At 47.4% G+C, this 121,896-nt stretch overlaps 16 protein-coding genes, 1 long non-coding RNA gene and 3 pseudogenes across 36 annotated transcripts in view; 13 read left to right on the top strand and 7 right to left on the bottom strand.

Moving 5' to 3' along the window:
- LOC112890856 (ribose-phosphate pyrophosphokinase 2, chloroplastic-like) overlaps window positions 1–862 on the top strand; it is a 4,414-nt gene extending 3,552 nt beyond the window's left edge. The window contains exon 8 of one of the 2 annotated variants that reach the window (XM_025957721.1): window positions 1–283. This exon is cut by the window's left edge and continues 73 nt beyond it. Coding sequence is in view for 1 of the 2 variants with exons in the window: in XM_025957720.1 (XP_025813505.1) it covers window positions 315–495 (181 nt within the window). In the remaining variant the exon portion in view is untranslated. Of the gene's footprint in view, window positions 284–314 lie in introns of those variants that run through there. The other variant, XM_025957720.1, reaches the window with a different exon arrangement.
- A 1,505-nt stretch (window positions 863–2,367) lies between these two features.
- LOC112888949 (lipid phosphate phosphatase 2-like) lies at window positions 2,368–4,548 on the top strand. 3 transcript variants are annotated; one of them, XM_025955359.1, is made up of 7 exons: window positions 2,368–2,739; window positions 2,869–2,956; window positions 3,057–3,166; window positions 3,286–3,379; window positions 3,508–3,696; window positions 3,796–3,855; window positions 4,207–4,528. In XM_025955359.1, exons 1-7 carry the CDS (start codon window positions 2,506–2,508, stop codon window positions 4,386–4,388), a joined length of 957 nt encoding a protein of 318 aa, XP_025811144.1. In that variant the 5' UTR covers window positions 2,368–2,505; the 3' UTR covers window positions 4,389–4,528. The 3 variants fall into 3 exon arrangements, with proteins under 3 accessions (XP_025811144.1, XP_025811142.1, XP_025811143.1); XM_025955357.1 differs by having other exon boundaries at window positions 3,508–3,855; window positions 4,207–4,548; XM_025955358.1 differs by lacking the exon at window positions 3,796–3,855 and having other exon boundaries at window positions 3,508–3,795; window positions 4,207–4,479.
- A 147-nt stretch (window positions 4,549–4,695) lies between these two features.
- On the top strand, window positions 4,696–7,796 carry LOC112888947 (annotated as a pseudogene).
- Window positions 7,797–8,759: 963 nt separating this feature from the next.
- On the bottom strand, window positions 8,760–15,104 carry LOC112888948 (TBCC domain-containing protein 1-like). The gene is made up of 9 exons (XM_025955356.1): window positions 14,490–15,104; window positions 13,111–13,251; window positions 11,900–12,304; window positions 11,641–11,745; window positions 11,298–11,438; window positions 10,807–11,010; window positions 10,306–10,392; window positions 9,553–9,664; window positions 8,760–9,228 (listed from the first exon to the last, which is right to left on the bottom strand). The coding sequence occupies exons 1-9, from the start codon at window positions 14,994–14,996 to the stop codon at window positions 9,185–9,187; spliced, it is 1,746 nt and encodes a 581-aa protein (XP_025811141.1). The 5' UTR covers window positions 14,997–15,104; the 3' UTR covers window positions 8,760–9,184.
- A 4,198-nt stretch (window positions 15,105–19,302) lies between these two features.
- On the top strand, window positions 19,303–20,305 carry LOC112890188. The gene is made up of 2 exons (XR_003228277.1): window positions 19,303–19,735; window positions 20,000–20,305. It is a non-coding gene; the product is annotated as an uncharacterized LOC112890188 (long non-coding RNA).
- A 1,466-nt stretch (window positions 20,306–21,771) lies between these two features.
- LOC112889817 (FT-interacting protein 1-like) lies at window positions 21,772–25,618 on the top strand. The gene is made up of 3 exons (XM_025956590.1): window positions 21,772–21,972; window positions 22,765–22,886; window positions 22,983–25,618. The coding sequence occupies exon 3, from the start codon at window positions 23,064–23,066 to the stop codon at window positions 25,389–25,391; it is 2,328 nt and encodes a 775-aa protein (XP_025812375.1). The 5' UTR covers window positions 21,772–21,972; window positions 22,765–22,886; window positions 22,983–23,063; the 3' UTR covers window positions 25,392–25,618.
- Window positions 25,619–27,871: 2,253 nt separating this feature from the next.
- On the top strand, window positions 27,872–32,818 carry LOC112888397 (transcription factor TGAL8-like). Of its 2 annotated transcripts, none has more exons than XM_025954606.1 (10): window positions 27,872–28,312; window positions 28,944–29,058; window positions 29,686–29,738; window positions 29,850–29,975; window positions 30,079–30,225; window positions 30,504–30,587; window positions 30,852–30,888; window positions 31,028–31,299; window positions 31,928–32,239; window positions 32,335–32,818. In XM_025954606.1, exons 1-10 carry the CDS (start codon window positions 28,175–28,177, stop codon window positions 32,506–32,508), a joined length of 1,458 nt encoding a protein of 485 aa, XP_025810391.1. In that variant the 5' UTR covers window positions 27,872–28,174; the 3' UTR covers window positions 32,509–32,818. The 2 variants fall into 2 exon arrangements, with proteins under 2 accessions (XP_025810391.1, XP_025810392.1); XM_025954607.1 differs by having other exon boundaries at window positions 28,949–29,058.
- A 701-nt stretch (window positions 32,819–33,519) lies between these two features.
- On the bottom strand, window positions 33,520–39,611 carry LOC112890235 (two-component response regulator ORR24-like). 2 transcript variants are annotated; one of them, XM_025957137.1, is made up of 7 exons: window positions 39,293–39,611; window positions 38,896–39,003; window positions 38,600–38,758; window positions 36,189–36,572; window positions 36,014–36,090; window positions 34,357–35,619; window positions 33,520–34,041 (listed from the first exon to the last, which is right to left on the bottom strand). In XM_025957137.1, exons 2-7 carry the CDS (start codon window positions 38,999–39,001, stop codon window positions 33,985–33,987), a joined length of 2,046 nt encoding a protein of 681 aa, XP_025812922.1. In that variant the 5' UTR covers window positions 39,002–39,003; window positions 39,293–39,611; the 3' UTR covers window positions 33,520–33,984. The 2 variants fall into 2 exon arrangements, with proteins under 2 accessions (XP_025812922.1, XP_025812920.1); XM_025957135.1 differs by having other exon boundaries at window positions 33,520–34,044.
- A 2,388-nt stretch (window positions 39,612–41,999) lies between these two features.
- On the top strand, window positions 42,000–45,414 carry LOC112890234 (FT-interacting protein 1-like). Of its 2 annotated transcripts, none has more exons than XM_025957134.1 (2): window positions 42,000–42,672; window positions 42,783–45,414. In XM_025957134.1, exon 2 carries the CDS (start codon window positions 42,844–42,846, stop codon window positions 45,277–45,279), a length of 2,436 nt encoding a protein of 811 aa, XP_025812919.1. In that variant the 5' UTR covers window positions 42,000–42,672; window positions 42,783–42,843; the 3' UTR covers window positions 45,280–45,414. The 2 variants fall into 2 exon arrangements, with proteins under 2 accessions (XP_025812919.1, XP_025812918.1); XM_025957133.1 differs by having other exon boundaries at window positions 42,001–42,672; window positions 42,829–45,414.
- A 3,734-nt stretch (window positions 45,415–49,148) lies between these two features.
- On the bottom strand, window positions 49,149–50,897 carry LOC112890236 (annotated as a pseudogene).
- Window positions 50,898–60,618: 9,721 nt separating this feature from the next.
- Window positions 60,619–64,384, bottom strand: LOC112889733 (zinc finger BED domain-containing protein RICESLEEPER 2-like). Its single transcript, XM_025956496.1, has 6 exons — window positions 64,154–64,384; window positions 63,477–63,641; window positions 61,414–63,384; window positions 61,295–61,336; window positions 61,057–61,116; window positions 60,619–60,848 (listed from the first exon to the last, which is right to left on the bottom strand). The coding sequence occupies exons 1-3, from the start codon at window positions 64,313–64,315 to the stop codon at window positions 61,846–61,848; spliced, it is 1,866 nt and encodes a 621-aa protein (XP_025812281.1). The 5' UTR covers window positions 64,316–64,384; the 3' UTR covers window positions 60,619–60,848; window positions 61,057–61,116; window positions 61,295–61,336; window positions 61,414–61,845.
- A 1,121-nt stretch (window positions 64,385–65,505) lies between these two features.
- Window positions 65,506–67,653, top strand: LOC112889168 (annotated as a pseudogene).
- Window positions 67,654–69,550: 1,897 nt separating this feature from the next.
- On the bottom strand, window positions 69,551–71,836 carry LOC112888483 (cytochrome P450 93A3-like). The gene is made up of 2 exons (XM_025954704.1): window positions 70,889–71,836; window positions 69,551–70,407 (listed from the first exon to the last, which is right to left on the bottom strand). The coding sequence occupies exons 1-2, from the start codon at window positions 71,834–71,836 to the stop codon at window positions 69,736–69,738; spliced, it is 1,620 nt and encodes a 539-aa protein (XP_025810489.1). The 3' UTR covers window positions 69,551–69,735.
- Window positions 71,837–73,283: 1,447 nt separating this feature from the next.
- LOC112889169 (transcription factor bHLH60-like) lies at window positions 73,284–80,479 on the top strand. Its single transcript, XM_025955656.1, has 8 exons — window positions 73,284–73,354; window positions 73,710–74,457; window positions 74,553–74,687; window positions 74,973–75,038; window positions 76,470–76,538; window positions 76,660–76,734; window positions 77,768–78,005; window positions 79,977–80,479. Exons 1-8 carry the CDS (start codon window positions 73,284–73,286, stop codon window positions 80,018–80,020), a joined length of 1,446 nt encoding a protein of 481 aa, XP_025811441.1. The 3' UTR covers window positions 80,021–80,479.
- A 5,670-nt stretch (window positions 80,480–86,149) lies between these two features.
- On the bottom strand, window positions 86,150–88,493 carry LOC112890215 (protein gamma response 1). 2 transcript variants are annotated; one of them, XM_025957114.1, is made up of 4 exons: window positions 88,397–88,493; window positions 87,504–88,253; window positions 86,723–87,243; window positions 86,150–86,613 (listed from the first exon to the last, which is right to left on the bottom strand). In XM_025957114.1, exons 2-4 carry the CDS (start codon window positions 88,249–88,251, stop codon window positions 86,542–86,544), a joined length of 1,341 nt encoding a protein of 446 aa, XP_025812899.1. In that variant the 5' UTR covers window positions 88,252–88,253; window positions 88,397–88,493; the 3' UTR covers window positions 86,150–86,541. The 2 variants fall into 2 exon arrangements, with proteins under 2 accessions (XP_025812899.1, XP_025812898.1); XM_025957113.1 differs by having other exon boundaries at window positions 86,150–87,243.
- A 299-nt stretch (window positions 88,494–88,792) lies between these two features.
- On the top strand, window positions 88,793–92,585 carry LOC112890163 (putative pentatricopeptide repeat-containing protein At3g13770, mitochondrial). Its single transcript, XM_025957038.1, has 4 exons — window positions 88,793–89,183; window positions 89,784–91,370; window positions 91,582–91,646; window positions 92,073–92,585. Exons 1-2 carry the CDS (start codon window positions 88,793–88,795, stop codon window positions 91,217–91,219), a joined length of 1,827 nt encoding a protein of 608 aa, XP_025812823.1. The 3' UTR covers window positions 91,220–91,370; window positions 91,582–91,646; window positions 92,073–92,585.
- A 1,174-nt stretch (window positions 92,586–93,759) lies between these two features.
- On the top strand, window positions 93,760–97,899 carry LOC112889849. Its single transcript, XM_025956627.1, has 11 exons — window positions 93,760–94,501; window positions 94,634–94,831; window positions 94,938–95,009; window positions 95,112–95,207; window positions 95,380–95,459; window positions 95,553–95,631; window positions 95,695–95,938; window positions 96,012–96,205; window positions 96,324–96,444; window positions 96,598–96,684; window positions 96,818–97,899. Exons 1-11 carry the CDS (start codon window positions 93,785–93,787, stop codon window positions 97,609–97,611), a joined length of 2,682 nt encoding a protein of 893 aa, XP_025812412.1. The 5' UTR covers window positions 93,760–93,784; the 3' UTR covers window positions 97,612–97,899.
- Window positions 97,900–98,525: 626 nt separating this feature from the next.
- On the top strand, window positions 98,526–103,634 carry LOC112890738. The gene is made up of 11 exons (XM_025957588.1): window positions 98,526–99,362; window positions 100,067–100,467; window positions 100,562–100,633; window positions 100,838–100,933; window positions 101,122–101,201; window positions 101,289–101,364; window positions 101,456–101,666; window positions 101,752–101,945; window positions 102,228–102,333; window positions 102,452–102,541; window positions 102,744–103,634. Exons 1-11 carry the CDS (start codon window positions 98,777–98,779, stop codon window positions 103,466–103,468), a joined length of 2,637 nt encoding a protein of 878 aa, XP_025813373.1. The 5' UTR covers window positions 98,526–98,776; the 3' UTR covers window positions 103,469–103,634.
- A 766-nt stretch (window positions 103,635–104,400) lies between these two features.
- On the top strand, window positions 104,401–109,735 carry LOC112888903 (pentatricopeptide repeat-containing protein At5g25630-like). 7 transcript variants are annotated; one of them, XM_025955294.1, is made up of 8 exons: window positions 104,401–104,599; window positions 105,347–105,480; window positions 105,840–106,733; window positions 106,818–108,246; window positions 108,365–108,453; window positions 108,665–108,792; window positions 108,893–109,017; window positions 109,271–109,735. In XM_025955294.1, exons 2-4 carry the CDS (start codon window positions 105,379–105,381, stop codon window positions 107,718–107,720), a joined length of 1,899 nt encoding a protein of 632 aa, XP_025811079.1. In that variant the 5' UTR covers window positions 104,401–104,599; window positions 105,347–105,378; the 3' UTR covers window positions 107,721–108,246; window positions 108,365–108,453; window positions 108,665–108,792; window positions 108,893–109,017; window positions 109,271–109,735. The 7 variants fall into 7 exon arrangements, with proteins under 7 accessions (XP_025811079.1, XP_025811078.1, XP_025811077.1 ...); XM_025955293.1 differs by having other exon boundaries at window positions 108,665–109,017; XM_025955292.1 differs by having other exon boundaries at window positions 106,818–108,792.
- LOC112888902 (transcriptional regulator DEF1-like) lies at window positions 108,923–121,496 on the bottom strand. Of its 7 annotated transcripts, none has more exons than XR_003227957.1 (11): window positions 121,238–121,496; window positions 117,689–117,934; window positions 117,404–117,619; window positions 114,789–117,309; window positions 114,521–114,649; window positions 114,333–114,415; window positions 114,037–114,200; window positions 113,847–113,951; window positions 113,658–113,755; window positions 109,986–112,487; window positions 108,923–109,002 (listed from the first exon to the last, which is right to left on the bottom strand). XR_003227957.1 is itself a non-coding variant. In XM_025955287.1 (9 exons), exons 2-8 carry the CDS (start codon window positions 117,893–117,895, stop codon window positions 113,876–113,878), a joined length of 3,396 nt encoding a protein of 1,131 aa, XP_025811072.1. In that variant the 5' UTR covers window positions 117,896–117,934; window positions 121,238–121,496; the 3' UTR covers window positions 109,928–113,755; window positions 113,847–113,875. The 7 variants fall into 7 exon arrangements, 1 of the variants encoding a protein (XP_025811072.1); XR_003227960.1 differs by lacking the exon at window positions 108,923–109,002 and having other exon boundaries at window positions 109,877–110,337; window positions 112,392–112,487; XR_003227961.1 differs by lacking the exon at window positions 108,923–109,002 and having other exon boundaries at window positions 109,877–110,337.
- Between the last annotated feature and the right edge of the window lie 400 nt (window positions 121,497–121,896).

Here is a 121,896-nt window from a genome sequence, read left to right on the forward strand (position 1 = left end):
TTTCTGTTTGCGACAACGTATTCAAGAATATGAGGCCTGTAGGCTTAATCCTTGGTATTTTGGTGTAGGAAGGTGCTTCAGAGATCTTTATTTTTTTGTCAAATGCCAAAAAATTGACTAAATTTGTTACGGTTAAATTTGACTGTTATTAGTAAATTTGGTTGTCAAATTCTGCTAGATAATGTGCAGTAAAATTATTTCAGCAAGGTAGCAGGTTGCTTGAAATCTCAGCTTGAACAAGCTGTATGTGTATCCTCGCATGATTAGTGCTTTGAAAGAATCTTTGTACTAACACTCGTTGCATTGCTTTGCAGCCCTCCTGCAATTGAAAGGCTTTCTGGAGGCATCTTCGAGGAAGTCATAGTGACAAACTCCATCCTGTTGCCAGAAGACAAATGCTTTCCTCAGCTGACGGTGCTTTCAATGGCAAACCTTGTAGCAGAAACAATCTGGCATGTCCATCGTGATGGCTCCGTGAGCAGCATCTTCCAATAGCGAGAACGTGTCGCCTCGTCCCGTCTCACATTATGCAGTATAGAGAAGGTACCTAGTGCCTGTCCTGTTTTTGTAGGGAGTCAGTTTTGGCGGCAAGATATAATAATGTGGTATTGCCCAAGATATAATAAGGTGGTATTGCTGATGTACGCGGGGTGACCATTTTGGCACCATGACACTGAATATAGGGTGTTGAGCTCAGGACCTGCCTCTTGATGCGGAGGCTCAGTGGTAGTATAAAAAGCATGACCCATGCATGTCACTCACATAATTCTTTGGATATTGGGGCGAGGGATTCGGTTGTTCGTGCCATCCAGACTAAGTCAATGACAGTATGAGTAGCTCCATTGAATTACCCTTTGTTTTATTGGCTTTCTTGATCTACTTTGTTGCATACAGTTTGAGTTTTTAGAGCTCTTGCACTACCTTTTCAAGTGCCACGGGACGACGGATATATAGAACAATTTGAATTAGCCATGGGGCTTGTATCAAAGTGATTGGATGCTGGTACCTGGTCGTGCTTGTGCGTTGTGAACTTGTGATGGTCGCATGTCCTGGTCGTGTGGGAGGAGTGGATTCCTGTCTTCTTGGGAGTGCACAACCTACACAATTTTTGTGGATCGAATGTGAACCTAGCTTTCTTGGCTTCTTCGCAACTCTTTCACCCTGCCATTTGTAGTTCTTCCACGGGATAGGCGTGTCCCAACTTTCATCTCCTTAGTTGAGAGATAGGAGATGCATTTTCACTTGTATCATCGACGCATTTGCTTGAAGATGTGTACTAGTACCATGCGTTGGCATTGAGATGGTGATGCGTGGGGTTGTGGGTGCAGCAGGCCAGTCTGAAACGCCGAGTCATAGGTGAATGTTGCGTATATAAAGTCGATCGAGGTAGCATCTACGAGCATGACCGCTCATTTGGTCATTATGGTGGGTGATCGTGTACTCGATCTGACTCGTAGCACAAGTGATGAAGTAATCTACCATCGGTAGGTCATGGCGCACATGTTAGAGGCCCCCCTATAAAACTAACTACGTCTTAAGACAAATCTACTCACATCATTTCTAGCACATCAAAATTTGACACATAGAATATAATTGGCAGATAAAAAATGGAACAGTTGGCTGAATACTACCCCAATCATAACTTGTTTGTGACTGCAGTGAGTATTCAGTAGACTTGCATGCTCATTTCATTTATCAAGTATCACTAGGGGTGGTAACGGATCATCCCCGGGTGCCGACACTGTACTACTGTACAAACACTCCATGCCACCACCAACAAATTAAACAGCAAAGGTAGGGCTGATCATCCCCCGATAAACTAAACGCACAACACCATCCAAATTATATTCTTTACAAAAGGGAGATTTTTTGAATAGCGGACGTCTAGCAGATTTGACTGAACATTAGCATAATTAACTAATTAATTAATTGTATTTCCTTCTTGGGATGGAGATCATTAAACCGTGTAGAGCTTTTCACGGTTGTTGGAACCAGCACAACAAGATCACTTCTGTAGTTTCAGTGGATGTTTGAATCCAAATGCTAATGTCCAAAAGTGCTAAACTTTAGCACTGGCTCATCCAAATAAGAGTGCTAATAGGATGGGCCAAGCTCAAAAATTTTAGAAAAAATATGAGTGGTAAAGTTAAGCATACAACTTTAGCTACTCCAGACGCACCCAGCCCGTTGCTTCCTCCCAGCTTCCACGAACCAACACAGAAAGCGTCTGGGCGAGTGACAAGTCAGCAGCCGCGACCAGCGACCTAGAGAAAAGTCAACGACTTCTCTACACCTCCCAGTTTTTCTTTTTCTTTCTTTGTTTTTTTTTTGAAAAGCTAACACCTCCCAGCTTAACACCAGCTTCCTTCCGATAACGAAGGGAAAGCAGTGCAAAATAGCAACGGAACAAGGAGGTCTCCTCCCAGGTGCCGCCGCCGCGCAGGGGAGGAGCAGCTCGCCGCCTCGCCGGGGCCGTCGAGGCGAGCAGAAGAAGGAGAAGGGACGATGCCGCCGCTGGCGACCGCTGGCCCGGGAGCCGCGGCGCACCCGTGCCTGAGGACCCACGGGAAGGAGGTCGCCTGGCTGCACCTGCTCGACTGGATCGTGCTCCTCCTCCTCGTCGCCATGTACGGCGTGCTCAGCCTGGTCCAGCCCTTCCACCGGTTCGTGGCCGAGGACATGATGGCGACCCTCCGGTACCCCATGAAGGACAACACCGTGCCCGGCTGGGCCGTTCCGGTACATTCAGAAACCTCATCTTCTGCAGAAGATCATGTTCTTGGTTTTACTCATCATATCAACCGATGGAATTATAACAACTGTATTTCCCTGGATCAATGATCTTGATTGTTTCCGAATTCTGTGCAGGTTATTGCCATCGTTGTGCCCATGATTTTCATCATCGGAGTGTACGTGAAGAGGAGGAACGTCTACGATCTGCATCACGCCATTCTTGGCAAGTTTCTTACCCTAGCTAATCATTTTTTTTTTGTTCTGGGGATGAAGTGCCTGGCAATAGCTTGTTTCTGACGTGCACACAACACATGCCCAAGCAGGCCTTCTGTTCTCGGTTCTCATAACAGCTGTCCTGACCGTCGTGGTCAAGGATGCTGTAGGCCGGCCGCGCCCGGACTTCTTTTGGCGCTGCTTTCCTGACGGAGTGCCGGTGAGTTCTGCTGTAGCCACAGCTTCTTCAGATAGAGCTTGCTTGTTTCTTCTGGTCGCCACACTACACAGCTCACCTGTAACTCTGACTGATGATTTTATCTGAACAATCCATTCTAGAATTACAACAACATCACCGGAGACGTCATATGCCACGGGGACCCGAGAGTAATCAAAGAGGGGTACAAGAGCTTCCCAAGCGGGCACGCTTCAGGTAGGTGATCGCCTACAGTTCTGAAAGCCCTTCTCTGAATGTGCCTGCCACTTTTCTGGCATCGATTATCCACTTTTCTGAAACCTTATAAAATGGCTACTTGTCTTTGTTGTCTTGTCCTCTTTCAGGTTGTTTTGCCGGGCTTGGATTCCTGTCATGGTACCTGGCCGGCAAAATCAAGGCTTTCGATCGGAGAGGCCATGTCGCGAAGCTCTGCATCGTTCTTCTGCCTCTGCTCCTTGCGTCCATGGTCGCCGTGTCGCGAGTGAGCGACTACTGGCACCACTGGCAGGATGTCTTCGCTGGTGGACTTCTTGGTATGCATCAAATTCAGTTCAGTTACTCTCCATCAGCTGTGACTCCTATGATTCCTGAAGAACACGCAGCCATCGACTCTGCTTTGTACGACTCTGCAGGTTTGGCGGTTGCTTCATTTTGCTTCCTCCAGTTCTTTCCACTGCCATACAGTGAACATGGTATGTTGCATGGTTGCATATAATAGAACAGGAAAGAGTTGTTTCTCTTTTTTTATAAAAAAATATCAGTATGTGTCCACTTGCTGGATCCATCAACTGTCAAAGTGGGATTTAGAACCTGTGCTGTGCGGCAATTAAAAACACATGGCTAAGCAAGTCTTTCTCTGCTTTCACCAGTCTCACAGTACAGTCAAAGGTTTCTAGCAGTATAGGTGGACATACATGTAAAAAAGCATTGGGCCTAGAATCACGGATGCATTTCGTTTTGAACACTGAAAGTCTATAATATGAACTTTGTTTATGATGGTTCAAATTGCTAACCTTATTTTTTCATTAAATGTTTACTTGCAGGATTTTGGCCTCACGCATACCTTGAGCACATCCGTCGGCCTGCGGGTGAAAGCCAAGTGCTCTCAGCAACAAACTCGAATATGCACCATCAGTCACTGTCACTTCATCTTTCTGGAACGTGTGAGCTGAGAACCAGCAGCCAAGCACTGGGTTCCATGGAAGAAGGAAGCAGGGACCAGTGACTAAGAGTACAAGGTTTCCGTTTCTTTTTTCCCCCCCTTATTTTGTAAGCTAGGTGACTGAAGCAGCAATACCACTCTTGATGACCTCGCCCAAGATTTGTAAGCTATCTTCAGATTTGAGGAGCTGAGGAGCTCTGGTACGAGGTGTGTTAGGGGATCATCCTAGATTTGTCCGCACATATCCTAACTTCGCCCAAGCACTAATCAACCGGCAAAATTAGCACTAACTAATCACACGAGGCAATCCATATGAATTAGTGCTACCGGTTGGTTAGCACAAGCTCATGCATGCACATCACATACACCAAACGGCATCTAGAAATGAACAAGCATTAAGCTCATGCATGCAATGATTGTAGCATAATGCAGCTTGAAAACGACATGCATTCATCAGGAAAAATGATCAAGCATCAAGCAATAAAAAAAATGCTATCTCAGCTTGCATGCAGTGACTGTTTGAAAGTAAGCTTACTGATTACCGCAACATGAAAGTCGAAAGCAACGTTGTACATATCTGAAAACAAGAAGCGTTGTAGTGCCCGCAAAGAAGAGCTGAGCAGCCGCTGCTGTCCAATATGATGATTCACACGAGAGAGAAAAAAAAGATATGATTCAGACGAGATTCATAACTCTGTTGCATTTGTATAAAGCCTCCAGTTAGCCGTAAAATAATAAGTCCTTATGATCTACCTGTGCAACATGAGGGCTAAGTAATGAGATGAAACAAAGAAAGAAAAAGAAACCCATTCGAGTAAATAACCGCTAAGTAAAAACAAAACACGTGACTACTTGAAATGAGGGGAGTATAAAACCTCCAAGTAAAAACTTTCCACACTCAAAAAAAAGGTGAAGGCAAAACACAACCAAAAAGTCAAGCGCGAACAGAAGAGTTCCGTACAACCACAGCAAAGCCATGGCGCAGCCGGCACAGGCAGCTCGCCTATTTATTCGCGCCTCGTCTTGAGCCCACGACCATCACCGCACATCCATCTCACGCTCTCGACGATGGCCAGAGCAGCCGGGTCGTGGGTGCTGAGACTCCTCCTCCTCCTCGCCGTCGCCACTGCGGCGGCGGCAGCGGCAGCGGGGGATGATGATCCCGAGACGGAGGCCCAGTCGTCCTACATCGTACACGTCGCGGCGGAGCACGCGCCGGCGCCGGCGCGCCCGCACCTGCTAACCCGCGCGTACGCCTCCTTCCTGCGCGGCCTCCTCCCCGCGCGCATGCTGCGGCCGGAGCCCAGGGTGCACCGCTCCTACGCGCGCGCCGCGACCGGCTTCGCGGCCCTGCTGACGGGGCGCCAGGCCGCGCGCCTCGCGTCCCTGGCCCCCGTGTTCGCCGTCGTGCCCGACGCGGTGCAGCAGCCGAACACCACCCTGACGCCGGCGTTCCTCGGGCTCTCGGACTCGGGCGGCGGCGCTCTGGACGTCGTGATCGGCGTCATAGACACCGGCGTCTACCCCGAGGACCGTTCGCCGCCCACCCGTCCCTGCCGCCGCCGCCCGGCAAGTTCCGCGGCAGCTGCGTCTCGGCGTCGTCCTTCAACGCCTCCGCCTACTGCGACAACAAGCTGGTCGGCGCGAAGTGCTTCTCCATGGGATACGAGGCTATGTATGGCCGGTTGGACGAGGCGTCGAGGTCGCCGCTCGACACCATCGGCCACGGCACGCACACCGCCTCCACCGCGGCCGGCTCCGCCGTGGCGGACGCCTCCTTCTTCAACTACGCCCGTGGCGAAGCCGTCGGCATGGCGCCGGGCGCGCGCATTGCCGCCTACAAGGTGTGCTGGGAGAAGGGATGCGCAACCTCTGACGTCCTCGCGGCGTTCGACAAGGCCATCGCGGACGGGGTCGACGTCATCTCCGCCTCATTCGGAGCCAATGGCGTCGTCCCAAAGCTTCATGAAGACGCCGTCGCCGTGGGCGCGTTCAGCGCCGTCCGCGACGGCATCGTCGTCTCTGCCACCGCCGGCGGCGACGGCCCCGACGAGTCTACCCTCAATGACAGCGCGCCGTGGTTTATCACGGTCGCCGCATCAAGCGTCAACCGCAGCTTCCCGGCGGACGTCGTTCTCGGCAATGGGGAGACCATCACCGGCGCGTCGCTTTACGTTGGAACGACGCCGCTGGCAAAGACATGATACCGCTGGTCCACAGCTTGGAGGCAGGCTCTGAATACTGTCAAGCTGGGAGGCTAAACCCTACCAAGGTCTCCGGGAAGATCGTTCTGTGCGGCGCTAGTAAGGAACACTGTGCGCAAGGACAGGCCGTCAGACTCGCCGGCGGCGCCGGAGCAATCCTCACGACCATCGAAAAGGACGGCGACCAGACACTCGCTACTGCCTATTTCATCCCCGCTGCATCCGTGACGTTCCAAGATGGCCTCAGGATTCGGAACTGCATGAAGCAGCAGGCGTCTCCTGTGGCGACCATCGCGTTCCACGGCACGGTCATCGGCCGGACGCCGCCTTCGCCGCGGATGGCATCCATGTCCAGCCGCGGCCCCAACATCAACGCGCCGGAGATCCTCAAGCCGAACATCACCGCGCCGGGGGTGGATATCCTGGCCGCGTGGAAGGAAGACGCGCCCTTCAACATCCTCACTGGCACGTCCATGTCGTGCCCACACGTGAGCAGCAGCCCCGCTGCTGCTCCGCCACGCGCGGCCGGGCTGGAGCCCCGCCGCGATCAGGTCCGCCATGATGACCACCGCGTACAACGCGGACGACGCCGGCGACGTCATCGGGGACATGGCCACCGGCGAGGCGTCCACGCCGTTCGCGCGCGGGGCCGGCCACGTGGACCCCAACCGGGCCCTCGACCCGGGCCTGGTGTACGACGCCGGCGCCGACGACTACGTCTCCTTCCTGTGCGCGCTCGGCTACACCTCCAGGGAGATCGCCATCTTCACGAGGGAGGGCTCGGTGACCGACTGCTCCGCGCAGAGGGGCTCCGCCGGAGACCTCAACTACCCGTCCTTCTCGGCGGTGTTCGACTCCGGCAGGAAGGCCGTCACGCAGCGGCGCGCTGTGCGGGACGTCGGCAGCGGCAGCAGCGTGGAGGCCGTCTACACGGCCAGCGTCACCAGCCCGGCCGGCGGGGACGTCACGGTGAGGCCGCAGACCCTTCGGTTCACCTCGGGGCAGAGGACGCAGGAGTACGAGGTCACCTTCACGCCGCTGAGCGGGGCGGACGTGACCGGCAGGTACACGTTTGGGTCCATCGTGTGGAGCGACGGGAAGCATCAGGTGAGGAGCCCCATTGCCGTCACCTGGCCGGTGGCGGTGAGCCAGCAAGGCCAAGTGGCGGCGATGTGATGCGACTGTACCCGTATGTGCGCGGCGCTGCCTACACGTACTTGTTGTGTGTACTAAGTATCAGGTTATGAATAAGCTGCTCGTTGCAGCACTCGATCTACTGTAATCCATAATAAGCAGGCAGCTTTTTTAATCTAAGACCAAAAGGAGTCAAATGCCATCTGATTAATGATACGTATTAAGGGAAACAACAGGCATTATGAAGGAACGGAAACTCAATACCCACCAGAATACGGCCACTCCGTGCTACTCTCAATCACCGCGTCTGCACTATCACCGGTAGAAGAAAAAAAACATAGGATGCTAAGCCAAAAAAAAAAACTGAATTGCGACATCCCGGTCCAGAATGAATTAGAGCCCACTACTGGCACTGTGAGACCGAGGTGGACGGTGCGGACTTTATCAGGTTCGACGTGAACGATGTGGAGCACGAGACCGGCAGCTTCGTGATCCAGGATGAATTAGAACTAGCATGCAGGTTATATATATTTTGGATCATTCGGTCTATCCAAAAAATTAATAAAATAAACTGCGTAAATAATTTAGGAGAAAAAATTAACTAGAGTAGCCAAAAACACTGGATATCCACTTGCATCCTTAATTAGAACCCACTTCTACTAGCTCCAATGTGAGGGATATCAAGGCGGACGGGGCGGACTGCATCAACCTAACGTGTACATGAACGCTGTGGAGCACGAGAAGGTCGGGCCGGGCGCGCGGGAGGTGGCCGGCAGCTTCGTGTCACTGGCCCTGAATCAAACCGGCATGGAGGCGGAGGGGAAGGTGGCGGTGCAGACCAGCATGAGGGTGGTGCTGGACGAACTCCTGGAGGACCTGAGCGTCGAGGGTCAGGATCGGAGGCCTGAGATTGAGAATAGTGTACATGGCAGAGTGAGATGACAGCACACACGAGGTGCGTGTGTTACATTGACAGGATCTTGAACAATTCAATTGTATGGAATTGCTATGTCGTCAGGCAACTGAAAGATCCAATACTGTCAATTTTCCACTCACCTGGGCAAGATCTCGTCAGTTCACTGTTCACGCGGGCACGTCTTAGAATCTCAGGGCTTTCTTTCAGAATAAATAATGAGAACACATACACAGTATGATGCGAGTGACCCCATCTGATGGTCAAAAAAAATGTTAATTCCCCCGAGAGGCCAAGGTAAAAGAATTGAGTACCCGCTATTCAGTAAGTCTTATGAAGGATATAAATATGAAGCCAGAAAAAAACCCAAGATTTACAGCAACCCTACGACCAACAAAAGGAGGGAAGCATCAAAATTTAATTAGAAAAAAATAACACAGAACATTCTTTACATGCTTCCCTCCACAAACACTACAGGCTGAACGGCCATCTGCATCCCGCACAACCACGCCAGAACCAGTCAGCTTGGATGTCTTGGATGCGTGGAATGGAATGGTTGGAGAATAATGCTGCACATGCATATATGCACTTACAGATGAACCCCGCACTTATTCACCTTGCAAACAGTAGAGTTGGCGGATATTGCCTGAAGCTGGAATAAGAAAAAAATTATTAGTGGTCACGTGAAAGATTCCATTCCAGGTTCAAGTTAACAAACATTCGCATTGAACAAGATTCCTAAGGAGAATATCACAACTTCTGAAACAGCCATTGAAGATCGTATGACTAACTGAATTAAACAACTGACCAATCTCAGAAAGTACGAATCAATGTGTTCAATATTTGGACATGATGAGCTAACTTAAGAAGAACAAAACCCAGAATGAGTCTCAAACTGGAAGGACAACAGATAGGAAAAACAAAAGCCACGAAAAACGTTAATCTATCATCATAGTAGCACCAAAACATAACTCACCGTATAACCAATCTTTGAACTGAGCATGAAGGGCACATGCCAATTCTTTCTTCCGGTTATCATCAATCTCTAGTTCCCGAATATTCTTTTGAATATCTTCCAGAGAAGCATGCTGAAAATGTACAATAAGAAAGTTAACCTTCATAAAGATGTGCAAATACTTTTTTTTTCTGCATGACGTGCTCAGGAATATGCTAATAAAATGTACTAGAAAAAAATTGGAGAAAACTAATCAACCTTCGAGTCCATTGATCCAACAATGCACACATAACCTTATATGTCCCACCACTGCCAGGAATTATCTTTTTATTTCATTCTAAACCGTAATGCCACTTAAATTAGTGAAGAAATATCACTACTCTGTTTTTTTTTAAAAAAAAGTGAAGCTGGATGGCACATAGGCAAGAGGGAGAAGAACCACTTGGGCTAGCACCTAGGCATTTTTCCGACTTATTTTCTCCACTTTTATGTGTTAATAGCTTAATATACAACATTTTCTCTATTTTCAATATAATTGCCAAGATACAACCAGCGAGATACCAGGCGGAGATTGAATCTTATCTTTTAAAAGGAGTGACATTTATTGTCAGTAATGAAATCTCTCATAGCACACCAAGTGACATTCTATGAACGTTGTTAGATATATGATCAGTGTAATAAGTCTGTCTTAATCATGTCCCTTAATCTCACATAGTTACATCAAAGACAACTGTTAGAAAACCATACAAAATTAATATCAGTAAACATGTATACCTTTTTCCTTTGGGATGCCCAATAGACTTCAGGCAAGGTAAATGGATTGTATTTGGTAGGCCCTTGTGGCTCAAACCAACTAGGAATCTGCACAGAAATAGCTAGACTGTCACTTTATTTCTTTTCAAGAAAAACAAATACTATAGGCGCTTAAAATGCATCAAATGTTGGGTTTTACATATCCGAAACACAAGTATTACAACCCATATTCAGGTGTGAGAAATCTATGGAAAGTAAAACATTGTCAATTTTTTGATCAACTAGTAACAACCAAGATGCTAGCATATGACTTCAAAGACTCAAACTGCTCTGAACACATGGAATACTATGAGAAAAATGAGTAAAAATCTTGTTAATGCAGATGCATCACGTACAACATGCTGCCAAAGCAAGATATCTGCTCAGCATAAAAAGCATAAGAATTTGGTTGAATTCATAGAGGTTTTTCAATTCTCCTACAAGGCTGCAATAATCTAGGAACCAAATATATAGCTCACATACCAAAAAGTTCATAAATAGATCTGGGTCTAGACAAGTGGCGGACTCGGCTTGGACATCTGAAACCCCAGCAGGATGAGAGAATGAATCATGTGGATCAACAACTCCCAATACGAAAGGTTTGTCCCACTTGTTGACATTAGGATCCACACCAACTTGTGCCAAATGCTCCCCCAGTTGTGGATAATAAGTATTGAATGGAGCAACCTGTTAAAAGATAATGTACCCATGATATTGAAAATTGAAGTACATGTGGTGCCATGTTTTAAGTGCAGAACTTCCTGAAACCAAATTGAATAAATAAAATTGTGCACTTGAGTTCAACAAGTTATTTTTGTGTATCTACATCCTGCTAAGTTTTACTTTCAACTGTCCACAACGTTCTTTATATTTTTATATAACACGATGAAATATTGATATATTATAGAGTACCATATACTGATACACAACATCTGATGAGTAAGAAAAGCACGAATAGGAAGAGCAAAACTCACTTGTAATTTATGGTTGTCCCCCACAATAAGTGGTTGGTTATTTACTCCCAAGTAGAAGGTACATTCACGACAATTGGCAATACAAATTCGTTTTGACGCTGCAATAATTTGTACTCGTTCACAATGCTCCACTTTTACAACCTGATAACATATAACTTCTTTGGTTTAATACTAGATAAGGTGCAAGATACTTGATTCTAGCAGGTGAAAACTGAAAACTACAGAATAGAATTCTTATCGAGAAAGAGTGTGCAAAGGAATTTATGAAATCATCCAGGAGTCTCATAGTGTATTCAATATCCAAAAAGAAATATGATATGGATTCAATATGTGAAATACATACCTTACCAATTGCACCAAGAACGATGGTAGTGTCAGAACATCCATAGACGGTTGCGTACTTAAGTGGGGCTAAAATATAGATAACAGAATCATGGCAGTTCAAAACCTGCGAAACATCTATTAATGTTATTAATCAATGACAATCTCAGCTTCAAAATTCCAATCTTGAAGCCACAAGATGGAAATACGAAGGCATTGGACAAACGTCTTCAGTCATTTTCAGTATCTACAATCAACTACAAAACCAAACAGAAACATACCTTAATTGAATGCCCTTTCATATCAGATGCTTGTTTGACAACAGAAGTTTTGGACAAACCCTCCACAAATGTTGTATTTCGGTAATATCCAGGATTATTTGGGGCAGAAGTTCCAGTCGGTGAACTGCTATGAATTCTTGTATTCGTGACAGCATCAGACATTGTGACATCAGGATCAGATGCATTCTGTTGGCCGTTTTCTTTTGCTGAGGATTTCTCTGCCATAAATTCTAATGTTGAAGCTATATGCTGCAATATCCAATCATGAACCAGACTAGCAGGTACAGGAGCAGCAGGCATGTCTGGATCAGAATTTGCAAAAAAGCTAGCTCCTTGGCTTAAATAAGTTCCTTCAGAGAGCTGCAACAAAAATCCAAGGTGCTCAAAGGTCTCCATAGTCAATACCTGCATATAAAGCAATTCTAAAGAAAGTTAGCACCTGGGAAATCCTCAAGTAAGTATATCCTACTGCAATGCATGCATGTCATTTTTCATCAGAGAAGCAGGGGTAAGGACAGAAATGTGGGTTATTGTGTTTGGCATTAGTAAGGAATGGCTCATGTACACCAAGATCTTTGTCCAGTATCTCATATTTTTTTAGAAGATTAACTAGCTATATATTTTAATTTATCAACAAAACCTCATTTCAAGAAGCAATACAATAAATCCCGTACGTTCTTCATGCTACGTAAACCTGGTCTGTAAAATCACATCATCATCAACAGCCCATAGGAGTATCTTACCTGATTCATCCTTCATCTACCATCATGAACCAGTGACTCTCTGTCGTGTCATTTACAATGTGTATCATTTTATCTTTACTAGTAGCAGTGAGTACTGGGCAGGAGTTGCTTCAGGTAGTTTTCACCATTTTTTAGCTCACTCATAAGTATAAAGGACCAAAATTTATAACTAGAATATTTTGGTAGTTTACAATGGATATCAATGTCTGCAATGCAGAAACAAAGTTACAATCTACTAAGAAACCAGTTAATAGTTTCTGGAGCCACAATCTCATGTTTGATATCCAAAATTGCAATCAAGTTATTCTAAGTTCTTGAACACTTTTAGGTGTGACAGTAACATCCTCGCATTGCTATCTGCACAAAGCTTTGCCATCACTGATGTTAATCAACTTTGTCGCATAAACAACTATATCGACTTAAGAGAAACATAGACATATACAAGAGAGGAAAAAGTCAAAAGCTAACCATAGAATCATCGCCCTCTCCATCAACAGAATCTGCCAAAAGTTTTAGGATGTTGGCCATATGTTTTTGCAAATACGATAATTGATGAGCTTCTTCATCTGCTTGTGAAGGCATAAACCGGCGACTATTGCAGCGTATAAACTGCAAAATGACAAACATGTAGAAAACACTAAGATTTTTCTTGAAAGAATGCTTGACAAACAAAAAGTAGAAGCCAGGTGTCTTCATACTGGCAAAAGAAATAGATAGTGCAACTTGCAAGAAATGGAAATAACAAAAAAGGTGTAGTAGCAACCATGAGGAGTACTGTAGAACACAATCATGTTTGCAGAACTCACTTTCAAAAAAGCTCTTTGATATTTGGATCCGAAGAAACAGTAATACATGATAGCATTTGGAGGGAAAATACAAACAGTAGGTGATGGCTCACTGGTCAGACAACCACATTTTGCACTTAAGTATGTCCTTAACTCAAACCTTGTACACAATCTCTGAATTAGTTAGCAAACAAAACCAGACTTGTTACAGCAGATCTTACATGCTAGTTGCTCAATTCTCACAACTTTTCGAACTACCAATGCAAGAAGCATAACAACGACAATTGGTGACCTATCAGATCTTACAGCAATTAAAGAACGAACGCATTTAGAATATGCAGCATTCCAATCAGCTACTGCAACTGCAACATTGGGAATCAACTGCCAGGAAAAGATTTCAACGTTTTTAGTTTTTTACTTCTTGTCAGCTACTGCAACATTGAGAATCAACTGCCAGGAAAAGATTGTAATATTTTTTACAAGTTATTTCCCATTCCCTATAATGAGTAGCCCTACAATCAATCATGAACCGTGAGAACCAGTAAAATGTAGCGAAGTTAACAAAGAAAATATGTACAAAATGCATCTCACATACATCCAATGATAAAAAGAATGGTAAGGAACAAGGAACAATACAAAGCTTCATCATGTTCTCATCAAGAAGCAATCACATTTCAAAGTTGACATCTATAATAATTGGTTTGAATGCCTTCCAATTGAAATTAATTAGATATCAAGCATGATAGGCGCTAAAAGCTTTTGGCCCATTTCAGAAATGGATGATCACAGTATTATCAATTAATATTATTATATATATGTCAAATCCATATCCGAGACCCAGTCTATATTCCCTTTTTTTAAAAAAACACCCAGTCTATATTCGACAAAGCATACAGTTCCGCACCAAAATCAAAATGAAGAAACCACCTGGTCGCTCTGCACTCTCCAATCAAACAAACACTAATCAAAAGTCCATAAAGGGTGGGGGACGCCACAAGCCGTTATGCACGGGAGCTATCAAAATAGCACCCGGGAGGGGTGCGATCCGGGCCTGAGCCTAACCTGGATCGGGGATAGCGCGGAGAGGCACCCGTCGAAGGCGGAGGTGGACGGCCACACGTCCGCGACGGCGGGCGAGTCCTTGTGGCCGCGCGGCACGAGGCGCTTGTAGGACTGGATGTAGAGGAAGATGAGCAGGTCGCGGAGGTCGGCCTCCCCCGCGCCATCCTCGCCGAGCGCGGGATCCTCGGCGGGGAGCACCGCGGCGAGCGTCCCGAGCGCGAGCGCCGCCTGCTCGGCGGGGATCTGCAGCGCCTCCGCGAGCGCCGCGGCGCCCACCCGCGGCCCCCCCGGCGCGAGCCTCTCCTTCAGCTGGGCTAGGGTTTGCGCCAGCGTGCCCTCCGGGAAGATCAGCTTGGGGATCGGCAGGAGCCCGTGCTCGAACGCCTCCCGCCGCGGCCGGAGCGCTGGGGCGGGGGCGGCGGAGGAGGGGGAGGAAGAGAAAACTCCGTCCGCGGCCGCGGCGGCGGAGGGCGCCGATGGGGACGCATCCAGGGGCTCGTCGGCCATTGCAGGGTCACTGGGTGAGAGGGAGGCAGAGACAAGACACAGAGATCTGAGAGGGAACGGTGGAAGAAATGGTGCGAGGAATGGGGTCGTGTTCGTGCAAACTCTAAATTTTTTTCTCGCTTGTTCTATTCCAGGTTATTTGAGTTGCGGCCTGAAGGTGGAAAATCATCTTGTGTTGTTTTCACCACATTCTTTATTAAAAAAATAAGACTCTAAGCAGTTGGCACGCGTTATTTTTTCAATTAGTTACTATAAAATTTCAAATTTCAAATAATTTATGTCATAAAATGCTCCACATATAAAACATAGCATTCCAATAGTAAAATAATTTAAGTCATAAAATGCTCCATGTATAAAACATAATGTTCCAAATAAATTGAATAGTAAAATACTACAGTTAAAATTTTACATGGAATTTGTTTCGATGAGTTTCCTCCTCTTATTGACATCTTCATTTGCGTTGGTTGAAATTATGAACCCTCATCTATGGTTTTACCTTGACAAGTTCACATGTGCTTCAACTTCTTTGTGTTGTAATCCTCCTCCTCTGATCGCTTCAACGTACCTCTCAAGATCTTCTTGTCTTTCGCTCCACTGATATATCATTGGGTTTCAAACCTATACTTCAACATACTCTCTGCTACCCCTGTGCAAACAATAATCGAGCATTCCCTATCATTCTTAACATGTTTAAACCCATATATTAAATAAGTTAAGAGTTTAAAGGAGATACAATTAGCCTATCACCTATCAAACTAATCTTTGCTATCCTACACAGCTCAACACTTAAGGCCAAGTGCTAATGTTTAAAAGTGATAAACACCAAACAGTTGTACTAATAGGGTGGACTAAACTTTAGCAAGAGTAGAGTGCTAATAGATGCTAAAATTTAGCACTTAATTTTAGCCCGTCCGAACAGGCTATCCACTTGAGTGAATTTATTGATAAGATTGGGAAAGAACTTAAATCAAGCCCATATTGAAAGTATCCATTCAGTGCTCATTCAGTTAATATGTGCTTTGCTTAATATCTTCCTATCTTTTTTTATTAAATTAGACACTCATTTTCTTTCGATGTGTCCGTCATATTTGGTTGAAAATGATGATTGTATCATTCTGTTTCCCAAATGTGATGTGTCACTATGTGATGATGGTTGATTTTCTTTCGAGATTAATATAATGGTTATTGATGGATAAAGTGAGTGAAAACTCGAAACAAAGTCACTCGGATATGTCATTCCGAAAACGGCCTCGTGGTGGAAATTTTTTTAGCAAAAATAAATGTCTGATAAAATAATTTACATATCTATATCTCTACTGCCTGTTGATAAGGAGAGATTTCCTAACAATTAAACCCACCGTCAATTAAAATGGATATAGCCTAATCAAAAGACTGTATTGCCTATTCTTTGCAGCAATACGTAGAGTAACTTCCAATATAGGAGGTATTTATAAAAATTTATAAGTTTTGCATATGATCTTAGATGGAGATAATAATTATATGAAACTTTGCTAGCTCACCATTTTATTATTTAAAGCCATCTTGGTAAAAAAATAATCAGATTTGTATTTGTTGACTAGACTTGTATCAATTATTTTGGTACTAAATGACTTCAAAGTGTTGAACTATAAACTTGTAGATACCATCAAGCTCTAAAGTTTCATATAAATTTTGTCCACGTCCAAGATCCTATGCAAAAAATTATAAATTTATTTTCAAAATATGCTACGCAAGGAAAAAATATACTGCCTTTTTGATTGGTCTGCAAACCCATCTGACAACGTATCTCCAAATGAACCGGCGACGTACTTCAAATGAACTGGCGGTAACTCATTTTGAACTCGCGTGTCGCGTCGACCGGGCTCGGTCCACGACGGCAGGAGCTAACGGCCAACGCGTGCCCCCTGCCCGACCGCCGTCCACGGCTCGTGTTTTTTTTAAAGAAAAAAGATCCACGGCTCGGGTTAATCCGCCGCGGCGCCCACGACCGGCCTCGTCGCGCGCGCTCCGCGTGCACGCCGATTCAGTAAGAGAGAAAAAAAAGAGGAAAAAAAAAGGAAACGCCAACGCGACTAGAGGGAACGCGAGAGCGGCGGGCCCACGTCCACACCCCACGCCACGAGAGCAGGGGCCTCCGGCCCCACGCTGTCTGCGAGGGGCGGGGGCAGGGCATCGAATGCTCTGGTGGCGCCGGGGGACAGGGAGAAAAGCCACGGGGAGTTTTTGCGGGTAGCCCCTCCGGCTTCTGGCCAATTCGCCACGTTACGGCGCGTGGCTCAGCCTGCATGTGCGGTCGGGTCGGGTCGCGTCGACACCTTCCTCTCCTCCTGCTTCCCACAGCGCACGGCAAATTCATTCCTCTCTGTCGGTGAACCTCGTATTCTTACCAACGCGCAGCTGCGCTTTCGTTCCAGAGGACTCCCTGTCATATTAAAAAAAACTTATCTTATCACTTAGAAGTATTAAATAAATTCTAATTATAAAACTAATTACAGAATATCTAGACTAATTTACGAGACAAATCTAATAAAATATATTAATCCAGTATTAACGGATAGTTACTTTAATATTACTATAGCAAATCATATATTAATTAGGCTCATTAAATTTATCTTACGAATTAGCATCCATCCGTGTAAAAAGTTTTATAAATATATTTTATTTAATACTCCTGAGTGGTAAGATTCTATTTAATATGACAGGGCTAAAGTTTAGCTCTCCAAAACCAGACGAGCTCTAGTTCACCTGTGGACGGCGGCGGCGGCCAAATAAACATCTATGTCAAGCCTCCTCGCAGATTTCGATTAGACTTGAGCACAAAAAATGCGTACTTCTTCTGTTACTACTTGCCATTTGTTTTGCTTTCTAGTGAAAGATAGCCTATTCACCGTGCATTTTATGGTAGTGGCTGGTGGCATACTCGTTTTGTTTCGGTTCAAAATACTCATAGGTATCGTTTTTATCATATTCAACTATTTTCTACGTATCATTCTACAACTTCAAGGTAACTTTAGCAAGTTATTTCTAGTCCTACCTCTTGTAAAATTTACCATTTTCCTCCTTGCGTTTCGCCAAAGAGACTCCCCGGTGGACATGATCATACATTAATGGATATTATCTAGGCACTGATTAGATATCACGTTGACATGGCAGGTAAGTAAAGAATGAAGATACAGAAGCAGGGGATACAATTTGTCAGTTTGGGTAGGGACGTGGACTTTTGGAAACTTACGCATCTATTTTTAGCCCATTGTCCTAGGTTCAGCTGAGTTGATGGTTGCTTGACTTGTGATTTTTAGCAAACTAGCTAAGTGGCACATTCGTTGCAACGGCTTAATTAGTAAACCAAACAATTATATGTCCATACATAGTTAGTATGAGGATAGAAGGTATACGCAAATGACGTCAACTGTTAAGTGGTACTGGCGTGTAATATAGATCGAGTAGAGGTGATGGCAGACACACCAACATACAAACTCGAATGTTTAATTAGTGCACTATAAATGGTTGTATCATTCCCTCCGTATGACATTACCAGATCCTGCAGAGCATGACAAGATTCAATAGACTGGTAGTCATGTATGCGTTAGTTATGATACATATTTTAGAAAAGATTTAGACTCTGTCTGAATGTTTTAGTTTTAAGAAATCATAGTATAAAAAACAATAGTTTTAGAAGCTAGACGTGTAAAACCATGGTTTAGAAAAAGGTATGCAGTGGAGTTTCTAAAACTCAAAAGACTACAATTTTAGCAATAAAAGATTTTCAAAACTACAAAGTTTTGTAACATCCAAACAGTATTGTCCTTTTCGAAACCTTAGTATTTTCTAAAACTTCAAAAATACTTTGAGTCCAAACAAACTCTTAAATGAGGATAAAAGAGTTATTCATGTACCTCCTTATTCTTTATGCCAGTTCTGAATGGATAGGCAATTCGATTATTACATTCAAGTTAAAGCAGTATACGAGGAAGAAAGAAGAAAATGCGCATCAGAACATCATTTACCATTACCACTCTCGTTTCTTCACCTCATTTATAGATATCCACCGGGAACGTAGGATTGGTGAAGTTTATCGATGGAGCAAATAATATAAGGCCGCATCTGTAACAAATGTGTCAACCATTCATCTTTTTTAAGATGAATGATTTGTCTTGATGATACTATTTGGTTCGCAGATTTAAATCTGACATCACTCGTTACTTTAGAAATTACTGGGTGATCCTTCCTCCCCTCGTGCCCCACTTGCTTCCATGCATTGGCCCACCGTAGAGACAGACACCCTATTTATTTTTCTTTCCTCAGCATCTCTCTCCCGTTCCCCATTTCAATTTCTCTTTCCCTCCTCTCTCTCTCTCTCTTCCCAGATCCGGATCAACGCCGCCGGTAGGCAACTCGGGCTCCGCCCGATGCCAAAGCATGCCGTCATGAGCATGCTATCAGAGGCCAGTGGTAGCGGATCGAAGCGTGTCGCAACAGATCGAGGCGGTTGGATGAGCTCGACCCTAGCACGGTGCGTTGGCGTGATGAGCCTGCAAGAGCGGCGCCTCGATCGATCTCTCTCTAGCCATCATCGACATGGCGGTCTCATGCACAAGAGTGGTGCTAGACATGGGTCACATAGCGACCTCTCCAGACAGGGGTGTTGCGGTGCCCTAGAGCTAGGTGAGACGACATGGCGGCGCAAACCTCGACGATCGCCGCGGCAGGTGATCCGACAACCAAGCGCGATTGTGGAGGTACTTTTTTACTTTCCTTTTCCCTTTTTTCTAGATCCCCTTTTCAATTTCTCCATAATTATTTTTTTCCAAAATTATGTGCATAACCTTTTGTTTCTCAATTTATTGTTCATAATTTTTGCTTATCCAAAGTTTTCCCCAAAATTTTCTTTCTTAAAATTTTCTCCAAAGTTTCATGGAAGTTTTCTTTAAAATTGTTAATTTTCATTCCAATTCTTTGTATTTTTTGTATAATTTTGTGGTATAAATTTGCTATTTTTGTAGATATAAATTGGTGAGATTGTGGTTGGGAGATTAGAGAGTAGACAATGATAAAAAGATAAACATGTCTTGTCAAAAGGGAAAGGGAATTTGTTGGAGGATTTCTCCAGCGGGGTGATGGAGTGCACCCGTGTAATTCCAGTTTAGAATGAGTTTGGGGAGGTCAAGGAATGCCGGATCAAGAGGCGTATGAACACGGAAAGCACACAAGGATTTAGAGTGGTTCAGGTCGCTGGAGCGTAAAACTCTACGTCCACTGTGTGTTGTATTACTTGTGAGTCTATGAAACTTGTGTGTTGGTGGACTTGAGAAAGGTTGAGAAAGCTTAGGTTCTAACGTGCGCGCTCTCCCTTTTATAAACTCAAGGGGAGCGCGTACACTGAGCGGGATCCCGATAGGTGGACCCGGCGACATATTAAATAACGTACACATTGGAGCTTTAAATGACACAGATTCAGAAATCTTCCTCTACAGCTCCTGTGCATATCCTCCACCAGGGTATGATCATGTGCCGTCTCGCTTGCACAGGGTCTGCTGTCAGCGACATGCGTAGTGAGAGACGTGCTATTACTTCAGGGTCAGTTCCCACTGACAGGCGAAGGGGCTATGTTGACCTCCCGTGCTGTAGCCTCCGCGCGCACTGTAGCAGCGCACGCCGCAGCCCTTCTGCAGCAGGTCATAATAACCCTTCGCTCACGCGTGCGGCGCTGTGATGTGACTACATGCCGTTCGCCCGCGCACGCGGTGCGGTGATGCGACGCGCTGCTTCGGTAACTAGTGGGCTTACCGTGGTGTCAGCATACCTGACCGACATGTCAGTGGGCAGCCCATGCCCTGAATCGGGCACGCGCACCCCAACCACCCGCATTTAATGCGGTAGTTGGGCTGGCTTCCCGTAGAAGCCTGGCTGCCACCGGACACATGGCGGTGCTGGTTTAGCGGCCGCTTCCCCAAGGGCACGTGGCGGCACCGGACCTCCTCCCCGGCGGGAAGGGAAGTCCGGCGCACAGGTCCTCTGGGGGTCCGGCTTCCACACGTACGGGCCCAAGACCACCCCGCGGTGGTTCGGGCCCGCAGTAGCCGTTCCTGAGTCTTGTCCTTGTAGGTACGTGGTGGCACCGGACCTGCTAGACCGCGGGGTGAGGTCCGGAGACCGTGACCCCAGCTGTCAGGTCCGGGCCGTACGTCTCGTCACCCAAATGCTAAGCGCGAGGCTACGGATAACCTCGCGTCTCTCGAGCTGGACGCATTAGCTGGAGGTACCCTGTCTGTATCTACTGACATAATTCCTTTCAGTAAAAGGAAAAGGAAGGACACTAGTAGCTCAAAACGGGATGTTTGAATTCAAGCGGATGGAGAAAATAGCATCCCCTTACTAGGTTTGGTGAAAGAAGCACAACGTACCACTTCCGGATGACATGGGCCGAATAATTTTAAGATCTGAAGGCTAGGGAGCTAAACATTGACTGTCGTTCGATTGCAACTTGCAAGTTATCAACCGAATCAACCGGAGAAGGTGAAGGGGAGAAGGCAGAGAAAACACGGAGAACATGCAGTTTTCCTTTTGTTTTTTTTCCTTGATGACTCCACGAGTTATTTCCAGAGAGGAGGGTCTAGGAAACGACAATGTAGATAGAGCTGGCACGGGACCCGAGGTACGCGGCCGGTCCACCCACAGCAATTCAACCAAGCTCGAGGGTCTCCACGGCAAAATCACCGACCAGAGTCCAGGGGAGGGAGGGGCTTTTGCGCTCCGAAAACACCCCACTCTGGACTCCACTTCGTCCCCATCGAGCACTCCACGCCGCTCTAGTACTATCTGCAGCCTCCCACTCTCCCTCTCTGAGTCTCTCCTCTCTCTCGTCTTTGCTGGCGAGAAAAAGCCGGAAAACCCTGCGCAAATCCGCCGGCTCCTCCACCGCCGAAGCTCCTGGGTCCTCGCCGCCGCTCCGCGCGAGATCAGCCCGCCGCCGTCGGTAAGCGGCCCAAAGATCCGTGCTTTTCCTTTGCCAGCCTTTGTTTTTCCTGCGGTTTTAATCTGCTGTTTCCTCGGGAGCCCGTGGATGGAAAGGGTAATGCCGGTGGCCGAGCCCGCGGCTCCTCGATCTGTTCTTGTTTCGGAGGTAGTCGCTGGATTTGCGCCTGTTCCGACTGCGTGGCGCTGCTCGAGCGGTTAGGCTTTTAGGCAAGCGGTTTCTTTGTGTTCATGGGTTGTTTGGGGGTGGCAATGGCGTGGGATCTGGGGATTTGTTTGCTGCGGTCGTCGTTGAGATGAGGATGTGGGTGGAAAAAAAATTGAATCTGCGGAAAGGAAGTGTAGTGTAGTGGGTTAGAAAAGGTAAAGCTGTAATTATTGGTGCCCATCTGGAGCTGTTGGCGTCTTGCAATGGTGGGGAAGACACCGGCTTTTTGCTCGCCTCTGGAGAGTTGGCGAGTTCCTTTACTCCTTTTTCCGTGGCAAGTAATTATGGTTAGTCTTAGTGTTTTATATTTTGGTTTCTCTCTGTAGTTGTTGCGCATGTCGATTGCTTCTATTTTTAGGATGGGTCAAATCCGTTGCCCTTCTTCCTCCTGGTTTTGCATGTACTAGCTATTAGAGATGGTTGCTTTTCAATTTAGTCAGTATACTTCGATTAGCAACCACCGCGCCGCTGCGATGTTTTCTGAGATCAGATAGCTCCAGTGTTCAGGAGGGTTTTAGATTGAGTGAAATGCAGTTTTTTTTTCACTACCTGGTTGGTTCATTCCAGTTCTCATACTTGCTGCAGGTGTTTTTCCAAGATTGGTGATGTAGAGTGCTCACCTGAATTTCAATGTTTCCTCCCACAGTGCAAGATGAGGAAATGTTCACAATGCTCTTAGCTGTGTTTCCTGACAAGTAATCGCAGAGGTACTAGTTTCCTCATCGTTTCATATTATTATTCATTAGTGTGCACTCCTTGTACTAGTAGTTTATTAATACTGTTTACTTTTGGTGCTGTTCCAGCTCATCTAGGACATCATCTGGGATTTCTTGGTTCTTCCTGGACTCCGTGAGTAGTTGTTTGTTTGAAGATCTTCATTCAAGATGATGCAGAGGCCACCGTTCCGTCCTGAGGAGTACTCCTTGAAGGAGACGAGACCTCACCTTGGAGGCCATGCTGCTGGTGACAAGCTCACCAGCACCTATGACCTGGTTGAGCAGATGCAGTACCTCTATGTCCGAGTGGTGAAAGCAAAGGAACTTCCAAACATGGACATCACTGGGGGCTGTGACCCGTATGTTGAGGTGAAGCTAGGGAATTATAAGGGCACAACCAGGTTTTTCGAGAAGAACAACAACCCAGAGTGGAATCAGGTCTTTGCCTTTTCGAAGGAGCGCATTCAGTCATCAGTTGTGGAGATTGTGGTCAAGGACAAGGATCTTGTTAAGGATGACTTCATTGGGCGTGTTGTATTTGACCTGAATGAGGTCCCAAAGAGAGTGCCACCTGATAGCCCATTGGCTCCACAGTGGTATCGCTTAGAAGACCGACATGGGCACAAGGTGAAGGGGGAGTTGATGTTGGCTGTTTGGATGGGTACTCAAGCAGATGAAGCATTCCCTGACGCATGGCATTCTGATGCTGCCTCTGTCCCTGGAGACGGGCTCGCGAGTATTAGATCAAAGGTGTATCTTACTCCAAAGCTTTGGTATCTACGTGTCAATGTCATTGAAGCCCAGGATCTCATACCAAATGATAAGACCAGGTTCCCTGAGGTTTATGTCAAAGCCATGCTAGGCAACCAAGTTCTTAGAACCAGGGTATCACCAAGCCGGACGCTGAACCCGATGTGGAATGAGGATTTGATGTTTGTCGCTGCTGAGCCATTCGAGGAGCACCTGATGTTGAGTGTAGAGGACAGGGTGGCCCCCGGGAAGGATGAAGTAATTGGAAGGACAGTCATTTCTCTGCAGCATGTACCCCGAAGGCTGGATCACAGGTTGCTGACCAGCCAGTGGTATAATCTTGAGAAGCATGTGATGATTGATGGTGAGCAGAAGAAAGAGACAAAGTTTTCCAGCCGGATTCACTTGAGGATTTGTCTTGAAGGTGGATATCATGTCTTGGATGAGTCAACACATTACAGTAGTGATTTAAGGCCAACTGCAAAACCTCTGTGGAAACCTAGCATTGGCATTCTTGAGCTGGGTATTCTGACAGCACAGGGCCTGTTGCCGATGAAAACCAAGGATGGGCGTGGCACAACTGATGCCTACTGTGTTGCAAAGTATGGACAGAAATGGGTCCGGACCAGGACTATAATTGACAGTTTCACCCCCAAATGGAATGAACAGTACACCTGGGAGGTGTATGACCCATGCACTGTGATCACAATTGGGGTATTTGACAATTGCCACCTGAATGGCGGGGAAAAGGCTAATGGTGCCCGGGACACAAGAATTGGGAAGGTCCGCATCCGCCTCTCGACACTAGAAACTGATCGAGTGTATACCCACTCATACCCTCTTATTGTTCTGACACCTGCTGGTGTTAAGAAGATGGGTGAGGTGCAGCTTGCTGTCCGTTTCACATGCTCATCACTGCTCAACATGATGCATCTGTATTCACAGCCCCTGCTGCCCAAGATGCACTATGTGCACCCACTATCCGTGATGCAGGTAGACAACCTGAGGCGTCAAGCCACAAACATTGTCTCAACAAGGCTGGGCCGTGCAGAGCCTCCGCTGCGAAAGGAAATTGTGGAGTACATGCTGGATGTGGACTCTCACATGTGGAGCATGAGAAAGAGCAAGGCAAACTTCTTCCGTATCATGGGTGTTCTGAGCCCCCTGATTGCAGTGGCAAAGTGGTTCGATCAGATCTGTCACTGGAGGAACCCGCTGACCACTATACTGATCCATGTCCTCTTTGTGATACTGGTCCTATACCCAGAGCTGATACTGCCCACAATCTTCCTCTACCTGTTTCTGATCGGGGTGTGGTACTACAGGTGGCGTCCGAGGCAGCCACCGCACATGGACACCCGCCTCTCTCATGCCGAGACAGCCCACCCTGACGAGCTCGACGAGGAGTTCGACACATTCCCCACCTCCCGCCCACCGGACATCGTGCGGATGCGTTACGACCGGCTGCGGAGCGTCGCCGGGAGGATCCAGACCGTCGTCGGGGACCTCGCGACACAGGGTGAGCGGCTGCAGTCCCTGCTGAGCTGGAGGGATCCGAGGGCCACGGCGCTGTTTGTGGTCTTCTGCTTCATCGCTGCCATCGTCCTGTACATCACGCCGTTCCGCGTCGTGGTCTTCCTTGCCGGCCTGTACGTGCTGAGGCACCCCAGGTTCCGCCACAAGATGCCGTCCGTCCCGCTCAACTTCTTCAGGCGGCTCCCGGCGAGGACCGACAGCATGCTGTAGTCGCATCTGGTTGTTAGGCTTCCATGGCTGGTTCCGTTCTTCACCTGCTAATTGCAACTCGAATGGTTATGTCTTAAATGCATCCGAAAACAATGAACTGCTAGCTTTCTATGTTATTGTGTAGTGTTTGTATTCCAAGATGCGTGGTTTTGCTTCTGAAGTGATATTGAACCAGAACTTCTATTATCTAAAAGAAGAAAGAAGCAGAGCTTCCATTTCCAGGTGAAGTTGTTGCCCAAGTTTTATTCATTGTTGATGCGTCTTTTATGGGCTGCAAGCATGTGTGGTTCCCTTGGAAAATAAAGTCTTGGCCCAACTGGACGCGTTCTGTGAGATGTTTTATGGGCTGGTAACTCTCCTGTGCCAATTGACGGGACCGCTAGGAAAGTTCTTCCTATAGCACTATAATTGATGGAGCCTTATATTATTATAATCTAGTTTTCATGATCAATCCGTTAGCATTAAAAAATTTATGTAGTCAATCTATATTTTTTTCAAAGAAAATTAGTGATTAAAGTTAAAAGAAATCATCGGCTTAGGATAATCCCGAAATGACTTGTATTTGGGATCCTAGAAAATAGGGGGGAGGATCGGAGTGTTCTCACTGTCTGAAGTCTGAACCCAGCAAATCAGTTCTTCAGAGTGTTCCATTGCATCCTACTAGTAAAACCTTTTCTTTTCCAACCTATGGCATCGCTGCACCCGTCCAGTGGTGGTCAAGGCAAAAAAACTCAAAACCAGACTTGAACGGTGACCGGTTCCTTTCAACGTCCGCTCCTTCCTTGTCACGATGTCAAAGCCGGGGCATGGCCGTTCTGTTTCGAGAAGGAAGGTCCCAGGAATGTGTGTGCAGGACGGGGCGACCGACCCAACTGGCTTTCCGAGCGCTGCGCCTGCGTTGTGTGGTCGTCGAGTCGAACCGCAGCTACCTGCTGCCGTTGCCACCCAACTGCCTCCCCGCAACGTCACGTTCCCCCGTTTGAATTGAATGTTCACTGCTCGTACGGGCCCGTTTGTACTGCAGGGGCGGCGCCTAGATTTGAAATCTCACTCAGGGTTCATTTCTTTGAGGGGTTTTAATTGTTTGATTGGGCACAGATTTTGAACTGGGACAAGATTAAGATGTTTTGGACAGAAGTTACCTGAACTGTTTCTTTCGGATGATTCATTCACATGTCAGACCTGAACTCCTTTGGCTCAGTCCAACTGCTAGCTCTGCTGCATGAATTTTAAGTTTGAGCCCAAGTGACTTTTGCAATTGCATGGTCTATTTAAAAAAAAGGGCCTTTTTGCATGGAAATGCACGCATCTGTATTTAGTGGCACAGCCCGAGAATCGATCGAACGGGAGGATCACCAGCAGACAATAACCGATTAGAATAAAATGCTGCAATATGCCAGGAATCAAGGAGGACTCGGATCAGAGTCAGACCTGATGGTGAGCTTGCTTTCTGAAGGTACTAATTTTATTCATAAATCCGGCAGCAACTACTCATGTAGCGTATGTATGCCAGCAGTATGCTCTAGCTACGCCAATATGTACACAGGGGAGTAATATGTTAACACACTATACTAATATGCCTCGCAAAAAGAAAAAAAAACGATCAACCGCCTTTGAGCTCATGAAAATATATATGTATATATATATATATAAATAAAAGTCAAGAAAACATGGCACAACAATAAAAATCAAACAAAACTGTGTATTTTTGGGGTTTGAAAATGGTTCACTAGACCAATTTTTTTTTTTTTGGTTCTTGGCTTCTTGCCATGGTTCATAGCCATACGACATATGTACTAGTTGGACTGACTGTCAGTTGGACCAAAGCAAAGCAAAGGAGAAATCAGAAATGCCATACAGTGCAAGAGTGGCTCTTTTCCCCTCCATCCTATGGAAATGGAAACTCTCTTTTGCTCTATAGATCGAGTCGGCGTAATCAAGTCTAGCTAGCTAATTTAACACGTTAACTTAAACCAAGAGAGAAATGGATCTATCTGCTTGAGAATGACATGACACCTAACCTTGATGGTGGGCCGAACAAAACAAACCCGTCTTTTAAGCTAATCCCACTACTCCGACTAATTTGTTAGATACCAAATTAAGTAATTTAAAATAGACGAGTTTCACTAGCTTTTTGTGTCCCTCAAGATAGACAAGTAAGGCGCAGAAGACAGAACACCCATGGAATTAATTAAATTAAGCATCAGAAAAAGGCTCTTTGTCTTCTCATTTGTATCATTCAAATTTAATTTGGAGGGGCTCTTAAACTTGCTATCCTACCCGTGCAAGTAGATCCAAAAGATGGAGCCAGTTTGGACCGATTCTTCGGATATGTTTTTCTAAAGAATTCAACCAAATCCACCCTCCTGAAATGTCAATATGTGAAAAGATATGAAACAGCGACAAGTGTAAAACCGCTCCAAAACTACCCGATCGCCTAGACCTTATCACATCTCCTAATTCTTTATGAAGTCTGAAGATATGTTGCTTTTCCAACTTTTCTATAGCCACTGGCTCCCTTCTATTTCTTGCACAACTACTCCGATCCACAAGCCAAAAGTCATCCGTTACCTTCTGGTCAGAAGAAAGGCCACACAGCTCCCAAGTGATTCGTTTTGGGCTAGTCATCTGGCAGGAAAGGGGAACAAATTAGCAGGCTGCTGCTATCAACTCTTTTGTTCATCGATCGGTTGATCATACAGCAGCTCTGTCGTGAAGAAGAGGAAGAAGAAGAAGGAGAAAGTTGATTTTAGATTGGTAAGGATGATCCACTCCATTTCAAGATGGGTCAATTTTATGTGAAGTGGTCAAGAAGCAAGTTCAGAGCTGAGTTCTTTGTTCAAGTAATAAGGAGTCATCTGAATGGCGTATCCATCCACCTCCGGCATGGTCCAACCTTCTTCATCCCTCCATGGCAGCATGTAAGTGAATCCATCCATTTAGCTTTCTAGATAGATAGCTCTCCTTTATTTTCCTCGTTTCCGCCTTTTTCTCAAAATTGAATCACACCGTTTGAGCCATGAGGTGTTTCATTATACAGTTGATGATTTCCTTCTAAAAATCCTGTTACCTGATCATTATGATTTGCATGAGATGTTCACTATGATTAATTAATGGTTCCTATTTCCTTAGCTACTCGTTATCATCTTAGTATGCGCTCATGGGATAATTTTATCAAGTTAATCAATTCAAGTTGTGCTGCATGTAAATGATCGCTATCAAACCCGAAGCTGAATTAAGAAGCTTTGCCTCCTTTGCTATGCATGTTTTTTTTTCTTAGTTCTTCTGTTGGAGAGAGATACAGATTCTTTGTTATGTGCTATCTTCAAACAAATAATTGATGGTGCTATTCTATTCCTTTCTCTGAGTACACATATAGCAAGCAAAGGGATTAGTTCAACCTCTCTATGCAAGCTCTTATTCCATCGCTACACAATTTATTTTTTAGTGTCAGCTCTTTCAACTAAAACATTTTTAAATTTATAATCTTATCTTGTGTAACTACTCAATAAAGCTTAGAGCAGTTGTGATATTCTGTTGCATTTCTGAAAGTGCAGAAGAAGGGATCCAGAAGGATATGACATGCCATCTGATCTGGACCAAGCCCTACTCCTCTACTTCGATGGCCAGCAACAAGCTAAGCCATCAATTCAAGAACAACAACCGCGTAAGCCGCTAGCTTGACATTGCAAAAGTTCATTCTTTTTTCACAAATGCTTGGCCACTGTCCACTATAAGCGCATATCTTGAAGGAATATGTCATTGCTAAGCTTCCATTAGCTGCAAGTTCGTGTCTGGCAAACTTTGTCCAAATAAGCATGTGATCTGGCTGATTTAGTTGTAGTTTTCACCATTTTGAGATACCAACATGCTTTCCTCATCAGTTGATCTCAAACTGTTTCATGTGCCATTATTGCAATCTCCTGATATATTTCCAGCTACCAACTAGTAGCTAGTTGGAGTAGAGTAGAGTGACACGTAACAAACACAGACCGATATAGTTTCAAGATGTCATGCTAGAATAAGGCAAAAGCACAATGTTCTACACCTTTTCCCCATTTCTGACATTAACCACCAGCATTTTACACCTCCTTTTCCCTTCGGTACCAGTTTATTACTACTTACCATTGCGTGTGTGAAATGAAAACTATATATATCTGAAGATCTTTTTCCTACACGCATCTGAAAAATTAACCGTCTATGCGGAAAGTTGGAAAACATTAACATATGTGCACATGCGCGTGTGTTTTCTCTACAAGGTCCTAATGTTTGCAGGACTTGTTCTTGCGTGCAGAGACTCTCAACATCTTCCCCTCCCAGCCAATGCATTTCGAGCCATCCCCAAAGGTATGCTTCCAAGCTCGACGACCTCGCCAGCTCAAAGCACAAAAGATGATGTGATCGAGCTGGATATATATCTAACATTCTAACCGCCATCCTCGATCTCTTCCTGTTCAGGGCTCCATGGCTTCTTCAGTGGCGGGAGCACAGGTCGCCGGCCCTTCCAAGACCTCGCCGGCGCCGCCGCCGAAGGCCGGAGGCGGGCCGCTCGGCGCAGGAAAGAGCTCCAAAGCATCGATCAAGGTGTGTGTAACAACCTGATCTCTCTATCGTCTCCGGTGGTCGTCGACGAGCGCTTCATGTGTATAATAAGTGTGTGCCGCGTTGTGATGATCACAACCTGCAGAGAGAAGGTAGCGCCGGCGGCAAGCATGGCGGCGGCGCGGGGCCTTCGAGCTCGGATCAGGAGGGGCCCCGGACGCCGGACCCCAAGACGCTGCGGCGGCTCGCGCAGAACAGGGAGGCCGCGAGGAAGAGCCGGCTGAGGAAGAAGGTAATTTCGATTTAAAAAATTGGTGGGCAAGTCAACCCTCGAAACACGAGGAGAAAAAGTCTTGCAAGGAAGGGCCATTGACGACTGATCGAGAGAAAAGATTATTGTAGGGCGTGGTGAAGTTAACCTAATGCCAAAAGAAAAGATTTGCTTTAGACTGCACATACATATAATACATTTCGCTGAAAGTTTCATTTATTGACCTTCATGGAAGATGAGCTGCAATAATGCACTAGCTACTAAATTTCTTATTCCTTCGCTTGTTGCGTGTGGAACAGGCTTACATTCAGCAGCTAGAGTCAGGCAGGATCAGGCTGGCGCATCTGGAGCAGGAGATGCAGATGGCAAGAACTCATCATCAGGTAAATGATGAACTGGGTAGTTTCAGAGGTCAGAGATGTTTTTTCTGAAACAGGAAGTAATTTCATAAACATCATGAACTTTTCAGAGGAATGAAGATTTTGCACACTGCTACAAATTTTGAAACCGTTTTTTTTAAAAAATCCATTGCTACAAATAATTACTCATCACAAAAAGAACATTGCAAAAGATTAATACATTCATGTATCTTCCTATTAATTCTGAAGTGTGAAGCGCTAATTATGCCTCTTCATTTCTTCACACAGGGTGCCGCACTATGGGGTACAGGAACCCTAAGCCCAGGTTTGTGTTGCCACTAGCATGCATCAACAAATTCTGTCTCTCATGAAAAAAAAAACCATGGCTGTGCATCCATCTACTACTACGTGGTCAACTGATCATGGATGGAACACACGTGCGTCCATGCACGCACGCGATGCAGACGCGGCGCTGTTCAACCTGGAGTACGAGCGGTGGCTGGGCGACCACAGCAAGGTGGTGGCCCAGCTCCGCGCCGCCGCGGAGGAGCACCGGCCGGACGGCGAGCTGCGCGCGTACGCCGACGAGGCCGCCTCCCACTACGGCGCGCTGATGGGCCTCAAGGCCCGGCTCGCCGCCGCCGATCCGCTTCACCTCCTCTCCGGCCTCTGGAAGGGCGCCGCCGAGCGCTGCTTCCTCTGGATCGGCGGCTTCCGCCCCTCCGAGCTCATCAAGGTATACTCTCTCTCTAGATCTCTCTCTCCCCAGCCAAAAGACCAGGAACTCGTCAGCTCGATGCCAATGGATCGGACGCGTCGCTGACACGTGGGGCCGTGACGCGCAACGTCAGCCTGACAACCTCACAGCCATTCAACGCCAAGTCACCAAGAAAAACTTAGCATATATGAATATATCTATATATATATACGAAGTCGATGCTATATATATAAATGTAACTGGTCGAGGGATTAGGTAGCAGGTGGGACGTCACGGTAGTTGATGGAACAGTTCCGAAGCTCCGATTCAGAAAAGTCGCCGGGGTAATGCTGCCGCCGCCTGCGTACGTACGAGTACGACACGAGCAGTGTCACGTCAGGGGCTTGTACATTCATCAGCAGTCGCGGGGGAGTAGGTGAGGATCGAGGAATCAGCTTCTGCCGCGGGCGTCATCACGCGCTAGCTCCTCCGTCGATGGGGAGAGGCGACGATGGCGATCCATGGCGCGCGTGAGACCGCAAGAACAGCGTCGTCGTCGCGACGGAGAGACGCGTCCAGCGATTGCTTCCCCCTTTACTTGATTTGTATCCCGTGATGCTAACACGCGCGCGCGTGCTGTGGCGGCGGTGGCGGCCGGCGCATGCAGGTCGGGTTGCGGCACGTGGAGCCGCTGGCGGAGCAGCAGGCGGCGGGGTCGCGCGACGTGGAGCAGGCGGCGCGGCGCGCGGAGGAGGCGCTCGACGCCGAGCTGGAGGCGCTGCTGCGGTCGCTCTCCGAGGTCGTCGCCTCCGACGCGCAGCCGCCGTCGCCGGGGGTGTTCGGCGGCCAGCTCTACCCCCACCACCCGGGCGCCGACGCGGCGGCGGCGGGCTACATGGGGATGGGGATGGGGATGGGGCACATGCACATGGCGCTCGCCATGGACAAGCTGGCCACCGTCGGCACCTTCCTCAGACAGGTGACGATCTCTTTCTCTGTTAATCTACTTTCCTTTTTAGCCATGCATGCTCGCTCGTTGCTCAGACGATGTGTGGATTTTGTTTGCCGTGGCAGGCGGACGAGCTGCGGATGCAGGCGCTGCAGGCGCTCCGGCAGATCCTGACGGCGAGGCAGGCGGCGCGCTGCCTCGTCGCCGTCGACGACTACTTCTGCCGCCTCCGCGCGCTCAGCACGCTCTGGACCACCAGCCGGACGGCGCCACAGCTGGCGAGAGGCCCCGCCGGGTAGAGATCGAGCGACGGCATGGATGGGATGGGATGGGATGGGTGCATACTGCTAGCTAGCTTAGCTATGACGTAGAAATTAAAGACGTTGAATTTAGCAGCACCATGCCGATGTACCAAGGATCACAAGCTTGTGTAGGATATTGGATACAGAAAGAACAGGGAAATTGGAACTGAAGAACAAGATGAAAACGTATGTGTTGCGTTAGTTAGGCAACTGAAATTGCTAAAGCTGCTATTTCCACCTAAGTCTTCAGACCACGCAAGGCAAAACTGAAGCTCTAGAAATCCAATCTTCTCTAGTTTGTCCCCGATGCCCTACTGCTTCTGAACACCATGCACAGAAAAGAACAGGTGTTCTCAAAGGTCACTGTCAGTGTGTGCTGCTGGACACCTTCAAAGATGCAGCATGCTGATGCCTACTGAATATTCATGCAAACCATAAACCCATATGGAAACAATTACCATCGAAAAGAGTGCAAAGTCTGAACTACAACAATAAATTGAATGAATCTGAAATAAATCCGAAGAACTCAGGAAAACATGCATCGCACAACGAAAAATTCAGAGAAGTGCAAGAGGCGATAGATCAGTACTATTAGCCATTAGGACATGGCAGAACAACTTTCATGAAAAAAAAACGCCCTTGCTGTTGCAGTGAACAAACACAAATATTTGTACCGATAGAAATGAAAAAGAAAAAAGGGACAATTTCGTTATTATATGCAGGATGATCAACTGATAAAGTTCTAATAACACAAGGTGAATTGTCAAATGAGTTATGACACTTAAGCATCAGAAACTGTTAAAACTCAACATCTTATGAATTGAAGGTTCCTCATGCTCTACGCTATTTCTGCCTCTCTAGTTCTAAGATAGCGAACAATGAAGCCATATTGCACTTATTCTGTCTGTTCTCGCATGTAAATCAGGGCTATCAGTCTAATTTCAAGAAATAGCAGCATTGCATGGATTGGAAAAACAGATCAATACATTTCAAATTGTTCACAAAAATCATACCACCGGATATCTAAAACATACACAGAAACTGTTTCTATCTGACATAACATTGTCTACAATCCCAACTAAAAGAAGATCCATATAAGAGGGTCTAGGTGGTTTTGTATAAAACTGAAAACAGCCACCAAAATTTAAGCCGACGTCGACAGTTGGACTGAGTTGTTAGGGGGTGGTACATCCACACCTCCAGCCAAACTTAGCACCACCAAGTTAAAAGCTACAGCTGATACAAAAGACAACCCACATGGCTACACTAAACTAGATAAACATGGGACTCCATTGAAGCTACAGCTGATACAAAAGAGAACCCACATGACTACACTAAACTAGATAAACATGGGATTCCATTGGAGATGGCCTGCTCCTAGCTAGCCTGCTACAGAGCACAACTTTTGCACATACAACACCCAAGAACCATGAACTACATAGACGCAGAAACACCTCTCTCCCAGATATGACTTCAAGGGGCAAAGTCCCAGTCCCCACCTAGGAAAGCATCACCATTGTTGACGAAATCCTGCTGCAATTGAAGAAGTTCAGTTAGATGAACCTCACCTAAGTAGTATCCATTAATTTCACATGTAAAGCCTGAAAATATTCTTAGACAAAATGTCAAAATAAGCTAACAACTAAACATGTCTTATGTTTGAGATTATGCATGAACAGGCATAACAACTAGAAAGTAACTAAACCAACATCAGTTAAGTAAATTCTTTGCTTGTAGTATTTGCTTTCAGAGAAAAAAATGGAACTCAATGAAAATATCAGGACAAAGCAGGTAGATTGAAATGAGCAGAATTTATTCATAAAGAAGAATAAGAAATGATCTTACTTCATCAACCATGTCAGCAAAAAAATCATTCAGGCCACCATTTGCTCCATTCTGCACCTCGTTTGTTCCAACGAGGAACTCATTGCTGTTAATCACTTGATCGCCAACAGCTTGCTGATTATTGGTACCACCTTCAGGGAGGTTGCCACTTGCATCCTCACCATTCAGTATCTGGGTCGGTATGACAGAATTGTCTATCTGAAGGTTAGGCAATGAAGGTCTGGTGCTTGAAGAACTACCTAGATCAGGGTTACCAATCGACATTGTTGTATAGTGTGTGTTGCTTCCAAAGTTGAATGGTTCCACCTGCTCACTGAAACTTAATGCAGGTGCAGTTTTACCTATGATCCCTGCAAGTTGGTTCTGATACAAATTTCCAAGGATTGGAATCTGTCCAGAGGAGGCTGCAAGTCTTGACAACTGGTTGATCTTGACGATGTTTCCCTGTGATGGACCTTTAGACATTCCAACGTTGTGACTAAGATCAGGAAACCTTGACGGCACAGCAGCCTTCCAGGAGTTGCAAGGTCCTGCAAATTGGTGAGCCTCCCTGGCAACTTGGTTGAATAGGCCAGCAAAAGATGATTGAATCTGATCCGGGGGCTGATTCACCAACTCAGGAGACTGCATCGGTAAATGTATGGAAGGAGCCAGAATCTCATCATCTGCTATGTCTTCAAAAGGAATACCTCTACTTGCCCCTAGAATCTTGCCACACAATATGCTCGCATAGGAGTTGCAAGAACGAGGCGAAGGGCAGCACTTGCTCGAGGCCAATGGTGGACTGTCACTTGTGATATTTGCAAATGAACTGCCAGAAATACCAAGATAGAGAGGTTTGCTTGTGTTGAACACCACACCATTTGGTATATTTGCAAAGGAGCTGCCAGGGCCGGAAGGGAAGCATTGGCTAGCACCTGACAGGTTGACACCTTGGCCAACCGGTTCCTTGTCCTGCGGAGGAATGCAAGCGTTTCTTTGGGAGCTTACGAGCTGAACTGACTGAGTAGGCAGAAAAGTGCGTGCTCCAAACGCAGGTGGTGAATTCATCCTTGCAAAAGGGTTGCTTGAGCTTGGAGAGGCAACAAAGGATGGGGCTGACTGGTATTTACCAAGTTCTCGATGATGCTTGGAACTTTCGGCTATGTTCGTAGTGCTATAAGCAGGCACCCAGTCGCTGCGCCATGCTTTGGGTCCATCAGCAAATGGACTAGATTTCTTGACTTTGCCCTCACTGAGCTTTCTCAGGAAGATACGGTACTTCTGAAATCACAAGATAGACAAGTAATTTTTTGTTAAGAGAAAAAGATTGACATGGAAATAAAAGAAATGAAATGAGCTCTGTAGTTTCTGTAACATATTCAGGAGTAAAAAGAAAACTGAAAGTGTTCTGTAGACTGTAGTTTCACTAACTCCAGAAATGTGTGTGTGCGAATGCCATCCCAAACTCAAATATGTGCGTATGGCACAAGAAATTTTGTGTAGCACAGACACACAAGTTCCATTAGAAGTATTACAAACACAAGTTCAATTGACATAAACACAAATATTGAGTTTGAGATGGCAATTGGGCAGAAGCAAGTTTGATCAAATATCTGTTAACTATAGCAGATAGGAACTCAAGCATAGAAGTCAAGCATAATAGTATAAACAAAACCTGAAGATGACTTGCGACATTCTCTCTAGTGAGGCTGTCCACATTCATGACTTCCAATATTTTCTTTGGAACAGCCCCTGTATTTACAGCAACAAAAGATTGTTATGAGAAACAAAATTTAACATAATAATTAAACTTAATGTCGTTAAAGGAGCCACGAAATTTGAGAACTTACTGTCAATGCCAATCTGATTGACAGCTTCTACAAACTTGCGGTGTAGTTCACCAGGCCACTGGACCCTTTGCCTCTTCTGGGTGGATGATGCGTTCTCCTTGTCCTCATCAGCACCATCTATATCCTTTTTCTTCTTCTTTGAATATTTCCTGGTGTGGTTTCCACCATCCTTCTCACCCTTATCACCATCCCCAGATTGTAACTTCTGATCAGCATCATCATTGCCATCGCTGATGCTGTTCCTTGGATCGGACTTACTATTCCTCACCACATGTGTCCATATGCCCCTAAGTTGTTCAAGGCGCACTGGCTTTACCAAATAGTCACAAGCACCATGATTTATCCCCTTCATCACAGTCTCTGTCTCATCATTCGCAGATAGCACTGCATGACGTAAGGCAACATAAGGTCAATTTTGAAATGCAGAAGTCAACAAAAAATCGATAGATTAGACATCAAATAATCACGTGGCCTTCATGTTACTCAGTTGACTAGGAACATTTTCCCATTTGTCATTTCTTTAGGCATTACATGTGCCATTTACCTTCTTTTTGAAGAAAATGCGTCACATACATAGTAAAAGGTCAAGTATTTATCATGGCCACGTTTGTGTTTCAGAATTTAATAAGATAAAATTTACAAATTTGTTAGAGTAGGTCATCCTTTACATCCTTCTGAAAAGAATACTAGTAATTCATCAATAATAATGAACAGAGCTGCAAACCACAAAACTCGGAAGCTGTATTGGTTGCACCTAGAGCTCACTCATCCATGGCATTTTTATGAAACCATAAATGACAGAATGAAATAATTAGCTTGATTGCACCTAATGGTTAATTACCAACCCATGGTAACACACAAAACTACAAACAACAGAAGTTACCTTGATTGCACCTAGTGAAGAAGCAGTAGAGTATGAAATGAACTTCAAACAACAACTCAGTAGCTAGTTTGATTCAGAAAATTCATTCGCCGATGAGATGAACAAATTTTGCAAAATTATATATGTTTCGAACCAAATTGAAATAAAAAACTGTGATTAATTTGAAAATTTAATTTCTAAATAGTTAACTAATATGCTATCTACTTTCCATTTACAACTTTAGCTGTAGCCTAGTGGATGAGTTTCAATTATGACTAGAACAGGTGGCTGGATTGAATTCCAGCGATGCAATTTAATTTTTACCCTTCTCTTTGGTGCAAGAAAATTGACGGAAAAATATGGTTTGGCCTGTAAACAGACCCTAAAACAATTGGATACCGGAAAGTGCTACGACCAAAGCAGAGTGATAGCAACAATGCAATTCAAAATGGCAACGTATCCGCTGCAAACCACAATTTCGTGCAAACTCCGTGCAAACCAACTAACAAAATTTATAAAAAATTCTCAAAAAAATTATAGATGTACTTCGTTTCCTACTCGACCACTCTATAAAATTTCAAGTTCAAATTCATCATACTTTAAGAGATACAAAAAAGAGAAAATTTAGTAGAATTTTCTTTTTTTGTATCTCAGAATTTTTCTCTTTTTTGTATCTCTTAATATATGATGAATTTGAACTTGAAATTTTATAGAGTGGTCGAGTAGGCAACGAAGTACATCTATAATTTTTTTGAGAATTTTTTATAACTTTTGTTAGTTGGTTTGCACGGAGTTTGCACGAAATTGTGGTTTGCAGCGGATACGTGCCCATTCAAAATAGAAAGACACTTCACCAGAATGTTTTGACCGAAGTATCCTTTTTGTTTTTGTCCGACGAACCCGAGGTGAAGTACAACACTATAAATGACAAAATTCAATTGCATATAGGGTTTACTAACAAATTTTGACATATGAAACTAAAAGTGGCAACATTATTTGGTCAGGTTGACTGTATCTAGCGTCTATGGTAACTACAAAATTGCAAACAACAAAATTCAACTTTTACATAGGGCTTATGAAGGAACTGTAATATATGAGACTAAATGACAACATTAAGTGGTCAGCGGCACCATCTAGCCCTTATGAACAACAGTAACAGTTATCGCAAATGGCAAAATTTTACTTTCCCCGTAAGGCTTACAAACAAACTATCATGTACGAAGCTACACAAGACAAAATTAAGAAGCCGACACGATTGCTAGCGCATAGGAACAAAAGATAAAAATACAAAACTGCAAACCATAAAAGCTAGCAGTTATTACCTTGATTGTAACTCAAGACATGTGACCATTTATCACTATCCTAACTGAACATTCAGAACCAACAGATCTATCTGGATATCACGCGTGCCAAACGAAATGTGTAAAATCCATTCAGTGCATCTATCCAGAGCAATATCCAAAAATAGTACTACTACTCATGATTCTAGGATCAGAGGAACGGCATGCATAAAATGGCAAGCAGGGATTTTGAGCAACAGGGGCTTTACTGATGACTGGGATATCCATCTCCAGGCCGATGAGCTCGAGGAGCTTGAAGCCATCGATGTCGGGCATGACGACGTCACTGATCACCAGTTCAAACTGGTCCACGTCCTTCCTCTCCCTGAGCATGTCCAGCGCCGTCTTCGCGTCCGTCACCGTTGTCACTGCACGCACCACAAGAATTCCAACAAAATAAGAAAAAAATCACTGGGAAATTTCATCTGGCCTCGACCTCGATCTCTATCACAATGGAATCGGGAGGAAAATTTTCAGGGGCGGCCGACAAGGCGAGAACGCTCACCGTTGTAGTTACAATGCTTCAGCTGTTTCTCTAGGATCATGAGGGAGACGCGGTCGTCGTCGACGGCGAGCACGCGCATCCCCGCTGGGAACTTTCCCGCGTCCATCTCTCCCCATGGAAAACAAATACAATCAGCACCAAGAAAGCAACCACGGGTCGCCAAAAATTCCTCGCAAGAAATCAGAGAAGAACACCAAGAAGAATACCCCCGGAAGCAAAAAAGATTCAACCTTTCTTACCTGCTGCAATGGCTTCCCTGCAAGAACCTCTCGGAGCAGCAGGAAGGAAAGCGGAGGAGAGAGCGAGGCGAATTCGAGGTGAAGCGCAACGCAGCGAGGGGGAGGGGGGATTTATAGCGAGGGGGGTTGGGAGAGGGGAGGAGCGGGGATCCGAGTACCTGAGGCTGCAAAGATGGAAGGTGTTCATCCTTGTGTGGAATTCCCCACTCATTAATTCCTGCCTTCAGTTATGCTATGGTTGTATCACCAGCCTGCTGGATTTGCTCGTCGCTTGCTAACTTCAGTTTCTAGATGGAAACCACCCAAGAATGAATCGCGCCCACAGGTTTCGGACGCCGCCGGCCACGGCGGAGGAGCCTGCCGTCATTGGCGCCCGAGACGGCCTGGTATTCGCCGGCCATGGTGTTACGCGATGGTATTGGAAAGCTTCGATCTGTTTTGACGGGAGTCTCTCCACCTCCGCTGTCCATCGGTTCGTCGAGGTCGAGCGTCGAAGTGCCGCCGGCATTCCGGCAAGGGAGGCGAGGGGATCGTGGGTTTGAATGGGCTAAAGCCAAGGTGGGCCAGGCCAGTCCAAATGTCTATATGGTTGCCTTTGCTCCTTCTCTTGTTTTTTTAGCTCATTTTTATTAATTTAGCGTCAAATTAAATATTAATAAATAAAGAAGCCCGAGAATGGTTTTGAAATATGAAAACTCAGAGAGGACCGTTTCATTAAAAAATTGAGATAAAATTATTGTTTTTCCGTGTGAAATGCTCGGGGAGGCCATTTTGATGATTGAGTGCGACCTGTGGGAAATCATGTCTCCTATGCCACGAGAAAAATGTTAATAAAAATTATGGATTATTCATCCAGTCCATCCTTAGCATCTACTCTCGCCGTTTAAAATAATTGATTGTTTTAAATTTTTTAAATGTATAGATTTTGCTATGCATCTGGATATATGTTATATCTAGATGAATAGCAAAATAATGTTGTATCTAGAAAATTCAAAATTATCTATAATTTAGAGAAATGACCTAGTAATATCTCTGACCTGCTATATGCCATGGCGAAATGAGCTACTACTTACCCATTTTTGACAAAAAGGTTATCGCATGAGCTGACTGGAGTCCATATCGGATTTCATTTATAGAACCGAATAAATGTCGCTCTCAAAATGGCGGGATATTCGACTTAGTAGCTACAAGACAACCCATGTTGTACAGCTCGGATATACGGAACATCAACCAAATGTTCCCAAATTAGAATGAGACACCGTATAAAAAATGCTATTTTCCGAAAAATAAAGCGGTGGTATTCAAATTAGTAGCTACCAGCCAGCCATGTTCTATAGCTACGAGACACCGAATACCTGATCGAATATTCTCAAGTCGGATTAGGAATGAGATAACCTTACCCTATATGGAACCAGCTTAGGAATACAACCAAGGAATATCATCCCTTGATTCTTCTGAATGGAGAAGAAAGATGATAGTTCCTACATGAGTCTAAGGCCCAATAGAAAGAGTTAAATTACTTATTTCTCAATGGGCCCTGAGCATGGCTTTGGTCTCATAATTTGTTCTAAGATCAATTCAAAAAGTTGCTGAATAGAGGATCTTTTTCTAGCTGCAAGAGCAGTAGTTAGCAAATAAGTTTGTAATTGTTTGGGGTTTATTATTATCATTCTCAGGTGCTGATGTGCAGCATGGCTTTCTCCCCTTTTTCTTCTGAAGTTGAATGAATCATTTTAGCACAAGATGCTGCAACAAAATAGGAAATCCAAATCTTTCTTTTTAGTGGGCCATCAAGTCAGCAACCCTATTGATGCACATTTCCATAGCCACACGCATAGTCCTAATCTCTTCTTTCCGAGTTGAAACTAGATGTCCATTGCCTGACATAAGAAATTTTCAGTAACGTGGCCATCCCTGCATGGTAGATGTGTGGAAAAAAAGAGATACAGATCCACATCATTCTTGGCCTTTCTCCGCGAAACATTACTTTGCAAGGGCTTTTCCATGTGGGCCTCAACGACTACTGGGCCTTGTACATGCTCGGCCCAAATTGCTTCACTGTCAGCAGAGGATCTTCAGCTCCAACCAAAACTCCAAAACTACTATGCTGCGCTTTGCTAGTGAATGATCGATCACACAAAGATGATGCGCAGATTAGATGCCACCAAGATGGTCTGAACTCTGAACGCATTCGTGCCGAGTGAGTGGCGGCGAGACGAGATGGGGAATATATTCGCCGCGTGCTTTTTGACACATTGGAGCTGCCTCCCCGGCGATGGAATAAAGGTAACTTCCGTCTGCTTCCTTGCTAAGCTTATTCATACCACCACGCTGCATGCCGTGTGCGCTGTGCAGTAGGATCAGAAATTCTCCACCCGTTTAAGCGACAACGTTTGGATTTACAGGTGATGCGTTTCACAGTTTCTGCTGGGCCTCTTTGGTCAAAAAAAAAAAAGAAACAACAAGAAGAAAAATGACACGGCTGAAACCACAACTTCAACCATCATTTTCACTACTTTTTGCCAGAAGGTAAAGTGTGCTGCTATTGCTTACCTTGTTGCGGAAATCCATCAGTAATTTGTAAAACTACACCCACTTGAGAGACCAGTTACCAGTTAGCGTCACTGATACGCAGAACATGTGATGAGTTTTCTCTGCCAAAAATATGTGCTGAAACAAGCAATACTAGCATACATCTGTTCATTTTCTTATGTGCGCGCTTGCGCTTGAAAAGAAAGATGGCTTTCTGAACACCTCTTTTCTCGTTAACAACAGAGTAGCAGCCAGCAGGGAAGAAGCCGGAAATTACCGTGGCACGCGTGTCCCAGAACTGTGCGAGGTTCCTTGCCCCGAACGAGAGGATGCGAGCACGCCAATTCAATCCAGGGCATAAACAAAGCCCCCCTCCGCAGCCCAAAGAATCGATTCCCCAATCGATCGATCGCCCGCCCGCCTTTTGATTGATCTACCACCCCGCACTGACACCCTCTTTCGATCTCCTTTCGCCACATGATCCGCCGTGCTTTCGATCGCCCCCGAGCCCTTTCCTCTGCCAGCGGATGCTCGTCGCCACGAAAGAGCCCAAGAAAAGGTCATCAGGCACAGCCGCTTCCCTCTGAAACAACCCCCATTCAGCTCCAGCCTCGTATCTCTCGACAGGGTTTTAGGGTAGCTTGGTAGAGGCTTAGCTGATCGACTCTGTCGACGTCCCTCGTATACCTTCCTTCTCGCCGGGGTCACCGCCGACGCGGCTTTGCTTCCCGGCGAGGCTTGCCGCGATCCCCCCCTCTGCAGGCAGCAGGCGCAGCAGGGCCCCGGCCATCACCGGTCGGGCCTAGGCTTCCCTGCCCAGCCAAAAGTTGCTCTGCTGCTTCTGCTTCTGCTTCTGCTCTTCTGCGTGCCAACACATGCTTCTTGTTCTTTGCTGTTCAAATGTTCTTGCGTACGTGCTGGGCTTCTAGGCATCATATAAGTGCCTCACGCCATTGCTACTGAGACCTTGTGCTACTGCTGCAGACGAACTTTTGTCGGATCAACAGTAAGTGAAAAAATGGTGATTGGATTTATGCAGTTTGTTCATGGATTTCTTTTTTTTTTCTTTTCTGATCGATGTGTGTGGTCGGCGTCTTGCAATGTTGATCCGTTGAGGAGGATTTTCTTTTCTAGTCAAAATCTGAGTTTGATCCTGGCTTAGAGGTTCAAGAGAAGGATGAGCGGGCACGGCGGCGGCGGCGACCCGCACCACGAGGACTTCCAGCTCAAGGATACGAACCCGCTGCTGGGCGAGCAATGGCCCAAGGGCGCGGCGGGCCCGGCGCGCCCCGCGGGCGGCGGCGGCGGCGGCGGGCTCGCCGGGTGGCTGGGCGTGGACAAGCCGTCCAGCACCTACGACCTCGTGGAGCAGATGTTCTTCCTCTACGTGCGCGTCGTCAAGGCCAAGGACCTGCCCCCCAACCCCATCACCGGCGCGCCCATGGACCCCTACGTCGAGGTCAGGCTCGGCAACTACAAGGGCACGACGCGGCACTTCGACCGCCGCGCCAACCCCGAGTGGGACCACGTCTTCGCCTTCTCCAAGTCCCGCGTGCAGTCCAACGTCCTCGAGGTCTTCCTCAAGGACCGCGAGATGCTCGGCCGCGACGACTACGTCGGCAAGGTCACCTTCGACCTCGCCGAGGTGCCCACGCGGGTGCCGCCGGACAGCCCGCTCGCGCCGCAGTGGTACCGCCTCGAGGAGCGGCGCGGCGAGGGCGGCAAGGTGCGCGGGGAGCTCATGCTGGCGGTCTGGATCGGGACGCAGGCCGACGAGGCGTTCCCGGAGGCGTGGCACTCGGACGCCGCCGCCGTGCGCGGCGAGGGCGTCGCCAGCGTGCGCTCCAAGGCGTACGTGTCGCCCAAGCTCTGGTACCTCCGCGTCAACGTGATCGAGGCGCAGGACGTGCAGCCGCAGCAGGCCCGCGGGCGCGCGCCGGAGGTGTTCGTCAAGGCGCAGGTGGGGAACCAGATCCTCAAGACCTCCGTCGTGCCGGCGCCGACGCTGAACCCGCGGTGGAACGAGGACCTGCTGTTCGTCGTCGCCGAGCCGTTCGAGGAGCAGCTGGTGCTCATGGTGGAGGACCGGGTGTCCCCGGGCAAGGACGACCTCCTCGGCCGCGTCGCGCTGCCGCTCACGCTCTTCGAGAAGCGGCTGGACCACCGGCCCTTCGTGCAGTCGCGGTGGTTCGACCTCGAGAAGTTCGGCGTCGGCGCCGCCATCGAGGGCGAGACGCGGCGGGAGCTCCGGTTCGCCAGCCGCGTCCACGTGCGCGCCTGCCTCGAGGGCGCCTACCACGTCATGGACGAGTCCACCATGTACATCAGCGACACCCGCCCCACGGCGCGGCAGCTTTGGAAGCCACCCGTCGGCGTGCTCGAGGTCGGCATCCTCGGCGCCGCCGGGCTGCAGCCCATGAAGAACCGCGACGGCCGTGGCGCCACCGACGCCTACTGCGTCGCCAAGTACGGCCAGAAGTGGGTGCGCACGCGCACCATGATCGGCAACTTCAACCCCACCTGGAACGAGCAGTACACCTGGGAGGTGTTCGACCCCTGCACCGTCATCACCATCGGCGTCTTCGACAACTGCCACCTCGGCACCAACGGCAACAATGGCCAGCCGGCGCGCGACGCCCGCATCGGCAAGATCCGCATCCGCCTCTCCACGCTGGAGACCGATCGCGTGTACACCCACGCCTACCCGCTCATCGCGCTGCAGAAGTCGGGGGTGAAGAAGATGGGCGAGCTCCGGCTCGCGGTGCGCTTCACCTGCCTCTCCCTCGTCAACATGCTCCACCTCTACACGCAGCCGCTGCTGCCCCGGATGCACTACCTGCACCCGTTCACGGTGACGCAGCTCGACGCGCTCCGGTACCAGGCGATGGGCATCGTGGCGGCGCGGCTGGGCCGCGCGGAGCCGCCGCTCCGGCGCGAGGTGGTGGAGTACATGCTCGACGTGGAGTCCCACATGTGGAGCATGCGGCGGAGCAAGGCCAACTTCTTCCGCGCCGTCTCCCTCTTCTCGGGCCTCGCCGCGGCGGCGCGGTGGTTCGGCGACGTGTGCCAGTGGAAGAACGTGGCGACGACGGCGCTGGTGCACGTGCTCCTGCTCATCCTGGTGTGGTACCCCGAGCTAATCCTCCCCACGGTGTTCCTCTACATGTTCCTGATCGGGCTGTGGAACTACCGGCGGCGGCCGCGCCACCCGCCGCACATGGACACGAAGCTGTCGTGGGCGGAGGCGGCGCACCCCGACGAGCTGGACGAGGAGTTCGACACGTTCCCGACGTCGCGGCCGCAGGACGTGGTGTACATGCGCTACGACCGGCTGCGGAGCGTGGCGGGGCGGATCCAGACGGTGGTCGGCGACATGGCCACGCAGGGGGAGCGGCTGCAGTCGCTGCTCAGCTGGCGCGACCCGAGGGCGACCTGCCTCTTCGTCCTCTTCTGCCTCCTCGCAGCGGTGGTGCTCTACGTCACGCCGTTCCGGGTGGTGGCGCTCGTCGCCGGGCTCTACGTGCTGCGCCACCCCAGGTTCCGGAGCAGGCTGCCCGCCGTGCCCAGCAACTTCTTCCGCCGCCTGCCGTCGCGCGCGGACAGCATGCTCTGAACGATGACACGATCCAGTCCTGCGGTTACACAGGATGCTCTGTTCTTCGGTCAAGAGAATTTCGTTTATTTTCCTTTTGGAATTTCTTTTTTTAGTGTGTAAGGTGTTAAGTTTGGGCACCTTGTGATTTGAAAAAGTTCAGGTGTAACTATGTTTGTCTGATGAATAAGGGTGATGCTATGCTCCAAGTGCCTTTTTTCCTCCCCATCTCATTGCGACAAATTATGTAGTCTCGATCGCAACCAAATGATCGCGAGATGATCTTCCTGGCGACTGTCTTCTTCTCGTGCTCCGACGAGCCAGCTCTCAAAGGCCATCCTCCTCTACTTAGCTTCCGAGACATGTACTTACGGAAAAGTACAGTAGTATGGAACAGGGAGCGGAAGTTCAACTCAGTGTCAAATAGAAAGGTTAAAATTTCCAGTGTCAAATAAGTAATTCTCGACTTTACCGGTATCAAATAGGGATTTTATTCTCATTTCTCATCGGTATGTATTTGTTGACCACCATAAGTTTGCGGATTTTGATGATTAGGATAATTCTAAATTTAAAAGTTTTCTAAATCAGAACCAGGTAATTTGGCCGGCTGCGAGAGATAAGTAAATTAGCTATTAGCCCAATGAAGACTAACTAATATATGCTCTTAAGACTATACATGATTATTGATAAATATGGTTTAAAGGCTGGCGGTAATCAACTCATACTAAATTTTTGAAGTTTTCTTGTACATGTTGTAATCAGGAGCGCCTTGATAGGTGGGAGAATATCTGTCCATGGATGGCATCAATGGGATTATTTTGGCAACATATATATGGCCCGGATTTAAAACAGAAAGAAATTGGCCGGCATTAAATTCAAAAGGAGAGTATTCATGACTACCTTTTTAGTGGCCAATTTGTGCTAATTACCATTAGTGACCAATTTGCTCTCTACTGTATATATGGGTCAATGCATCCGGTTCCAGCAGAATACATCTCCCAAGAACACACAAGCAGGCAGCATTCGCTCTCTGACTCTACAGCATGGAGAAACACACACTCGTGCTGCTTTCTGCTGCTCCTGGGATGCTTCTCCATTCATGCCGAATGTAAGTGAAACAAATCAAAATGCTGCTTCCAATGTCTTTCATAGTTAGTTGCTACACAGAACAGCGTACCTTCTCCACATTTTTCTTCTAAAAAAAAGCTTTGCTAAAGTCTATTCCATTGTTGTAAGATGCACTGAGAGGGACACTAATGAATGTCTAGTTTCATGGCATCGATTTTTTGGTTACTCTAGCGTCATTTCTGTGTATGCATGAAAAATAGGCCGAGCAGTCATGGATGAAATGGGTAGCCAAAAGGTGTGCATCTATTCTGATTGCAAAGGACGATACAGTAAAGCTGACTGCTGGTGCTGTGCCAAGAACACAGATGCTTGCTTTCCGGGACTGGATGAGTGTAAAACAAAATGTCCCGTTCTTACTTGAAATAATGTAATTGCTATGTGAGAAGTTATGTATCCGTAATGGGAATAAAATGAATACAAACCGAGTGCTCCGTGTATTGCTCCTTTGTATTTGAATGATGTCCACCACCACTAAAAGAATAGTGTTCTTTATTTTTAGAATAAATCTATAAGATTATGAATGTTGCCAAATTTAGAGCTTGAATACCAGGTGGATAGGTTCCACCACAATGGACACATCCCTTAGTTCGCACACATGCTCGTTCATTCAGATCTTCCCTCCTCTATTCTCCGACTCTTCGTTACAGAATTATTATTGGTCCCAATACGACCAACATACATGAGGTCCCAGAAGAGAAAAGGAAAGTAATGGTAGGCCACGTGAAGGGCACATAAAGAATAAAATCATCTGGAAAATTCAAAAATGACATTTAAAAAAACATCCAAATCAATTTCCACTTCACATTTCTATGTTTTTACTACAGAATATTCAGAAAAAGTCCACATTCGAATACATTTGGATGGTTTGTGGCTGAAACAATTTGGTGGTGAAGCTGATTTTTTTTAAAAGTTTTAGAAAATGTAATCTAGATATAATCAATGTGGTATAATTTACACAACGGCCCAATTAGAATTTAATTTGGATACTCGATTGGTAAATAAAAAATTGTTCAAACTTCAAAATAAGTGTGATAAAAATGTAATTCAAACATAATAAAAAATAAAATTTAATTTGGAAGCTCGGTTTCCAAATATTCTAGCTTCACAATAAAGTCTATACAAATCGTTGGGGTTGGTGGGCAGATCCTTGCATGCAAAATCTCGACAAATTTGCAGCTTTTGATTAAAATAATTCTAAATTTATAAGATGCCTAAATTAGAACAAGCCAATCTGGCCGGCATTTTAAGAGGATTATGCAACGGAGAAGGATATTGGCCCAATAAAGACTAGCTAACATAAACATTTAAAACTACAGATTCATATATATAAAATGGCAGTAATAGTTAAATCATGCTAAAACTACAGATTCCTGTATCAGGCAGTACCTGATAGTTGTGAAACTTAATTGGATCAAGCAAACCTATCCATAAGTAAAATTCCAGTGGAAATAGTTTGGCAACATGGCCCTGATCTAAATAGAAGGAAATTAGAAGCCATTAACTTTGAAAGGACCGTATTCATTACTAGCTGCTTGTCAGTGACCAATCAATTTCTGCTAATTATCATGCATGCATAGAGTCTGTTTGTCCTATATATATGAAATAGTGCATGGGTCAATGCATCACATATTCACGTTACAGCAGAACACAATCCCATTTCTTCGTTGCTGCTCCTCGGATGCTTCTCCATTCATGTGGAATGTAAGTGAAATAAATCTATCAGAATGTTGCTTCCATTGTCACCCAAAGTTAATTGCTACAACACAGCTGATGTTTTTTCTATCACACCGGTTAGTTGTATGCTTAATCCAGGGTTATTTCTGTGTATGTTTGTACCCTAACAACATTTCTTTTCATGCCTGAAAAATAGGCCGAGCAGTCATCTATGGATGAGATGGGCGGCCAGGTGTGCTCCTACTGTGATTGCAGAGGGCAACATGGTAAGGCTGACTGCCGGTGTTGTGTCAAGGATAAGCGTGTACGTGCTAGCTATCCGGGACGTGACGAGTGTCTCCTAAAGTACCCCATTATTTCTTGAAATAATGTAAATGCTATGTGGTGAGTTGAGTATGAAATGGGAGAACAAAATAGATACAAACCTAGTGCACCGTATGTTGCTCCATTTTCTCTTTTGCGAAGGACGTACTACTAAAACAATAACGCCGTTTTATTTTTAAAATAAGTTCAGAAAAATATGAGTACGCATACAAAAACTAGAGCGGAACACGAGAGGCTCGTCCGCCTCACCGCGGATTTGATTAGGGGGGAAATGTGAGTAGTCCACCGTGTACAGTATGCTTCAAACTAAAGTTTCTTCTTGCTGGAGAGGAAAACTAATTTGGAAGTCACCGGCTAGACGGCGGCTAGCTGCAGCTCGAGATTTCCGGTGATCTCTACTTGCATTGTATTCAGATACTAATATAATAAGAGCATCTGCAAGAATCTTTCTAAAATCTACTCTCTAAATCATCATTTAGAGAGTCATTTGAGTAAAAATCGTTCTCTATATCTTTATACTCTCTAACATCATTTTTATATCTTATTCATAGTTTAGAGAGCAATTCTTACTCTCCATCTTTAAACTAGCGAGAAATTCGGAATAGAGAAAATCTATATATTGACCGTTGCAGGGTAAATTTTTAACAAAATTCCTATTTTTAAAAAGATATAAAGAGTCTACCCTGATTACCCTACAGTCCATGTTCGTTTTCTTTTGGCAATTCAGCAAGTGCTATTTTGAAGCCAGTATATACATTATACTCTCAGGATCCGAGGTTGAAGTAGATGGTGTAGGACTCGTCACTCAAGGTGAACAAGGGCTCGAGGAGGAAGCTCCTCCTCACCCCCCTGGCGGCGAAGCTCATCGGGTGGTACCGCCGCAGCGGCTCGGCCCGCGCGAAGCTCGCTGCCCGCCGGAACCCGGCGCCGCCGTCGCCGCCGCGCTTCCGGACGCCGCCACAGCCGACCTGGACCTTCTTGCCGCCACTTGCCGCCGTCGGTGGCGACCAAGTAGCACCCCGGCCTGGCCCTGAGCTCGAGGGACACCGAGCCGGGCGCGCCGTCGAGCCCCGGCACGACGTTGAACGGAGCGCCCGAGCTCTTCTCCGCGGACACCGTGAGCATGTCCGTGACCACCATCCCCGGCATGTCCAACGGCTCGAGCATCGCGGCGGCTCCGGCTCCGGCGCCTTCATGGGGGACGAGTCGGAACGTCGCGTGGACGGCGGCGTCGGTGCCGCCGCTGTCCTTGGGCCGCTTCTGCATCTTCAGGGAGCCGTTCACGGTGGAGAGCACGAAAGCCTTGCCGCCGGACTCTTGCACGAGGGTCACCAGCTGCGAGTCGGACTCCGGAGGGACGGGGGTGATCCAGTCGGAGGGCGCGGCGGTGGCGCCGCCGGTCTTGGCGTCCCAGTCTCCGGTGGTGAGGCCGGCGAGGAGGAACGGCCCGAACAGGACCGCCTGTATAGATGCGTACTCCGGCCGATCATCTGAAGTTTCAGTTCAGTCAGTCTTTTAGGTAAAATAATTATGATTAAAAGACTTCAAATTCGATGTCGCCATAAAATGGGTCCAGGAAATTTTCAAATATTATCATACACCGGAGTATTTATATATATTTGTAATCAAATACCAATGTATCGACAAATTTATTGTGCTTCTTGTTGAAATTTCATTGTAAATAGAACTTATTTAAAAAATGAAGTGTAAATTGTGCTTGAAATTCACCTTTTATTGCTTCAGTCCGTAGATGGATAGGTAACTGGAGTGACAAGCGATCACCGCTATCCCACTGCTTGCTGACTGTAAGAAATGTCCCTGAGACAAATCGAGATTGTACAAGAAACAATTCCCCGTAATTCATCAAAGATAGTCGATGGTATTTTGAAATTTTCATTTATTTTATTTCCATGCTAATTATTAATGAGCATACCTGGAGATATTGATTCCAGATCTTTGTCATTCAAAGTTGCCTTTGCACCAATCAAAGATGTCCATGATGGTATTCTCACATTCAGTGTCGCAAACTGACTGACTGTCTGCATGACAGAAATCAAACTGACGCAATGCTAAATTGCTGTGGTATAAAGAATCATACTTGAATATTTTTGTTCTGTAAATTTGACGATCTCTTGTAGGTTTACCTTTGCAGATATGGAGAGTGAGACCTGAAGATACTGATCTGATGAGGCTCCAGTTTCAGGGTGACAGCAAGGCCTGCAGTTCTCCAGTTGAACGTGCTTGGTATGAACTGAATAATGTAGAGTGCTGGTCTTTCACCTTTCTCCTCAAAGTAGATGGAATCCCCTAGTTTGGAGAAGGATTCTATTCCTGCAAACACAATTTTTTACATGATTCGGAATTTGCACTTCCATGATCCCATCAGCAGTCAGAAAAAACAACAAAGAACTGTTCCACTTACCAGTGCCATAGCAACACCAGAATGAATCATGCGGAGTTCCCCATTTGTGGTAGCTCCTTGCCTTTGAGCTCCCAGGGCCCTGGGGCACCATGTAGCGTTGGCACTGATCACGCTGACCAGCCTCTTCAGGAACTCACAAACTCTATGAAGACTCAGATGGATGGAAGGACACACGCACTACGCAAGAACACAGACTCTAAGATAAGCACTAGCACACAGAGAAGGTATTCGGTGCTGCACACCAGCACCAGCACTTGCACTTTGTTTCTCTTCACCACACCTCTAAACACACCTGATTATATGGCTTAAATAAACGCACGCACACACCACGATCAGCCGCACAACCCGGACGATCACGCCGTGACTTGACCACTAATTCACCTCCCTACATGCAAGCAACAACCACCTGCATGCAAATAGCCACTATCCAATGCATGCAGTTAGCTAGTTGATCCTCTTTTCACGCCATGCATCCGTGCTCCACTTAATTGACTCGGCCACAATGTCCAACCAACGAGCACCTGCAGATTTTCTGCATGCAATCACTAGCATGCAGCATGGATTTCTCTGATCAAACTAACTCATACACATGCACCTACAGATACACACGCACATGACACACCAACTTGGACACAGCTTGACACAAACAACAAGATTAAGTCTAACAATCACCCCCTAATCTTGTTGTCTTTATTCTGCACACCCACATGAGGCTTCAAAGTAGCGTGGGCTCATCCTCGGCGTTCGCCATGGCGAGTTGCGCCACGCCTTTCACCACTTTCTTCATTGCAGGACACTCGTTGGCGAAGTGTCCGAACTCACCACAGTTGCGGCAGTCTATCTTGGACTTGTCGAACTTGCCGCGGTACTTCTTCTCACCGACGCCGCCGATGCTGTTGGAGCCACCTCCGCTCCTCTTCTCTTCAGCAACCTTAGCCTCCCACTCGGCACGTGTGAGCCGTGGCTCGCCGTCCACGAACAGCATCTGTGGCTCACCCTCCTTATCACGACGCCGCCCCTTCGAAGACTCCTCGAACGCCCTCAGGCGCCCGATCATCTCCGTCACCGACATCTCCGACACATCCCCCCATTGCTCGATGGTGCTGATGAGGGGTCGAAACTTGTCGGGGACCGAATGCAGGAGCTTCTCGATGACAGTGTTCTCCTCCACTTTTGTGCCAAGAGAGCGAATCTCATTCAGGATTGTGGTAACCTTCAAAGCAAAATCATCAATTTTCTCGGAATCACCCATATACGTACCATCAAGCTCCCTCTTGAGAGTTTGTACTCGGGCCTTCTTGACGCGCTCTTCACCCATGTTCGTCTCTTTCAGAGCGTCCCACGCCTCCTTTGCCGTCTCCTTCTCGGATATGGCCATCACCACTGCCTCCGGCACCGCTTGGACAATGGCGGCGAGAGCCATTTGGTCCATCTTCTCGTCGACAGCACCCTTCTCACCACAGCTGCCCACACACCTTAAGTGCGCATGAAGATCTTCATCTTAAAAGCCCACACGCCGTAGTTGTTCTCCGCAAGCATGGGGTAGCGTAGCGTCACCCCCGCCTCCTTCACTTGCTGTACCACCAGCGTGTTGTCGTCGTCGCTGACGCCGGCAACAGGCTTGCTGCCGTCACCGATCTTCATCATCGAACGAGGCTCTATATACCACTTGTTGGCACTGATCACGTTGATCAGCCTCTCCACGAACTCACAAACTCTATGAACACTCAGATGGATGGAAGGACACACGCACTACGCAAGAACACAGACTCTGAGACAAGCACTAGCATACAGAGAAGGTATTCGGTGCTGCACGCCAGCACTAGCACTTGCACTTTGTTTCTCTTCACCACACCTCTAAACGCACCTGATTATATGGCTTAAATAAACGCACGCACACACCACGATCAGCCGCACAACCCGGACAATCACGCCGTGACTTGACTACTAATTCACCTCCCTACATGCAAGCAACAACCACCTGCATGAAAATAGCCACTATCCAATGCATGCAGTTAGCTAGTTGATCCTCTTTTCACGCCATGCATCCGTGCTCCACTTAATTGACTCCACTTAATTGACTCGGCCACAATGTCCAACCAACGAGCACCTGCAGATTTTCTGCATGCAATCACTAGCATGCAGCATGGTCTTCTCTGATCAAACTAACTCATAAATTTATTTACTTTATTCTGTGAGGAACATGGTATTATTCATGAAAGGACGCCTCCTTATTCACCTCAGTCAAATGGGGTTGCCGAAAGAAAGAACCGCACTCTAACGGACTTGGTTAACACTATGTTAGATACAGCGGGACTTTCCAAGGAATGGTGGGGTGAGGCTATATTGACTGCATATCATGTCCTAAACCGTGTTCCTACAAAGAATAAAGAGATAACTCCATTGGAGGAATGGGAGAAGAAAAGGCCAACACTTCATACTTACGTACATGGGGTTGTTTGGCAAAAATGAGTGTGCCAATAACCAAGAAACGTAAGCTTGGACCTAAAACTGTGGATTGTATCTTTCTAGGTTATGCTATTCACAGCGTTGGGTATAGAATTTTAATACTGAAATCTGGAGTACCTGACATGCATGTTGGTACTATAATGGAGTCCAGAGATGCTATATTTTTTGAAAACATTTTTCCCATGAGAGATGAAACAAGTTCATCTAGGCAAGAGTTCATCGAGGATGATAGCTCTGCTGAGACGATAGTACACAATGAACATACACTTGTGGAAAATCCTGAGGAGGATAACAATGATGCTCCGAGAAAGAGCAAGAGACAAAGGACTGTAAAGTCTTTTGGTGATGATTTCATTGTATATCTCACAGATGATACACCCAGAACCATTGAAGAGGCATATTCATCTCTTGATGCTGACTATTGGAAAGAAGCAGTGAGGAGTAAGATGGATTCTATTATGTCTAATGGAACCTGGGAGGTCGTTGAACGTCCTTATGGATGTAAACCGGTTGGATACAAGTGGGTGTTCAAGAAAAAGTTTAGGCCAGATGGTACTATTGAAAAGTACAAAGCTAGGCTTGTGCCTAAGGGTTATACCAAAAAGAAGGAGAAGATTTCTTTGACACTTATTCACCAGTTGCCCGATTGACCAAAATTCGAGTGTTACTTTCCCTGGCAGCCTCTTATGGTCTTCTCGTTCATCAGATGGATGTTAAGACGGTTTTCCTCAATGGAGAGTTAGAAGAGGAGATCTATATGGATAAGCCGGATGGGTTTGTATCAAAGGGTCAAGAAGGAATAGTTTGTAAGTTGTTAAAATCTTTATATGGTCTCAAGCAAGCGCCTAAGCAGTGGCATGAAAAGTTTGATAGAATTTTAACCTCTGCTGGCTTTGTTGTGAACGAAGCTGACAAATGTGTGTACTATCGCTATGGTGGGGCTGAAGGAGTGATTTTGTGCTTGTATGTGGATGATATACTAATCTTTGGCACTAGCCTTAATGTGATTAAGGAAGTCAAAGAGTTTTTATCTCAAATTTTGAGATGAAGGATCTGGAAGAAGCTGATGTTATCCTTAATATAAAACTGGTAAAAGAGAGTAATGGTGGGGTGATTCTTACACAGTCTCACTATATGGAGAAGGTATTAAGTCGTTTTGGTAATAGCGACTATAAACCTGTCTCAACACCATATGATGCCAGTTTAATTCTTAGAAAGAACAAAAGAATAATGCGAGATCAGCTGAGATATTCTCAGATTATTGGTTCATTAATGTATTTAGCGAGCGCTACAAGACCTGATATCTCGTTTGCTGTAAGCAAACTGAGCTGGTTTGTTTCAAACCCGGGAGATGATCATTGGAAGGCTCTTGAAATAGTAATGCGCTATCTAAAGGGGACAATGAACTATGGAATTCACTACACTTGGTACCCAAGGGTACTAGAAGGGTACAGTGATTCAAACTGAATTTCTGATGCTTATGAGATAAACGCCACAAGTGGATATATGTTTACACTTGGTGGTGGAGCTGTTTCCTGAAAGTCTTGCAAGCAGACCATCTTAACAAGGTCAACTATGGAAGCAGAACTCACAGCATTAGATATCGCCACTGTTGAGGCTGAGTGGCTTCGTGAGCTCCTTATGGATTTGCCGATAGTTGAAAAACCGTTACCGGCAATTCTAATGAACTATGACAATCAAACGGTAATTGTCAAGGTGAATAGTTTAAAGGATAACATGAAGTCATCCAGACATGTGAAAAGGCGGTTGAAATCTGTCAGAAAATTGAGAAACTCCGGAGTTATAGCCCTGGACTATGTTCAGACGGCTAAAAATCTGGCAGATCAGTTTACAAAGGGTCTTTCACGAAATGTGATAGACAATGCATCTATAGAATTGGGCCTGAGACCCACGTGAGTCATTCTATAGTGGAAACCTGTCCTATGTGATCGGAGATCCCGTGAATTAGGATGGTGAAACAAACTAAAGTCTGACTGTGAGAAGAGAACCTTTGTGAAAAGGGCTCATTTCGTGTATAAGGTGCATTTCTCTTCTAATTTGTATGGCAGGTTGGTCTATACCTTAATGTGTTTCAGGTGGTTTCTTTAAAACAAATAAGTTGTTTTATTGAAATAAAGATGTTGTCCTACAGAATATCTAAAAGGAACACACCTATATGAGTCTGACTACTGATCATGGTCTATGAGAAATGGATATTCTCTAGAAACTCATGAAGGGCCTGGAGTATGACTTATAAGTTCCAAACCGCGGGGATGCTTTTGCAGCCTAGTACCAGTGTAGGGCTCTGGTCAAACTTGTTTGCACAAAACTGGCAATTTAAGGCATAGTCTATTGCACAGTTGTGAATAAGTGTAGCTTTTGTCCTAGATGGAAGTTCAACTTAACAGTCTCTGTCAAATACTGGTATATCAATGAGGGAATGAGAGCATTTCTAGTGTGGCTTGAATTTCTTGGTGGGGATTGTTGGAATTATGGGCTTGGCCCATTCATTCTAATCAATGCATTAAAAGAATATAAAATCCACTATTAAATACTAGAGAATCAATAGCTTAATTCCGTACCGGGAATTGAGGAGGATCTCAACCGACTTAAAGGGTGGACTTCGTGTACACCACTTGTGAAGCCGATAAGAGGAGGACGGTGAACCACGCGCGCGCGCGCTCGCTCGCCTCGCCGAGCCGGGCCGAGGCCGTGGCCGTGGCCGAGGGCAAGGCGCGGCGCGGCGCGGCGCGGCCGGCCGGACGGGTGGTGCGGTGCGCGTGCGCGTGCGTGGCCGGACGGACGTGACGTGACGTGACGTGACGTGCAGGTGCGACGTGATGTGTTGAGATGAGAAGGACGTTTTGCTGTAAAGAGCAGTAAAGAGCATTAAAACAGAGAGTTAATGTTGACACTAATGACTGGACAATCAAGGCTCTTTACGACGTCCAGGTTCGTTGAACCTGAGGCACAATAACTGCCGCTCATCGAAGTCATTCATGACGTCCAGGTTCGTTGAACCTGAGGCACCTCACGCCTATATAAACCAGCACCCTCTCCTCCTATCCTCACTCACCTCAGCACTTGATCCAGGTACTCCTTCTTAGGAGACCTCTCCCTTCTCCCTCAGCTGCTTTCTGCCATTCCCATCGCTAGTACTGCGCGCACAGTTCTAGCGAGAGCAGGGCCTCCAGAACCTCCGCTCGTTGAAGGTCCTGCACGGGACGCGGGCAATCAGGTTTTTGGGGAGCGTCTTGACGCGACTGCTCGCTCCCTGAACGACTCCTTCGTCTACTTCCCGGCGTGCTCGCTCGTGCGAACGACTACTTCGTCTACTTCCCGGCGTGACCGTTCGTGGGACTGCACTGCGAACCTCTTCCTGCATCGACATAGTTCGGCTACTTCGAGCAAGGCCAGTCGAATAGCATGTCTATTCTAGCTGGTAACGGCGCAACCGGTGCCCCCGGCACTGGTCCCGTCTTGGGGTACTTGCTAAACCTACTCTGGTTTAATTCTTTCTTCATGCTTATTAGTGAGAATAACATGAACACATGCACATACCTTATACATACATTATCACTCATCTATATTATGAAATTAATAGTAATATTTGGAATTAAAATATACCAAAAATTGCCTAGTTATCTAACAGCTACACGCTTTATCTTGCCGGTCTACAGAAAATTGTAGCTGCCTCGATCGTGTCCAGGAAATGCATGGTGATGGTATCCAGGAAATTGTAACTGCCTCGATCCCTGATCAGTTGGCAGCCTGGCAGCAATATGTAGAAAATTGTAGCTGCCCCATGTCCAAGAAATGCAAAATGACACAAACCTACCTTCGTTCTTGTCACTTGTCAGCTGGCACTTCACCGATCTGGAAAATTTTTGTGGCTTTCTCATGCCCAAGAAATGCAAAACGGCACACGACGGCGACACCGGAGCCGTCGGGACATGACACGGGATGCCAAGGACGCGACACGAGGAAGAAGCCCCCACTGAGAAGCACTGGCCGCCTGGCCTCAGTCTCAGTCGCAGCATGCAGTCTCACCTCACATGCCGGCCACAGGACACGAGCTGGCCTTGTCCCGACGCCGGTGCGGTTTCCTTTTGCCATGCTGCCCGATGCGTGTATTGGGAATTAGGCCTCGTTCGGTTAGGCCGGATGGACCCGAACGAGGCCCGTTCCGGGTGATTTGGTCCAGCCCGGAACGAAGTCAAGTTTAGCCCGAAATCGCTGTTCGGTTGGCCTGGTCCGGAACCAAACCTGAGCCGGATTGGCCTCCGCTGCCACCTCCACGGTCCGGAACAAAACCACATCTTATCACTCCCGGAATCAAACCTTGACCAGGTTTGAGTGCTAGCCCAGGATCCACTCAATCCTAGCCTGGAAGGAAACCAGGCCGGGCTACGAAACTGGGCTGCCAAACAAGGCCAGGGAAATACGATTAGGGCCCGTTCGGTTTCTAGGGAACCGTTGAATGGAACGATTCCTTCCGATTGCTTGCCTAATTTATATAACCTTTGATTAGGTGGAACGATTCCTGGGTGGATTCCTAAGGAACCAAACAGGCCTTAAAAATTAAGAGAGATTTAATTCCTGACGCCATAAATACTTTCCCGTACTCCATTTTGATATTTCTGAAGGGTGAGGAGATGATCTGGGTGATATGATCCAGTATTTAGCTCATGTAGAGCGATATTCGACGGGCTGCGGCTGCAGCTGTAAGCCCAGCTGTTCGGATGCAGGCCCAAAACATTGGCTACTGCAGCCGTAGCACAGGAACAGCAATCTCTATTTGGTATTTTGTCTTGTATCCTTGAGTTACGTAATGTTAATGTTGTACTCCCTCCATCCTAAAATATATAGGCATTGAAGCGTTCAAAATTTATACTCAAATGTAAGGTATTCTAGGATTTTTGATAAATATTAAAGAAAATTATTTATTTTTTCTTAACTCTTAGCTGCGTACTTACATTTTATATTCCTTCCTCCACTGCTTAATCTTAGGAACAACTTTATTAATTATGGCTGGTAAATTAAGAGCTCTCGGAGGGTACATGCATCTTTTGTTCTCTCTTAATATATCTTAGAATTGCTAGAGTATCTTATATTACAGGCGGAGTGAGTAATAGGTTAGCATGTTAAACTCGAACTAATGTTAAGTCCCTCCCACGGCCTGCTAACCTAATCGTTCAGGCCGTGTTTAGACAGAACACAACTCACTAATATCTATTAAGCCAACGTTTGGCCCATTCGAAATGAGGTAAGAGCGGGAGCTGCATTTTATTTACTCTTACAATTTTTTTCTTTACTTCACATACTTTATTGGTAATCTTCTAAGCTGGATGTATAACTTATTGATGGTATGATGAATGTACAAAAGTTAGTCTCTATACACACGCCATAGTCAGAACTAGAATACCTAACGCCTACTATGTAGGTTATCCGATGATGTGTGTGATACCGCTCACTCGATGTATTAGGATATATGCATATACGTTATCCGTGTAAGGAAAAATATTTACAAGATGAATTGAACGGATGCAATAGTAAAGAAAAGTGAAGAAGTGATATTCCCATTTTAGTACCATATCGATAAGCTAGCCATAATTAATGAGACCAACTTATATAGGAAGTTTCCAGCCATTCTATCAGCAAGGCTTGGTCAGCCGAGCCTATAGCTCCCGCTTTGGAGGGCTAAAGAGTGTGTATGTTTGGGGTTACACGCTTGAGCCCATGTCTAAATTTCCATGAGTTTAAGACTTCGTCCCCTCCCTTGGCGAGACTCCTTTGCAATTGCTGCCCTCTGCAATTGAGAGTCATTGATGCGTGGGTCCAAACCCACACATCACTAAATCAACTGCAGAGGGCTGCAGGGGATCCATGCTTTCGTGGAGCATGGGCTTGCGTATTTACCCCTCTCACCCACTTTTGTCATATAATTTTATTTATTTGAGAATGGTTCGATGGCCTCCCTCCTCCCACCACTATCATCTATACCATCAAGTCGTCAAGGTATGTACTCACCGGCTTAGAAAATTGAAGTTCCTATGAGTTGGCTTAAAAGATTATTTCGTTGGTGGCTAACAATGCCACAACTAATCTTAGACACAATTATTAATACAGATTGACCAATAAAATTGAATCCATAGCTAAATAGCTGCTAAACTCTATGGCATACAAGGCAGGGGTTAAGAAACCATGATTAACTGTAATTGTGGAAGTAAACTAAATAGGTGCTTAAATTATCCACCAATGCTACTCTGAAAAAAATAACTTAAAATAATCTTCTAATCTGCATCTAGATTACTCGCACCCTTTGTATTAAAAATAATCCAAAGGAATCCTTAAATTTGAATAGAAATTAATTACATTTGTCACTATTAAAAAATTATGAACTGAGATCCAATTGAACTGAGATTCCAATGGAAGCCACTTGGATCTAAATTTGGAATCCTTTAAATTATGAACTGAGATTTGCATTGAACTGAGATCTGAAGTGGTTCCAGCAAACCGTTGGTGTTCGCTCCAATCCATGTGGCTTCAAAAAAAAAAAGAAGAAGAGTGCATTTCTACTTTCTACTATGCGTGTCATAACTTATAAGGGGTGTGACCTGCGATAAGGCACTGATCTCTATCCAGTGGTGATCCCAGAAGGATCAAATGCTGTTTGTTCATCACTTTTTATAGAAGGACAAAATGTTCAAGGACAAAATGGCGGCAAAACAGAGGACGCTTTCGAAAGTTCCTGGGCCGTGAGCACCATTCGAAATTTTCGTTTCCTTCTTAGTTGGCCCGTGCTAGCCCATATAGGCCCACCACAAGCCGAATGGACAAGGACGGATCCAGCGACCGTTTTGCTCTCTCTCCCCCTCGCCCCCCCACCCCCCCCCCCCCCCCCCCCCCCCCCCCCCCTCTCTGGCAGGCCATTAGAATTTGAGATCAGCAACAGCACATCACATGCTAGTGGCTGTTTATCAATGGACCAGCTGATGACACACATCTTCTTGCAGGCAACGAGCAGCTACTCGCCCTGTTCATGGTCCGGTTTTAACGGTTTCTGATTTGTTTCCAACCCAAGCCAAGATAAATATGCTGGTTCGGTGCGGGCTGGATTTCGACGGGTTTCTAACGGCTTAATTAATATGCTGGGTTGGTTTGGGCAGCTGATTTCACAGGTTAACGCAGCGGTTCGCTTTACAAGATGCACACGCTCGCACGCGAGAGACTACGGCCTACAGGCAAGCATGCAATGCGCTGATGAAGCTCCTGATGAATGTGGATAAGCTGCAGCTTCTGACCAAGGTAGCTGCGTAGAAAGGCCGCGTGGGTTGGCAAACACTTTGATTTAATCCGAAATTGCAATGAGTCAACATAAGAAACACCCTCACGAAAAGAGAATGGCATGCCTAGGGAACTGATCATGTTCCATACAAAAGATTTCTTAAATCTAACAATAGCTTAAGTTAACTAAACTATAAGGAAATTTATGAATGCATTCACATAAAGTTGATGTACTACACCAAGAATACTCTCATACTTGCATACCCGTAGCGTGTAACAAAGAAATCTGCAGCACATGACAAATAAAAGAATAGTCATGATCAATGAATGTCTATATAGCATAACAACAAAATATGCAGTATAGTCAGGATCAACGAATGTCTACAGTATAATAACGAAATCTGCAGCATAACAAATAATCTCTAGTGTAGCTTCCTTGCATACCCATAGATCCTATGTTTCAGATTTGGACCCTATAGAATCAATCGCCTTACCTTGTCATAAACAAAATATGCACCTTATCAGAAATTGCTATCCTTCAAACTCAGTGAAATCTGAAATAAAAAAGGCAAGTTACATAAGTTTGTTTTAAACATAATTGAAGGCTAACTCAGATTTAACACAAAGCTACTAAGCTGCTATCCAATTCAGAAGTTCAAGAACTAATTTGTTAGAGAAATCTGAATCACCACTAATTTGCTATCCAATTCACTGGTACAATAATGAACATACCAATCTGTTGTTGGTTATCCACGCAGTCCTTTGAAAGAAATTCTGAATAAAAAGAAAAGAATATTGTTAACAATTGTGACACATAAGCCAGCACTTCTACTCAATTTCGAAAACTATACCTTCTCTAATCTCCTCATAGGTTTGAATCTCTTCAGCAGTCTCTCTTGCACTCACTTTACTTTGAGATGTCTGTAGCCAACTTTGCGCGCAAATCAAAGCTTCAATGGTGTCAGTTGATAGACTGCAGCGAAGAGGATCTATAATACACCCACCTGTGCTAAAAGCTGACTCCGAAGAAACCGTTGAAGTCGGAACAGCTAGCACATCCTTTGCCAAAAGGGAAGTACGGGATACTTATTCGAGCTTACTTTCCAGTAATCTAAAATATCGAACTCTTTAATTCTCTTCTCACGCTTATCAGCTAGATACTTTGACAACTCTGAATCATTTGATTCATTCTCAACCTCCTCCATGTGTTGCTCTAATTGAGATGCTAGCATATCCCATGGATTCTCTTCATCCTCCTCATCTACATTGATGTGAACTGGACATTAATTTGAACCTCTATTTCTAGAAGAAGAGGCATTAACAGTTTCAACATAGCAACCAAACAATTCATTAAGAGCTGATTCAATTTTCTCAGTTAGTTCCTTGCCTTCATCTAGTCCGTACATAAGTTCTAAGAAAAATCCCAAATATTGAAGCTTGTATCTAGGATCCAAAATGATAGTAATAAATAATAAGTAGTTCAGATCGCCTTCATGTTTCCAGTACTTGTCAAATTTTAGTTTCATGTGATATGCCATTGAAGATAATGTTGGATCTTCTTCTCCAGCAATCTCAATCAATTTTGCACGCATCAACATTATGTCATGGAAAACAATGCTTGAAGTTACATACAGAGAGGCTGAGAGACGATTTGTGATATTTTCAAATAGTTTCAAGAAACACAGTATTCGCCTTGCAGATTGCCAATCATCTGGATCGGGAGGATCTCTATTAGCAAAGCATTCTTTGAATGGTGTGCACACTTTTGCCAGTCTTGCAAAAACTTTCTCAAACTTTTCAACATTCTCCAACATTAAGTAGGTAGCATTCCATCTCGTCTCCAAATCCAAGGTCAAAAAACTTCTACTAGATATTTTCTCTAATTCTGCACATTTCTTAAAGATTTTCAATCTTGATGGTGAAGACCTCACAAATTTAACTGCAGTTCTTATCTTCTCGATAGAGTGATTGTGTTCCTCGTGTCCACTCTTCATGACTAAGTTGACTATATGGGCGCAGCACCTCACATGAAGAAATTTATTCTTTAACACAACTCCATTCCAGTCTTCGCACACACCCTTCAAGTATTCAATTAGCTTGCCATTGGAGGATGCGTTGTCAACTGTGACTGTGAATAGGGGATCAATACGCCAATCTAGCAAACATTCTTCAACCTGTTTTCCAAGTGTCTCCCCTCTGTGATCTGCAACCGAACAGAAATTAAGGATCCGTTTCTGCAGCTTCCAGTGATCATCAATCCAATGGGCTGTTGGACTCATATAATTCAAGTTTTGCTTGGAGGTCCAAGTATCTGTTGTTAGGCATATTATGTGATTCTTCAAAATTTTCTTCAATTTGGGCTTTTCTTCAACATATCTTTGAATGCAATACCTTGCTACTGTGATTCTTGAAGGTGGGTCAAACCTCGGCTGTAGCACTTTGGAATACCTTCTAAATCCTTCACCTTCAATAGATCTAAAAGGTATCTCATCAATTATTACCATCTCAGTGAGTGCTTTGCGGCAGTCTTCAATACTGTAAGATTGCTTGGGTGTCCCTTGGCCCTTCCTTTGCATGCCCTGACCCTTGAGTGGCTCTTGTGGGCATAAACTTTTTAGATGGTACCATAAGGTGCTAGTTCCATGTGTGGATCTATCACATGCATATACTTGTCCACAATATCTGCACACTGCAACAGGATCTTGACCCCTTAATCCTGTATCGAAATGCCTCCAAACTAGTGATTTTTTTGAACCAACTCTTTTGCTTCTTTTCTGAACTGGAGAGACCGGAGTGGGAGAGCTGGTTAACTGAGTGTCCAACTGCAATAATAATTAACTGATTATCCAGCTGCAATAATAATCTAACTAAATATTTGTGCTACTGTAAATTGAGATTGGCACAAAAAGCTTACATGTGCAGAATTTGATGTGTGAACTGATGAAATTGATCTCTTTCGCTTCTTTGCTTCTAGTAACCTTTTCTGCATAACAATTAACCTATTCATTCTCTCGCTGCTATCTTCTAGGGGATTTGCAGCAGGTACTTCCAAAGAATGTTCTTCACCATCCAGTATAACCTGAAATAATTATTGTCAACATTATGTCATAGCTAGAAATGTCTGTGACATTCATGGTTTCAGATGTTAGTCTAGAAGCGAATAGACCAACCAGAATGATAGTTAAGCTCCTGATAAGATGACCGAAACAAACTTGCTAGCTGAACAAAGTGAACAACTCTGAAACAAAACATGTTCCGAAGAAACATAGACTAACTGATAATGAACACAGAGATTACTTCCACCATGTTCAATCATTCAGGCAATGTATATCACAATCAGCAATGGAAAGAGAAAAATGTGTCCCTCTTTTGAAGGATAAATCAAAGATACTACATCCAAATTCCAAACAAGAACTGAGAACATGGTAGGGATTACTATGGATTGAATCTTGTACCCATCCCTTTCTTTGCAAACTAAACCTAATCTCGATCTGAGCTGGGGTTCATGGCTGAATACAATCCAGAAAAAAAAAATGAATAGATATGGAAAGAGTAATGGAACCAATGACATAAGAAGGATAGAAGGGAAACCTTGTTAGCAGAGGTCTCTATGGGGAGATGCGGTGGCGAGTCCACATCTATATCCAAGGACCCAGCAGACATGGACACAACAGCCTCCTTCAGTTCCCATGCTGCCTCGGCCGTGAGCGCAGCCTCCACCTCAAGGCCTCGAGCGAGGCCGTCGCGTGGCATCTTCGTCCCGGCCGCCGGCCATCGTCGCCGTCCGCCGCAGCTGCCTTATTTTTCTTTCGATGCATTGTGTTCTCGGTGGTTTTCACAGGTCCACACCGCAGACCAGCGTACCACCGTTTCCGTCGTATGGGTCCACACCGGTCCGGCTCCAACCCGCGCTGGGGTCCGGGACGACGGGTCCTTCTAGATCAGGTGCGGGCTGGTACCCGATTTTGCTGAACCGACGAAAAGGGCGAGCAGCTACTTACTTTTGCAGCATAAAGTAGCATAGAGTTTCATTTTTTTTTTTTGCATAGGAGCAGAGCACACTTTGACAGACGTAGCAGTACAATTTCGCCTACATTCAGAAGAGCTGACGGCCCGAACCCAATCCCAGCCACGTCGTCACACGTGAGCGTCAGCCAAAGGGGAAAGGTTTGGAGGAAGTACCCGTAGCACTAGTACGCAGATAATCCAGCAGAACTGACCGTGAGAGGGCTACCCATGAGCTGGACGACAACTACTGTAGTTAATCAGTACGCGTAGACCGAGGACCTGTCCACACGATAGATAGAACAGACAGTTTGACACTTTGACTCCTTTGATATCTATAACCATCCCCACCTCAGCTGTCTAAGGCTATCTCCAACGATATCCTCCAAATCCCATCCCCTATTTCCATCCTCCATATCGACTTCATTCTCTATACCAAATTTTACTCCAACAACGTCCTCTATTTCTATCCTCTATACCCCACAATCATATTTTTTATTCATTTCCTCCCCTCCCCCGCCGCCGCGCGCCTCCCCTGCCCGCCGCCGCCCCGCGCCTCCCCTGCCCCGCCCCGCGCCTCCCCCGCCCGCCGCCGCCGCGCGCCTCCCCTCCCCCGCCGCCGCCCCGCGCCTCCCCGGCCCCGCCCGCCGCTCTCCTCCCGCGCGCCTCCGCCCTGCCGCCCCGCCGCCCGCGCGCGTGGAGATGCGCTGGAGGGCCCACGCAATGGAGGACGCCGGTACTCCCTGCCTCTGTGCGGGACGCAGGCCATACACTCCATTTTACCGCACGCGTTACAGCATACCGATGGAGCGATGATGCGCTACAGTATCCTCCATAGAGAGAGTACCAGCACGCCGCTGGAGTCAGTCTAACGACTGCGTAGAAGGCTACAATAAGCTCGCTGGCGCTGCTCGCCCTCACGCCGCAAACTGAGAATAATGGCGCGACCCAACGCCTGCTACCTCCCCGTCACCATCCTCTTATTTCTCCTGCTCGGTTGCAAGTGCAGATCCGATCGCTCAGCCGCCGGCGACGGCGAGAAGCTGCTCGCCGCCAAGCGTGACTGGGGCAGCCCCCGGCAGCTCGCGTCGTGGGACCCCGCCGCCGCCGCCGACCACTGTAGCTGGAAAGGCGTCGTGTGCGCCGACGGCGTCAGCGTTGTCACGGAGCTTTCTTTGCGGAGTCTGAACCTCACCGGCTCAGTCCCGGCGTCCGTGTGCGAGCTCGAGAACCTCGACCGCCTCGACCTCTCCTACAACATCCTCATTGGTGTTGGATTTAAGCTTGTCGTGTGCGTGTTTGTGCTGTGTGCATCGAGTCTGTGTGTATAGGCGTGTGTCGCCGGTAAGCCGTGAGCAGCAGAGGAGCTGCGCCCATGGTGGGGTACGAGCGCGTTGTGGCGCGTTTCAGGTTGTAGGGCGTCGGGCTCGCGAGCAGGTGTGCTGCGGTGGGCTCAGCCGGTGTCAGTGAGGGGGCGGTGTGCGTGGCGCCTACTTGCACGGAGGAAGCCGCGTCGTCCGGACGAGCGTGTGGCTCACGACAACATCGAGCGGGCCCTGCGGGTCATGGCGGAAATAGCGGGCGTGGAGGTTAGCTCCGTGGCGACCCCGGTCTATTTGTAGCCCCGTGCTCCTCTGGGATGGTGAGCTGTTCCATTTTTTAGTGTCAATCAAGCCAAGATACAGGGCGATTACGTCGCCGCGGCGTTCGTCGCCCAAATCCACTGTTCATCTTCTTCCTCGCGTCGCTGTCGCGAGTGTGTGTGAGATCGAGCGTTCCTGGGCGGTTCCAACAACTGGCGCCTTCCCGGCCGCCGCGCTCTACGCCTGCGCCCAGCTCCGCTTCCTCGACATCTCCAACAACACCTTCACCGGGGTGCTCCCGGCAGGCATCGTCGACTGCTTGTCTCCGGTGATGGAGGATCTCAACCTCCCGAGCAACAGCTTCGACGGCTTCGTGCCGGCAGCGGTGACGCGGCTCCCGGCGCTCAAGTCCCTGGTGCTCGACAACAACCGCTTCACGGACCCCGCGGCAGAGATAAGCGAGCTCTCTGATCTTGAGTTTGCCAAGATCAGAGAGCTCGCTGGCCGTCAACGCGTTCTCGCCAGCGCCCGCGCCGCTGGAGTTTGCCAAGCTGACGAAGCTGACTTATCTCTGGATGGACCAAATGAACCTCATCGGGGAGATTCTGGAGGCGTTCGCCAGCCTCACGGAGCTCACGGTGCTCGCCATGTCGTCGAACAATCTCACCGGTTCGATCCCGGCGTGGGTGTGGCAGCTTCAGAAGCTTGAGCTCGTCTACCTGTACGCAAACGCCCTCTCCGGCGAGCTGACGTGCGACGTCACGGCGGTGAACTTGGTTGAGCTCGACGTGTCGCAGAATCAGCTCACTGGAGAGATTCCTGGAGCCTTCGGCAAACTCAGGAACCTGGATCTGATGTTTCTCTACAGGAATCGCTTCACCGGCACAATTCCGGCGAGCATCGGGCTGCTCCCGCAGCTCAGAGACATCCGAATATTCGACAAACTGGTTCAACGGTGAACTACCAGCAGAGCTCGGGAAGCACTCCCCGCTGCGCAACCTCGAGGTGTCCAACAACAACTTCTCCAGCCCACTGCGGGAGACCCTCTGCGTTAATAGGAAGCTCATTGGTATCGCCGCCTTCAACAACAGCTTCTCTGGCAACCTTCCGGCAAACCTAGGTAACTGCATCCTGCTGGAGTACCTAATGCTCGGTGACAACCGGCAGCTCAGCGGCACATTGCCGGCCGACATGAGCAAGCTTTCCCATCTTAACCACTTATCACTGCGCGGCAACAGGATATATAACTGGTCCAATACTGTGATACTGGACACAAAAATAGATCACACTGCTGCAGTCAACTCATTCGGTTCGACCTTAGCAGAACTCATTCAGTCAACAAGATCGTAGATGTTTCAGCAGCTAGCTTGAGATTTGACAGCGTGTTTCAGTGTAATAACTATATATACGTTTGGCTCGAGAATAAGGATGAGAGCACGTGCCTCGGAGCTCAAGAATTTCACAGGAGAACTTCACGGATAATACAAGCTGATTAGGGCCTGTTTGGATCGATTAAAATTGAGTGCTAAACTTTAGCACATGTTAGCGCTCATATTTTTGCTAAAATTTTTGAGTTAAAATTTAGCCTAACGTATTAGCACTCGTGTTTAAATGGATTGGTGCTAAATTTAAAACTTTTGGACATTAGCATTTGGATCCAAACATCTAGATGAATTTCGTTGTAATATGTTTCCACTCCAAACGCACTTCTTACAGGGCAATGGTAGAAACAATTGGTGGATGCAAACATTAGCAGCATGTTAGTACGTTGCCGTGCCAAGAAGTAGATGAGACCTATATAGGATGGTAAGTTAAGAAGGATCAAGTGCTTATTTCTTCATCATTTTTCTATAAGAATCAAATCAAATGTTTGTTTGACGCTCGCTCCTGTCAGCGGGCCCAGTTTTTAAGCTTTACACTTAAGGTATGTTTGGTTTGATTTTTGAATGTGGCTTTTGCTCCCCGAAAGCAAAAGCTAACCAAAACGGTTGGCTGTCCCCAAAATTAACCTTTTTTTTAGTTCAATCTTCATAGCAACCTTCCCTCTGCTTTTCTTGGCTGTGAGGGGTAACTTCTGCTCGAAATTACCCACCTGCCACTATTTATGAAAGAAAATGGTTTGTTTATTTTTTCCCGAGCGATCTTTCTTCTTTCTCTGCTGCCACCGCTCCTCTCTAGTCGGTTCCTGTCGCCACCTTCCTCGCTGGTCCCCGTTGGTGCGAGCCTCAGCCGGTGCGAGCTTCACCGCCGACGGGTGGGCCGCCGCGGGTAGGCCTCGCCAACCCCGGCGCGGGCGAGGGGCCGCCGCCGCCGCGAGCCTTCGCTGCGCGCGAGCTCTGCCGCGGGCGGGCCGCCGCAATGCGCGTGCCTCCGCTGCGAGCAGGCCTCCCCGGCCCTGTGCGGGCGAGCCGCCCTGCTCCCCAACTCCACTCCACCCCTAGCGCGGGCGCCGCTCCGCCCTGCTCCGCCCGAGCGTGGGCTCCAGCTCCGCGGCAGCGTGTGATGACGGCGGCGGCAGGAAGCCGCCATCCCGACAGCGAGGAATCCAGTGGTGGTGGTTGGAGAGGAGAGGAGGAGGTGGCCGGGAGGAAGAAGAACTGACGAGTGGGCTCGTCAGCGAGAGAGGGAGATAGTTGAGTGGGGTGGACTGTGAATGATACGTGGGGTCCGCTTGTAAGTGTTTCCAAAAAGTCATATCTATTTTACCAAATAGTTTTCAATTTTCTCATAGCCCACAACCAAAAGCAGCTTTTTCACAGCTCACAGCTCAAGCTACTTTTTCAAAAGTCACAGCTCAACCAAACACAACCTTAACGGTTAGCCGAGCTTGGAGTAGTAGCACAGCTCTTAACAGAAGAGGGCAGCTTTGATTATTTTTTCTTTTTATGACGAATCAGACTGTCGATTATTATTTTATAAAGAAGAATATAAGCTCAGACTCTAGGTTACAATGAATACCCAAAGGGTCAACCAACAAAAAATCTTAGGTTGTAGAACAACGGAGCTGATAATGCTCTGCAGTATTTGCTGATAATGGAGCTGCTAATGCACCACAAAATTTTCTTACAAGCGTCGCCTAGTATTTGCACCAGGATAATTCGTGCACCAGGAATTTAGCAACATGGTGTCGTGCCAAGTAGGCAAGAAGCGAGGTTTGTGACGCTGATAAAGTCGTGGATCAAGTGGCAAAAGCAGCAACAGTTTTTGGGCTGTGAGAGCCATTTCCATTTCCGTGGCCTTAGTTGACCAATGATAGCCCATCATAGGCCCATGGCAACAACCGACAAGACCACAAAAGCTTAATGTGTTCTCGTGGCTCTTTATTTTCAAATTAATGGTGAGATTGATCATCAATAGGTGAAAAAATTCATAGGTACGTGAGAGTATATGGGTAAGTAAGAAAATCAACTTAAAGTAAAATCAACGACTGAGATAGATCTTGTGGTCACATTTACATGTAGATTCACATTTTCCGGCTACTACTGTTGTGATCCCAATTCCCAACCTCAAAACATAGCAGAGTTTGACTTTCATAGAACAACCCAAATCCAATGCCAGCTCGACGAACGAACACGATTGCCGCCGTCACTCCTCACCGGCAGCCGCCGCCGCCGCCGCACCCTCGTCAGCGGCGAGAGCCGGCATCGGGTCGAACCTGGCCTTGACGGTGCAGACGAGCGGGTGCTTCCTCGGCAACGTGAGCCCTGGCCCCTCCTCCATGTCCACGGGCGCGCCCCCCACGGGCGCCCACTCGAAGCACTGCACCATGGCGGCCAAAGCCGCCTGCACCACCAGCATGGCCAGCGACGCGCCGGGGCAGATCCGCCGCCCGGACCCGAACGGCAGCAGGTGGAAGTGCTGCCCGCGCACGTCCATCCCGGCGTTCTCCCCCTCCAGGAACCGCTCGGGGCGGAACGCCAGCGGGTCGGGCCCCCAGCTCGCCGGGTCGCGCCCGATCGCCCACACGTTCACGAACACCGTCGCGCCGGCGGGGACGTCGTAGCCGGACACCTTGCAGGGCTCCATGGAGCGGCGCACCACCAGCGGCCCCGTCGGGTGCAGGCGGAGCGTCTCCTTGGCGATGGCCTGCAGGTAGGGGAGGTTGGGGACGTCCGACTCGTCGGCCAGCCGGGACGCGCCCACGACGGCGTCCAGCTCCGCCTGCGCGCGCCGAAGGACGGACGGGTTGTTGATCAGCTCCGACAGCGCCCACTCCAGCGTGATCGTCGTCGTGTCCGTGCCCGCCGCGAAGATGTCCTGCACAAAAAGGGTGCAGGTCATACATGATTAGAAGTGTCACATGATCTACCTGCAGCTTTCTACTCGGGTTAGGGAAAAACTACTTGATCTCCGAAATGAACATCTTTTTTTTTTGGAAATGAACTCGATAGCCAAATTATTTTACATGGAGTCAAAGGATGCTCAAATTTGATAAAATTTACCAAAAATATAGCCAAATAGTAACCTCTATTTTTTTAAAAAAAATGGATACAAAAAGAATCTTTTTTTCTACTTCTAGAAATAGCTAGTTCTCTCGATGTTAGCGTAGCGTTGGATACATTGTTCCCATCAATCACATGGAAGGAACTATTTTTCTTCGTTTTTCACTTGACCCGATGCTTGATTGGATCTACGCAGCAGTCTGACATTTACGAAATATATATATATCGTTGCACTATATAATAATACTATCAGTAAAATACAAGAAGAAGAAAAATAGTAATCGCCATGGCCGTACCAGCATGAACGCCTTGATGTTATCCCTGGTGAGCCGCATCTCGGCGGCTTCGTCCTCGTGCATGTCGAAGAGCATGTCCAGCACGTCTTTGGCGGCCTCCTCGCCGGCGCCGGCGGCGTCCTCCTCCCGCCGCCGCCTCCTCTCGGCGTCCCTCGCCGTCAGGATCCGCTCCATCATGGCGTCGAACTTGCGGTGCACGGCGTCGATGCGCTTCCCGAGGCCCTGCACGTCCCAGTGCTTGAACACGCCGATGTAGTCCTGCAGGTTGAAGGTGCCGGTGAGCTCGGCGGTCTCCGCGACGACGCCCCGCATCTCCTCCGTGTCGTTGTCGTCGCCCGTCCACCGCCGGCTCATCACCATCCGGGAGACGACGTCCCCCGTGAGCCCCATGAGCGCGGCGTCCACGTCGACGACGTCGCCGCCCGCCGCGCTCCGGGACAGGGAACCCACGAGGCGGGCCACCTCCTCGCGGCGGACGTGGCGGAGGCGGTCCAGGGTGCGGCCCGCCAGGAGCTCGTGCACGCACGCGCGCTTCATGAAGCGCCAGTAGGGCCCGTACGCCGAGAAGGAGAAGTCCTGCCCGCCGTACGTGAGCCGGTGCACCGCCGTCGGCTTGGGGCGGTCCAGGAACGCGGCCTCGTGTGTCTTGAGCACCTCGCGGGCGGCGCCCGGGGAGCAGGCGGCGACGGCGGGCACGGAGCCCAGGCGGAGGTAGAGGAGCGGGCCGTGGCGCGCCGCCAGGCGGTGCAGCGCCTGGTGCGGGAGCGGGGCCAGGAGGTGGAGGTGGCCCAGGAAGGGCAGCGCCAGCGGGCTCGGCGGGAGGCGGAGGCCGCCGCCGCCGCTGCCGCGGCGGCGCAGCGCGTAGAGCACGGCGGTGAGGCCGGCGAGGAGGAGGAGGGCGGGGAGGGCGCCGGGGGCGAGGAGGTCTCGTGCGGCGGCCACCTCCATGGTGGCTGGCTGCGCTGCTTCGGAGTTGACCGGCGAGCTCTGCTTGTGCGATCGCTCTGCGCTTCCGCGGCATCTACCGCTGCTCGCATGGGTTTTTATATATATGCATATATGCCAGTGAGATACTGCTTGGCTACCGTTTTGGAGACAGGCGGTTACAGATTACATGCCGGCAGCAGATGCCTTGACCTGCACCGCCCGGAGCCCAACAAACACATTGGGACACAAGGGAGGAGACCCTGTTGGCATGTGGGATCAGTTCCTGTAAGAAACTTCCCATTGCTTTCGCGCACCTCCTAGATTCCATGCACCTCGAATCTAGGAGGATTTGCGTGGCTGCAGGTGATCCTCTCCGATGATGGCCTTGAGGGAGGCAGATGAAGGGCATGGGAGCTTGTTCCGGCGCGCCGGAGTCGCAAAACAAGAGGTTCCTGGGGACAGGGGAATGTGGCGCGACGCGTGACTTGCGGAAATCGATTTATTTTTGTAATTCTTTTTAAAAAATCCTGTAGAAAAAAAAATCTGTTTCTATGGTAATTGTAATCTACTCCCTCCGCCTATGAAGAGTGCCATTCTAATTTTTTTAAAACAGATTAGTGGTGGCGTGAAAAGATTTTCATACCCTCATTTATTTACCATGTGCGGTTAGTTTTGGAATGCAAATTAAATCTGACCGCTTAATTAGGCAGGTAGGTGAGAACCAATCTCTAAAATTGCACTCTTTGTGATATTTTCTTTCACATATAGAATTGCACTCTTAATGAGGACAATGGAAGTATGCTGCATTCTGTCCCAAGTTCCAACTTATCATCCTGCATCATGGTACATAACTTTGCAGTTCCTGAAGGGTATCTCTATCTCTAGTGGAATATTTAGGGAGGGTGACCACTCGATATATATTTAGTATCACTATGACTCGGTCTCGTGTAGCTCGTAATATCTTGACCGGGTACTAGCAGCCGTCATTATCTCGTCGTGATCTACCTTGTTTCTCGCCGAGTAGAGAGGCCAGCCGGCCGGCCGGCACGGCGACGGCGTGCAGGCGCGGGAGGTGTAAAATAACATGCATCATCCGAAAGGTACTTCGCTGGAGTACATGCTTGTTTGCATCAACGTAACAACCGTCCTTCCATGGGGAATTAAACCTCTTGTGTGCTGGAAGAAGGCGTCATGGATGACCGCTGGGGAATGGAGAAGCCCCCTTGAAGGTAGAGCGGCCGTGGCTCTGGCATCAACGCAGTCCCCGGAGCACGCTGTAAAACCTAGCAGAATTGTACTTTTATGAGAATACATTTCGAGGTAAAAAGCAGCTGTGTCATTTTTGAAATATCCAAAACTCGGGGCGTCACCTGAAAAATAGTATGCAGCCGAAGTTTGGCACGTGTGAGTTTAAACTGCAATCTCAAGCGTCACCTGCTTGTCTGCGGCCAGGTGAGGCACTGCTCCCATGGTCCGTGGAGGTGACGACGGTTTGCCTGACAGGCCGGACACCGGGCAAGCGCACGAAGCGTTTGGGCGGTAATTGGGCCCAGCTGAACTCGGCGGATGCAACCTCGTCGTAGCCCAGGACGGAGCTGGGCTGTTCAAGCGGCAGGCTGCGGCAGCCCGTACAGCATCTGCGGATTCGGCCCAGCGGACAACTCGGGGCCGTGAGATCCTGTCTATCCTACCAACCCGCCGCCGACCCCGTCGTCCGCCGCACGAGCTCAGAAACCGGCCCGGCCCGGCCCGCTTCACGAGCAGCGTTGCTGGACCGAGACCTTTTCACCGGCCTGTGTCCGCGCCCTCTCGTCTGGGTCCACCACCACGCCCACTGCCGAAAATGGTAAAAGTCAACACCAGCAAAGTTTCACCGTCAGTGTCCTCCCCGCAGTCCCCACGCGACGACTCCTCCCACCCCAGCCAGGCCGGGGCGGGGCCCACGCGGTAAAAAGGAGGCCGCGGTAACAAAAACCAACCACCCCCTCCGTCCTCCTCTCCCCCACCCCTCTGCGGTTCTGCCCTCCGCCTGCCTTCTTGACCCGAGCCGAGAGGGAAGCCGCGGGCTCGAGCGAACGCGGACGGGGCAGCAGCAGCTCACGCGCGGCACGCCACCTCTCGCCTCACCGCCGGCCCCCTATATATACACACACACCGCCACCGCGTCCCCCCTCCCCCGTCTCCGCCTCCGCCTCCGATCCCGCCCCGCTTCCCTCGTCCCGAACGCCTCCGCCGCGCCAATGCGCCACGCCTCGCCGCCGCCGCCGGAGCTCCCCGCCGCCGGGGCCGAGATCCAGGCGGCGCTGATCCCCGCCGCCTCCACCCCGTCCGCCGCCGGTAGAGGAGGAGGAGGCGGGGGCGGGGGCGGGGGCTCCTTCACGGCGCTGCTGGGGCTCCCCACCTCCCAGGCCATGGAGCTGCTCCTCCCCCGCTCCGCAGCGGCGACGCCGCCCGCCCCAGCGCCCGCTCCCGCTCCCGCGCCCACCTTCCCATCCGACCCGCACCTCGTGGACCGCGCCGCGCGCCTCTCAGCGTTCGCGTCCCCGTCCTCCCCGGGCCCGACCCCGCCCCCGGCCCCTCCCGCAGCCGCCGCCGCTAACGCCGGCAAGCGCAAGGCCGACCCCGCCGACCGCGCCTCCAAGGTAGGATACTAGTACACCACGCGTGCTCCTCTCCGGACCTCTTACTAGCCCTCGCCGGAGCTTACTTTCGATTGCTCTGGTGGCTGCTGCCGCAGGGGAAGGCGGCGAAGAAGGGGAAGACAGCGGAGGAGAAGCCCGCGGGCGGCGACGGCGAGGACGAGAAGCCGGCGTACGTGCACGTGCGGGCCAGGCGGGGCCAGGCCACGGATAGCCACAGCCTCGCCGAGCGGGTGAGTACTCCCCTTCGCCGCCGCGGCGCCGCCGGCTCGTCGCCGCCGCTAATCGCGTGCCCCCTCGCCGCGTCTGGCCTAAGCCAGCCTCGAGGGATTAGATTCGTGGAGGTTTATGCCAATGATTGGGTGATTAGGACGGGTTGACGTCGCCGCTCGCCCCTTTCCAGGGGGTCGCTTTCGCCGCTAATCACTTGATTATTCGCCCACCCCCGTTCTTCTCCAGTTTCATCGAAAAGTTAATCACCTTTTCTCCTTTTTAAATCAAATAAAAATCTCATCCAGGCGAGACGCGAGAAGATCAATGCGAGGATGGAGCTGCTCAAGGAGCTGGTCCCCGGCTGCAGCAAGGTCCGTGCCCTCCCTGCATTTTCTCCCCATTTACTCCCTTCCCGTTCATTTTTATTTATTTATTTATTTATTTCTTTACCTTTCCATTTCGCACCCCCAATTTCAGCACAGAGATGGAAGCCTAAACCGTGTCGCATAGTGTCGTGTAAATTTCGGTTCTCCTACGCGCCAAGTACACTCGTTCTCCTGCTTTCGGTGGTCTTTTTACTGCTTTTGAGAGGCCACCTCCAAATGGTCCTCCCCCCATTTCGCTCGGCGCCCTGCGTCTGCACTACCTGTGCAAGGGCACTGCGATCCAAAACGCTAGACCCCTCGTCGGCGCGGTCCGTCTTCTTGCCTCAGTCCGTGCAAAAGCCTTGCGGGGGTAGCTTCAATGCGATGAGTTCCAAAACGTGGCGGTGCCGGATTATTCTGGCACCGTGCGGGCGACACGTCCATATGGGTGTGTTGCACGCCGGGGTTGGGGGTGGGACGTGGGAGGGAATGGCTCGGCTTCCGTGTGGATGATAAAGGGGAGAGGCACCTTGATCTGGCGTACCTAACCGGGCCTTGGCACTGGTTGTCTGGGCAGAATGTGGCAGCCGCTTTAAAAAGGCGCCGGGGGCGGCTAGCTTAATTGAGGGGAGGTCGCCGTGACAACACCATGAGGCCCTCCATCCTCCAATCCTTATGGAATGTTGCTATCCTTTTCGCGCTGGCAGTAATGTGATTGATTACAGGTCGGCATCTTTGGTTGTGGGGATCTGGAGGCAAGGCTGCGTGTGACTGAGTGAGGAGGTGCCTGGATGGATAGGCTGCCATTGGGGAGGGATGGGGGAGGGATGCTTGGATGGTTTTCGTTGGTGTGTGCAGTTTATGGTGAGTGGTTGGTGTTTGCAATTGCTTCTGGGGTGGTTTGACCATTAGTTTCATCCCCAGGACAGCAGCTTTTGCCAGCACTCTGGAGATGCCATCAATATGGGAGATTGGTGGCCAATTCCCTGTGAAGTTTCGTGTTGCCTTCAACAAACGTGCATGGCTGGCCAATGTGGACTGGTAGCTTTGGGGGTACAACATAGTGTAGGCCCCAAACTTCTTCCAACTACTGTTTGCTCTCTAAACGCGGAAAAAACGCCTCATTTAGCTGGACCGGAACGGAGAACGCAAGATCCAATAGTAACCATTGTTATGAACTCATGAACAATAATTCTAGAGGCAAGCTTGTCACTGCTTATTCATGCATGAAGTGGTCTTCTCAATGAAGCTATTAGCCATACTACCTTATTACTCAAATGTCATTTGAAAGTGTTTCAATTTTCCAAAAGTTAAAGCAAACTTTCGGCGGTTTGCCATTTGGTTTTGCTTTCTTTTTAATCACATAATATTCATTGGAAGAACTGGGGAAAGGGATACCTTGATTAACATTGTTGTTTGTTTTTTGGGCCCTGTCAGGTATCAGGAACAGCACTGGTGCTGGATGAGATCATTAATCATGTTCAGTCTCTCCAAAGGCAAGTTGAGGTAACTGTTGATATCCTTGTATAACCTGTAAATCTGAAACACCCAATTCTGTTTTAGCCAACATAACAGGCAGTTTCTTTCTCCTAATCTCATTACTGTTTGGTGATTGTGGTTGGTCCAGTACTTGTCAATGAGGCTCGCAGCTGTAAACCCAAGGGTCGACTTTGGTGGGCTAGACAGCTTTCTGACCACAGAGGTACTTATGCCGCCATCCCTTTTTTATCAGCTTTCCACAAGTTGGGCCTGCATAGATTTACAGAAACATTTCTTTTGCAAGCAAAGGTTTTTTCCTGGAGTACTGGATGGGCGGACCTGACTAGTGAAAAACTATATTAGCTCGCTTTTGAAAATTTTCCTATCTGGATGTTTGGCTTATGCGGAATTGCTTTCTTGCATTTAGCTGCTTATTTTTCCCTATTTCATACTGTCACAATCAATACTAGGATACCTCATGCATACTATGATACTCTTAAAACATTGCTGTTCTTTCTAGTTCTAGCCTAATGGGGAAGGACTATTTTTACAACAAGCCTAGTTGTTGTAAGCAACCAAACTACTGTAACATCGATAGGTGCCATGTAGTCAGTTAGTTATACATGCAAGAACTGGCAAAACTTCATTTTTCGATTCATGATGTTGCCATTTCTCAGTGCTTCTCTGAGTACTGCCAATGGGAAGTGTGTAGGAATATTGTTGTCACGCTTGTGTCTACCTTGCCACAGCCTGTTGGTTTACCTTATTCCTGGGGTTCCAAACTTTAGGTTTGCCTTTAGAGAGAAAATCTTGTCTTCTTGTAACTGGACGGCTGAACCTAGGTCGATTGCGGATGCCCTGAACTTAACACATTCACATCAATGTATCATTTTGAACAAATCCTATTAATAATGATCTAAGGCTTGCTCGATAAATGCATGCTTAGAGTATCTTGGCTGACTCGCATGCTACTTTTAGGAATGTTACATATTCAGAAAAGCCTTGAAAAGGTTCGTATATGCACGCTCTCTGAATTTTAAGCATTTCTGATATAGCAAATTCTACAGAAGCAATCATATACCCACCTAACTAAATCGATACCTTGTATGTTTCGAAGTTCGCTATTTTCCTGCTGGAAAACATAGCTCAATCCCTTATATGTTTCAAAGTTCATTATTTTCCTGATGGAAAACATAGTACTTGTTCCACTTGAATTTTTCGATCCGTTAATTGTATTCTTACTGCTACATTTACAGTGTGGAAGAATAGCAGGCCTGAACTGCAAGAACGGAATCGACTTGGAGCAGGTCACCTGGCCAGAAATGGGCGTTCATGGAGCAAGGCATCTGATGCAACTTCAGCAGCAGTTCTGGCATGGTGATTTAGCGCATCAACACCAAGCGGTGTCGCAGTGGGAAAAGCGAGGGGATGGAAATCCTCCCGTCTTTAGCAGCTCCAGCCCCTCTCTCTTTGGCTACGATCTAACAAGCTCTGGTAAAATTGCATGCGATCCTATAACCCCTTTCTGAATGAATTTAGTTGTTTGTCATCTACTTCAAGTATCTCAGCATTGCTTGGACCACAACTTTTGTCTCTTTGTCGATAATGTTTAGTAAACGTACAGATAGGTAAATATATAAAATGTGTGTTATAGCTCAAAGTTTGCGATGAATAGTTTCTACCAGGGAAAATTACTGAAGTACCAAGCCATCTTACAGTCATGATCAAACTTGAATACGCTAGCATTGCTGTTGCATTGCCCCAGTTTGCAAATAGTATTAGTATTATTGAAGAAACACATGTGAAGCAAAAGACATGCAAAAGCATGTGTTGCTACAGTTTCCAAGTGACCACCTATTTTGCACGAGCCAATAAACACAATAGCTAACCATAGATGCCACATAGAAACTCCTCTGTTTGCTTCTGGATTTGAATGTAACAGAGGCGTCTAATTTGAATTGTTGCGCCCCTTTTGGGTGAGCAAATTTTCTCTGTAGCTTGAGCTATTTGGCATTAGCTATTTTTGATATTAGAAGAAAGCATATGAGCCCATAACTTTGCTAGAAAGATCAGATTAGATTGTGAATCTTGATATTGGCCCCTTTTATTTTGTTTGTTCAATCATTATAGCCATCATCGCCACTATTTCGGGTGGTAAAGCTAAGGGGGCCATGGGTGTGTTGGTCTGGTGGATCTGTTCTCTCTGGCACTGGCGGGCCCAACCGGTTGGTGTGGATGGCCCGAATCAATAAATGCATGTCCAGAACCAGAAACCATATCGCCCCCGATCGTTCTGCTTGGGCTTGGCTGCATAAGGCCTGTAGATGCAGATCTGGTCCCTTGGGCCCTTCTGACCACTCGTACAACTGTGAACGGGCCCACTGTTTCTGTAAGTTGTCCACTACTTGTCTGGGTCTCTGGCGTCCAATTTGATATGTTGGAGCTAGCCAGCTGGAAACTACTTCAGCCTGAATGCCACTATCTGCAGCATGGGGCTGTGTTTTTTCTTCTGCTATTATAAACATTGAATTTAACAAGCAAATGCATGCACTGGGGTATTCGTTTCATCCAGGCATCGACCAGATGATGCACCACGACAAGATCTGCCAACTCTTACATTTTTTTAAAAGTCTAAAGCTACTTTTGTATTATAAATTTCTTAGGTAGCTGGATGAGTGTGGTATTCTACTGCCCGTATAGCTATTGAGATGTAGGGGCTGGGATAAATAGATAGGTATTGTAGAGGAATATATTGTTTGCTGGAGTGTTGAGTCCGGGCGGCCTAAGTGGTCATTTCTATAGCTTAGCAAACATGTGTGCTATCTAGAATCATAGATACTAGATCATGCAGTGCAAGCTAAACCAGCAGCGATGATCTGGCTTAATTAGAACGCTGCTACAGCTTTCGTTGAGCAAATGAAAGAAATCAAAGAGAAGGCGTACCAGCCCCAGCGAACTGCGTTTCGGATCTGGGCAACTGATCTGCGGCCCTGGATCCAAGCAGAGCGCTTTGAGGAGAGACAGGGTCTATTGGAGGTACAGGCCTAATCATGCAAAGCGTTCCGGAATCATTAAACCCCTTGGGGACCCCTTCTGACTAGTAGATGATATATCTGTACTGCATTACGGCTGGCAGAATCTGTCTTTGCCCAGAAATTATTGACAGCTTCTTGTGTACCAGTGCCTGCTCAGCGCTGAGTGGCATACAGCAAGCACTGTCCGGTGCTCCGGCCGGCATCTTTATCTCGCGGCCCCCTGCGCAGCTCTGGAGTCTGGACACGCAGATCTCTTTCTTCATGGGCTCACATTGAATGGCCTTAGTTTTTTTTTCCAACTGTTCTCTGAAATTTCGCTCTGATGTTTTGGACCAGTTTGAACTTATGACCTGCTGTCTAGAGGTTGAAAGTTTTCAAATCCTCAGTCCTCACACTGAGTTTGATCTCCATTTTCATGGGTTTTTTGCAGGAGCACAGCAACCCCCGGCGAGCAAGCTGAAGACGGAGCTGTGAGCGAGGGTGGTAGATAGCATGTCAGGAGAGCAAGCTGAACATATGCGGTAGGCGGCGGCTGCGACTGAATTTCAGTTGATCAAGCCACACACTAGCTGAGTGTACGAAGACTGGCTGTGGATGGCGATGTCAAGCGCAGCGAAATCAACGTTTTGAGAAAAAGGGGTGTACATATAGAGATAGAGATACTATTGGTACGAAGCCAAAAAACGAGGAAGGATCACGGATGAGCGAGGATACCAGCTTTCCTGCTGCTATCGTTGTAGAGATGGGGAGCGATACTCTGGTCTAGTGCTGAATGCTGATGTATTCTTGGTGTATTTCTTGACTATAAATGCCTCATCTTAAGGTTATAATGAGCAGCATTATTTGATGAACAACAAACATTGTGGGCCCTGTTCCCTTCTTGGTTTCATTTCTACAAGCAATGCAAAAGTTTGTCAACCTTTTTTTAGCCTACACATAGATCTATACAATTTGACTGGGTAAATGAGAAGTTTGTACATTGGCACGTGTGTTTTAGGCCGAGTCAATCGTCAAGGACCAGAGACCGATGCGGTAAGCACGTGTAAATCAGATGGCCAAAAAAGACGTGTAATCCTCCCGCTGTCGCTCAAACCTTCCTGCCGGCGGCGGCTCCAAATCCCCTCTCGTTGAGGCCAATTGCTCCCACCGCCGCCACAAAATCCTCCATCCCAAACCCTTACACCCCCGCCCCCAAACACCAACCAAGCCACCAGCCACGCCTCCAAGCCGCCAAGCCATGGCCAGGACACCCCGAACCCTACCCAGGGTTCTGGGATTCGGTCCGAAACGACCGAATTTTCCGAAATTCGCCTATTTCGGTGAGGATTGAAACGAAACCGAATTGTTCCAAAAATTTGATCGAAGTTGACTTTTTACATACTCTTCTAGGTATAAAAACGTGAATAAACCCTAGATCTCTTTTGTGCCTCTCTCACCTTATGTTAATTATCAAATGCTAAAACAGTATAATTTCACTATCTTTCTCCTTAGTTTTTCACCGTATCTCCTCACCATCTACTTCATGAGTGATCAATGCCCAAATTTCCATCAAGTTCTATCCAAATTACATTTAAAAATAAATTCTTTAACCAGTCAAACAACCCAATCCCGATCCAAAATTTTCAAATTTTCCGAACTGAATAGCTAGGTAGATAGCAGAGGGTATGTATATATATGAGGTTGGCTTCCAATAATATACAAATGTATACATAGAGTTAGGCGGAGGAGAGCAGTAATGAGTATGCATTTGTGTACAAAATGATATACAAATGCATTGATTGCCACAACATGCCTGGTAAGTGCGAAAGCACATCTCCTTCTATGTAAATTTGCAATATTCAAAGCTTTTTTGCTCAATCGACCTTCTGTTAAGGGGTAATATGATAGTCCTAATTGCTTAATCTATGTCTTGCCGGAAGTCATGGGCAACACTCTTTCTTCTAAATTAAATTAAGGTAGTTGTTCTCTATTGTGGTATTGCTGGTGTTGCCGTCGGTCATGGATGGCTTTTGCCGGTGGCGTGGTAAGGCGGCTGGTACAGGGGGTAGGCTCGAAGGGGGTTGTCGAACCCACGTGGTGGCGACCAAAGTTATGCTGGCGGCCAGGGATTGTGGCATGGGTGTCGGCTTTGGCCGCTTGCAGCGGACCGCGGCGGCTGGCGTTGCCAGTGCGGCGTAGGACTGCGTCGGAGGACGGCGCTTGCAGCAACGATATTGTGGGACGACTTGGCCTGCAGCGGACTGCGGCGGGTTGCTCAGTCTTGGTCGGTGACTCCGGTGAGGTACATAGTCGAAAGACGGTGCAAGTGACAACTTGCCTTGCTGGCTTGACGGCGAAGACTGTGTACACGGGTGGTGCAACGAGATGCTACCGTTCGGCGGGCGCGGTTCGGCTGTTTGATGGGGACCTTGGAAACGGGGCAACACTTTTCATCATCCTGATGGCGACATAATAAACGGTTCCGCGACACCGAGTACTGTGGTGGATGTGGCAAGACCCTCGCGTGCGGTGTCTTCTGTAAGGCGACGAGAGCGAGGTGGAGTCCAACGGCGGATGTAGCGAGACCCCCGCGTGTTGTGTTATCGCGGTGCCGACTGCGAGGCATCCTGCGAGAGGTCCAGATTCGGTGCTTTCACCCCGTCGGATGGTGGGTGATGTTGCAGCGGCACTATGGCGGCGGGTCCCTCATGGCGGTGGCCTTGTCGGTGCAGTGCAGTCTGTTTCTCTTGTTTCCTATCGGCGCGGGGCCGTGCCTTGACAGCGACTTCATGATACGGAGTGTTGTTTGCTGCGGCGTCTAGTCTTAGTTCTGCCTACGTTGCCCATTGAGGTGGTTTCAATCGTGTTGATATCCTAATCCAACCGGTCGGACCTTTCGAGTGTTTTGAGTGCTTACCCGTGTTGACATCCAACTAACGATTTGAGTTGAGAAGTTACCATGTTGATGTCCTGATCCAACCGATAAATCCTGTTTTCTTTATTTTTTTCCTTCTCGTGCCTACGGGCTACGGCCATCCAGCGCTACAGTCTTTTATCTTTTCTGCTATATCCATGAATCTTGTACCTTTTCTGCTATATAGATAAAACTCACACTATCTTGTGCGACTATCTTGTGCAGTTCGTTAAGAAAAAGACCTTGAAGGCGAGGAGGGACGGGAGGGCGTGGTGGAGATCTGCCACATCTGCTGGAATTTGCACGGAGATCGCCGGGCCATAGTGGAGGCCGTTGTTGCCTGCCGCCCTGCCGGACGGGGCTGTGGGCGCGTGCGGCGGGTTGGGGTCTCGAGGACGGCGGCCGGCAGTGCTCGTCCTGCACGGGGAGGAGGCGCAACGCGCGGCGCTCGTCCATGACCGCAGGGTGGCCTGGTGAGGGAGCCGGTTGGCGCGCAGGGGCCAGGTGCAGGTGGTTGGGATCGGGCGGCGGTTCGGCCGGGCAGGCGCCAAGGAGGCAAGGACCCGCAGAGGAGCCTAACTTCCATGAACGCGAGCGCCGGCAAGTGGGGAGCGGAAGCAGGAGCGCGAATGCGGAAGGTCGGGGACGGGAAGCCAGAGCCAGAGGAGCTCGCGTGGGTAGAACAGGCCACGGTGAAAAAATTAAGTCGTTTTCGGCAGAAACATTTTCGAAACGCTGATTTCTTTGAGTCTGCACCAACTCTAATGGATCCAACATGAGAGGTACAGTGTATCCAATCTAAATGAGAGAAAATTTCAATTTTACTCATTCTTTATAGTATAGAAATATAGATTACAGATAATAGGGACCTCATTTTAACTTAATCCATCAATCAGACAAACGAATATTGCCAACTCTAAGATGGATTAAATATTCAATTGACCAAATATGCATAGAATCTCTTGTATTTGACAAAAAATTTTGAATCGTTACATGACTTGTAGTATTCCAGGATGAAGGTAGTATATCACATGCTGGCCAGACTTTTGATCCGAGGTTTATAAAGGAAAAAAAAATCTGCTTCTCAGAGAGCACAATCATCCAGTGCGGCCAGATGTGAGGTTCAGCCAGATCGAGCAGCATTTCTTGTTATGAGACGGAGCTGGAACAGCGAGGATAATATTGGCCATCGATTTGATTTCATATGAGATTAACAATGCTTGTTGATTTTTATGAAATATTGGCCATGGGTATTTCTTCGGTAGCCGAGGCAAAGAACAATGTGTAGAGAAGGGAAGGAGTAAGTCCGTGAGGCCTGTTTGTTCTTTAGGACTAAATTTTAGCACGTCACATCGGATGTTTGGATATCAATTAGAAGTATTAAATATAGTCTAATTATAAAAATAATTATATAAATAGAGGCTAATTCGCGAGATGAATCCATTAAGCCTAATTAGTCCATGATTTGACTATGTTGTGATACCGTAAACATATGCTAATGATAGATTAATTAGTCTTAATAGATTCATCTCGTGATATAGCATCTGCTTATGCAATTAGTTTTATAGTTCTATTTGGTATCCAAACACCTAATGTAACATCAGACTTCAAATTAGCTCCGGATCCAAGCACCCCATAAGTGGTTCCGGGAGGGATTCATTGTTCAGCGGTACATAAAGAGGCAAATGACAATGTTCTGGTATTAGTTTCAGTTTCATTTGGGCCTTTAGCACTTTCAGTTTGTTGGGTTCTATTTTGTTTGCTTGCAGTATCACGACGTGTCGACATTACAGCATGGTTTCTTGGCGTGGACGGATCAGGTACCTACTAAGATGTAGCCCAAGTAACTCGACGAGCTCTGCCTCCATACCTGCTGACTCGATGACTCGCGCGGACCGCGATCGGGCCACACGTGACGCGCTCGGCGCTCGTTGCCTTTTTTTCCCTGACTCGAGTCCTGGCCTAGCTAGCTAATTCGACCAGAGCTAGCGGCCAGTGTGGCGCGTGGCGACACCCTCGACCAGCGACGGGCGCCCCGGCGCACTGGAGAAGGGAGCAGCACGCTGGCAAGCAAGCAGCAAAGCAAACAAGAAGCAGACAGCCAGCAAGCAGCTTCGAGCAACATAATTGTCTAATCTGTAACTTGTTTTTGTAGTTTGCAAACTGGTCGACAATAATTATGATAGGAACGTGTCTTTCAAAAAAAACTATGATTGGAATGTAGAATTCTACGATCCCATCATAGTTAGAAGGATCATCCGCAAAGAGAAATACAAGTGTGAAAGAAAAGGCCCACGGACTGCTTGAGAGGGGTAAAGAATTCTGCCCAAGACTTCCAGACCAGACGACCTCGGCGAAGCCGTCCTTAAGATTTTTTCTTGTTTGTTTTGTCTCTGATTTGAAGTTGACGATCGAATCGAGGATGGGCCTGTCGCGGCGGTTTCTGAACCTGATCGTTGAGAAACGCATCCCTGGAGCCAAATCGCTGCGCTGCATCGACATGACGCGCCAGCATTTCTTCAACACCAGGACTACACAAGCCGCAGCCCTAAAGATGGAGAGGATTTGGCTTCCCAGCCCAAGCTTCAACTTCCGAGCCACAACTTCAAGTCTCAAGGAGAAACAGATGCATTGCTTCCCGGTTGGGGATCGCAGGGTGGTCTGTGCGGACCATTCGGGGAACTGCTTTCTCGTTGATGCAGAGATGCGCCGCGTGGTGATGATGCCACATCTCCACAAGCTCAAGCCATTGCCGCTCTCCCTCTTCGCCCCCAGCACTGATGCTGGCGACCATAATGATGGTGGTGGCAGCCTCTTTGTCATGGAGAGTGCTCCGGAACCGGAGGCCGGATGCAATGGGCAGCTGAGCCATCAGTTTGAGGCCTTCGCGAGCCCATGATCATTGGCAATGGCAATGGTAGTGGCAGTGGCGACAGTAGTGGCAATGGCAATGGAGGCGATGATGGGCAAGTGGAATTTGGAATGAAAACGCACAGATCGAATGGCAATGGAGGCAATGGGAAAGTGCAACTTGGCACATATCGAGGGTCCAGATGGTACCATCAGGGCAGTGTTTTGAATAATATGCTTTTAGAGTTTTGATTCCATCAGGATCCCAGCCCTGTATTTATACCTATGTATCACCCGAATAATTTTGGGACCTGTCTTTTAAGAGACTGGTAGGTGGAGACACGAAATTAAACCTCGTGTTGCCATTTAGTAGAATGTTCTGTGAAAGGTCGTCTGCGACTTATCTTAATGTACACTTCTAGGAATTTTGGTTCCTGGTAGTTTGACAGCAAGTTTCGATATGTGATTTCTACGATTGTTTCTACATCTGATCTAAACTCTCTGAAGAGAATTTGGATCCCGTGAAACTGAATCTGGATGAAAGAGGGCATAGTAACACGGGATTTCGAACAGAGCACAAGATGACTAAAGAACAACAAATCACTGAGATGTACTTGAGAAGAGAAGAGGAGCTCAAATGAAGACCTGCTTCCAGTGATTACCCAACAACATTAATATTTCTGTTACAGTCAACTTTGGTTTGCAGTAACAAGTTCTACATTTAGTGGCTGAAAGGTTCTGTCACCTACTGTATATACTGAAGTATTTGCAGACGACTGAAAGAATGAATCCTGAATGAACATAAGTAACAATAAAAGGATGAGGTTTACATCAAATGTAAACTGTTAATCCAGATGTCTTCTTTGTATGAAAAAGCAGAACTGCTTTTCAATGGTAACAAAAGATGGTTCACTGCAGAAAAGTGTTTGAACTGATGAATTTACAATAAGTCAATTATAAACTGACGGAGCATTCTATCTTCAGCATAACTGACAGTATTTACCGCCTACTATCGACCTTAATGATAGGATGTACATTTGTTCAACATGAGCAGCTAATGATAAGATGTAAATTTATTCAACATGAGCAGCAACATGTGATTTGTTGCAGGCATCGCTACAATACGTTGGGGCTACAGAAAACTTACCATATGACAATATATTGTATTGCTACACACTATTGAAGGTTTCCTGCTACTTCATGTACTACTACATTTCTGATTCAAACCCAATGTTCCAAAACCCTTCCGGCGTCAAAGGTGGGGCATACCTGTACCGATGTCTGGACACACCATCATGATGCTCACATCGCAAGCTGGTAGACCCTGCACCATCACCGTTTGCACGGTCATCGGGAAGAACAGCATCATAGAACTTCTTGCACTGCTTGCACTCGACACCTTTCAGGTTCTCCCGATCAGCTTTCTTTCTTACCGATTCTCTGTATTTGAAGTCTTTCTTCGGTGGCTGTACTTGTATCGTGCTTTGCTGCTTGGGAGCAGGCATGCTGGGAATGTTCTTCAGGCCTTGAGTTGCATTATTCATATCTTGAGTTTCATCATCTGAATTGTTGAATTCCATGTCTTGAGGAGGAGAGGCGGCAAGAGCTTGTGCTTCTTCTGGAGTTGCAGGATTCCTCAGAGCCTCCAGAGGTGTATCAAGGAAATCATCATGTGGATCAGCAACGCCTGGTTCTTTGCGTGCACGGGTCTCTCTCCAGTGTAGACTTGGGCTGGCAATGCTGGATAAAGCTTCTAATTTTGAATTGCTGGCAGCTTTTTTTGGCAGTGGAATAGTTGGGCCAGATGGCAGGGCAAGGCGTGTATTCCTGAATGGATTCCTGACTGAACTGGCATGCTGGGCAGCTTGGGCTTTGGCACCTGGAGCAGAGTCATTCTTCAGGTCTCTTGTCATGGAAACAACCTGGATGCTCTCCTTGTTTGTGTGCTCCAAATCTGAAAAATCAAGCAAGGAAGAAAATATAAAGACATAGGTCCAATCAATAATTCTTAGCATCATTGATCAGAGCCATTTAACTATGTTACTTAGGAGTTATATTTGAGGGCATTGATCAGAAGATCAGGGATAATTATTCATATTCAGAATACAAATCCCCAGACAATTCTTCCAGGTAGTAGTAAACCAGGAACAGTGACCATTCACAAACTTGAAGCAGGTAAGAAATTGACAGATTGAGGAATTCAGATAACTGTACCTTTGAGCTTTCTCTTACTTGGAGGACTTCCAGTGTTTCTTTTATCTAAAGGGATGTCTACATGAGACTTGGAGCCTTCATTCTGGCCAATCTTTCCAAGAAGAAAGGTGTACTGGGACTTCAAGTTCTTGTAGTTCGTCTTCAGCTGAGTGTAATCCTCAATCAAGTCCCTTCGCTTACTCTGCTCCAGAAGCAGATCCTTATCCTTCAGGTCAACCTGCTGCAGCAGCCGTTGATGTGCCTCTCGCTCCCTGGCCACCTCAGCGTCCTTCTCCTCAATCTCCCTCTGGAGCCGACGAACCACCTCACCTTTCCTCATCTCATCCTCCAACCTCCCCAGAAGCTGTTTCTTCTCAGCCTCATGCCTTGCAGCCAATCGCTCCGACTCCACAAGCTTCCCCTTCATCTCCTCAAGAGAGTTCCCCACCCGCAGCAGCCTCTCCTCCGCTTGTCGCTTCCCGCTGCTCAGCTCCTCCAGCTGGCTCACTAGGCTGGCCTCCCTCTTCCTCCACTCATCCTCATTGGTCTTCATCGCGTCGGCGAGACGCGCCTGGAAGAGCTTCACCTTCGCCTGGATGTGCGGGAAGAGCTGGCTGCAGAAGATGAACTCCATCTGGGAGACCTGGTCCTTCACCTCCTGGATGGTGGCCACGAGAATGGTGCTCAGCCCGGAGATGTACTTGAGATCATCCACCGCGTCGCCGGAAGCATCGCCGCCGAAATCGACGGCCGGCACCTTCCCCTCCATCTCTACAGTGAAGAACATAATCGCAAACTCAGATTGGTTGATTTGACTAAACCCTAGAATGTAAAATCGCCCAATCCGGGAGAATCTTCGCGAGGGAGCACGCGAAATGTGGGGGTCGAGAGGGATATTAGGGGGAGGATCTCACCTCGGACGGTAGCGGGAGCAATACCTAGCAGTCGCCTTCCTCCGTTCCTCGCCGCCGGCCGCCGGCCGCGCTCGCCTCGCTCCGAAATGTGAGAAGCTTTTCAAATGTTTTCCCTCGCATTTAGCTTTGTGGCCGGTGGGAATAATTCGCATTTAGGATCCTGTTGTTAATATATATTTCAACTACATCCTTGTAGTTTTTAACATTTGCCCGATAGTTCCTGCGCTGAAATATGATCGGGACCGTCCATTGCTGATCCGACGGGGGTGAGCCTTCTTGCGTTCCATAGTGGAGCCCACGAGCAGGAGCAAGCCGGGCCACCTCTCGTCTCGACAACGGTGCTCGGTGAAATGCCCGAACGAGCCCTGGGCTCTCGGATACGACGCCACGCTCCCCATGCTTGCCGCGCGCGGCCTCCGTCGTCTTGCGGCGGCGATATGCCTCGCACGTCGCTCTGCGTCGGCAGTGGCGGCGCTCCCGGCAGCCGGCGCCGCGCGGTTCCACGACTACGACGCCGCCGTCACGGAGTGCATCGAGAGGCGGGCGCTCCGGGTGGGGCGGCAGGTGCACGCGCGCATGGTGGCGGCGGGGTACCGCCCGGCGCTGTACTTGGCGACGCGGCTGGTGATCATGTACGCGAGGTGCGGCGCGCTGGGGGACGCGCGGAACGTGCTCGACGGGATGCCCGAGCGAAATGTGGTCTCGTGGACGGCCATGATCTCGGGGTATTCTCAGAACGAACGGCCTGCCGAGGCCTTGGAGCTGTTCATCACAATGCTCAGAGCTGGTAGGTCACTTCAACCGTTTGGTCTTCTGTTGCAGTAGTTACACTTGTCATCTGACTAACAAAGTGAATATGATAAGATGTGGCATTGGACCATTGAGGTCTACATTTCCAATGCAATTGGTCCAATAACTCTAATGGGCATGTCTGATGAACAAAACTATATCTGCTTTACATAGCATGAACATTGAAATCTGCATCTAAACAAAAATTGAGTTCCACAATGTCTACACTGGGCGAATAATCTGCTTGGTAGAGGCTAAACCTTTTTTCTATGAATATGTCAGTTATATACTAAAGTACTCTTCTCTTGATGCATTGTTGTTAGCATGCAAACTGTACCACTATCCTTGAGCTGAATTATATAGATTTGCCATCATAATTATACCTGACAATCTTTTTTTTCCCGAAAAACCAGCAATATACCTGACAATCATTTAAGTCTGTCCTATGTCTTGTCCAACATGATATCTATTGACCATCAAATTTGCAAGTTTGTTCATTGTTATAGCACACACCAAAATTTTGACATCCTTCCAGGATGGTATGTGCAACGCTATATTACTAACTTATGTCATATGTATAATCAATTTTAACTGGCAGGATGCGAGCCTAACGAATTCACTTTAGCATCAGTCCTTACATCATGTACTGGTTCTCAAGGCATACATCAGGTCAAGCAAGTCCATGCTTTTGCCGTCAAAACAAATTTTGAGTTACACATGTTTGTAGGGAGTGCCCTTCTTGACATGTATGCCAAGTCAGAGAATGTCCAAGAAGCTCGGAGGGTGTTCCATATGCTTCCAGCAAGGGATGTTGTTTCCTATACCGCCATTATATCTGGTTACACCCATCTGGGCCTTGATGAGGAAGCCTTGGACTTGTTCAGGCAGTTGTACAATGAGGGGATGCAATGCAATCAAGTTACCTTCACAGCCCTTCTCAATGCACTGTCTGGCCTTGCTTCCCTCGATTATGGCAAGCAGGTTCATGGGCTAATACTTCGTAAAGAGTTGCCATTTTTCATGGCTTTACAGAATTCTTTGATTGATATGTACTCCAAATGTGGCAAGCTTTTATACTCACGAAGGGTATTTGACAACATGCCAGAGAGATCAGTCGTCAGCTGGAATGCGATACTTATGGGATATGGAAGGCATGGCTTAGCGCATGAAGTTGCTCAGCTTTTTAGATCTATGCCTGAAGAAGTAAATCCTGACAGTGTTACTCTGTTGGCTGTTTTGTCTGGCTATAGTCATGGTGGGCTTGTTGATGAGGGCCTTGATATGTTTGATCTTATAGTCAAAGAACAGAGAACACTCCTCAATATTGAACACTATGGGTGTGTTATTGATCTTCTTGGACGTTCTGGACGACTTCAAAAGGCACTAAATTTGATACAAAAGATGCCATTTGAACCAACTCGAGCAATTTGGGGTTCATTGCTTGGTGCGTGTAGAGTTCATGTTAATATTCCTGTTGGTGAGCTTGTCGCTCGGAAGCTTCTTGACATTGAACCAGAAAATGCTGGCAACTACGTGATCCTTTCTAATATCTATGCTGCTGCTGGGATGTGGAAAGATGTTTTCAGAGTGAGGAAGTTAATGTTGAAGAATACTGTGATAAAGGAACCAGGACGGAGCTGGATGATTCTTGACAAGGTTATTCATACCTTCCACTCTAGTGAGCGTTTCCACCCCAGGAAAGAAGACATAAATGCTAAGGTTAAGGAGATATACGTTGATATTAAAGCAGCTGGTTTTGTTCCTGACCTGAGCTGTGTACTTCATGATGTTGATGATGAGCAGAAAGAACGCATGCTTCTGGGCCACAGTGAGAAGCTAGCCATAACTTTTGGATTGATGAGTACTCCTTCAGGCTTGCCCATCCGGGTTATGAAGAATCTTCGCATATGTGTTGACTGCCACAATTTTGCAAAGGTTGTTTCGAAAGTTTATGGAAGAGAGATATCCCTCAGAGACAGAAATCGCTTTCATCTAATTACAGAAGGAGCTTGCACCTGTGGAGATTACTGGTGAAAGTGCTATACTGCTCAAATTGCTTTGCTGATAGGAGAGCTGTCCATGTGATAATACACACTGAGAGGAACTAACGGAACATATCAATATCATGTGCTCCACCTTCTGATTTCAGATTACTATAGTTCAGAAAGGACTTTTTGCAAAGAATGTAATTCTACTTTGCTCTCTTGTCTGTTTAATCTACATTTACAATCTCAGTATGTCTCCTGTCTGTTCAGTCTACATTAATAATATCAGTATGTTCATACTTCATAACATATACTACTGTGGTTATCAAAGGAAAAAAATTGAGAGTTGTTTCTCTTGTAGGTATATTACCTAAATCATTCTAATAATAACTTCACATGTTATGCTTGCAGACTCCCAGGGCTATATTGCATATTGCCAGATAATACACATGCAGCATATGATGTAAGCTGTTAAGGTAATCACGTGCCTTGTAGGCAGTATCCATAGCAAGCACTGAAAAATGCTTCAAATACTGCAAACCGGCAGTTCAAACATCTACATTTCTGAAAAGAGTTTTCAGAGCATGTCTTCAGTTGCATCTCGTTGTAGCTTGCATTTGTAATATTTGTTGGCCGATGATATAAAGTTTTGTATGTTATGGCATACATTTGATAAAATTCTCCTGGAACAGACTGTGCCAGAATTTCCATTCGTATGTATAAAGTGGCAGTATGTCTGTATGGATAAAAGCCAAATCTGAAATTGCATGCATTTCTTTTCCTCCAGCATTTTTTGTATCATTGTGCAAGCAAACTGTGTGTTCACTGGTTTTCCAAAACAGATATGTTTAAGCATATTGAGTGCACAAAACTTGGTAATCTGAAATCTATTTTGGTTACAGGCACCTTGGCACTTTCTCTCAGGCACCACTGCCATGTGCTCAGAGTCGAGGAATGGATGAGCCACAAGCTTGAGCCCGAGGGGGGTGGCTTGCCAATGTCAAAGACAACATTGGCAAATTGTGGGTGGAAGAGCATCTGATATATGCGCCATGACTGAACTGAGCTGAGAGAGAAAGGAGAAACCAAGAAAGCTAGGGTTACATGGAGTCAAAAACGTTCCATTGGATCAAGCTTGCATGTGCTCCTTCCTCCTTGTAACCTCGCGAAATGAGGCTCTTCGGTGGACTAGTGGAGAACTGCAACTGTCACAGTAAAGCAGCAATTCAATAAGAGAACTGCAGCAGTCACAGTAAAGTGTCAATCCAACTATAGAAAAGTAGAGTTGTTGCAGTAAAGTAGCAATGCAGTCATTTCAACTGGTAAGATTTCGCTCTGCATTTCTGAGGAGGTAATTTTAGACTATCTTCAGATTCAGAGCACTATAATTTCTAGAGTGATCTTTACCTGTTTCATTCAAGAGTATCTTCAGACACAATTCACCATGCTTATTCCCTACCAAATCCTTATCACCATGTTCACTGCTGCAATACAAGGGCAAATGACGCTGTGTCAACTCAGATCACATAGAACCTATTAACTTACTACAGCTGAAGCTGTTATGCATTGAGCTAGCTAATCAGATATCTTGGTCCTTGTGGTCTGTCCTTTCATGAAGCTGCAGTAACAACAGATCCTGATAAACTTGCATTGTTGGCTTACAATCGGTTCCTTTTTCTTTTAAACTTGCATTGTTGGCTTACAATCGGTTCCTTTTTCTTTTTCTTTTTCTTTTTGCATATAATCGGTTCCTGTTATCTGTATTACCATGAACTTACAATAATTGTGACCGTGTCCTAAAATTCCAGAATGATTGGCTTTAGTGCCTTGTCATGGAACTAAGAAAAACGGTGAGGTTTCAAAATTCGGCGTAAAATAGTTACTGTTACACGTTTATTATTTTCACACGTAAAGTTGACTGAGGCCCAGCCCAGTCTGATGTTGGCCTGCGCCGATAGACTTCGATGGGCCGGGTTCAGGTTTAGACCGACCTCACTCAATCGGGTTCCTAGTAAGGAGCACGGTGGAAGGATCCTCTATGGGAGTATATGGCGGCTAGATTATACAAGAGCTTAGAGCTGACGCGACGGCTTCCAGGTGATAATAAATGGAGTTCGTCCATGAGCGACGAGAAGCCAACCACGACGCAGATGCTCTGGTGATGAGGAGCACTTTATCTAGCTACCAGATAAGGGATGACGAATGGCGATGGGAGGACCGAAGGAGGGAGGCTCATGGTCATCAGATCGAGTGGTGGCGGCGGATGGGAGCGTCGGAGGGGACGATCGGATCGGGCGGCGGTTGCGGAATGCGGAGGGGTGATAGGCACGATGAGAGAAACGTGGCACTCCGACGAGGCTGGGGGGTGGACCCGAGGTTGAAGGTTTATCCATCCGGCCGTTTCATCCATGCCGTCGTCGTCTCCACTGACACTCACCGACCTGGTCTTCTGACACGAGACTCTCGCTCACTGACCATGCCGTCGGCCTATATATACGCCCGTACCCCCGGTGACTCGCCGCCTCCTCGGAGTTGTTGGATCGCCCACTGTTCTTGGACCTGGACTTCCAGTCGTCGCAGCATCAACCGGCCGATCGAGCCGGCGGCGCGAGGCATGGTGGTGGCTCGGCCGGCATTGGCCATGGCGGCGGTGCTGCTGCTGTGCGCGGGTCGCGGCGCGGCGCTGCACCTGTGCACGGACCGGCTGTTCAACGACACGCAGGGGCGGCACGACGACGGGCTCCCGCACCTCACCCCGACGGAGGAGGCCACGTGGATGGCGCTGCTCCCGCGCAGGCTCCGCGGCGGCGGCGGCGCCCGCGCTGAGTTCGACTGGCTGGCGCTCTACCGCAGCCTCACGCGCGGCGGCGGGGAGGAGGGCGGCAGGCCGCCGGGCCCGGGGGAGCTGCTGTCGCCGGCGCCGCTGCACGACGTCCGCCTCGATGCCGGCTCGCCGTCGCCCTCGTCCATGTACTGGCGGGCGCAGCAGACCAACCTCGAGTACCTGCTCTACCTCGACCCCGACCGCCTCACCTGGACCTTCCGCCGCCAGGCTGGCCTGCCCACCGTCGGTGACCCCTACGGTGGGTGGGAGGCGCCCGGCGGCCAGCTCTGCGGCCACTTCGCAGGGCACTACCTGAGCGCGAGCGCGCACATGTGGGCGAGCACGCGCAACCGCACCCTCAGGGAGCGGATGGCGAGGGTGGTGGACGTCCTCCACGGTTGCCAGAAGAAGATGGGCACGGGCTACCTCGGGGCGTACCCCGACACCATGTTCGACGCGTACGAGCAGCTGGACGAGGCGTGGTCGCCGTATTACACCACACACAAGGTAGGTAATGCTAGGAGGCTGTTCTTCCTATTCCATCAATTGAAACCACATCCTGTATTGAGAACTGTAAAATTCTCCTCTTGTTCATCATCAGTTCTTGTGCTGATTTCTGATGCTTCAGTGTTCTGGCAGATAATGCAGGGACTTCTTGACCAGTATACTCTAGCTGGGAATAGAAAAGGTCTTGATGTGGTGGTGTGGATGGCCGACTACTTCGGCAACCGCGTGAAGAATCTGATACAGAACTACACTATCCAGAGGCATTGGGAGGCAATGAACGAAGAGACCGGTGGATTCAACGATGTCATGTACCAGCTGTATACTATAACAGTAATCTTCGCGGCGTTTCATGTAGCACTAATTTTTATTTTACTTGGATCACAATTGTCCTGCTGCGTTGTTCTTACAGCATTGCTTCTATGCTCCTTAATTACAGAAAGACCAGAAGCATTTGACGATGGCTCATCTTTTCGATAAACCATGCTTCCTTGGACCTCTCGGTCTTCGGGTCAGTACATTCAGTTTTATTTGTGGCTTTTCTCAAAAAAAAATCAACTTTTCCAGAGTACAAGTTAAGTGATATATTTATATGTTGATCTTCATCTTTCAGAAGGATGACATATCAGGTTTGCATGTTAATTCCCATCTCCCTGTCCTAGTTGGCGCACAGAAGAGATATGAAGTCATCGGCGACAATCTTTACAAGGTAATTAACAAGTTATTTGGACCACTTACCATATAACCTGCCATCAATGGAAATGTCGTTAGCTATTTCTCTTGGGCTATTCTTCAATCAGCAATCAAAATGATGCATAAATTTTTTTTCTCTTTACAATTTGAGTAATAATTGAGTACAGAAAGAAAAATCCATGGCACAGGACATCTCGATGTACTTGTTTGATGTGGTAAACTCTTCTCATACATTTGCAACAGGAGGCACATCTACCATGGAACGCTGGTGAGTCACAACGCTTACCATCTCCATACGCATTTCTCGGAGAATTCGTGCTGCCATGGTTATCTTCTGCTTCATTTTTGTTCTGCAAAACAGGCATGACCCAAAGCGACTGGTGGATGAGATCAAGATCAGCTCGAACGAAGAGACCTGCGCCACCTACAACCTCCTCAAGGTGTCCCATCCTCATCTCTGATCACATTCCACACAACACAATCCTGAACTTGCTAGGCTGCAGGTGTCACGGAACCTGTTCCGGTGGACGAAGGAAGCCAAGTATGCAGACCACTACGAGAGGCTACTCATCAACGGGATCATGGGCAACCAGAGAGGAACACAACCTGGAGTCATGCTGTATTTCCTTCCCATGGGGCCTGGCCGATCCAAGAGTGTCAGCGGACAGCCACCCTCGGGCCTTCCCCCAATGAACCCAGGGGGTTGGGGAGGTCCAAATGACACCTTCTGGTGCTGCTATGGAACAGGTAGTTCTTGGACATTTACATGGCTGTGGTCTTGTTCATGTTGGGTTCTGAATCTTCTGGTTTGCATTGTCAGGGATAGAGTCTTTCTCAAAGCTAGGAGATTCCATTTATTTCGTGGAGGAGGGTAAAACGCCAGGACTCTACATTATCCAGTACATACCGAGCATTTTCGAATGGAAATCCGCAGGTCTCACTGTCAAGCAGCAGGCCAAAACTCTCTTCTCAACGGATACTTATTTTGAAGTTTCTCTCACCATTTCTGCAAAGGTAGCTTCACGAATTTCACTGTCAGCCAGTCATGATCTGCAGACTGCATTATTGGATTCAAGGATCAGGATGGTATCAACTTTTTATTCTGCGTTCATACTGTCAGTCATACATGCAGGGAGACGCCCAACTGGCAAAGGTGAGCGTGAGGATCCCATCGTGGACATCCATAGATGACGCAACAGCGACTCTGAATGACCAAAAGCTCAACCTGACAGGCACTGGCAGCTCCAGTAATGGTATTTTACTACTATCTTGATAGTATTTTAGATCAACTTTGATATTGTTTTGATATGAGACCATCAGACTATCAGAGTATACGAGTGATTCCTGCTTCTTGCTCTCTCCCCAAATTAAGCAGGTCTGCTTCGTGCTTTGTGTTCTCCTTGCAGGTAGTTTCCTCACAGTGACCAAGCACTGGGATGAAGACACCTTGACCCTGAAATTCCCCATCACCCTTAGAACTGAGGCAATCAAAGGTATAAAATCTCAGACAGTATCAGCATTGTTTTTTTTTTGGCTCGGTGCAAATTGAAGTGCCTTCTTTTCTTTCTGAAGCAACAAATTCAAGTATTTGAACATGGAGGCTGAAATGGTGAATTTTGGTTCCAGATGACAGGCCGGAGTACGCATCCATCCAGGCAGTGCTGTTCGGGCCGCACCTCCTCGCCGGCCTGACGCACGGCAACCTGCCGGTGACGGACAGCAACCACTCCAACGACGGGCTGACCCCGGGCATCTGGGAAGTGAACGCCACCAACGCCTCTTCCGTCGCCGGCTGGGTCACCCCGCTCGCATCCGGGTCGCTCAACCTGCAGCTGGTCACCCTGACCCAGAGCACCGGCGGTCGGACGCTCGTCCTGTCGGTGTCGATCGCCGACGGGAGGCTGGCGATGCAGGAGAAGCCCGCCGCCGGGACCGACGCGTGCGTGCACGCCACGTTCCGCGTCTACGGCCCCGCCGTCGCCAGCGGCGGCGGGGTGGAAGGGCCGAACATGACGATCGAGCCGTTCGACCGGCCGGGCATGGCGGTCACCAACGCCCTCGCCGTCGGCCGCCCGGGTGGCGGCCGGGACACGCTGTTCAACGCCGTGCCGGGACTCGACGGCGCGCCGGGCCTCGACGGCGCGCCGGGCTCGGTGTCCCTGGAGCTAGGCACCCGGCCGGGGTGCTTCGTGACGGCGCCCGCAGCGGCGTCCGGCGGCGCGAACGACACGCGGGTCGGCGTCAGGTGCCGGGGCGACGGCGATGACGAGGCTGCGAGCTTCGCGCGGGCGGCGCCGCTGAGGCGGTACCACCCGCTGAGCTTCGCGGCGCGCGGCGCGGAGCGGGGCTTCCTGCTGGAGCCGCTGCGGAGCCTCCAGGACGAGTTCTACACCGTCTACTTCAGCCTCGTCTCCGGCTAGCTGCTGACGGGGTCGGAGGTGCACCACGCGCTGCCTGCCTCCACGTGAGTCAACTGGTGGAGGTCCGGACAGATCACACTAGCTACTCGCTGTGCTCGGACTGTACAAGGGCACCCTGCATCCCCCATGAACAATACGGCAATGGATATTATTGGACGCCATAGATGCCACTTGGTCTAGATTCCCCACGGCGATGAAGGCCCCATTTAGAACACAAGAATTTTACATGAACAAAATATACAATTTCATCGCAAACGATTCATTTCGCACGAGAATCGTTTTTTTTTCCCTTTGTTCCAAACAGGTCCCAACGATGATCCGTAGAGAGTAGGCGGCACATGCGCCTGCGGTGTGACCATAAATACGTGCGCCCCAATTAGGTGCCTGTCGATCGTGCCGGCCTGCAAGTGCCCGTAGCAGTGTAGAGCACGCGGTGGTCACGAGATGAGATCATAAGAAAGGAAGGAGGAAACTTTTTTTGCAGCGACGAGGTGACGGCAAGGTAAAGCGTGCAACATTTGGCCGGGGCTCCGGACCGGGACCGAGAATCTCCAACCGCCGCCCCTCTCCTGACGCCGACCGCCCGATCCGGCCGTCGCCGTCGGCGATGCTTCCACGGCTAGAGGAGCCGCAGATTCCGACGGGGGCGCCGCCCTCCGGCCTCCGCTTCTAGCTCGCTCGCTCGTTCGCCCGGCGCTCCCTTTCTCCCTCACGGGACGCAACGTGACAAGGGGGAAACCGGCGCGAGTAGCGACACGGCCAGCTCGCGTGTCCTGTGGCGACATGTGACCGCGGGAGGCGACGGCTGTGACTGTGATGAGACCACAGGCCAGCAGGGGCGGGCATTCTTTTTTTGTGCGGCCTTCTTCCTCGTGTCGCGTCGTGGCATCCCGTGCGGCGCCTCCGGTGCCCGGCGGCCGTCGTCGCCACGCCCCGCCGCTTGATGCCCGTGCCATGGCTCCAGATTTAAACGCTGTCCGTTTCTCGGGCCCCTGCTGTGTGGGCGCAGGGGATAAATCATAAATGGCTGCTTATAAAATCTCCGCGTCCTTAGAATGTCATATCCGCAGCGCTCGCGTCGGCGCATGTGTGTGTCAGAGCGAGTGGTGGTGGTGGTGGTGGCCACTGAGGCGGGCGAGCGGGGTGGCGGGTTATCTAGCTTGGAATGGCGGCGCCGTGGCGCGCGGCGTGGGCGGCAGTGATGGTCATGGCGGCGGCGGCGGCGGCGGTGAGCGCGAAGGAGTGCACCAACATCCCGACGCAGCTGTCGTCGCACACGGTGCGGGCGCGGCTGCAGGCGTCCCCGGGGGCGGCGGAGTGGCGGCTGCGCGAGCTGTTCCACGACCACCTCAACCCCACCGACGAGGCCGCGTGGATGGACCTCATGCCACCGCCGCGCGGGGGGCTGCCCGCCGCCGCGGGGGGCCATGACCATGAGGAGTTCGACTGGGCGGTGCTGTACCGGTCGCTCAAGGGCCAGCTGCCGGGCGGCGGCGGAGGCGGCGCGTCGCCGGCCTCCGCCGCCGCAGCAGGGCCGTTCCTGGAGGAAGTGTCCCTCCACGACGTGCGGCTGGACCCCGACGGCGACGCGGCGTACGGGCGCGCGCAGCGGACCAACCTCGAGTACCTGCTGCTGCTGGACCCCGACCGCCTCGTGTGGAGCTTCCGGACCCAGGCGGGGCTGCCGGCGCCGGGGGAGCCCTACGGCGGCTGGGAGGGCCCCGACGTCGAGCTCCGGGGCCACTTCGTCGGTACGTCCGTGCTCCCTCCCTCTCCTCTCGCCTTCCCGTCCGCCGGCGTCACGTTGCGCCTCCGTTCACCGGCCGGACACGGCTATTACTGCGCGCCATTACTGTGCCGCTCGTGCCTCGCTCTGGCACGCACGAGACGTTCCGGTAGTCGACATGGCACTGGCACGACGGCGATGCGGCATGGGAGTGGAAAGGCTGTGTGGGCGGTGTAGGGTAGGGTATGCCGCTCCGATCTCGTGTCTGGTTGGCATGGGGAGATGCCGTCGTGAGAGCATTATTGGTCTCGCATTCTCGCCGACACGGGAGTGGAAAGGGAGCACGGTCAGTTTGGCTACCAACTTTGTTACACAAGCCAATTCCCCTTGGCTCCCTACCATGCCTACGTACATCAATGGCTGCGTGCCGCAGACTCCTTTTCTACGCAGCATTTTTTCCTCCTCCTTCAGTTTCACCATCACCACCTTTTCTCCTCTGCACCGCCATTTTCCTGGAGTTCTGGCCTAATTTAGATGGGCCTCCGCACGTACGATTAGCCGATCAGGCCCTACGAATGGGCCTCCGCATATTGAATCTGGCCCATATAAGATACGAACAGGGCAACCACCCTATTATTGGGCTATACGACACGGCCCAACTCAGTTGCTTTACGGCATTCAAATTTGGCGCCAAATTACGAGCAGCGCAGACTTTCAAACGATTCGCAGGGCACTACCTGAGCGCGGCGGCCAAGATGTGGGCGAGCACGGGCAACGCCACGCTCGCCGGGAGGATGTCGGCGGTGGTGGGCGCGCTGCGCGAGTGCCAGCGCGCCGCCGGCACGGGCTACCTCTCCGCCTTCCCCGCCGAGTTCTTCGACCGCTTCGAGGCCGTCAGGCCCGTCTGGGCGCCCTACTACACCGTGCACAAGATCATGCAGGGCCTCCTCGACCAGCACGTCGTGGCCGGCGACGGCAGGGCGCTGGGGATGGTGGCCGCCATGGCCGACTACTTCGCCGGCCGCGTCAGGAACGTCATCCGGAGGTACAGCGTCGAGCGACACTGGGCGTCGCTCAACGAGGAGACCGGCGGGATGAACGACGTGCTCTACCAGCTCTACACCATCACGGTACGGTCAGCTTTCTTCTCGTTTCTGTTGGAAAGCCTTCATCAGAGATTCAGAAGCACCTTCTGAGTACATCCCTCTTGAATACTTTGGGCAGAATGATCAGAGGCATCTGGTGCTCGCACATCTTTTCGACAAGCCATGCTTCCTGGGGTTGCTTGCAGTGCAGGTCTGAACTCTGAAGAGGTCCTCTGTGTTTTGCTACAGTGTTTCCAGAAAAATTTTGTGCGGATCTTCTCTAGTTACTAGACACATCTAAATGACTACATCAACCAATTCAGCACTATAAATTGTTCTCTCTTCAATAATTTTGGCATTAAAACACATTTCTGAACATTACATGATTTTTTGCCCCCGTCGTTTTGCCTCTCAGGCTGACAGTCTTTCAGATTTCCATGCCAACACGCATATTCCGGTTGTCGTCGGTGGGCAAATGCGCTATGAAGTTACAGGTGATCCTCTTTACAAGGTAATTCAAGTAGTGCACAGAGATTTATGCAGGGAAGTCATTTGGGAAAAAAAATAATTTCCTCAAACATGATGATTCCAATTTTCAAAAAAGAAAGAGTGCAATTTTTGCCTTCCTGCCAATAGTTGCCCTCTTGTTCTGATGCAACTCCTAGGTCAAGCTGATCATAAGCCTAACCTCATGACCAGGAAATTGCAACGTTCTTCATGGACACAGTGAATTCTTCCCACGCATATGCGACTGGCGGCACATCTGTCAGTGAATTCTGGTAATGGATCATAGATGGCTAAACTCCAGGGTTTAATTCTTTTTTTCAGACATGCCATGTCTGAAATTCAGAAATGGTCTCTGTCAGGTCTGATCCAAAGCGTTTAGCTGGTGCTCTGACAACCGAGACAGAGGAGTCCTGCACAACTTACAATATGCTCAAGGTGCTCAGCTTCACCTGTTCATGTTCGCCAAACTTCTACTGCATTTTTCATGGCAGGATGCACGTTACAATCTGCGCAACAAAGCTTGCAGGTGTCGCGCCATCTATTCAGATGGACGAAGGAAATCGCGTACGCAGACTACTACGAGCGAGCGCTGATCAACGGTGTCCTGAGCATCCAGAGAGGCAGGGATCCCGGTGTGATGATCTACATGTTGCCACAGGGCCCCGGGAGATCAAAGGCAAGGAGCTACCATGGTTGGGGAACACAGTTTAACTCATTCTGGTGCTGCTATGGCACTGGTAAGTGAAACAGTTCTCTGTTCCAAAACTGGCGATGAGAATGCAAGTTCTGATTTCTGAATCGTGTAAAAATTTGTGTTTCCAGGGATAGAATCCTTCTCCAAACTGGGGGATTCCATCTACTTTGAGGAAAAAGGTGAAAGACCAGCACTGTACATTATTCAGTTCATACCGAGCACGTTCAACTGGAGAACGGCAGGCCTTACTGTCATCCAGAAACTGGAGCCTCTCAGCTCATCAGATCAGTATCTTCAGGTCTCACTCTCCATATCTGCAAAGGTAAATCTAGAAGAGATCGTCAAATGTACACGAAAAAATATTCAAGGATGATTTCATGCGATCAGCTATTCAGCATTTAGGGTCTGTTTGGATGGGCTAAAGCTGAGTGCTAAACTTTACCACGTATTAGTACTCGTAACTTTGCTAAAATTTTTGAGTCTTGGCTAAAGTTTAGCCCATCCCATTAGCACTCATATTTGGATAAACTAGTGCTAAAATTTAGCAACTTGAGGCATTAGCACTTGGATCCAAACACCTCTTTAGTAAGATTGATTTCTGCAGACAAACAGTCAGTTTGCCACATTGAACGTGAGAATACCATCATGGACATCTTTGAGTGGTGCAAAGGTAACTTTGAATGACAAAGATATGGAATTAACATCACCAGGTATGTTCATTAGCAATTAGCATGTAAATAGAAAAAAAATTAATGTTTCAAAATACTATCCACTATCTTGGATGAATTACAGGGATTTTTTTTACTATAAGATCTTGATTTGTCTCAGGGACGTTCCTCACGATTAGCAAGCAGTGGGATAGTGGTGATCGCTTGTCACTCCAGTTACCTATCCACCTACGGACTGAAGCGATAAAAGGTGAATTTCAAGTTCTATTTACAATGAAATTACAACAAGGAGCACGATAAATTTGTCGATACCATTTAGATTGAATACAAATACTTTGGTGTATGCTAATATTTGAAAATTGGTTTTGCATTCACCCAATGGCGATATCGAAATTAAAGATGTAAAAGCATAATTTCCCTGAAAGATTGACTTTTTTTAATTTAAACTTCAGATGATCGGCCGGAGTACGCATCTATCCAAGCAATCCTGTTTGGACCGTTCCTCTTCGCTGGCCTCACCACCGGAGACTGGGACGCCAAGACCGGCGGCGCCACCGCCGCGCCCTCCGACTGGATCACCCCCGTCCCTCCGGAGTCCGACCCCCAGTTGGTGACCCTCGTGCAAGAGTCCAGCGGCAAGGCTTTCGTGCTCTCCGCCGTGAACGGCTCCCTGACGATGCAGGAGCGGCCCAAAGACAGCGGCGGCACAGACGCCGCCGTCCACGCAACGTTCAGACTCATCCCCCACCCCCAGGGCGGTGCCAGCGCCACGAACTCGACGGCCTCCGTGACGCTCGAGCCGTTCGACATGCCGGGGATGGTGGTCACGGACAAGCTCACGGTGTCCGCGGAGAAGAGCTCGGGTGCGCTGCTCGACGTCGTGCCGGGGCTCGACGGTAGCCCAGGCTCGGTGTCCCTCGAGCTGAGGGCCAGACCGGGGTGCTTCTTGGTCGGCGGCGGCGAGAAGGTCCAGGTCGTCTGTGGCGGTGTCCGGAAACGCGGCGGCGACGGCGGCACCGGGTTCCGGCGGGCGGCGAGCTTCGTGCGGTCCGAGCCGCTGCGGCGGTACCACCCGATGAGCTTCGCCGCCAGGGGGGTGCGGAGGAACTTCCTCCTGGAGCCATTGTTCACCTTAAGGGACGAGTTCTACACCGTCTACTTCAACCTCGGATCCTGAGAGGGAGATTGAGCTACTGCAGCTCGAGGTTGATGGATGCTACCTCTCACCAAGAAAAAAATGTTGGATTGGAGGTGACCGATAATGTAGCGTGGTTTTTTTTATTTTCGTCTACAAAAATTGAACTTTTTCACGTGAAATGCATGCTCCAAACTTTTTCACCATATATAGCACTTGAGTCCCCTCCTTTATTTTTTTTTGCAAATACACACTTCCTACTCCATTCTATTGCAGACACCATCTCTGCACATGCTTAATTGATGCCCCGTTTTCACTGATGTAGATAAACTAAAAGCCAAGCCGGCCTAGTCAAACTCGTTCAAGTACATCCTCTGTCTTAAATATTTATCACCGTTTTTGTGTTTTTTTATTCGACCGTTTAGGATCTAAGAGCCCGTTTGTCTGGGCTTTAGTTGGCTCTGGTTCCACCAGAGTAGCGTAGCGCTACTGTACCGTCAGAGGAGCTGGAGCCGGAGGAGCCACAATTTGTGGGTCCACCAGCTCCTCATGGTTTTTAAGAAGAAGAGGGAGGAGAGAGAAAATAGACTTTAGTAAACAGTACGTGAAATCTATAGTACATGTGTCGAATGGAGCTGGAGCCGGTTGAAGCCCAGCCCAACTTAGAAACGGACCAAACTTACCGAAACCAAAGTTCACGATCTTAAGGCCTCTTATTAACCGAATAAGTTCGCAATTTACCTTACCTGATTTTTTTTGAAAAAGAGCCTTTGAAGAAAAAGAAAAATTCAAAAAGAGAGAGCTCATCGATTTCGTCCGTTCTAACCGAATGCCCAGCCTAAAGCTCTGGTAAAGTATGTTTGTATGCCGAAACGCACACGCTGCCGTGGAGACGGATCCACGCCTCGACGGACCCACCCACAGGCCCCATCCATCCCAGCCCCAATTTCTTGTGGCTCTCCGCCCGCCCGCGCCAGCACTCCCGTCCCTCCATCCTCAGCCAGTCATCCTCCATGCCGCTGCAAGCTCCGCCTCGCTCCCTCCCTCCCTCCCTCCCCTCCTCCTCCTCTCGTTGCCCCCCACCGCCCGAGCAGCTGAACTGAGCTGGACTGCCGTGGAGGTCCGTCTGGCCTTGCACAGCTTGCTTCTTCTTTCCGTTCCGCTCCTCCCTCGGTAAGAATTGAGCTAGCTTGGCTTGCTCGGATCAACTCTTTACGCCTTCCTCTTGTTTTCCTGTATGTGAGCCTTCAGATCCACACCTTTCCTTGCCGTACGGTTCATGCCGATGCCATTATCCTTGATGTTCTAGTAGTGAATTCTTGCTCTTTTCTTGACGTGCTACCTCTTGTAATGTCCTAGTCCATGTGTTATATAATGGCACGCCGTGCTTACTGGCATTAGCAGTGCTTGGTCTCTTTAGTTATGTCACATACTTTTCATCTCTGAATATGAGCGCTATACCAATTACCAAGTCAAGGTCTGAGTATGTCCTACTCCAACACACCAGGTTATCTTCACAGTGTCTCGATGGCTCCGTACTTGGGCTATCCTTCAGAGGCTAATACACAGAGTTTAGTTGCAGTGGCATCTCAGCGTTTGGCGCAAATGGCCACAGACTCTTTTACCCGGGCACATGGGTGGCGGTCTAATCTACGGATTGATAGTCATATTAGAGTGCTTGTTACTTTTTATGGTTGTGTGCTTCTAAAGCAGAGGCCGGGATTCCTTTCAAGTTTCGATGTATCATCTTGATGTAATGTTGTTTGAAATCAATAAAATTCCCTTGTCGAAAAAATGTGTTATATCAGGGCACATGTTGGACACACAGATTTCCTGGCTGCATTCTTTTAAGTTACTGTAACGTCTTCCTGGCTGCCTTCTTTTAAGTTACTGAATGTGAAATCTGACATCATGAGCCAGGTTGAGGACTGGTCTTCTACAAGCATGGTATCATGGTAGAGAACGGAGTACAGCTGACACTGACCTCCACTTTGAAGACCACAGGCAAGGCAAAAATCAATGGAGATGGGCTGAATAATGGGTTACATGACAAAGTAAGCATCGAAAAGCATTGTGTCAGCACAGTTTATCGGTCATCGCTAGTTCTTCATGTCTTCACATGGCATTGTTCTTCTCCCTAACATATGAAAGGAAATACCCATTCTCAGCATGTGGTTGCATGTAGCAACAAGGTTTCCGACTGTGTCGATATATTGCAACTTTTCTGTAATATAGAAAACAATTTTGTTGCGTATCAGAAATTCGGTACCTGACTTGGTCTAGGGGCTTAAATAAATGTGGGAACACCATCAGCTTACCAAATCCATTTCACTCGAGGATGGCCTTTATCTTCTTTCCCACTGTTCTCTCCCTACTTAATTCTAACAAGAAGAAAATATTCCTTGTGTTCCAGGAGAAGCAAGAACGTAATGGCGCTCTACAACCATCAAAAGGCCAGAAGCAGCAGCTGTGCACAACGTGCGCAAAAGGGCATACTTGTCAATCGGTCATCAACCGGACAAGACAAATGCGAGCTCTAATCGACTCAAAGAAGCCTTACCAAGCGCACTCTGTATTTAAGCACCTGGTGGATGAGGGACACAAGCCTTCATTGGTCACATACACAACTCTACTGACTGCCCTGACACACCAGAGGATGTTTGAGTCGATTCCATCACTGCTTGCTCAAGTTGAGCTAGCTGGATTGAGGCCAGACTCCATCTTCTTCAATGCCTTGATCAATGCATTTGTTGAGGCGAAGCGAATGGGTGAAGCAATAAACACGTTCTGGAAAATGAAGCATTCCGGCTGCCATCCAACAACAAGCACCTTCAATACACTGATAAAAGGGTATGGCATTGTAGGCAAACCTGAAGAATCACAACGCGTCTTTGACATGATGGGTCTTGAGGAATCAGTCAGGCCTAACCTCACAACATACAACATTCTTGTGAAGGCGTGGTGTGACCAGAGAAATCTTGAGGAGGCCTGGAGCATTGTGGGAAAGATGCGAGCAGGCGGTGTTGAGCCCGATATCGTCACGTACAATACCATAGCCAGCGCATATGCCAATAATGACGAGACATGGAGAGCAGAAGAGCTCACTGTGGAGATTCAGACTAGAGTGCGCACCAGCGAGCGAACATGGGGCATAATCATTGGTGGTTATTGCCGGGAGGGCAGGTTGGAGGAGGCATTCAGGTGTGTCCGGCAAATGAAGGACGCAGGAGTCATTCCTAACGTCGTTATCTTCAACACATTGCTCAAGGGCTTCCTCGATGCAAATGACATGGCTGCAGTCAATAATGTGAGTTCAGGACAAAACATTCCACTTCTGTTCATGTACATGCCAGGAGAATCCATTGTTTAATCTTGTGTTAACGTGATGCAGATCCTTGGGCTGATGGAGCAGTTTGGCATCAAGCCTGACATTGTCACATACAGCCACCAGTTGAACACATTCAGCTCACTAGGCCACATGGCCCAATGCATGAAGGTGTTCGACAAGATGATTGAGGCAGGAATCGAGCCTGATCCTCAGGTGTACAGCATTCTTGCAAAAGGATACGTCCGTGCTCAGCAGCCCGAGAAAGCAGAAGAGCTCCTACTGCAAATGAGCCAGCTTGGTGTCCTCCCAAATGTCGTCACCTTCACGACTGTCATCAGCGGGTGGTGCAGCGTGGCCGACATGGACAGTGCCATGAGAGTCTATGAAAAGATGTGCAAATCAGGCGTCCATCCTAATCTCAGGACATTTGAGACTCTGATCTGGGGTTACAGTGAACAGAAGCAACCATGGAAAGCTGACGAAGTCCTTCAGATGATGCAGGAGACTGGTGTCAAGCCAAAGCAAAGCACCTACAGTCTCGTTGCTGATGCATGGAAAGCAGTTGGTTTGATAGAGAATGCCAACCAGACAAACGGTTCCCTCAATGGTCGCCATGCGGTCGACAATTCGGATCATTCAGATGACAATAGTAACCTGCAAATATCAGAAGACAATAACAAGCTGCAAAGTTTTGAAAAACGTAATGGGCATGGAACGAATGGTAGGTCACGCTCCAGTTTTCTTCAGATGACAAGCGCACTTGGCAGCAGTGGTGTAGTTTCTTCCAAGATCCTGAAGGCTGGAGAATTTCCATCCAAAAGATTGAAGGCCGTTAAAAACACATCCTTACTACAAAGTTCGTACCGGTTTCAGTTGCGGTATTCTGGGTTTTGTAGAAAGCAGCTTCAGAAGAATGGTGGATTCTACAGTCAGAGTGTCATCTCATTCAAAATGGTGTTTCTCTAGTAGAGGCAGATTTTTTTTAATAGATGTACACATTGGTCTGAAGCTGTAGGCAAATCTTGGTGTTCCAAGTCTGATGCCTACGATGTGGGTCATTTTGTATGATTCTGTATCAATTCCTGCAGTGCCAAGCACTTCAAATGTTCAAAAAAAATCACAAGCCGTCTCAATATGTACTGTACAGTAGCAATTAGCAATTGATTTTTTTAGATAAAGGAAAAAATGTTCTGGCAGCAATTAGCAATTGGTAATTTGTAGAGTGCATGCATCACTTGTCACAGGAAAGTGCCCAAAAAATACTTGTCCTTAAAATTTCTGACGCTTTGGTGTTCTGACAGACTATACAGGGACTTCTTGATCAGTATACATTGACAGTAAGAAAGGTCTTGCTGTGGTGTGGATGACCAACTACTTCAGCAACCATGTGAAGAACCTGGTACGGAATCAGACTATTCAGGGGCACTGGGAGACAGTGAACGAGGCGACCAGTAGATTCAATAATGTCATGCATCAGCTGTATAGTATGCTGGTAATCTTAGTGTCACTGAAATTGAGCAGTACTGAGTAATTTTTTTTACTTGGATTGTGCCCACATCTCTGCGCAATTGTTGTATTGTGTCCTTACAGGGCTGCTACTATTCCTGCAGAAAGATCAGAAAGCATTGAACCATGGCTCATCTTTGCAATCAACCATGCTTCTGGTTGGACCACTAGGTCTTCATGTCAGCACTTCAAGGTTTCTTTGTTTCTTTCTGAATTTTTTTCTTTTAATTTTTTCCCATAGTACTAGTCAAGTGGCACTGATCTTTATATTCCAGAAGGATGACATATCAGGTTTGCATGCTAATACATATCGCTGTCAACTGTCAGCCAGACATGATATGCATACTTTCTTGATGCAAGGGTTAGGATGATATCATTGTTCCTATTTTATTGCGAAACCACAGGGATATTCCCAGCTAGCGAAGGTTAGCGTGAGGATCCATCGTGGGCATCTGCAGATGACACGACTGCAACTCTGATTGGTGAAAAGCTCAATGTCCGAACCTGATATCCACCGGCAACTCTATCAATGGTACTATGCTATTTTGGTTCTTTTTTATATTTCAAATTCGATGCTGCTTAATATGATGGGACTATAATGGTGATTCATGCTCCTTGCTCCCCCAAAAAAGAATGGTGATGCCTGCTTCATGCTTTTGTTGCCGCACAAGTAGTTTCCTCATGGTGATCAAGCTCTGGGCTGATGATACCTTAATCCTCCAATTCCCCATTACCTTGAGAACTGCAGCAATGAAAGGTATGAAATCTCAGACAAATATAGACATTTACCATTTTTGGCTTCCCGCAAATTTAAGTGTCGTTTTCCCCCCTAAAGCAACAAAGTTGAACTATGATAAGATCTGTGAGATCTATGCTAGTGACTTAGCAAAAGGAGCCAAGGCTAAAAAATCCCTGGTGATCAATTTAAAGTGCATGACGAACATTCTTCTGCAAATGTTATTGAGGCAACCCACCAATCTGAAAGTTCTGTCCATTCTCATTTTCAACAGTGATGCCATGGTAACAACCTATCAACGGGAAGCAGATCTGCAGCTGGTCGCAAAAGGATGGTTTCCAAGGATAATGTCTTTTGCTTTGGAGTTTTCAAGTTTAGCAAAATCACTCAAAAACTCTTGTGGATGCTGAAGCAGCAAATATAGATGTTATGAATGCTATCCAGGCTCAAAACCAGATTGCTGAAAGGAGGGATCAATTGTTTAATCATGATGTAATTGTGAAACAAAGTTGTTCAGAATGAAGCGAAGTTGAATCTGTTCCTTGCCACTCCAGATGAGTGCATCTGAGTTTTTTAATCAAGGACTTCAAAGTGCTAAATAGATTCTGTATATAGAGCTCTAGTGCTCTCTTTTGTGCAGCACACGTGGTATACCATGTGGCCAAAGGTCAATAGCAGCGTTCGTCCATGGTAGATGGTACACTGAATGTCTGAATACCATTTGCTAGTTGCAGCCCTCCCATTTTGTTGTGATGTGTGCGGTCAGCGAGGAATCTAACTTCCAGTCATTTGTAGGCACAGTAGAAATCTGACTTATCAGTAATAGTGTTTGGCAAAAGCGCAGCACACCAGTATATCATCATGCACTACACCCGCTCTGTTTAAGACAACAGGGGAACCACATTGCATAAAAATCGCACAGGTATACGGCTAAACACTGCAAAACTAACAAAAATTAATAGAAATGTTAAGAATACAAGAAATTTCACCTATGCCCACAGCAACAAATACTGGCTGTCTAGACCACGCTCGGACGTTTCCATCGCCTGTCACTCAGAATTTTTGAGCCAGTGGACTGAGATCCCACGGCCGTCTTCTACCTCCGGCTCTCTCTTCTTCCTTGGCAGTTGCTCACATCCCCGCTTCACCCGACTGCTCCCTTCTCAGCAGCTCAGTTTCTTCACCCACCTCACCGGTCAGCACACCTGCTCCCATCTCAGCAGCTCCACGCAACCGCCACCTGCCACCACACAAGCCTGGCTGGAGACTTGTCGAGGAAGATGACCCGAAGGCTTGAGCCGCATGGAGCAGCATCAACAGCCAAAAAAGTGTCAAAGAGCCCTTCAAGAATTGAACTTGATTAGCTTTCCGATATATTACAAGAATTTACTTACATCGGCAGTCCACTAAATAGTAGGAACACATCCCTGAAGGAACTCATGCTACATAACAAACTATTACAACAAGAATTTTTCAGAATACTGCGAGCATTTATTTACACCAGTGGATGCATTAATTAGAGGGCATTTACACTACAGACATAGAAATGTTTAAGAATACATTACAAGAATATCCTTTTACATCGGCAGGTAAATTAATTAGTAGGCGCACATCATTAAAAAGAAAGTTTTAATCCATTAAAAAAATTGTTTACATTGTTGGCTGTTAGAAACACGGCATTTTACATCAAAGAACTCAGCATCGGGAATATGACGTGCAGCGGAGTCAAAAACATCGGATGCAGGCAGAAAATGAGCAAAGGCGCAATCAGTTGGATCAGCGCAGTGGGTACGCAGGCACATCCATCCGCATCAGTTGAGTTACTACAAGAATCCCAAAGAAGTAACACAAAACAAAAATAGATGCCAAAGAAACATAGATCTGTATAGATATGGAACAACAAACAAGATCACCAAGTTGCCAATTGTTATTAATAATTGTCCTACAGGTTAATATTGTAACTACCCAATTGATACAATAACGTTGCAACATACATTATTCCTTAATACTGTTGGCACTAGTGATAAATGGCACCAGCACCCAGCCATCCTACAGTTCAAATCTAATTAGGAGGGAGCCCAGGTTCAAGAAAACCGGTGGTAACCACAGGATTGTGGCCAAACGGGTGGGTAGTGGGTACCCTACCAACTTCATGCCTTCTAAACCTCCTCAGAATATCTACTACAAAAAATGCTTGTATTTAGCTCTAAGTCTATACCAGTGGTTACCATTAGTTTTGTTTTAGTTCTAGTCTAACCTAAAAGATCAAATGTGCATCAGCTTCAAACTAAAATCTTTTGATTCAAAACTGGGTAGAAACCAAATGGAACTTGAGCTAGCCAGGTTTTTGAAATTTCACCCACCATTCTGTATACCAAAACATTGGTGAACCCAGAGTTCGGCGTGCCAATTGCTAAGTTATCATGGTAATCAACCACATATCTAATCAGCCTTTTTCATAGTAATGCGGGGTAGTGCACTAGTGTAGTCATCTTAATGAATTCTTTGGGCTTTGTTGAAAGCAAAATATGGCGTGTAACTTTGGACAGAGGGAGTAAATCTCTGGCCAATTCATTTGTAGGCAGCTGATCACCAAATTATGCATGCAGCAAAAGGGAAAGGATGGGGCCTTTTCAATAGGTTGATGATATCCTAACTAATAGCAGCTACAATCAAGTATAGTATAGAGTAGAAAGCTTTCAGTTGTTCTGAGCAATACAATCAACTTGCTAAATAACCTTAGGCTTTCAGTTGTTCTGAGCAATACAATCAACTTGCTAAATAACCTTAAAGTCTGACTACACTTCTATGAAATCACAGTAAAGCATGTCAAAGAAGCTGCACGTGTGGGCTACATGCTGAGTAGTTTGGATGAAACCCATGAGCACGTGAAGAAAATTTATAACAAGTTCAATCCCAAGCAACCTGAGTTTGGGAAAATTGATTCCAAGCAACTTTGTTTGGGGGGAAATCTTCTATGGCCAATACTATCAGGCAAGCTAACTAAAGGCTGGAAAGTGATCAAATGTTACACTGGGACACACTAGAACAAATCGGCAATCTCATATAAATAAGTTTAAGCAAGTCCTAGTGTCACTCATTACATGGAATGAGCATATATACACAACTAGTTAGTGTATACAGAAATACATCTACAGATAAGCATATAGCATTTTGTTTAATATAAATCATACAAGCATAGCAGTTCATGATGGCCTCACACAAGTACATAAAGTGCAGGCATTAGTGTCCAAGAAATTGATAGGCAATAGACTGGCTTAAATACTTCAGCCATAATCTACAACAGAAAACTCGTCAAAAGTTCAAAGTGCATTGTAACAAAAGCTCAATACATATCTTTCCTTACCATCATTATCAAAGCATGTCATCCTTACCATCGTTAAAATCATGCCATCGTAACCATCATTAGGCAAGCATGCAAGTATGACAGAAGAGCCCTCGGCTGGAAATTATCCTACACTTTCCAGTTTCTGCTTAGCAAACAAACAGCAAAGACAAATGATTTAATGATCGCCAAGGAAGAAACGATCTAGAAAAAGAGGCCACCAGCAGCAAAATATATCACATGTGAACAATCACATCAAACATAACTGAACAAGCCATGTGTCCTGCTGGAGTGAATTACAAACTGAAGTATTTCATCCATAGCATTTAGTGTCCGTAGGATTCTAGTGAGACCCCATTCTGAACCCAAAACCTATGATACTCAAACCATCACTACCTCCAGGAACTAAGCAACTAACTAGAAGGGGACACAACAACTCCAGCATTGGTATGAATAAGCTCCACATACATGATTCACTCATCAGTATTCATATGAAAACCAAGCATATATTTTTCTTCTATCCTCTCTTTTTTGAACATTATAGCATAACCCACATGTACATCCTTTGGTTCCGAATTTGATTTCAATCAGACAACATCAATTCTCTCTTACAGTGTTCCCATCCCATCCCAGGCTAACATTCAAGCTACAAGTCCCAGCTCCAAACCTCTTCATATTTGTGTTTTCTTCCACCCTCCTAAGCGTCCCTTTAACACTAACGGATGCCCTCACGGGCAAAAAGAACAAGTAACAATTTCAATGAAACTATTGCTTGGGGCAGCTATATTGTTGTTGTGCCATGACATAGAGATGTCAATAGCTCTAGTCCACGTTTTAACCAGGATTGCAGCAGATTGTCCTCCTTTTTTTGGCAACATAGCTGATTCCATGATAAGTAATTCATTAAGAAAGTATACAGCATTCAATCCTTAAAATTATATATTCAGGTTTTGGGATCTAATCTATGCAAAACTAGTCAAAATTTCAGGCACTGGAAGCACTAGAAACAATTTTCCATAAGCCCCTTATCAAAAGTTTCCAACGAAAATTTATCATTTTATGGCTGTCTGAAAATTAATTCAATTACCAATCTTTTTGCAAAATTTTCAGTGTGGTGTACTATTATGAAGTTGCCATCATATGAAAATAGAATCTAGTTGAAAGACGCAGTAGTCATATATTATCACACATATAGCAGAGTAAAAGATACTAGCAATTTAACCATTCCCAGAACATCCAAAATGGTAACCAAAGAAACCATAAAGGCATGTGAACTCTACAGACCAACATGGCAACAAAAGTTTGGGACCATTACAAGTTCCACTTCAAATGTGCTGAACTGCATGAACAAGAAGTCTGAAGAAATCTCAATCCTCATTTGCCTTTGAAACGTCCATAAGCATCACCAGCAATCTGGCAAAACAGATATGGAAGTAACCAACTGAACCAAAGGGACAAAATGGCTGTCCTTCTGGATCACAACGGAACCAGAACCACAACTCACCTTCAAAATCACATCAAGCGCTGAACCAGCTAACGCCTATTTCCACGAAAGTGCCCCTTCCCAGCTACCTTTTTGTTGTGGAATGACTTGGCACCTCCATAATTCCTGAGTATGAGGTGAATTCAGCGTTTATAAACAGGGAGATGCTTAACTTTCGATACTCAAAATCAGATTTGTTAAAAAATCTCACAGCTTTTGCCTCTTTGCAACATCTTGCTTCATTTTCAGGACAATGTCCATCGCACATTGTTGATGTTCCATTGTCTGTGCATGCAGATCCAGGTTCTCTGCACTCCCGCAGTTAAACATGCATATTCTGCACCAACCAACATTCCTGTTTATAAAGGGTCCAGCCTAGAAAGAACAAAGAACAACAGCTTAGTGGTTAAATAATACATAATCAGTGATAATAATAATAGCAAATGGTAAGTGAGAGTGAATTTTAACACAAAAAAATAAATTCATCTACTAGCTCTAATGACCCACCAAACCAAAGTGTGATGATTCTGTAGGAAATCCATGATGAGCATAGCCAGCAACAAGATTAGGATCACCTGGATGCATGTGACCTGCAAAATGGTGGCTAGAAGGTTCAGTTAAATGCAACAGCCATGTCCATAGGGTTCCCCACACCCAACCAGCAACATGTAGGTTTGTGGAAGGAATAGAATCACCAGGGTTGAAACGAGTAGGAGGGAACTCTGGACCCCCAAAAGAATGTTGTAAATTCCCTGGAAGGGTACCAGATCCAAGCTGGTCTTTTCGGGGACCATGAGGACCACCACTCATCCCTTGTAATGGACCTGAAAACCATTCACATTCAATAGAGACCATCATTGGCATATCATTCATGGAACCAAAATATCTGCCGCCATTGAAGTCTCCCACACATTTAGTTAATAAATCAAGCATAAATTATGCATATCATTTCAAAATCCGTACCTGGGTTTCTGAAAATAGGCATTCCATCAGTCCTGTGATGATCAAACTCTGCACCATGTGCAGGGTTACCGACAGTAGCATTTGGTTTCCTTGAAAAATCCTCATGCAAGGCTACAGGAAATGGACTTCTCTGGTTTGGAAATGGAGGCCTTCCTGGTAATGAATCAAGGAAACCATCAGGTCTACCTAAACCTCTCTCAAAAGGTCTAGGACCACTTTGCAGGCCCTGACCATCCAGATGGGCTGGTCCTGGAAATTGCTTTAGACCATCTTCCATATTGTCATGTCTACCAGGATATGCTGCACGTGACCTGAGATGTTCCCCTGAAGTGTTGAACATCTCTTCATGAAAAGCCCTTCCACTTGCAGGTGGCTGGCCCAAATTTTCAACAAAAGGAGGCAGTATTGCGTCATGATGACCAGCTAACGGGCCAACCATGTGCGGCGAAATCATACCATCGACACCCCCAGGCTGTGACATTGGCATCTGAATCTGGTTGTCTCCCAATGGCCGTGGTGTCATTCCAGAATGAAACAAACCATACGGTTGCTGCAATGGAGGCTGAATATTTTCAGAGAAACCATGCTTATGACCAGGAGGCATCATGTGCTGAGGGAGCATTCTATCCGGTCCAGATGGATGTTGTGGTCCCATGCCTGGGGGCACATAGGAGCCCACTGGCCCTGCATTTTTCTGTGAAATCTGCTTAAATGATCCTCCTTTCCCATGATTAGTAGATGCATCTGAAGCCTTATGGTCTTTACCTTCCTGTATAACTGGACCATGAAAATTGCCTGTCCGGTCAGAAATTCCATCCCTACCAATTGAACCATCTACGCCGTGTGATGCAATACCAGTTTGCCCTACATCTTTTCTAACACCACCAAAACTATTCTGTTTGTTCATGTTTTCATCACCAAATGACTGTGACGTTGTAGGTCTCATGACGGCTGATTCAGCACCATTATTTTTATTTTCACTAACAGCAGTATTATCAGCAGCATTACTTGCGATTTCTGGCTTCCCTGATTTTGAAGCATGTGTTTCACGATCTAAAGAACTCTGCCCAATAGGTTGTCCAGCAGCAGGCGACTGAGTTCTAAGCGTTGTTGGCTGTTGATGTTGAAATTGCTGTGGCGGTGCAAGATGACTCGCAGGTCTGCCAGCTGAAGTTTGAACATGATGTCCAGTATTGCCAGGAACATGCTGTTGTGTATAAGGCTGACCTGGTTGAGAATGCACCTGCTGTTGTGATAAGGGCATTCCTTGTTGGTATGGTTGAACTGATTGTGAGGAAACAGATGAGTGCGGAGGCAATCCTTGTTGTGGTGCCTGGCAAGGGATATTGGAATGCATAGGTGGCCACTGCGCATGGTACCCAATATGCTGTTGATTTTGTGTTGCATGCTGGACTCCCTGAGGAGGCAGCATACCTGGCTGTTGGCCTGGCAATGGAGGACGCATCAGTGCAGGATGCTGAGAAACAGGTGCTTGTTGGTGGGACGCATGTACAGGTTGCTGCAATAGAGCACCATGTGGCATCTGCTGCTGTGGGTATGAAGCATTCTGTGGATGCATATGATGTGTTTGCTGAGCATAGGCCTGAGGTTGTGGGTAAGATTGCTGCTGCACTTGTGGAGTTTCAAGCTGGGCTTGAGAGTTTAGCTGCATCTGAGGATGAAGATTTTGCTGTGGAGGTAAAGCTTGCAGATGTGCATGTTGTTGCTGTTGTGGAGGTTGGGCTTGTACATGTGGCTGCACATGAGGAGTCATTGCCTGAGTAGAGGTATTAGCAAATTGCTGATTACCAACTGGAGTAGGAGCTGGTGTATGTGCTGAAGCCTGTACTTGGGGAGCAGACACTTGGAGAGCTACTTGACTTTGTGGTTGCAGTTGTGGAACTTGAAGGGCTGGGTGAGTTGGTTGATGAGGCTGCGACTGACCTGCAGGTACTTGAAGATAGGGAAGATGGGCCTGACTTTGGGGTTGGGATTGAACTGGATGCTGCTGAAGCTTTGGATGACCTGTCGATGGTTGGAGCTGGGGCTGACTTTGGGGTTGAGATTGCATCATGTACTGTGACTGGGTGGACTGCACTTGGGGCTGAACATACGAAGCAGGTTGTGCAGATCCTTGCATCATGTTCTGGGACACTACTTGCAATGGAGGTTGCGGATATTGCTGATACACCTGCTGGTATTGGCCATACTGTTGATACTGCTGCATGTAAGGGTTGCTTCCAGGGTGCTGCTGCTGGTAGTACTGTGAGTATTGGAGCTGCTGTTGCTGGTAAGAGTGCTGAGCTGTTGGAGTTTGTGAAGCAGAACCTGATGCAGCTGCCCCTCCTGTTGCTGATGCAGAATCTGTTACAGCTGTGGCTGTACTTGAAAATGGCAGGGTTGTGGCTGTAACTGCAGCAGATCCTGCTGAGGCAGGTGATGGATCTTGGGTGACTGCCTGAGTTGCCGCCACTGGCTGTGCCTGAGTACCATCAGCTTGTTGAGTTTGAGATTGTAAGCCCTGCAAATTACAAAAAAAAAAAATTAAAAAAGAAACTATCACTAACAACACAGTTCTAGACATGCATACGAGGTTATTGAAGACATGGACATACGTGGCAGAGTTGAGCATGTTCTTGCACTTGGCGATGCACGATTTGTGTCCCACAACGATTACAAATAACAGGGGAGTTCCCATATGCACAAGTAGTACCATGTGTGACACAGGCAGATAGCGTCCCATGCCATTGGCAGCCACTCTTATGATACAGGCAATGGACTGTGACTTTGCCAATTGTCTCAGCAAGGGTTTTATTTGATTCCATCAGAGGCTGCATATTGCAAAATAGGCTGTAAGAGGAGCACGCTATTTCATATATTTGAATATTGAATAAGCATACCTTGGAATCAGCTTCTGTCACCAAGTAGCCATCATAAGGGCATGCTTTGGTGGTTGCCACTACATAAGCCAAGCAGGGTTTGCAATAGAGATGTGTGCACTGAGTTTGTACAGCCTCATTGGGATATATGAGTGTCCGGCACACAGGGCAGAAATATTCACCAGGAAGAGATTGAATATTCAAGATACACTCATTGTCAAAACCCATTGCTAAAACTTGCTAAATTCTGCCAGTCAAATGTCAAGCCTGCACAAATAAATGCATAAGCTTACATGCTAAATATGCCCAAGTGCTGAAAAAAGAAATCCAACAATAAGAATTTGCATGTAAACTATTCAGGAAGCGATTAAGTATACTTTGCTATCAAAAACTTGATGATCAGACAGCAAGTTACCAATGCATGGCAGTCACTCTACAGTCACAACATGATCGCATTGCACATAAAAAGCAAAATATTGAGCTAACAGGGCACTACATCTTATAAACTATTCAAACAACTTGCATGATATAGTTCCAAATAAAAATTCTGTAAAATACTTCCTAAGTTCTAAACAAATAGAGAAGTACTGCTTCCAGTTATAATGGATTAGAGAATCAGCAAAAAGAATCTAAGTAATGTATTGTTGGCCGCATCCCTACATGGAACTGCTTCATTCACAACCACAGAAATGTGTCGTAAAAAGTGTGGCAAGAAAAAAAAAATACTTCTGCCAGATCAAAAGTTTCAGGCTGTGACATGCGGCAAGTGCTTTTCTACACCATAGTGGTCTGCTCACAAATCATGGAACCAAAAAACCTTCAGTGTTTCAGCACAACAGGACACTGATATATAGATACAGAACATGCTCATATACTATTCGGAGTTGAAAGAAATCAGAGAGATATACACTTGATATACACAACGGAAAAACATAATGGCAGCTAACAAATGCAGCAAAATATAGTGAACTGCATCAGTACAAAAGACAAAACCAATAATCTGAAAGGCCAGTACCTAGCCTGCCCAGGCAACCTCCTGCCTTTTACCTATCTGTCGCCTAACCTGATTAGTTGCTATTAGGCAGCGTATAAAACAGTATATTGCGTGAACCAAAGAATTACTAGTATATTCCAGGTATATACATTAATAAAACCTAAAGATGGCATGGCCTAGTCAACTAAAACAATAATACAGAGGATGGATTATTAAGTTAACAACAATTTCTTAAGGCGCTTAAGGCGAGGCATGCTGGCCCACTCCTGTCAAAAGCCTAGGCGCTTATGAGGCGAGGCGAGGCGACGCTGTACTAATCTCAGTAACTGAAAAAGGTAGTGGAGAAGAAGGAAAAGAAAAGGAGAAAAGAGTGAACCTAAAAGGAATGTTGATGGCCCAGCACACCTAACAGCTCATACATCCCTACTCATCCAATTGATAGGCTTTGATCAAGTACCGCTCCAGGCTTGCCCGAAGCAGCACCACCGATCTCCCTATCGCTCCAGCAGCGCCAATCCTCCCTCTGTCTCCCCAACAGCACTACAACTCTACCCTGCTTGGCGCCCATCTTTCCCTCTCCTGTGTGATGTCGCCAACCACTATGCCTCATCCCTCCCACCCCTCCGCCACTCACTGCAATATCTCATCAGATCAACCTCCGCCAGCTGCCCCCCTTCCTGTTCGTCTGCAATCCGAAAAGGACTGCTGCATAGGCGTCAATCCTCACTGCTTTTGGCAAGGTGTCCGGGACGCCCAGCCCTCCTGGAGCACCTTGTCACCTATGCGACGGCCTTAAGAACAATGGTTACCAAAACTAGATAACTGCATCACAGAGCTAAGCAGAAACAATATACCACAGAAAACAGCATAACAATATTAACAGATTTCATTAACAGAACCAAAAATAACCGTGCTTTCTATTTACAGTGGTACTCCCTCTGTCCCAAATTACAATTCATTTTGGCATTTTTAGATACATAGTTTTTGCTATGTATCTAGATATAGTGTACATCTAGATGCATAGCAAAATAAATGTATCTAGAAAAGCCAAATCAAATTGTAATCTGGGATGGAGGTAGTAAAAGATATGGCAGGTCATTAAGTGGTGAGGCTAGCCAACTAGTTAATTAACTGAGTGGACACTTACACAAAGCGAACCAATATTAGCAACGGACATACTAAAGCTGAAATTGTCTAGCTACTTATTATAAATTAAAATTAAAGAATGTAATCCATGTAGTGAAGCTACCCAACAACATTACTAAGCTGCACAGAAACCAAATACAGGAGGAGCAAAAGAAATGATACTGGCTGAAATGGACACACTAATCACTGCCAATGGAAACTTTTTTGTGCAATAAATAATATGATGCAGTAATAACACCACAACCATATAGCTACGTAACAAAGAAATACCAAAAAGCAGAGGAGCAGCCATGAGACACAAGATAAAGAAGCAAGAGAATCAAGTGAGAATAGATATCAACACTATCATGGTTAACAAATATGGGAATTAAGTTCGCAAACAAGACAACTGCATCACTGAGCTAAACAGAAAGCAGTATACCACAGAAAGCAGCGTAACAACAGTAACCAATTTCTTTAATAGAACTAAAGATTGCCTTTCTTTCTATTTCCAATGAAATAGGTTATGGCAGGTCATCAAGACAAAGCTAGCCAACTACATTACCTAACTGAAGGAAAACAGCACGTAGAGCGAATCAATGTTAGCAACTTACATATTAAAGCTGAAATTTTCTAGCTAATTATTATATTAATTGAAACTATGGAAGGCAATCCATGTAGGGAAGCTACCCAACAACATTACTAAGCTACACAGGAACCAAATAGAAGAGGAGTGAATGAAATGATAATTACATCTCCGAAGCTGAAACGGGCACACTAATGACCACCAAAGGAAACTTTCCCATGCAATAAATAATACCATGCAGCAATAAGCCCGCCTCCGCATAGCTACGCGACAAAGAAATACCTAAAAGCAGTGGCGCAGGCGCGAGATGAGATAAACAAGCGAGCGAATCAGGTGAGAGTAGATATCAACACTGGTCAGGGAAATCAAGAATGGTTGACAAACACTGTAGTGGCTTATAAAATCATCATACATAAAACAGAGCAACAGAAAAGAAAAACAATCCAGCAAGCCACTGCACTGCACGCCATGAGTTAGGCATCATCAACAAGCGAGATGGAGCCTATATCGCCAGAATGGCAAATCACTAGTTCTCTACACTGCTAAAAGGCCTAGACATGCCAAACGTCCCACTAAATGACACATCTATTCCGGCACATAAGAAAAAAAAAGGATGCTCAAAGCACGAGAAGGCCGTAAAAATGAAGCAAGTCGAACTAATCAGCCGCAAACCGCCATAAGAGATCTACGCAGGCAACGCCTCCCTCCCTCCACACACAAATCACGGTGCGAAATCGCAAGAGTCAATTTTTTTGCTACAGCCTGCCTGATGAACCAACTTACGACGAAACCCTAAATTCTCGATCAAACCACGTCGTGACGACTAAGCATGTAGGTATGGGGGCGTGGAGCCCGGGATGCATACCTCCGCGATTCGAGACCCGGCACCTCCAAAACCCTGGGCCGGAGGCGGCGGTGGGGGGCAGCGAGCACCGACCCTAGACCGGGGGCGGCTCCAGCGGTCCGGATCTCCGCCGGGGCGGGGAGGTCGGGGAAGAACGACCTCGGAGACGTCTTGGCTGGCTGGATCGCCGGCGGCGCGAGGCGGACGGCGACGGGGAAGGGTTTTGTCCCTCTCGCTGCCACCTCTCCTCTCTCTCTCGTCTGTGCGACTCTGGACGACACCGAGGTCCGAGGACGACCGATATATGTGTGCGTGCGTCTGAGATGTGAGGACGCCCATTTCACGTGGATTGGGCCGTTGGTTCATGGGCCATCTCAGTCCTAGGCAAACATTTCTTCTATCCCAGCGTGCGAAATACTTTTTTACCTCTGATAGAACAAATAGTTGGAATAGTCGTGAAATTTGTTCTGCTCGTAAATAAATGTTCCAATTGGTCGCATACGCAATGCATAGCCACGTGCGTAAGAGTAATATTTTAGTAGTATTTTAGTAGACCATTGCATAAATAATACCTACTTTGCAAAACTTTAACTCTCTCGACAAACCGGCATATTGTGCCATCTTAAACCGTCTCAAATCCTTATAGCATGTCGGCATGCGCATAGCACATATTTCCTCCT

This window comes from Panicum hallii, chromosome 4 (genome assembly GCF_002211085.1).
Source record: "Panicum hallii strain FIL2 chromosome 4, PHallii_v3.1, whole genome shotgun sequence".
NCBI lineage: Eukaryota > Viridiplantae > Streptophyta > Magnoliopsida > Poales > Poaceae > Panicum > Panicum hallii.

Bases quoted from the DNA above. Each gene is read 5' to 3' on its own strand.
- LOC112888949 (XM_025955357.1), top strand. From the start codon at position 2,506: ATGCCGCCGCTGGCGACCGCTGGCCCGGGAGCCGCGGCGCACCCGTGC. The intron at 2,957-3,056 runs GCAAGTTTCTTA...ATGCCCAAGCAG, and splicing joins TCTGCATCACGCCATTCTTG to GCCTTCTGTTCTCGGTTCTC. The intron at 3,167-3,285 runs GTGAGTTCTGCT...AATCCATTCTAG, and splicing joins GCTTTCCTGACGGAGTGCCG to AATTACAACAACATCACCGG.
- LOC112888948 (XM_025955356.1), bottom strand. From the start codon at position 14,996: ATGGCCGACGAGCCCCTGGATGCGTCCCCATCGGCGCCCTCCGCCGCC. The intron at 11,439-11,640 runs GTATGTATTTCA...ATATGTTATCAG, and splicing joins TTCTTGGTGCAATTGGTAAG to GTTGTAAAAGTGGAGCATTG. The intron at 9,229-9,552 runs GTGAGTTATGTT...TTCTTATTCCAG, and splicing joins GTTCAAAGATTGGTTATACG to CTTCAGGCAATATCCGCCAA.
- LOC112889817 (XM_025956590.1), top strand. From the start codon at position 23,064: ATGATGCAGAGGCCACCGTTCCGTCCTGAGGAGTACTCCTTGAAGGAG.
- LOC112888397 (XM_025954606.1), top strand. From the start codon at position 28,175: ATGGGTCAATTTTATGTGAAGTGGTCAAGAAGCAAGTTCAGAGCTGAG. The intron at 29,059-29,685 runs GTAAGCCGCTAG...TCTTGCGTGCAG, and splicing joins AATTCAAGAACAACAACCGC to AGACTCTCAACATCTTCCCC. The intron at 31,300-31,927 runs GTATACTCTCTC...CGGCGCATGCAG, and splicing joins GCCCCTCCGAGCTCATCAAG to GTCGGGTTGCGGCACGTGGA.
- LOC112890235 (XM_025957135.1), bottom strand. From the start codon at position 39,001: ATGGACGCGGGAAAGTTCCCAGCGGGGATGCGCGTGCTCGCCGTCGAC. The intron at 38,759-38,895 runs GTGAGCGTTCTC...TGGTGCGTGCAG, and splicing joins GAAGCATTGTAACTACAACG to TGACAACGGTGACGGACGCG. The intron at 36,091-36,188 runs GTAAGTTCTCAA...CTGTAAATACAG, and splicing joins CAATCAGATTGGCATTGACA to GGGCTGTTCCAAAGAAAATA.
- LOC112890234 (XM_025957134.1), top strand. From the start codon at position 42,844: ATGAGCGGGCACGGCGGCGGCGGCGACCCGCACCACGAGGACTTCCAG.
- LOC112889733 (XM_025956496.1), bottom strand. From the start codon at position 64,315: ATGCCACGCGACGGCCTCGCTCGAGGCCTTGAGGTGGAGGCTGCGCTC. The intron at 63,642-64,153 runs GTTTCCCTTCTA...TAATTATTTCAG, and splicing joins TAGAGACCTCTGCTAACAAG to GTTATACTGGATGGTGAAGA. The intron at 63,385-63,476 runs GTAAGCTTTTTG...TTATTATTGCAG, and splicing joins ACACATCAAATTCTGCACAT to TTGGACACTCAGTTAACCAG.
- LOC112888483 (XM_025954704.1), bottom strand. From the start codon at position 71,836: ATGGAGGTGGCCGCCGCACGAGACCTCCTCGCCCCCGGCGCCCTCCCC. The intron at 70,408-70,888 runs GTACGGCCATGG...CTTTTTGTGCAG, and splicing joins ACATCAAGGCGTTCATGCTG to GACATCTTCGCGGCGGGCAC.
- LOC112889169 (XM_025955656.1), top strand. From the start codon at position 73,284: ATGGTCCGTGGAGGTGACGACGGTTTGCCTGACAGGCCGGACACCGGG. The intron at 73,355-73,709 runs GTAATTGGGCCC...TCCTCCCCGCAG, and splicing joins GCGCACGAAGCGTTTGGGCG to TCCCCACGCGACGACTCCTC. The intron at 76,735-77,767 runs GTACTTATGCCG...CTACATTTACAG, and splicing joins ACAGCTTTCTGACCACAGAG to TGTGGAAGAATAGCAGGCCT.
- LOC112890215 (XM_025957113.1), bottom strand. From the start codon at position 88,251: ATGGAGGGGAAGGTGCCGGCCGTCGATTTCGGCGGCGATGCTTCCGGC. The intron at 87,244-87,503 runs GTACAGTTATCT...TTGATTTTTCAG, and splicing joins AAGTAAGAGAAAGCTCAAAG to ATTTGGAGCACACAAACAAG.
- LOC112890163 (XM_025957038.1), top strand. From the start codon at position 88,793: ATGCTTGCCGCGCGCGGCCTCCGTCGTCTTGCGGCGGCGATATGCCTC. The intron at 89,184-89,783 runs GTAGGTCACTTC...TTTAACTGGCAG, and splicing joins CATCACAATGCTCAGAGCTG to GATGCGAGCCTAACGAATTC.
- LOC112889849 (XM_025956627.1), top strand. From the start codon at position 93,785: ATGGTGGTGGCTCGGCCGGCATTGGCCATGGCGGCGGTGCTGCTGCTG. The intron at 94,832-94,937 runs GTAATCTTCGCG...CCTTAATTACAG, and splicing joins ACCAGCTGTATACTATAACA to AAAGACCAGAAGCATTTGAC. The intron at 95,460-95,552 runs GTGAGTCACAAC...TCTGCAAAACAG, and splicing joins ACATCTACCATGGAACGCTG to GCATGACCCAAAGCGACTGG.
- LOC112890738 (XM_025957588.1), top strand. From the start codon at position 98,777: ATGGCGGCGCCGTGGCGCGCGGCGTGGGCGGCAGTGATGGTCATGGCG. The intron at 100,468-100,561 runs GTACGGTCAGCT...TACTTTGGGCAG, and splicing joins ACCAGCTCTACACCATCACG to AATGATCAGAGGCATCTGGT. The intron at 101,202-101,288 runs GTAATGGATCAT...GGTCTCTGTCAG, and splicing joins ACATCTGTCAGTGAATTCTG to GTCTGATCCAAAGCGTTTAG.
- LOC112888903 (XM_025955289.1), top strand. From the start codon at position 105,379: ATGGTAGAGAACGGAGTACAGCTGACACTGACCTCCACTTTGAAGACC. The intron at 105,481-105,839 runs GTAAGCATCGAA...CTTGTGTTCCAG, and splicing joins ATAATGGGTTACATGACAAA to GAGAAGCAAGAACGTAATGG. The intron at 106,734-106,817 runs GTGAGTTCAGGA...AACGTGATGCAG, and splicing joins ACATGGCTGCAGTCAATAAT to ATCCTTGGGCTGATGGAGCA.
- LOC112888902 (XM_025955287.1), bottom strand. From the start codon at position 117,895: ATGGGTTTTGACAATGAGTGTATCTTGAATATTCAATCTCTTCCTGGT. The intron at 117,310-117,403 runs GTATGTCCATGT...TGTAATTTGCAG, and splicing joins AACATGCTCAACTCTGCCAC to GGCTTACAATCTCAAACTCA. The intron at 114,416-114,520 runs GTGATTCTATTC...ACCATTTTGCAG, and splicing joins TCCTACTCGTTTCAACCCTG to GTCACATGCATCCAGGTGAT.